At 34.9% G+C, this 144,179-nt stretch overlaps 2 protein-coding genes across 5 annotated transcripts; both read right to left on the bottom strand.

Annotated features, from left to right (window-relative positions):
- Positions 1-13,609: 13,609 nt before the first annotated feature.
- On the bottom strand, positions 13,610-37,420 carry LOC145681201 (uncharacterized). The gene is made up of 3 exons (XM_081752705.1): positions 37,268-37,420; positions 33,416-33,961; positions 13,610-17,440 (listed from the first exon to the last, which is right to left on the bottom strand). Exons 2-3 carry the CDS (start codon positions 33,847-33,849, stop codon positions 16,288-16,290), a joined length of 1,587 nt encoding a protein of 528 aa, XP_081608831.1. The 5' UTR covers positions 33,850-33,961; positions 37,268-37,420; the 3' UTR covers positions 13,610-16,287.
- A 29,503-nt stretch (positions 37,421-66,923) lies between these two features.
- Positions 66,924-140,492, bottom strand: LOC145681200 (uncharacterized). Of its 4 annotated transcripts, XR_014130737.1 has the most exons (5): positions 140,299-140,473; positions 130,828-131,377; positions 98,875-100,565; positions 75,676-75,809; positions 66,924-70,399 (listed from the first exon to the last, which is right to left on the bottom strand). XR_014130737.1 is itself a non-coding variant. In XM_081752704.1 (3 exons), exons 2-3 carry the CDS (start codon positions 131,262-131,264, stop codon positions 99,149-99,151), a joined length of 1,854 nt encoding a protein of 617 aa, XP_081608830.1. In that variant the 5' UTR covers positions 131,265-131,377; positions 140,427-140,492; the 3' UTR covers positions 96,437-99,148. The 4 variants fall into 4 exon arrangements, 2 of the variants coding, with proteins under 2 accessions (XP_081608830.1, XP_081608828.1); XR_014130738.1 differs by lacking the exon at positions 75,676-75,809 and having other exon boundaries at positions 66,925-70,399; XM_081752704.1 differs by lacking the exons at positions 66,924-70,399; positions 75,676-75,809 and having other exon boundaries at positions 96,437-100,565; positions 140,427-140,492.
- Positions 140,493-144,179: the final 3,687 nt, after the last annotated feature.

Here is a 144,179-nt window from a genome sequence, read left to right as displayed (position 1 = left end):
CCTGAAAAAATTCGAATCGAGACACGGCTCTTCCAATAGAGAAATATACATTTTTCGAGTCGAGACATCACTTTTACAACACATTTTCAAGACGAGACAGCCACAAATCTTGTCTCGCGCGCATACCTATATTGCACATATAGGTAGGTACTCTGTGTAATGTGATTTACATTGGAAGATGAAGATATTAATGTTAGTTTCCATATTCAATAATTCTATGTGCATCGAAAGTTTTTTTATGACTCGTTTTTCTTATAAAGGGGCGCGGTGGCTCAGTGGTAGAGGGTTCACCTCCGATGCTTGAAGTCCCTGGTACGATCCCAGCTCGCGCCGTGTGGACTTTGTGGTGGACAAACACCGTGCTCGTGGCTTTTCTCGGGGTTCTCTCGTTTTCTCTCACTTCCTTCATTCCATCATTTCACTCATTTCTCATTATCACCGTCTCCTTTAGCCTAACCGGCATAAGCGTGGGACATTAAAGTTTCATTTCATTTCATTTCGTATTTATTATAAGTAATACTGCCAATAACATCTACTTTGTGGTGTACATCATCGCAGGGCAACGATGTTTATCAGGCACTATGCACTATGCATCAGGCACTATGCATTCTCTTAACAGGACTCACTCATTCTCGTCTTCGCTGGGCGGTGGCACAGGAACAATACAAGACCCATAAGTTCGTAACAATTCGCATGCCATTCGTATACTTTTACCGCACACAGTATTCCTATTCTTCACCACATGCTTTGAAACCAGAAACCGGTTGCGGTTCTCCTTCCCAACAACGGGAGAGGGAGTGGGAAAACAAATTACTTTGAAATAGATGTTGTTTCAGAAATCCGCCGTGTTGGTGCAAAGATTTCAAGATTGCAACGCTTAGCTTTTAACTCCCAAGACATTTTGAAAAACTTTTCAAAAACGCCACAGAGTGCGCAGTCAGTCCGCGATGGCATTGCCCTCTTTAGAGAGCGCCACAAAGTTCGTGTTCCTGGAAAAACTTTAAGGACAATAGATGAGTTACAAAAGATGGAGGACCTGACTAAAGAAAAAGATGATTTGAAGGTAATATTGGTAAATGAAACAAGTTCTTTTCCTTATCTTATTATTTGTACACTTGCTACTTCTTACAGGAGAGGGGGAATGATCTAGGATAAATGCACAATTCTTTAATCAATAATTACAAACAGTCTGCCCGAGTTTTCCGTACTCATCAAATGGCGGATGACCAATAAAAATCTGTATTTTTGACTGACTACTGGCAAAGGACTGGTAATCATAACATATATATGAAGTGCTAGCAACATTTCTCGAGCTATCTGTCAGGTGAAAATATTGATTTACGACGTTTGCTCGAATGCAGACATTGCATTCGGTTTCAGGGGTAATTATGATAACTATCCCTGAAGATGAATGCAGTTTGTATTCGAAACATAGGAAATCAATATTTTCACCTGGCAGATAGTCCGAAAACACTTATACTTGCATCATGTCGCCAGGAAATGTTAAACTCTTTTTTAGATTCTTTTACAGGGAGGAAATATATGACGTATATCCTACTTCCTTCCTTTCTCTATCCATAAGGGACTATTTTAAAGAAATGAAAACAAGACAGCATAATAAATTTCAGAAAGTGCCTCTTGGGTTTAAGATATAACACTCCCAAGTGTATCGTCGCTTAAGAGGCAACACAGCCTAAGCGACATTTTTATTGCAATTGAGTTTATTATATCTAGATGGAAATATATGCATTTCGCACGTTCTCAGGAAGTATTGCGACGGAAAGCCAACAGAATCCACTGCTTATGCGTTTTTTCGAACTGCTATTTCCATTTAGTTTCAAATCAAATCAGTAAGGTTTTTGTCTACTCAAAACTTTGCTCTGTGGCATATAGACGGTGTTGTTTCTTAAGCGACGATATGCAATGCAATTACATTTCAAACTTCCATATATCATAGTTATATGCTCTTAATATCCACTCTGTTGCATGAGTGATTAGTGCCCCTTTCATTGCAGATTCACGAGCTCGGAAAAATTTGAGGTCACAGCTTACAAGCAATAACCATAAAAAATATTCAAAACAATTACAAATGCAGTAGCTGAGCAGTTCAATTGGTATGGTGCAAAGGAAAAGTGAGCTTTCAGCCAACTATCACTATCTGGCATAATAAGAGAGTAAGCAAATCTCCTTGCTGTTTGTAAAACTGATTTTCGAAGTTCTTACTATATACATAATAAAAGAAGCGAAACATTGCGTTTAGCTAATTTTCAGAAAATAAAAACACACTTCTTGCTGACATTTTTTTTAAATGTGTTCTGCCATCGAATAATTGTCAAAACGGTGTGTTTGTAGTTTATTTCGCAAAAGCATGGGTTACAGCAGTTGCTTTAAAAGACGATGGGAACTTCATTTTGGCAAAAAGTGGAAGATCTCCCCTCTTCGAATGACACGTTAAATTGAAGCATTCAGTGCAAGAGAGAGCTGAAGATATACGCTTGCGAAAAGTTAAATATTATTACAAGCAGCTTGTCATCTTTAATTTCAAAACTGTTCAGAAACTACAGCCATGTTACAGAAATATCGTTTATGTTACATCAGTTGTGTAATTGAATACACTGTTCGGGCAACTTCAAATTAGTTCAGTTTCAGAAATCCCTCTATATCACTTGAAAGCTGAAAAAGCCTATCTGATGAACGTTGAACTGTGCAGTGAATAATTCTGCTTGTTGAAGTTTTTTTTTCTTTTTAAGTCAGGTCTCTTTGTAATTCATTTAAGTATTCCTCTGATAATCAACGCGACTGAGCAAAATATTCCAAAAAATAGTATATAAAAATTCTAATCATACGTGATCATTAAAGAAATGAAGTGTCGTGAATTTAGCTAAAGTCGAACAACTTCATTAAGCATTAACAGAATTCTCGCAACTTTCGTGTTTGCGGAAAGAACGAATAATAATTAAAAACACTCATTTCAGAGTATGTTTTCCAAACGCAGTGTATGCGGTGTCGGATTGTCATTTCGCACGCTGTATCATCTTTCCAAGTTATCTCTGCATCAAGCATGAATGGCGTGTGCCACGCAAAAGGAATGGGGAAAGGTAGCAGCCGTCAGGACCTTGAATAGACATCCATCCTATCATTCTCCAGTATGCGAGGCTAGCGCTCTACCAAACGAAGTGCGACCACTGGTAACTAAATTATTGTTTCTTTTTATATTCCTTTGATTTCCTCAATGCTTTATCAAGTAGATTTTTCTTCAATGCTGCTTCAGAGATTAATTTGACTCATTTGTAAGATTCCTACTTCCGATTTACGAAACTCACTGAGAGAGTGACCCAGGAATTTAGTTAAAACAGAATGTTAAGTAACTGTATTATGTAAAAATAGAAATTATAAGGAACTCTACCTTTTACATTTCCAAACTATGATATGCATAAATGATAGAAGTGTTATAGAACGGCTACGTCCATCTGTCTGTCCGTCTGTCTGTGAACAGGTATCACAGCAAAAACGGTAAGAACGGTAGCTAGATGTTACTGAAGAAAACCGTAGCGATGATTAAAATAATCTAAAAGAAATTGCAGTTTTTGGGACACAAGGAGCTCAGTATACCATTTTGAGACTCTAAAATTATTGAATAGCAAATGAAATGAAATTATTGGTCTTACATCCCATGGTTATGCTGGCTAGGCTAAACTAGATGGTGATGATGAGAAATGAATGATATGCTGGAATGAAGAAAGTGGGAGAAAAAGGAAGAACACCGAGGAAACCCACGCACACGGAGTTTGTCCACCACAACGTTCACTTGGCAGAGCAGGGTTTGAACACGTGAACGCATGCAACAGAAGTAAACGCTCTAGCACTGAGTCACCGCGGCCTCAACTATTGAATAGCGTCCATACAAAGCATTTATTATCTTTAAAAAGAAAATGTTAAATTAAGAAGTTCGACATGCCTGTACTACTTGTGTGTACAGAAAGCAAAATGTATTTTTTTAGTTAAGTCTTCATATTTTCTTTAATAAATAGAAAAAAAACAACAAATTGCGTTTGTATTATTATTTCAGTGTTAGTATGATTAATAACTTTAATATAGAATAATTGACCATAAATATAACACATTACTTTTACGCGCTACAGGAAGTGCATTCGACTTCAATAATTTTCAAAATCCTTTACTCTTTTGTCAATACCAAAAATTCGTTATTCCAACAAATTGTAATTGAAACTGAATGTAATCTGCGTGATATTGTGCAAAATTATTGCAATCCAATTGACCTTACGGCCAAGTTGTTATATTATGTATGCTGTAGCTCCCATGCAGTTCCTACTAAGCTGCTACTAATTCAAATATATATAGGTATGTAAATTGCTATCGACTATCGAAGCAAGAAAACTCAATGCGTATAGTTCACTGAATTTCATACCTAAATTTTTGACGATAAACCTTTTAGTTGGCAACTATGTGAGTGCACTTATAGGAGACGTCGTCTCTTCGACGCTAAAAACTGACTTTTTTGTGTATGTGTGTGTGTGGATAACAATAGTCTTTTGTCTCGAAGGCACTAGAATTTATTTTTGCGTAGTTGTCTGGAACGTTCGAGAAGTTGCTATATCACGCAATGTCCTAAGTCATTTTCCAAGCTAAATTCTGATTGGACAATTTTCGATTATCAGCCAATAGAAAACAGCGTTACATCCAAGCCGTATGGACTGTGAGGTGCTTTGTGCTGGCTAGAAATTGCGCCAAGCACTCTTCAACCATGGCAACCTGAGAGGAACTGCATATGCAATGTGCGGAGGAGGACATTCTTGTATTTGTTAATGTTAATAGTAAGCTTCGTTAAAAGCTGTTTAATAAAAGTTTTGTCGTGCCTGTAAGCATTGAAGTAGAAGGAAAACCTGGAAAAAGAGAACTGCAAAGAGCATAAGTGTCTTGCCCAGGAGTATTGAGGTGAAATACCTGCCGATGAAACGTCAGTAAGTAATTTAGTTTTGGAACATTTCTAGTGACGCTCTAAAAGAAAACTTCGACTCCATATCACTTCAGTGAAATTACTAAACGGAACGTTATAGTTACCAAATAGCATCGTTCGTTAGATAAAGCACGCCAATCTAAAATCTCATTTTTCGTTAGTGAAAACAAGTCAACGAGCCACTATAAAAGAGTATTTTAAAAAAGGAGAAAGAATCTGATTGAATTTAAGGAAACGAAATACATAAACGGTTAGATATATTAGGTGACGAGATTATATATATTAATAGCTGTGTATATGTAAGATTTGCATGTTTTGCGGCCGCACAGTTGATGATAGAAGTCTGAGATTTGTTTGTTGTTGTCTTTATAATTCATGTTTGTGCACGTTCAGTTCATATTTGTGTTATTATGTTTATTGTGTTGCGTTATTCGTAATGTAGATCATTCAGCGGACAAATATTAATTCTTTTCAAGTTTGATATTTGTGTTTAAATTGTCTTTTTAACTTTTCTCTGCAAGTTTAATTTCTCCGGGTGTTAAGGTTGCGGAACGTATTTGCCTCAAAGCGTAAAGAAAAAAAGGAGAGAGAAAGATAAGGTTAATTTTTTTGTTTAATCTTAGTCAAAGGTAGCCCGTACGTAACCAAACAATTTTTTCATTCAGGTCCTCCCCAGCCGGGGTGAAAGTTGGCAAAGCACAGTTGATCGGACGGAGAGGATGATTGGGAAAGCTTTTGCTATGTAACTCCACTAAGTTAAAAGTACAAGGTTATTTCGTACGACCTCCTTCCGCCGAAGCGATACCAAAATTATGGCTATGCTTAATATTCCTTTCCGGTGATCTAATATTAATATGTGACAATAATTCCAATATGTGACTAAAATAACGCAGAAAGTTTTTTTATTTACAGGATTGTCTGAGGTCACTAATGGAATGTCTCAAAGATATTGCAGTGTTACTACAGGTCTTTGGTCGCGAAAATATAATATTCGTAGATATATGTTTAGGACTTTTATGATGCTCTTATGAAATTCAAACTGCTATAGTGTGTTCACAACCATCGCCCGCCATTTTTGAAACTCGCAATATTGGATTCAGGTCTTTAAAAATGAGTCTTATACAATGCTATCTTTTGAATAATATAGTTTGTCTCTTTTTTAAAAAAAAAATAGAATATCTGAATCCATTTAGGCGACTTTATGACGATGGTTATGTTTACATTAACAAACCCAGTCAGGATGTCGTAACGTCACAAAAAATCCCCTATATTGTCGTGTCTATAGACCTGTAGTAACACTATATCATCTTTGGGACATCCCACTAGTGATGTTTCACGGATGTCGCATAGGACATCCCAGGAATATCGCATGAGATGTCCGAGGGATGTAACCAAAATAGGCATTTTGAACATCACAGGGACATCGCACCTGGATATCCCAGAATTGTAACTAAAATACACGTTTTGGAGGTCGCACAGATGCCTATGGGACATCGCATTGGATATCCCTCGGATGTAACCAAAGAGAACATTTGGGGATGCACAGAGGTCCCATTTACAACGAGTGGACATTTTTGGATATCTCTGGGACATCACAGTATCCCACATGTTACGTTTCATGGATGTCCATGGGAGGTTTCATGCTGTGTGGGTACACACACAGAAGACATTCCTTAATGTAAGAGTTACTTTAGTTTCAACAAATCTGGTTGGAGATCACTGAGAAAAATTCGTAGGTTGCCGTTTTCAATATAAATCGTTGATAAAATATCCAATGAGTTTCTAAATAGAAAGGTTAGTATCACACTTTAGTCAATTTCTCAGAAAGACGGTAATCCCACGAAAAAAATTCTCTTAATTTAGAAATTAACCTAATTTCTTCCAGTCTGGTTGGAGATCGATGTGGAAAAATCCTGACTGGCCTTTTTGGACATAAATCACTGATAAAATATTTAATGTGTTCCCAAATAGAAAAGATATAATCACGCGTTAGTCGCTTTCTCAGAAAGACGTTATTTAAAAGGAAAGACCTCTCTTAATATAGGGATTAACTTAATTTCTCCAAATCTGGTTGGAGATCACTGTGAAGAATTCGTAGCTTGCACTTTTCGACATAAATCGTTGATAAAATACCCAATGTATTTCTAAATAAAAACGATAGCTTCACCCGCTTGACAAATTGTCAGAAAAATGCTAATTACACGGAGAAGTCTCTCATAATGTAGAAACTACCTCAATTTCTGAAAATCTGGTTGGAGATCGGTGTGGAATAATCGTGGCTGATCCAATGTGTTTACAGGAAGAAAAGATTGCATCACGCGTTAGTCAATTTCCCAGAAAGATGGTAATTGCACCGAAAAACCTCTCTTATAATAGAAATTAATTTCTCCAAATCTGGTTGGAGATCGTTGTGAAAATTTCTGGCTGGCCCTTTTCGATAAAAATTTTTGATAAAATATCCAATGTGTTTCGGAATACAAAATATATCATCACGCGCTAGTCAATTTGTCAGAAAGATGCTAATTACATGAAAGACCTCTCTTAGTATAGGAAATAACTTAATTGTTTCGAAACTGGTTTTAGATTGCTTTGGAAAAGTGGTTGCAGGCCTTTCTCAATATAAATCGTGGATATAATATCCAATCTGTTTCTAAATAGTCAAGATATTATGACGCGTTAGTCAATTTCTCAGAAAGAGACTAATTACACGGAAGGACCTCTCTTAATATAGGAATTAACATAATTTCTCAAACTCTGGTTGGTGATCGCTGTGGAAGATTCGTGTCTGGCCTTTTTTTTATATAAATCCTTGATTAGATATCAATTTATTTCTAAATAGGCAAGATAGTATCACGGGTTACTCAATTTCTTAGAAAAATGGCAAATATACAGAAAAGTTCTTTCAACTAAGGAATTTACCTTATTTCTCCATATCAGGTTAGAGATTTCTGTGGAAAATTCAGGACTGGCATAAATCGTTGATGAAATATTCAATGTGCTTCTAAAACGAAAAAAATAGCATTACGCGTTAGTGTATTTCTCAAAACACGCTAACTGCACGGGGAAACCTCTCCTAAAATTGGAATTGCGGTCGAAATTTCGTGGTTGGTCTTTTTCGATATAAATCGACGATAAAATATCCAATGTATTTGTAACTGGAAAAGATAATATCGCGGGTTAATCAATGTCTCAGAAAGACGCTCATGATACGGAGAAACCTTTCTTAATATAGGTTTTAACTCATTTTTTTCAAATCTGCTTCGAAGTCGCTGTGGAAAATTCGTAGCTGGTCTTTCTCGTAACAGATCGTTGATAAAATACCCAATGTGTTTCTAGATAGAAAAGATAGAGTCGTGCTTTGTCTATTTCTCAGAAAGGTACTAATTGCACTCATGTACCTCTCAGAATATAGGAATTGAATTAATTTCTCGAAATTAGAGATAGCTGTGGAATAATCTTCGCAGACCGTTTTCAATGTATATCGTGGATAATAACCAACGCGTTACTAAATTTGGAAGATAAGGTTTTCAGGTTTAGTTTCTTAGATTTACATGAATTTACCATAAAACACACATTCAACGAGGAAATATTTCATTCACTTCTAAAATTTAAAAAATGGGCACTTGACACGTTTAATCTTTTATGGAATAAGGAGCGTTTTTTCACCATTTCCTAGCATTCCAGCAACGCCTGTGTTCACACTGGTCGAGCAAGTATATTTAATCACAACAGGAAACCGGTGCTTTCTGGTCTATCGGTGCAGAAAAACGTAGATGCGATGTACAAGGAATTATCAGAAAGTAACATTACAAAACCTGCAGTGGAACGTGTGTATATATTTCATACAACTAATAATATAGCAGATGTACATATATTAGGTTATTTTTGGACGTAGTCTGCATATTGGTTGAGTCACTTGTCGCATCGTCGAACGAGTTTGAAGATATCCTGCTGGTAAAAGAGCTGTTGTTGCGTATTAAGACATGTTATTACGAAATGTTTCACCTCCTCATCCAAAGCGAAAGAACGGCCTCTTAGGTGTTCCTCTAAGTGCGGCAAAAGGTGAAAGTCGTTTAAAGCATGGTCTGCGGTTTAGAGAGGGTAGTCGGTGATGTCCAAGCGAAAGTGCTGTTACCCTGGTCTACTCTAGTTCGAAGTGAATGCGATGATTGTAGCTTAAGGGAGAAAACCAGACCAAACTTGGAGAAATATTTGAAAATTATCTCATGAACATGCCTTGAAAAATTAGGCAAATTGCGTGCAATAAAAACTAAAACTAATTCAAGTTGTGGGCAAATGTTGCTGGCGTTGAATTTAGAGAAATCTTAATGTTCATTCTTGATCAGTTTATTGAATATAGTGTTAATTGTTCTTAGATTTGACGTGTTTAAATGTCTGAAAGATTATCTGGAATAAAAGAAAGGAAATCAGGCCAAAGAGAATGTCATACCTTGTGTACTTCTGGATCCATGTTGCCAAGACTCCTTTTCTGCAACTCTGCTTTGGGTATTACAAAAATGTCCTTGCAATAACGAAACTTGGTAATCCTCAAACACTTGCAAATAAGAACTATGCACGAACTTTCCGAACACTTGAAATTAAATCGATTAATTCTGTCTCGTTACTTTGAGTGTAGTACTGTATCACAAAGTGACATGTTCGTTTTGTTTATAATTTACGGCTCATCGCGTTTACTAGTTCGTCGCATCTCTTTCTACCGTCCGCGCTCTCTCGGCTCTCAATCTTTACTCACTCCTCTATTTCCAAGGATTAATTTTATGTAACCGAAAACATGAGATTGCAGATTTCAGACATACTTCAGGACAACAATGGCTCCAGCCAGCACGTGGAAACTCTTGAGAAAACCCAGTTGAGAAAGAACATTCTGCTGACCAATAATCATTAAAATCTCCAGACGCAATCTTCCGGATAATTTAAATTTTGTTAATCTAAGAAAATTCTGGAAGAGATGAATACAGAGATTCTTACAATGTTAAAAACCTTTCCGTATACAATTCTGGAAATAAAATGCTGATTTAATAGTGATTATTTAACTGTTATATAATGACTTCATTATGTAAATTCTCTTTAACGTAATATCGTTAAGTTGCAGCTTTTGTTTTCGTAACAATTCATGAACAATGTAAATAATTTTCATAACGGTATTTCCTCATTCCTTTATCAAGTAATATGATTTAAGAAAAATAAGTGATTATGCAAATAAAACTAAGTTAAATTACTTTCAATAATACAATGTATCGCAGCGTCACCGAGAACTGAACCCAAGTACCGTAGCATCCCATAACATCTTATAACAGTGCTTCAACAGCGTCGTGATCTGCTGGACTGTATGCGAGTGCGGATTGGTTTGAAGGAAGACGATCCACTCGGTGAAAAGTCCTAGATTAAACCTCTACCTGCTGCCGATGAATTTCAGTTGTGGTTACATGTTGTGTCAGAAAACAAGTCCCCTTTTTTATTTACCTAAAATTAGCGCACTAGGTGGCAGGTAGTTAAAACTCTATACAGCTGTAAACTCCATACAGTAAAATCACTGCACTCTCCTCATTCCTCTATAACAAAGAACACTTCTAGAAATATCGGCCTTGAAACCTTACTTTCTGATCCTCCCTCGTACGTCCGATTCTGGTTCGCAAAGCCCTTCATTTATCACTACGCGGTGAATAATCTGAATTTATATGTGATGTACCACATGTTCATCAGAGAGGTCTATTTTGTGAAATTAAGAGTTATTTTCATGAGTCGAATAACTTCTAGTTTCCATTCTGATGAACTAACTCAAAATAAAGCTGGCACAAAAGTAAATTTAGTTGCAATTATATTCGAAATACAAGAGACCGAAACATTTTTTAGGGTTGAATATCTATCTTGTTCACCCTCAAACAATCGCTATTAGTACAAAAGTGTTCCGAAATAATGTTTATGCTACTCTGATAATAATGATTGTTTTTACAAATATTTCACGTGAAAAGATAGAAATCTATGTTCATAAAACTTACAAGATGACAAAGGCTATGCCTGTGTGCATGGGACCAACACGTCGCAGCAATACAGAAATGGCATTACCATTCCCCATTGATCCCAAGGGACCAATGCAAGAAAATTTCAATTTTCCCAGGAACTGTTAGTAATATTACAAAATTATAGTAACAAAATAACATTTCAGTGAGAGTTACATATTACTACATGAATGGCACATTGGACCCAACGAGTAAATTTCCAAAACTACAGTAGGAAAGGAAGTTGGATCGAGAAAATTTTCTGTTCCTCAGAACTTCCAGCGCTGGCCATGACCAATTCCTACATTACTAATTGGTATAATTTTATAGACATTTTTGTCTTTGTGGCGCAAGGTGTGTCTGTTACAGTGGAATCGAATTTGTTGGTTAAGTCCCTGGTTCAATCCCCGGGGAAGTAGGCTGTGTTCAACATCGTGCCTATAGGTTTTCTTGGGGTACTTCCGTTTCCCTCCACATTACATATCACCAGTTCTCCCATCGTGATTCACTTGTCCTGATCACCCGTCGCTCTTACGCTTGTCGGCATATTCATGGGTCTTTAAACAGAAAAACTTCATTTTTATTTCCCTTGGAAATTCCTTAGACTTTCCAATAGTATGTCTCATCGTGATTTCAAACCTCAAACTTCACACTGCATAAAATCTAATGGGTTGTTAATAATGAAACAAAAATAGTTAAAGTTCTGTAAGCTTAACATTTAAGGAGAGAAACATTTTGAAATTCAGGGAAAGCAGAATAGACACAGTAATGATCTTAGCACCTGTCGTATTAAGACGAAAACAAATGACTTGATAATAAAGTGTATTTTCCAGTGATTAGTGTTGTTCAAACGAAAACTGGTTAAGCTATGTGTCTATATGTACATAGTGAGAAAGGGGACCAAGATCGGAAGACAATTCGTATAGACGAGCTGAAACAGCTGACTGTAATTACTATTGCGATAGCCCTTCTTACTAAGATCGATGGATACTCACCTCAGGCTTTAGCTTGTTTGTAATATGAACTACGTGCTTCAGCTGACAGTGAATACACTGGAATTAAGAACATGACACTAACGGGGACTTGTAGGCAAGTGTTGTGTTGCAAATATTTTTCTCTAATTTAGATAGAACACTCAGAGATAAAAGCTGAGTATGTCACTAACAAGTGACTCACTGAAATTCTTTCAATTTGATGCCCTCTACTTTTATTTACCATGGTGGGTAACACATAACGATTAAGCTTTTGTCGTATTCCTGCCAGATACTTGACATATTTGTGATTGTACTAACAAGAAATTGTTAGAATAGAGGGGAGATGTCAGAGAAGAATGGTATTTGAACGATAGTTCGACAGCCCGTAATCATTTTTATTTAATGTTAGCGAACACTAATACTCAGAGTAAAATTTTACGTTTTACCTTTTTCGTCTTGGAGATATTTCCAGTCCTTAAGGCTCATACTTGCGTGAATTCGAATAGCTTGCATGGAGTGGTTATTGAAGAGTACGCCGTCCTATTTGTTTCCTTAGGGAAAATATTTTTAAAAATACACTGAAACACGTGTGCAATTATCTTAACTGAAAAGTTCAAATACTGAATTTTTGGTATTTAACCTTAACAAACTTCAATATGTGGACAGCTTGTTAGAATAATCGGTTCTCATTCCCGTCCATCCTTGCACTTCGAATTTCTGTGTAAAACTTGAAGTTTCTAGCTAGATCAATCTATCAGCCAGTCTAGAATTATATATAGAAGAGATACTAACGAAAACGGTATTTTGATAGACAATATAAAGTTTAGATTTACAAAATTCCCAGATGACATAGCTTTCGTTGCGGAATATTAAGGGAAAATAAGACAAAATTTTCGAGAAAAAGTTTTAAGAACTTAGTATCTGAGATAAGCCCAATAGTAATTGCAACCAGTGATTATCTTTGGGGTAGCCAGAGGCTACGAGACTCCATTAGGGAAGCTTTTCGGGTCGTCCTTGAATATTAATCGATGAAATCCTGCGTACACCACTGTTAGGGAGTATTAATAGTGAAGACGTGAAGTGCAAACTCTGATCATGGAACTAACGAAAGAACAGGTATGGCGAAATGAGGATTGGGACGGTGAAGTAATATTCCGTGCGGCTTTGAATAAAAAATCAGGAAACAGTATCATAAAAAATCTCGTCTGAAGTTTGGGTTAGAAACGCTGACTTTATGCAAAGTGGATTAAAAACCACTGGAAGCTTCCCAAAAGTCGGATGAAAAGGTAGTTCTACAAAATTCAAGTTAGAAAATGTGACGAATGATAAGAAGGGGACAATATTATGTGAAATAAAGTCTAAGATAGAGAGAACAGTGTAAAAATAAATCTGTAACGTTGATCCAAATGTTGGATGCAGCTCAGATACATTCACAAGATGGATGAACGTATCCTAAACCTTTTTAAATATTTAACTTTCATACCGAATAAAGGTTAATTTGGTTAGCTGAACGTTTAACTCTGCTAAAGGATAAAGGTTCATCTAGCTGGTTGAACGTTTAATTCTCCTGAAGGACGAGTACCCATCTGAGAATGGGTTAAAGGTGTAAATGTGGTACAGTTTAAACTATAATACAGAGGATAAATAAAGGGTCATTTCAATATACCCACAATAGACCCATCTTTTCTCCGTTGCTTTGAATACAAATTCTACAATTTTACATATCATTAAAAAAAATGGGCATTAAATTCAAGCGAAATGTAGCATTGAGTAACAGGTAACAATAGCTTCTATAAATCTAATACAGACTCGAAATCACGTTAAATATACTCCAAAAATCAATAAATGGATTCAACCGTTCCTTTGAAATATTGATTAGTAAATCATTAAAAATAAAATATAGAAAATGAAGACATGAGAGTAACTAGATATATCATATGACTAATTATTATTTACAAACCAGTGTCTGATTATCAACATTTTTATAATTTTCAACATATTAGTAAAATATGTTCCGTTTTAAATATGTTATTTCTTCACAGAAAATCACACAAAAAATATCCATGTAATCAAGACTCGAATTGAGAATTTTGTATGTCAGAACATTTTTAAGCTCAATATAATCTGCCACAATAGTAGCGGCTGAATCATTAATGCTCAAACATTATTCAGTTTCGTTTGTAAGCGTTTCTTCCTTTTCCAGCCATTATTTTGTCAATAGCTTGATCTTTCTCTCGCTATTACTTTTTTTTTTTATATATTTTAATTAGTTTCCTGATAAAGGTCAGTACGTTCTTTCACTCGTTTTCAGTATATAAAATTGATCATGTAATAATTTCCCATTGACTTCTAACTGGCAAGTGCTTTGCAAAAAGCAAATAAATTAAATCCTTACAATATCATTTATAGATTGCTTATTTGGGACGAATTTCTATGCTATAGATACACACTTACTTCTTAGTAATCATTTATTAATTTGCGATAAGTTTATAGTCTTTAAAAAATGAGCATAGGGGGCTAGGTTGGGATGGTCTCTGATTTGAGTGTTTTCCTGGGACGGGAGTTAGATTGTGTAGAACATATGAAAATGAATATCAGCACAATAGGTCTCATTAATAACCAGAATTCGGAGGAAGATATAGGGCTCTTGCCAGGCAGGCGTCTCCTGACATCTATTCAGTTAGCTTGCTACTGTGTGAAAACTGATCCAAAAGTTTAAAATATCCAACAAAATCAACATATGACGGGATAATAGACAAGAGAGTGGCATTGTTTCGTGCATATTTTCAGGATTTACAAATTCATTACGGGTTATTTTCATACAAACCATCGCTTTGATTGACAGAAATGCTCATACTGTTTGCCAATTATCTTCGACATTTCAAATATAAGGGAACTAACTCTACATTGTCTTTCATCTGTTTGCATTTATTTAAAATCATATAATTAACATACTAGAAACTACAATGTTAAGTTTTAAAAAAAAAATAATAATTTTTAATTTAAAATTATTTTGCAAAATAAATATCACTGAATATATATTTAATGAATATTAGTTACCAAATATCTACTATTTATCTAAACGACTAATGGACATGACTGCACATCAGTGTACTATTTGAAAAAAGTTATCAAGGATTGAAATACATAGACAGGAGCAAGAGCAATATGTTAGTACACGAAATTTGGTTTCTTAGGATTTGACGCTAAAACTTCCTGCAGGCCATATCTTAACAGCGTTCGTAATAAACGTTATACAAAGAGTTCCTTTGTGAACTCTATAATTTGTTTTTTTACTGTTTATTCTATTATAAATTATTTTGTATACTTTCTCTTATATATTTTATTATCTTTGAAAGTCTTGCTATTGGTTTTTGAAACATCAGATTGTGATTGGTAAGTAATATCTTTCGAAATTTGAAATAACTTCAAACAGAATTTTGTAAACTAAAAATCCAGAAGTCTTGAGTGTGATATTTTCGTTATTTAGACGCGGTAGACGGTCTATCAATAGAGTAGCGGAGAAAACACTGTCTACTTTATTAATACTATTTCCCGGAGGTCATGTCTCTGATATGAAAGATTAGACCTTTACATTTTTCATTCATGTACGGATTCTTGAAACTTGATTTAATTCCATTTTGTTTTAAAACTAAATTCGAAACCTTTAAGGATATGAAATTTTCCATTGTATTTTATTAGCGCGTGTGAGTTTTCAAATTATCCTTCCGACTAAATTCTTATCCTCGTTCTTCGCATGTAAGATGTTTCTCACACGTGTTTGTTAAGATGTGAGCTCTCAAAGGAGAACTTTGACTAAATCCTTTTCCACATTCTTCGCACTTTTGAGTTTTTTTTTCTGTATGTGTTGTAACGTGTGCTATCAAACTAACATTTTGACTAAATCTCTTTTCACACTGTAGGCATGTATGAATTTGCTCACCTGTATCTGTTAACATGTGCTTTTTCAGAGTACAAGTATGACTGAACTTTTTTCCACATTCTCTATAAATGCGAGCATTTCCATTTGTATGGATAAACATGTGCGCTTGCAATTGTAACCACCCAATAAATTACTTTTAACACAGTTGTCACTTCTAAGGTTTTTTACCTTTATGTATTAACATGTGCGCTCTCACAAGTGATTTTGCACTAAATCTCCAACCGCACACTTAGCACTTGTGAAGTTTTTCACTAGTATGTGCAAAGATGTGTCTTCTTAAGGTAGAATTGTTAATAAATTCCCCACCACATACTTGGCACTTGTATGACTTTTCAGCTGTATGTATTAACATGTGCAATCTCACATATGATTTCAAACTAAATCCCCAACCTCACACTTGGCACTTGTGAGGTTTTTCATAGTATGTTGAAAAATATGTTTTCTTAAGTTAGAACTATTGGAAAATTTCCTTCCACATTCCTGGCACCTATGAGGTCTTGCACAACTATGTGTAAATATGTGTCTTCTTAACGCAGAATTATGAGTAAATTTCTTTCCACATTCTTCGCACGTGTAACGTTTTTCACCTGTATGTATTAAAACGTGTGCTTTTAGATTTGAACTATCTGTAAACCCCTTGCTGCACACTTGGCACTGGTAGGCTTTTTCACCAGTATGTGTAAAGATGTGTCTTCTTAAGTCAGAAGTTGTTGTAAATACCCTGCAACATACTTGGCACTTGTGCGGCTTTTCACCTATATGTATAAACATGTGCTTTCTTACATGTGATTTCGCAACAAATTCTTTACCGCACACGTGGCACCTCAGAGGTTTTTCACCAGTATGTATAAACATGTGCTCTCTCACATGTGATTTCGTACCAAATCCTTTACCGCACACTTGGCACTTGTGAGGTTTTTCACCAGTATGTGTAAAGATGTGTCTTCTTAAGCTAGAATTACGAGTAAATCCCTTACCACATTGTTGGCATATGTGAGGTTTTTCACCAATATGTGTAAACATGTGTTCTCTTAAGTTACAACTATAAGTAAATCCCTTTCCACATTCTTGGCACATGTGAGGTTTTTCACAAGTATGTGTTAAGATGTGTCTCTTTAAGTTAAAACTTTGAGTAAATCCCAGTCCACATTCTTGGCAGATATGAGGTTTTTCACCAGTATGTGTTAAGATGTGTGCTTTCAAACTAGAACTCCGACAAAATCTCCTGCCACACTCTTGGCAGATATGAGGTTTAACAGATGTATGTATAACTATGTGCGTTTCCGTACTTGCTTTTGCAGTAAACCCGTTTCCACACTCTTCACGTTTTTCTCCTGTATTTATTAACATGTGTGCTCTTTTATTAATTCGTTTTACATATTTTTGATACGTATGATGTTTTTCACTTTTACGTGATCTCGACATATGCGATAGAGTTAATCCTTTACAAAACGATTTGCTAGTATCAGATTTCCCATCTGGATGAGAAATTGCCTGGTTTTGAGCAAAAAGGGAGTTCTCTTCTCTGCAAAGAATGTGTTTATGGAACCAGTTAGAAATTAATTAAAATCCATTAAAAATAACATGAAAGAACAAAGAAGGGACATTTCTTAAATGTAAAATACAGCAGCAACAGCGAGATAATGATCACGAGAACCTTTACTATTAGAACTACTAGAAACTGTTAGTAAAACGACAAAAACAATTCCAATTAAAATAAAGATAAAAAGGTTATAACAATTCCTAATGTTTGACACTGGTATCATTTTAGGCAATTTACCAATCCCTACAAGTGATTCTATTATCCTTAGAATGTTTTGACGTATCAAATTTTAATCCATATTACGACATTCACGTCTATTGAAATATATCTACGTGTTTAGTTGTGATACATATCTAAACACTGTTCCGATATAAAACTATTTAAGAAATGTTCCTTGTTAATATTTCACAAAATTAAAACAAATACATGATATTATAATTATAGAATTCGATGCTAAGGTAATGAGGAAATGCGTAAAGTTCGTCTATCTTGGATTCTTACTGTTAGAGAGAGACTTCCAAAATTTCCAATGCTATCATTACGTAACCTCCCTAATTTGTAACACATAAATATAAATGTGTTCCATAGTATAACATAGTCAAAAAAAAAAAAAAACGAATCATGAACATTAAATTCAAGAGAAAAAAATGAAGAAAGAGGTCCTCACATCTCAAAAAGTATGCAGCTAAAAAGTAAAGTAGTATAAGTCATCAAATATTAATTTCACAGAAGTGAAAAAAGTTTCGGGCAGAAAAGGTGACTTGAAATAATTTCTCTCTCAGCCCCACAAATATAATACAGGGATAGCTAATTAAAAGGTTACGGCAAGCACATAATGAAAAACTTAAAACCGACGTATAGCACAGAGTAAAAATGGATAGAATGTTCTGAAAAGTAGGTCGTATCAGAAAAACAAAAAAATAATAATAATAAAATATATGCATCTTCTGTCAATTCTCCAGAGCACCCCTTGCGGAGCTTACGAGCTTGAAATAACTCAAATTGTGTTTCGAATCTCTAGGTTCAATTAAGCATGAAATGTGACATTTGAGTTGATCATGTGACACAATATGGTCCTTATGACAAACGAAATAGGCCCTTCGTAATAAGCTGATGCGATGCCATTGAAAGAAAGCAATATATTATATCGAATTTACAACCCTATTATTGCATGGTATGTCAAACGATGTTCCCGGCAGTTGCCTGCATCCTGAAAAAAGTCAGTGTTTATTGTTTATTATTTTAAAAGTTAAAAGTGCATGTAAAATAGGCTCCAATCTGTTTATGAAAAGAAATGTAACAGACATAAATACGTGGATAAAACAAAAAATATCCGCGATGTAGCTTTATATTTTCTTGCATTGTGCATACTAACATCTGCCCGTTTATCTCATTGCAACCCTCTTGTGGTCATCGTTCGATCGTAATTCCTTATTTTGTTGCAGATAGATCATGGGCGCATCATTAGAAATTTGCAGCAAATAGGAACAATGAGCAGTAATCCGGTTTTTGCGGTCCGAAGATGCATCAGAGGCCGCAATCCGTCCGAAACCTTCGGCACACTACGGGAACAGTATCCTGAAGCCACGCAGTTTCTGGGAAAGGATTCAAAAATTCCAAAATGGTCCCATTGGTGTTACGGACTACGAAAGAGTCGGACGACCATCTAGGGCCACAAATGTTGTCAACATTGAGCGTATTTGTGCGACTATTTTTGAATTTTTCAATCCATCTCTAAATACTATTTACCGGGAAGACATACATTCCGAATTGTGCCGAAAGTCTTCCATGGATTACGGCTCCTGATACATATTCCGGTCACAAAAACTGGATCATTACTCGTTCTTCCTCTTTAGTACAAACTTCTGATGGAGCGGCTATGTACTATCTGGAACAAAAAGAAAACAAATGGACGAAATAGGATCAAACCTTCACAGCATAACTACATCAGCATATCAATAAAATAAACGAGGACATATGTCAGGATGAACAATATAAGAAAAGTTACAGCTACACTATGAGTAAATTTTATTTAACTCGTACAATACACTATAAAAAGTATTCAGCTGAGCTGTTTATACAAATCTTCTAATGTCCTGAGTTATTACGGTCAAATGTCATGATGGTTATTAAAATTAGTAAATTCATATTTGTGGACAGGTAGTTCAGCTTTGATAATCTCCAATCGATGTCTTTTCACTATGCGATCTTCATTCCAAATCTTCAGTTTACTGCCCGTACTCAACCGGCACAATTCTTTTCCGGGATTCAGATACTTTCTGGTTGTAGCGTAGAGCTTAGCTCAGGTCTCCTTATGAAATGCCTTACTTTGTTATTACCGTATAGCAAGCTTCCTATAATTGTGGGGTGATGCCTACGTTATATGTTTTTATTTTCCTAAACAATTTGAATATCGCTTTCTTGTTTTACAATAAATTTACAAAATAAATGTGAGGATTTTGGGTACTTTACAATACTATTAGTATGATACCAAAGAACGGGTATCGCGGGAGAGATTTACAGTCGATTGAAAGGGAAGAGTAAACAACAAAAATTCAAATAACGAATGCTGCACGTAGTAAGGTAAAGCGAATTGCATCAATCAAGGTAGATGGTGAATGGACAGACGACACAGGAAAAAGACACGTGTGGGAATATGAAATGTATTTCACACACGTTTTTATATTTTGTTACCAAACAATGCTACAGACACCATGGAATTTCGATATGAAGCAGCAAAGATTAAAAAATTAAAGGATTTTGGATGTGAAGTTCACGAAATATGGGGGTTGTGGATTTAAAAAACAGTTGGTAGGAAATGAAGAGATGAAGAAATGTTATAAACCACCCATACCAAGAAAACACCATTCAATCCTAGTGACGCTTTATATGGAGAGCGTGCGAAAGCCATACATTTGTATTATAAAACAGAAAAGCCTGAAGAAAAAGTAAATTATGTAAACGTTAATAGTTTGTACAGTCCGCAGCAAGAAACCTGCAACATAAGTATGTAAGTCCATTGTGAAACGGCGAAGTCTCTTGTTCCAAAATAAACGTGCAGGGGAGGATGCCCAGGTTTCTCATCGCGTTATTCGTGCTACTTAGACGTTATGTTGATTCCCTGCGCTGTTATGCGTAATTTGGCAATAAACTTACATGCTCATCTTGAAGATTTTTTTTTTTTTTTTTTTGCTGCGGACTGTACCTATTCGTATGAAAAAATAATTAATTTCCAACTTGTCACCAGACAATCTATTTGCTTGGAGATTCCAATTTTCCCAGCATTGAAGAGGTAGAATGATTAGTTAAGTTTTCCTCCAAAAACTTATTGTATATTGCCTTACAAATGAAATGACAGATTAATGTTTCCCCTTTGTCATACATGTTGTGATGAATGAAATGAGTGAACATGTAATCACAGTGATGAAGAATGAGTTCTACATTTTACGTGGGCAGCAGATGATATAAGAAATCATTGGATAAATGATACAAATGGATATTCATGAGATTTGGGCTTATGATGTTGTTCAATAAGGTGAGAACACAAAAAGTGGTTGATTATTTGCAGAATACATAAATATGTAAAAGCAAAAATGGAAGCTAGTGGACGGTCATCATGTTGTGAGACAGATGAGCTAAAAGAGAAGGACATTCAACAATTTTATGAAAAAAGAAGGAATACGGCTAGATATAAAACGTAAACTTAATCTAGTACCTAGGAATATATCAATATTAATGTTAAATTCAATTTCAGAAAAATCTGGCCAACGTGTGAACATGTGACAAGTAAGCGTCATTAATAACCGCAAGGAATTATATGATAACATCATGATTTAGAAGTTCATCAAATATTTCTAGTAAATAATGGCATGTTATAAGTATATCGGCAATGGCCAGACGAAGTCCCTCTTTCACTATCAAGAGTAAACGTCACAGCCGCATATACAACAGCACAAGCTAGATTGGAATTGTATAAGAATTTAGATCAGCTACAAGAAAAAGAATTATATTTTGATACCGCTTCGGTAATTTATACACAAAAACATAGTGAAAACACTATCCCAGCTGGTGATATTATAGGTAATTTAACAAATGAATTATTCGAAAATAGTAAAGAAACATATATCGCAGAATATGTATATTAATCCCGAAACAAATGTGTATAAAGTGAATTACATAAAACGTCGTAGAATTCCAAATACGAATGATACTGTACCACGCAATTCTTAATTCAAAAGAAGAGAAATGTAATACAAACATTTATAAATATATGGTTACAGAGAAAACTATCATACTCCTTAACATAACTACGACATGGAAATATTTGTTTTCATGTCTTGTTGCAGAACCCAATGCATGTGGAAAAACTTCCTTTGTAACAAGACTACTTTCTAATTTATCACGCGTGGTTAATGCAACATTTCGTAATACTTATTGGTACTATGAAGAGTTGAAAATACATAGAGATTTCAATGAAATTACAGTTCATTGAAGGATTACCTCAAACAAAAGACTTTTTACCTGAAAGTGGATCTCATGTTGTTATTACTGACGAAGATATGTATGAAGTGAACAGTTATATAGTTGATTTCTTTACAAAAGGTTTCCATCATAGAAATCTTAGTGTAATATTTACTACTCAAACATATTTCATCAAAGAAAAGGAAGTAGTTGTAAGATTTTGAATAGTTTTTATCATGTATTATTTAAAACTCCAAAGGATATATCACAAATTAAACATATGAGTTATCAGGTAATTCCTGAAAATCCAAAATAACCAATGAGAATTTAAAATATCTTTAAAAAATTTTGAACGACACAACAACGTTACCATACGGTTATTTATTCATTAATTTAAAACAGGATACACCAGATGAAAATAGTTTCTAAATATATTTCCTAACGATGTTTATCATTATGTTCCGAATAGATAGAAGAAGAAGAAGCGATCATGATATTCAAGCTGTGTTTATAATATTAATTTTAAAATGTTTCTTCATTCTATAAATATGTCTCTAAAGTAAACCACGGGGATGATCTTCGTACGCTGAGCAAAGCAAATCCTAAATTACTTAAAGCTATAGTGGCAAATGAACTTTTCAGTGATTTGTAGTGTTTGCGAATGTTGTGTTAATGCTTTGAAAAGTAACCTATATCTTATAAAGATACAGAGATCAAGGTTAATGTGATACAAGACGACACTTCAATATCTTGTGAACAATGGAAACTCCATCCTAAAGAAAGAGCATTTGTTACTGCAACAAGCGGATTCTTACCAGCATTATTAACTTATATTTTAAGAGGACCGTTTCAAGTTTACTACTTGGCTAGTGAAATGGAGCACTCAAACAAAATGACTTTAGCTTCATCTCAATTTCTAATCGTAAACAATCAACATCAGCAGCAGCCCTGGAAAAGTGTGAATTTAGTTAGGATCAAGAAATGCAAAACATTTTACATTTATCCTCTAACAGAATTTAGAACAGACCTTCATATCCTGCTTTGTTTTAAACTGCTAAACAGTTGTGGACAGCTACAAAGAAGAAAACATAAATACGCTGTATAAGAGACTGCTCACTGAAACAATCAACATATACATTAAACAAACCAGTACGTCGTCGTTTAAGAAGAGATTTCTCTGTGGTGAAATATATTGACGATGAGTGGGAATAATGATCGTCAGTCTCTTCATACATTTAATGATAAATATCGTTATATTCTTACACTGATAGATGTGTTGGAATGATATAAATGCTGTCTCCCAATAAAATCTGAAAAAAAATAAATGTCTTAAAAACAAGAAAATTGTTTTCAAAGACTTTTATGAAAACTGTTTTCGAAACCAGTTTCGAGAGGAATCACACATTCCAAACAGATAAAGGAAGTGAGTTTACAAAAAGAGCAATACAGAAATATTTTAAAGAAACAAAATAAAAAATATTACAAACAAAAGACCTGATTTAAAGGCTAGAATTGCAGAACGTTTTAACAGAACTCTAAAAGAAAAAATGGGGAAGAATTTCACAAAGAGTATCAAACGTATGATTATGTAAATGTATTGCCTCTTCTTGAGAAATCATAGAATGAAAGGTATCGTTCAAGAATTAAGATGTTATTTGCAAATGTTTCTCAAAATAAGCTATTGCAAATGTGGCATAATCAATATGGTAGTAAAATGAAGAAGAAAACTAGGGTTTTTTAAAAACATTTCAATTTGGTGATACAGTACGAATTAGTAGAAGTAGATACAGTTGATAACGTATACACGGAAAATTGGACGTGGAAAAAATTTAAAGTGAACGAAATAATACAAGAGAACCACCTGTTTATCAAATAGAAGATTTTAACAAAGAACCGCTGGATTGGCGATTTTTAGAGAGGAATTACAGCCTGTAACACTATCAAAAACTTTTTACATAAATAATATCATACGCACACTAACCGTAAGAATAGGTAACAGATTAGAATCTCTTATTCATTGGAAAGTATATCCTTGTTCATTCGACTCATGGATACCTGCATCATCCCTGAAGATCAAGAAATACAATGGAACCACATGGAGCTTTTTCAGTTACGCTTCCCAGTAATAGTGCTATGGAATATTTTCCTCATAACATCATACACTACTAAACTTCATCAAAGAATGGAATTCCGTGAAAAATGGAAAGTGGCTATTTTTGAGTTTTATTATTCTCATTCAAATTTAAATATTAATGAACAAAATAATAAAATTTTTACAATCATCCAAAAATTGATGAACGGAAGTTTGTACATATTTCTGTTTGCTATTATATTGATATTTCATATTTGATAAAGCAAATTAATACGCACAACAGATTCACAATTTACATACATCCTACATTAATGAAAGAAATGGCGATTATATAAGACGTGCTCGTAAAAACACAGACGTGGACATTGTATTATTACCAAGTGCTAGTGCAATGTTGGAATTAGATCCAGAAGCAGATCTAAAAAACAGGCAACAAGACAAAACTGTTCCAAATTTACATTTAGGACTTCCATATACAATGTATGTATATTGTGATATAGTTCAATCTGTGTCTTTGGAGATCAGTAGCACCATTATTATAAACCTTCAAAACATTTGAGTTTTACGTCCCACAGTTATGCCGGTTAGGCTAAAGAAATGGTCACAATTATTATGTATCATAAATATAACTACTGTGGATCATACATTTGGCGCTAGTGCTATACAAATTTTAAACCTCCACATTATGTACTTATTAACAACATACATTTTGAACACATAAAAATAGATATAAGAGATTGTACAGGCTCTCCACTCGCATTTAGTTTCGGAAACATATGCGGTAAACTACATTTTTGACCAGTGCGAAACATAAAAAATTATGAGCAATCCATATTTACATATTATAAAAACAATCTCTTTCTGCAACTGGTAAGGTTTATGCTGGATCACATTATCATTATAGACATGCTATTGAAAGTTTCCTTGGAGGATTATTTCGCTCTGTCATGACATTAGTAAAACAAGGCGTAAAACAATAACAAAGGAATTTCAAAATGTGGTGTAAACGATGTTAATGACTCATCATTGACAAACAACCTATTAACGAATCCTTTCATCAGTGAATGGGTGAAGTGAATTCCAGCTTGCATAAAGCTAAAAATACACTGAAATGTATGTCGACATCTGGATATCAGCGAAGGAAAAGAATTACACATCATTCTATCTTTAACCCTTCATCATTACACATCATAGGAGGAGGAAGAAATGCACAAGTAAAAGCAAAAAAAAAAAAAAAAACGTACACAGAAAGCGAAGAAAAATAGAATTTATAAGAAGAAGAAACTATCAGACATCTTCGATTAAATCATAATCCTGGCCTCTCACATCTCACAAGGCAAACCAGTATACTAGATAATCATATTGTTACAAATAAACCAATGAGTTCACTGATAACACAAGTATAGAATTTGTCATACCAGGAACAAGTGATGAATACATATATTTTCCACACACACTCTTTATATTGAAGCTCAAATCGTTAAGCTACATGGATAATTTCGAGAAAATGGTATGGGTGTGACTTCTATTAGTGTACTTTAAATTTTATGTTCTGTGAAGTAGATGTGTATTTAAATAAAAAAAAATGATTTTATTTCTGTGATAATCATTTATATCGATCATCCCTAAGAAAAGAGTTAAATTATGATGATTATGCTAAAACACCCATCTTCAATGTGCATTATGGTTTCAAGATACTACTGGACATATAAATGCAAAAACTAGTGTTAGTAAGGGATTTCAACAGCGTTATGAATTAACAAAAACAGTGCAAAATTCGACATGCTTGGACATCTTCATTGTGATACTTTTAATCAGGATAAATTTTTAGTCCAAGGAGAACTACGCATCAAATTAATTCCTGTTAAGCCAAATTTTTGTCTCATCGCTAATTATTCCTCTGTTGAAGCTAAAGTAAATATTTTAGTCCATGATTCACATATTTCAAAGGTTGCTGTTAGTCCTACAATAAAACTAACACAAAACAAGTTTCAATAATCAACATCAGAGAAATGTTCTTTCACAAGAAGTAAAATGAGTTCATTCGTCATTCCAAATGGTCTTCACTCAAAAGAAATAGAAAATTTATTCATGCAAATATTACCAACTCAAGCGATTTTGGTGTTTACTGAAAATAATGCCTATACAGGAACGATAGCTTCAAATCCGTCTACCCCAAAATATTTTGACATTAATTTCTTATCATTACATACTGATGGAAAACCTTTACAACTAAATTTTGAAGAAAAGCTATATATTTCTTCATATCAAACCTTATTTTGTGGATCAGGTATTTACATTTTAATCTATGGAAACAACGTTTTTCGCTTGACTTAGTTCAAGGATACACTACCTTTGTTTTCGACATTATGCAAGATGAAGAAGCCACGGCTGTGCAGCATTGGAACTTTATTAGACACGGATGTGTTCGTTCGTTTCGAAGTTAACTTAAGAACCCTCTACCAGAATGTGTCCCACGCAGCACATATAGATAATTCCAATCCCACTTAGAAGTGGATCACCAGAGGGACATCATCATATATTTTCAAAAGTACGTTATTATTATTATTGTTATTATTAATATTATTATTATTATCATTAAATACCACCTCATATATATATATATATATATATATATATATATATATATATATACGTATGTATTTTTATATATGATGTCACCCACAGTGGAATAGGAAAGACATGCAGAATACTTCGCTATATTTCGACTTCTTCCCTCTGTAATTCAACACATTCAATTTCTTCGTAGAATTTCTTTTTATTATAAATTCACCAATAATAAAATTCAAAGTGTCAAATCGTCCCTATGTAGATATTATTAATACTTTTTTCTGTTTCAAGGCTAAAGGAAATTCCTCAAATGATTTTCATCATACACTCTCATCAAAACCATAAATAATCTCCAATCTTTCTGTCTATTACTATGGGTATTCATTTATTATTGTATTATCATTTCATCATTTCTTTCTAATTATAGATAAATTTTTAATTATCTTTCGAATTTTTATTATCATATAAATAATACTCATAGTACACAAGGAAAATATTACAAGATTTTCTTTTTATAAAACGTAAAATATTAGTGAAGTAATAAAAATTTATATCAAATTTAAGTGCATTAAACGAACACAAAGGACAAATTTATTTGTAAATGAAGCATTTCAGTTTCGCTATATTATTATTAAATGCAATAAATTTATGACTACACTGCTCAGTATAAATGATAAAATAATTTCCCTCTCTCTTAACAGAATTCCATACAATGCAAACGTTGTGTATCAGTTTCCCCCACCATGGCTGTGTTTGTGCACTGTCAAATAATTCACTCGTTATTGAGTCTATGAATTTTTGTTTGTCAAATCCTTTCGTTTCCAATTTTAACCAACCGATATGAATCACTGATTCAAATGTGACACTATCCAATCCAACACAAATTAATTTATTTTCTATTGAATTAAGACCTTATTTAAGTACCATTGAAGAGTACCATTTAGTAAGTACTCGTTCTTAGTATGCATAGTTGGTAGACAAGTACTCATAGACCTTTCTATCCAGTAGCTGATGCACACAGACTACTGTCACTATGCATACGTATATTCGTGCACGTACAAACGGCAAGAAAGAAGAGGTGGAAAAATAATGCTTGGTCTTGTTTGAACACGTCGCATATATTTACGAACAAGATACAATCTCAGTAAATTCAAGATCGTGCATGGTACATCCAGATAAATTAATCTTCATTCCTTTATATGTTAAACACATCTTTCCACTTTGCAAATACGATAATAATGCACCATTATCTTCTTCTAATTTTCCAGTACAGCGTCATTTTAAAATTACTGTTTTGTCCTCCTTGAAATGTGACACATGCCTTCCTTCCATTACTCACTGTAATTACCTCAAAGTTTACAATACGAAATGGTACGCAAATCTCTAAATCGCGCATCATTTTAAAGAGATCCAATGATTGCGTAGTAAGCTTACTTAATATATTCATTGACGATATCATCTTTAATTTGATTTTTCTTCCTTCACAAGAACTGCTAACGGAATGATATACACATACACATACGTGTATGTTCTGCATTCCGTTAACATCATCGTACTCACAATCACTACTTTTCGTCACGTGATCATACTATATGAGGGATACGACCTCACGCACACACACATACATCACGTGTCTCAATACTTCCTTCAAAAAATAGTCATTAAATGCTATATCCCCTTAGCAACAAATCAATTTCATGTGGAAATTCAAGGCCAAATTCTACGGAGTCTGAGTATCATGAATTCTTCAACACACTGATCATACGCTCTGACATACACAGGTAGCAACCAAGGCCAAGTTCGACCCAGTTTGGCATAAGATCCAATTCCTGTGGGAAGCTCCGGACTCTGACAGTGAGCGGAGTCTATTACTGTGTTAAATAAAGCCATCCATCACACGCCTACGGCCACATACACACCAAGGAACAGACAATTCACACAAGAATTTTCCCACGACGGGACGAAGTCAACTATTTCTACCGCGGTACCCAACCACTGTAGACAACATCAAGCCGTTCTTCTTCGTCTGGTAAGTGGATGCTGGTGGAAATGTCAGCACTGGTTTCCGACTATAATGCAAACATGTGTGGAGCGGACAAACTGGACCAAACCTGAAGCTCTATCACTCTCCCAGTCGTGAAATGAAGTGGTATTTCCCGTTCATAGTCTGGATGCTAAAGGTTGTTACCGCAAACTGTTGTATACTTGAAAGGAAGGCTGGATAAACTATTGATCCTACACACATTGACCCTACACATAAGCATTTGCAAGATACTTTTGAGGAAATTTTGGAATTTAAAGCCTGGGCCTGAAGTTGATGCTACTTCAAAATCTTCAGATACCATTGTCAGGTACTACAACATAGATCATACAGTAATGGTTTCAATGATAAGCAGGATCTGAGGTTTTCTGTAAAAACGAAACAATGTTAAATGCAAACTATTTCTGCATGACAAATGTTTCGATGCGTTTCATACTCAGGCATAAGTATGCATCATAGGTGCGCTAGTGTAGTTACAAAATGGTGTACAATCTATTTTCACGTATATATAAATCATATAGTTATTATCAAAATGTTTCTTATCAGAAATTAGAGAACAATGCTCCATAAACTGTTCAAATATTGCAGATCTATGGAAACCACACGTCTCTGACGAAAATGTAAAAATTAAAATTAACAAATTTTAATTAATGTAAACATTTAATTCCAGTTGATACTGACTAACAAATTTATTCAGAAGGACAACGTATTGAAAACTTTACCTCATGTTCTCAATGGGTCGAAAACGACACCTGTGACTGAGAACGATATTTCCGATGTATCATTTTCGACCCACCCTCCGAAAAGTGTACACGTAACACGCAGATCATTTATTTCAAGAATTTTGTGATTATTCCTCATCACAGAGTACTCCATAAAAATATCAAGAAAATTCGAAACAAAAAATAATTCGGAAAAATGTGGGTTAATAAGACAGAAATAGAAAGAGTCTGATATTAGAAAAGAAGTCAAAGATATTCTAAAATAATTCGTCCGTAGTTACCTTTTCTTAATTGAAAAAAGCATTTCCAAAAGTGCAACTTAAAACTTTAAATAAAATAACGGAAAAATGATGCATGATGATATTTGAGAGTGTTTTTTTCGGAAAGTGGCACTAGCAAACAAAAATATGAGGAATCTACTCCGTTAGAAATCAACGAATCTATCTTTTTTGGAATTTGGTGTACAAAATGAAATGAAATCTTTGAGTTTTACGTCCCACGGTTATGCCGGTTAGACTAAAGGAGACGGTGATAATGAGAGATGAGTGAAATAGTGGAATGAAGAAAGTGGGAGGAAACGGGAGAACCCCGAGAAAACCCACGAGCACGGTGTTTGTCCACCACAAAGTTCACTTGGCGGGGGCTGGGATCGAACCCGGGACCCCAAGCACCAGAGGTGAACGCTCTACCACTGAGCCACCGCGACCCCTAAATTTGGTGTACACTTAGCACAAAATAAACCGCAGTACAATTGGTACCTATGCATTTTTAAAATATATTTTTTTATGTATACCAGAAATTCTGAACTAGTAACACACAAAAGGTAAATTCATCGAAATCCAAACACAAATAATGAAATTATTAGAAGAAAATCTTAATTAGGAAATTATTCGATAATTATAGACATAGGTGCTTATGATAATAAACTAACTTCACTAATTTATTAATACAGTTGTTAAAACGAATTGAAAGGAAAATCAATATAGAGATTGTTTTTTTTTACCAGATACGTATACAAGTTATTGTGTACAGCTACGACTACCGTAACTAGTTACCACTCCTATTACGTAAATAGAAATTGCCCTCCTTATTAAAGATGTGTTTGTGGTATTACAATTTCTAGCAATCTTTTCACACACTCTTTTGGTAGGATTCTTATCCACCTAAAACTAATAAGTCGTATTACACTAAAACCTAGCTGACTTTATTTCTCTGTGGGTAGTATGAGTCTTGAATTTTTGTCTGATGTCGGAAAAGAAATACGAGAATGGGACAAAAATCTAGAGAATACCAGATGAAGTGAAACAAATGCTGGAAGTGAGTGAATGTTTTTTTCCGGAAAGATATTTACACGAAATTAAGACTGTAGTAATGCAAGGAAGCACGATTTGTCGTGGGAGGAAACTATAGTTCAAGGTTAAAATCAAACCGAAGGGAAAAAGTAAACAAGTCATTGATTTCAAACATTCGTACATTTCTGAAAAATAAATTTTCGTCAAAATAGTGAGAAGTCGGTGCATCTCTTACTGCCAATTATGGTACTACTCAGATGCTACCAATTATCTTGTATTACCTGTTACTCTATAGACCAACAATTTACGCATACAATTCCACAATTCAGACATATAACTTACAATTTTTTTATGGGGACAAAGATCACCACGTATTTGCATCCTGTCCCATTAATAACAGAATTTTTTTAACATTCGTTTCTCCGCTTACTGCTGAATAAGAAAGAATATTTATACTTATTACGTGAGAAGTTTCGTGCTAGCTTCGGGTCTGAAAGTATCATCATAAAAAAGTCAAATGTTTTTCTGGTGGCATGTAAAAACCTTGGTTTCGTAACAGTCGTGTACAGTCAGTACACGGTAACGAGTCAAAACCAGTATCATCACAAATATCGATGTAATACCACTACTAGTACATTTAATAATAATAATAATAATAATAATAATAATAATAATAATAATAATAATATAGAGGAGTTGACTAAAAACATGTGGCATTTGTCTAAAAAAATTGAATGAATGAAAAAGGAGCTAGACTAATGGATTACAATGCATATACCCATGCAATGCTATTTGCAAAGCCTTTTGTTGTTAGAATTAATATTGAAGAAATTAAACATCTGAAACCCATAATTCTTCACTAATAAAGAGTAGAATTGACATTCCCCAAAATAGACATTACAGACCAAGAGTACAGTACAACTTACCCCATTTCTGCGTAATGTGCGAACTTTTATCTATAATTGCACAGAAAGTAAAACTTTTTATACTTAACAATTTCTGCTGTGAATGAAATAAGTAATTGAGTGTTGAAAAAATATTCTTAATTTCGCACAATTAGGCACCATCTTTCGTGAAATTCCAATTGGACTTAACACATCTTCCGAAGAAATTGTCTTTTTCATACCGCCATAAGGGAATGATGGAATGACAGTGAGGAGCAGAAAGGAGTATGCAACGAATCGATGATTTTAAAATATAGAAGAAGATATTGGGACTAGCTAAGTGAGGAAGCTGATGATCAACAAACGTGGAAGAAACATTCCAGGTCCAAATCTAACATAAAAACGAAGTAACACCTCACTAGCCCCACGACCAGTCAAAAGGCAAACTACTTAATAACTAACAGTATACGTTCCCGCGAGAAGTTTACTATCTCCTTTTAGCAGTAATTATTCATCACAGCTGGAACGTACAAGGTTAGTATGTGTTCAATGTAGATGTTTTGCACGTTTAATTAGTTATTAGTAAATCCACCGAAGTACCATCAATAAAATGACAATAACCACACACTCGAGATTTGCAAAAAGTACTCATTAAAAGGAGTTCGACGTTTGTACCTGAAATATCGATGACAAATTTAAAAATAAGTATTACTACTCACGCCTGGAACGTGTAAGATTAGTATCGTGTAACTACTGACTACTTTAATATTTTAATACCAGTGAAACAAACAAAAAAAACTGAAAATTATCAAACATATTTTAGATTTAATGTTAAAGAATAAACCAAATTCGTAAGTTTTGTTCAAAATAAATTAAGAAACGAATATTCAAACGAAGCACTGTGAAAATAAAAAAAAAACTTTAGTCAACTAATTTATTAAATTGATTTTGTGCCCAATTTATCTAAAAATCCATCTAGCACTTATTCTACACTTTTAAGTCAATACGTAAATTTAAATAGCATAAATAGCTCTGAATTATTTAAGTGATGTATATATTCGAGACGGCATGGTTCAATAGAAACCTCATCCGTGTCACATTCACTACTTTCCAGCACGATCTACCAAGCCCGTATCTACTTCAACCCTCCGTGTATTACTTTGATTTAACACTCTTTGCAACCACTGTAATCCACCGTCTCTTTCTCTCATAGACGCCTAAGCAACATTTGCTGAGAAAGAGCATACATATCTTGACATTTCTTCTGTGTGTTATTTAGTTACACGCAACATGATTGAATTCAATTTGACGTGGTGAAAGGTAGAGAACACAGAGAACGCTGACATTTTGTTTTAATTGAAGTGTGATTCCTATGGTTAATCACCCAAACGTTTCCTTCATTCATAGTAACAGTAGAACAACAAATGTTCCTTAAAATAGAACTCAAACCACCACACGAAGATAGTTTGAGTTAATCAACTGCTTATTGCCAATCATTCAAAAAATTAATACCTTATTATTTAATAAACAAGCCACAGCACATATAATTATAAAAAAAGTGTTTGCCTGCCAACTCACTAAACGATTATAAAGCATCGTTTGCAATGCTTTTTATTAAACTATGATGTGACAAGTTATTATTCAAAAATGAAGCAAGAAAACCTAAAGTTAGAACTTGATAATATTTCGTTATGGATCAAGTATTGCTCACCTGAACTTATAAGCTAAACATTAGGATGTGTTTGTTTTTTCTTTTTTATTTACTTATTCAAATGTTTGCGATTCCATTTACTCAGTTAAAACTAAACGAAGAAAAGATTACTTAACGAATTATTGTATAAAAAAATAAGTATACAAAATGTAACTCTTATTAAAAAAACACAATTAAACGTACCTGACAGGCTGAGCATTGCTACCTGCATCTTCCTTATTTTCTTGAACGTCCCCTTCGTGATCATTCTTATATCCATTATTGGAAGATATCTGATTGCTTGACTCTTCTGTGCTGTTTCTTAAATCGGAGGAATTTGGCTTGATGTTACTGTGAAAACTATTGGAATTTGCACGTACTTCAACTGTTGACAAACGCCTGATCAAACATATTGCTTTAGAAGTTAGTTTCCAATCTGATATTGTTTTATCCTCATTACATTCTGGTGCGAAATTCTCTCCCTCCGTTGTACTTTCTCGTTCCTTACATTCCAAGCGTATTGCAAGAGGATCTTTATGATCGCCAGAGCTACTATTACAAAGTTCATAATTACATTCTTGAAATAACATGTTTTCTGTTTTCACTTCAACTTTAATAGAAACGTTTTTTGTTTCCATTTCAATTTTATTACAATGTTGAAATAATGAGAAGCTGTTTCGTTAATACAAAAATTGTTCAAGTTTGAGATTTGAAATCTTCAGCATTCAATGTACAAGGAAAAAAACAAATCTGAAAGGAATAAGAAAAATATTCGTTTTATTTAAATTTATCACCAAGCTGGGGAAACACAAAGGTAAATGCCAGTTCAGGTTAAATTGAGTTAGTGGGTGGAATGGTTTGGTATCAGACTAGGGATATAAAAGATACTGGAACAAGTATTTTAAAATTTTTGAAATTTTGCTACTAATAAAATAACGATAGATCTAAATACCAAAATGACAGAACTATAACGAACTACTGAAAAACTTATTAATATCCAATTTTTAATTTTCTTTTTCTCTTGATAAATCGAAAACTAACCTGTTTCCCTGATGACAAACTGTATTTAACAAAAACTGTCTATATTTAATAAATAGTTTATGTTATAGATATAAATAATCTTTCTTGTTATACTTAAATACATTTTATTTAAGTACGATTTTTGCCTTCTTTCTCACTTTTCTTAAAGTAACGAATTCTCTACGTACGATCAGTATTGCCTGAAGACAGGAAACTGCGCTACATACCTTGCTTATATTTCTTAAATAAAATATGAAAAGCAATGCTATACAAATTTTTACTTAGAAATGCTTTGCATTTCCAAGACGTATTATAATATCTTAAAGACATATCTACTTGTTGTCTCCAGCCTCTTATTCTTAACCAAATATATGTAGCTCTAGCATTTTCTATTTAAATTTATATTGCGTCGTTATTGCGTGCTCTGATTTCCTTTAATACTTTGGTATTTTCGATTTCGAAAATTTAATTGTAATTGGATTTTTGTTATACAGCAACTTATGGTATTTATCTGATAATTAGGCGTATTGGAGTTTAGTGTAAATTTTAGTAGCAATGTTATGTGAAACATCGACCTACTGGCTACTGTTGGATCCTAACAGCAAATATTCTTACCGGAAATTAAACAATCTTTCGCGAAGAAGGCGTACAGGCTTATCTAAAGAGCATCTAGAGACCTATTAAACAGAGATGTAATGGAGCATATAACAATCTTATTATCGTCTAGCGTACAACTACCTTAAATTAACAAAAGAAAAGAGTACTAAGTGCATAGGTATACGGTATATTTTATTGAACTGAAGCATTTCGTAAAACGATATATTATTTTTGTTTTCGATGTAATTCAGTTTTCGGGTATTAAAACATCAAAATGAACATCACAAGATCTTGACATCGAAGAGTCTCACTGGCATATATGCTAACTACAATTCCCCATTCTTTTGAAAATTAAAGTGAGATATTAAGGTGAGAGAGCTGTGTTATAAGAGATGAGTTTAACCAAATTTTTAAACAATTTTATTTTACTAAAATAAATGCCTACTCACATTAAAAGGGATTCTTACGATTTAAGCAAATATCTCTCTTACTTGGATAGAAAAAGCATTTTTTTCTACCATACAAACAACTTTATAGTATTTTCTCCATGTTTTATAAATACTGGTTTGAGTCGTGTGCGCCTTTTGGTACTTTATGTAATAGTAGTCAGACAATATTCTCCTAAACCCCCAAAGAAGATACTTCTTCTACGATAGTGAATGCCTCTTCCTGGAACAACAAAATCGCCCCGAAGGATTTTTCCAATAGGAATCAGCTAGGATTACCAGAGTTTCAGCAGTATTTCTTACACTGTCAGGGTCTTCTGATCTCATAACTGCTACAGTTCATTACTCGAATGATATTAACACGCTAAGTGGAGTTGACTTTGAGATTAACGCCCCTTTCAGGATGGAAGCATTATGAGACGTGTACCCAGTGATTAACGTGGAATCCAAGCCACATGTACTCAAATCAGGAATTAAACCCGGGTCGCCCACGCTAAAGGCGCGTACGCTAACCGATTAGCCACGGAGCAGATTATATTAACACTGAGTGTTAAACACGTATATATAACAGGTGACGGAACATACGGAGATGGCGACGTGTTCCAAATCAAAATGTATTTTATGTTTTCTTTAATACTTGAACGAAGTTAGCAATCTTGTATTATACTCAACATTTCCGATACCGTAATTTAGTTACTACTATCCATTTCATAAAGATACGTTCTTCATTTCGTGGTGCTGACCTGATGATCATTCGAAATTTATATGACATTGTCGTACCTCGTTAGTTATTGTTGAAATGTCATTTCAATAATTAAGATATGAAACTTTTCTTTGTACTGAGCACTGAGAAAACTAGGAATTATTGAAAGAGTGCTTATTTTATTGTACTTTTTTGGTTGGTTAATGTTCATACAACTATATATCGGAAAAGAAATCGTAAAATAATTTCCCGTGCGCGATATGTAGGTCCATTTATTTATTTGTTTTAAAGTATACCAGCTGGAGCGGGCACTGTAAAGTTAACCCGGAGGATTCTTATATTAAAACAAAATTGTAGGCATGTTAACGGCGCCTATGACAAGGTGTCACACACATTCAACGCTCTCTCATCTTCGCCACACCTTTATCTCCATAATACCACGTTGAAGTTCAGACACAATGTTGACAATAGCAGTTCTCGCTTAAGTGTAGAGTTGCCCCTCCAGTTTCCAATCTACAAAAAAGCAGTAAGCACATTAAAATATGCAGTTTTACTATACAGACCCATTGTATAAGCAGTAGTAGTAGTTGTAGAAGTAGAAACGGGTTCGTTGCTTTCTGTTGTCGACATAAAATGGTCATGCCGCTGAATCATCGAACCTTCAGCATCTTAAAAATAGTACCCACTTCCACATCTTTTTTAGTATTAAGCATAACTTTATTGCCAAACTTACACACACAAACATCAGATAAGAACTCGAAAACATTTCTTACCTCATCTCTCCTGTAAATTTTCCTAATTTTTATAAAAAACGGAAGGGCAACTCTAAACATAACCTGGATTTTCATATAGTATGAATGATAATATAAACAGAGTATAATTAGTACAAGGGTCCAGAAGCACGTAAAAAACACAAAATTTACAGAAGAAATGAGTAATGGAAGCACTTACACATAACATAATGCAACCAAATCTAACCTAACCTAACATGAACTAACTTAAGCTAACCTGAACTAACCTAAACTAACGTAATATTAAGAGAAATAAGCGAAATTCTACCATTTTTTGGAAAATTATTCGGGACTCCTACACTAATATAACAAACTCAACTAACCTAACGCAACCTAAACTAGCCTAACGTAACTTAAACTAACCAACTCTACCCCAAACTAACCGAATGTGAACAGAAATTACTGAAATAGTAACATTTTTTTAAAGAAAAGAGCTGGACCCCTTCTGCTAAACATAGGCCATATAAACTGTAGCACAAAAGATTTTAACTCGCCATACCAGAGAACGACATTCAGTTTCACCATAGACAAATTCTGTGGATTTTAAGGCAATGCGGAGCATAAAAATATATATAAAATTTAGAACAATTATAACGTGGGAAAAATTTACAACAGTCACTGAGACAGTGATGCCAATTCCTTCAGAGCCGTTTTCCCTTCACGAGCTTCAGAATTTCCCTTTTCGGAACAAAATTCCCTTCATCCAAACCGTACTGTATTTATTAAACGTATTTTTAATCGTTTTCGCTTCCACCCCCTCGCCCCAATCTTATAACCACATACAAGCAGATACCTGACAGCCTTCTTTTGAGCTTACGCAGAATTTGAACTTGATTTGTTGCTTAGGTATCTAAGTCGTCGCGATTGAGGAGGAGAAAGGATATGGAAAGGTGTAGGCAAGGACCTATGTTAAAGGTGCAATCTCTGTATTTGCCTGGTGTGACTGAGGAAAAACCCTATAAATACCTCGGTCAGGACGAACAACCTACATAAACCATAAAGAATATAAAATAAATATTATGTAAATTTAATTTTTATCCTAGATATCATGATAGATTTTAATGTTAATGCAACCTAAGGCACAAAGAAAATATTAAGTATATATTTGGTATGTACTTACTTAGGAACAGCACTCCCATATTTACTGAAACGAATACGAACATTTACAAAGAAAACTCTAGCTGCTACTGTCTTTGGCTGTACACAAGGAATGTTCGTAAGCACAATACAAACTAAATCAAAGTTTGAGATGCGTAATTCTTAAGAATTTATAATTCTGTCCGCACAGTCAGCAGAAAATTTGTAAACTTACATAAACACACATACACTAATGACCCAGTATTCGTCCATATATAGATATTTACATTCACGATACGCAGATTTTCTTCTCTTACATCGATTAATCTTCTTCACAATCAATTTTCTGGTTGGGAAAAACATCTTCTGATTGGGAAAACCAAACTGGTATAATAGTTGGAGTGATAATTTAATTGAGAAATATTTCATCTTATTCCATTGCATTTAATTCAACAATGGGAAGATTAATTTTGATAAAAGATTTTAAATAAGCATTGTTGTACTCAGGGGTGTAGCCAAGGGGGAGGGGGGCATCGGGGCCCGGCCCCCCCAAATGGTTTCCTGGCTCCCCCAAATGACCAGCTTTTAAAACATCATAGTAAAATTATCTCGCTTCATTCATTTAAAAGTAACAAAGTTTATTGACAATTAATAATTTACGGTAAAATAGTATGGAGAAATATTGTTTTTCCATACCGATCGAAAAATAGTATGGTATCTCTTCCTTATACCGATCGAAAAATAGGATACTTTTTTGTGACAGCAGATTACACAATTTACTGCGATTTATATTTGACAGTTTGAAGACAAACATTTTAACACATACAGCCATAAAACAAAGGTACTAAACTGATTTGTAAGTACATTATATTTTTATATGCTTTAACAAGTGTTTTAAAAGACATACAGATGGAAAAATTTGGTGAGAAACAATGTTTTTATTCAATTTGGATTTCATTCGCTCTCCCTTTAATTTCTACTCAGTGTAATAAAATAATTATGTTTTTTTATTCACGAATAATAAATAAATATTTTTGTCAGGAAACCGTAAAGAAATTAAGTGAAATTTCAAAGAAAATCAATCTTGTGTAGATAGGTTCTGTATACAAGGTCTTAAATTTAAATATAAAGGTAACCAAGAAAAGTTTTGTTGCTCTTTCACCCACTACCTTCGAACATCGGTATGTCACCTAACCTGGAAGATAAAAAATAGTCCCCATCAGCATCGACGACCTTCTGAAAACGTTATAGGAGGCCATGGAATCCATCGCGGTAGAACTTGGTGGGCCGTGAAACGAAGAAGATATCAGGTGCATTTTGGATTTTTACTAGGGATTTGAACTGGCGTCGTCTGAGGTGATTGTCCAAAGAATGGAACAGCTGATAATCGGACGGTGCAATACCCGTGGAATATAGTGGTTGCAATATAGTTTCCCATCCAAGGCGGAGAATGGTATCCTGAGTCATCCTAGCCACGTGGGACTTAGCGTTGTTCCGTAAACGAGGACCCGTTTGCAATTCAGAAGTGATGGCTCCAGAGTTTTGAGTTTTTCTTGAGCACAGCTCAACTGCTGACACTACACAATTGCATTGATACTCTGACCAGCTGGTAGCAGTTCCCGATGCATGATGAACCAAACACAAAGAAGGTCCTTCTTCTGGTACAGTGCTGGTTTCGGCTGTTTCGAAATCGCTTCATGGGATGCTAACCAATGATGACGGCGCCATGGAGCTTCGTATAAGTAGTAATGGGGTTACTTTGCCTAACTTTTTGGCCCCTGAGTCCCTGCCTCAGGACCCATGGTCCCTGGCCGGGGTCAATGACTTAGGGGTACATAGGACCACCCCCTCTAAATTTTGGCAGGGGTACTTTGGCCCACCCCCTAAATTTTGGAAGGGGTACATAGGACCACCCCCCTTAAATTTTGGAAATTGCCAAATCTAAAAATTTGGTATAGTAGCCTAGGACCATAGTATGTACCTCTATTAGTATTGGGTGTCTATGTCGTTCCCTTTCATGAGTGAAAAATTGCCAAAAATTCAAATTTCGGGATTTTTTGACCTAATTTATCCCCTTTGATGAGGTGTTATTACCCTATATAGTTATATGGGCGTATACAGGGGTCCATTACCTTTCATAAGACATGGGTATATTAATGTACCCCTTTAAATTTTTGGGAGGGGTACCTTGGCCCACCCCTTCAATTTTGGAAATTGCCCAATTTCAACATTGGGTATTATAGTATAGGACCCTAATATGTACTATGATAAATTTGGGTGGTCCACCTCATTCCCTTTTAGGAGTACATAGGACCACCCCCCTTAAATTTTGGAAATTGCCAAATCTAAAAATTTGGTGTGGTAGCCTAGGACCATAGTATGTACCTCTATCAGTATTGGGTGTCTATGTCGTTCACTTTCATGGGTAAAAAATTGCCAAAAATTTAAATTTCGGGGTTTTTTGACCTAATTTATCCCCTTTGATGAGGTATTATTACCCTATATAGTTATATGGACGTATACAGGGGTCCATTACTTTTCATAATATATGGGTATATTAATGCACCCCTTGAAAAATTTGGGACGGGTACCTTGGCCCACCCCTTAAATTTTGGAAATTGACCAATTTAAACATTGGGTATTATAGTACAGGACCCTAATATGTATCATGATAAATTTGGGCGGTCCACCTCGTTTCCTTCCAGGAGCACAAAATTGCCAAAATATAAACGTAAGCAATACGTTATACCACGTGTTTGATTTTTGGTCGATTTTATCCCCTTTGATGAGATGTTATTACCTTATATGGTTATATGGTCATGTATAGGGGTCCATTCCCTTTCATAAGATATCGGTATATTTGTACACTCCTTTAAAAATTTGGGAGGGGTACTTTGGCCCACCCCTTAAATTTTGGAAATTGCCCAATTTAAACATTTGGTATTATAGTACCGGACCTTAACATGTATTATGATAAATTTGGGTGTTCCACCTCGTTCCCTTTTAGGGGTACAAAATTGTCAAAATATAAACGTAAGCAATACGTTGTACCACGTGTTTGGTCTTTTGGCCCAATTTATCCTCTTGGATGAGGTTCTATTACCTTATATGGTTATATGGTTATGTATAGGGGTCTATTCCCTACCATAAGACATAGGTACATTTGTGCACTCCTTTAAAAATTTGGGAGGGGTACTTTGGCCCACCCCTTAAATTTTGGAAATTGACCAATTTAAACATTTGGTACTATAGTACTGGACCTTAACATGTATTATGATAAATTTGGGTGTTCCACCTCGTTCCCTTTTAGGGGTACAAAATTGTCAAAATATAAACGTAAGCAATACGTTGTACCACGTGTTTGGTTTTTTGGCCCAATTTATCCTCTTGGATGAGGTTCTATTACCTTATATGGTTATATGGTTATGTATAGGGGTCTATTCCCTATCATAAGACATAGGTACATTTGTGCACTCCTTTAAAATTTTTGGGAGGGGTACTTTGGCCCACCCCTTAAATTTTGGAAATTGCTCATTTTATATATTTGGTATTATAGTACCGGACCTTAACATGTATTATTATGATAAATTTGGGTGTTCCACCTCGTTCCCTTTTAGGGGTACGAAATTGCCAAATTTTAGTACAACCACGTGTTTGGTCTTTTGGCCTAAAAAATTTTACGTTTCACGGTTAACCGTCAAACTTTATCCGGTTTTTTAACTATTCGATTAACAAATAAACGGTTTTGATCATATTTATCAGTGAGTGCAAAATGTTGAACGAAACCAAGATTTTTAAATGTTAAACAAAACTTAAAACTGAATACAGCAAAGATTTGAAAATCAGCAACCAATCAGATTGCACGAAAGATAGTGATCAACCAATCAGATTGCACGAAAGATAGTGGTCAACCAATGAAATTGCATTAACAATAACTTTGCCAGTGTTGTAGCATGTATTCCCTTAAGACTATGAGTCATAAGATTCAATAAGGATAGCTATGTATCCCTGTACACTACCTCATCAAGGTCAATCACGTGGTACATCGTATTGCTTACGTTTATATTTAGCGGGGAATAATCAATACCAATGACGCATTCTCAAATTATCCTACAAAGTTTAAATGTACCAATGTCCTGGACTCCTAATCCCATCATAGGTCAATAACTGATCACGTGATCATACTCATATTTCACAATGATTTACCCAAAGAACAATTACCAATTATTGATATGACAATAAGAAATGTACCCCTCCCAAAATTTAAGATTGGTACACAAATACACCTGTGTCTTATGAAAAAGTAATAAATCCTGTACTTATTCAATAATAAAGCCGGTCAATAACCTTTAAATTTTGAATATTTGGCCATAAGAGGAATACCAATGGGTCCTAGAAAACGTTTACCGAATTTTGTTATTTGATAATTCCCAAATTTAAAAGAGAACATAAACATATATAGGTAATAAACCATATAACGTATTAAATAGGGGTCAATAACATCCGAAATTTGATTTTTGGTAGTTCTTTACCCATGAAAGGGAACGATGTGGACCATCCAAATTTATAGTGGTACATATTGAAGACCTGTACGAAGATACCAAATGCTTATATTAATCAATTTCTAAAACTGAGTGGATGAGTCAAGATACCCCTCCCAAATTTTTTAAAGGGTGCATCAATATACCCATGTCTTATAATAGGGAATGGACCAATATACATAACCATATAATCATATAAGGTAATAGGACCTCATCCAAGGGGTGAACCAAAATACCAAACACGTGGTTGTAGTAAAATTTGGCAATTTTTTTTACGCATGAAAAAGAACAAGGTGAACTACCCAAATTTATCATAATACATGTTAGGGTCCAGTACTATAATACCAAATATATAAAATGAGCAATTTCCAAAATTTAAGGGGTGGGCCAAAGTACCCATCCCGGGGTGCACAAATGTACCTATGTCTTAACAAAATTCGGTAAACGTTTTCTAGGACCCATTGGTATTCCTCTTATGGCCAAATATTCAAAATTTAAAGGTTATTGACCGGCTTTATTATTGAATAAGTACAGGATTTATTACTTTTTCATAAGACACAGGTGTATTTGTGTACCAATCTTAAATTTCGGGAGGGGTACATTTCTTATTGTCATATCAATAATTGGTAATTGTTCTTTGGGTAAATCATTGTGAAATATGAGTATGATCACGTGATCAGTTATTGACCTATGATGGGATTAGGAGTCCAGGACATTGGTACATTTAAACTTTGTAGGATAATTTGAGAATGCGTCATTGGTATTGATTATTCCCCGCCAAATATATAAATTTTTCAAGGGGTGCATTAATATACCCATATGTTATGAAAAGTAATGGACCCCTGTATACGTCCATATAACTATATAGGGTAATAATACCTCATCAAAGGGGATAAATTAGGTCAAAAAACCCCGAAATTTAAATTTTTGGCAATTTTTTACCCATGAAAGGGAACGACATAGACACCCAATACTGATAGAGGTACATACTATGGTCCTAGGCTACCACACCAAATTTTTAGATTTGGCAATTTCCAAAATTTAAGGGGGGTGGTCCTATGTACCACTAAAAGGGAATGAGGTAGACCACCCAAATTTATCATAGTACATATTAGGGTCCTATACTATAATACCCAATGTTGAAATTTGGGCAATTTCCAAAATTGAAGGGGTGGGCCAAGGTACCCCTCCCAAAAATTTAAAGGGGTGCATTAATATACCCATGTCTTATGAAAGGTAATGGACCCCTGTATACGCCCATATAACTATATAGGGTAATAACACCTCATCAAAGGGGATAAATTAGGTCAAAAACCTCCGAAATTTGAATTTTTGGCAATTTTTTACTCATGAAAGAGAACGACATAGACACCCAATACTAATAGAGGTACATACTATGGTCCTAGGCTACTATACCAAATTTTTAGATTTGGCAATTTCCAAAATTTAAGGGGGGTGGTCCTATGTACCCCTGCCAAAATTTAGGGGGTGGGCCAAGGTACCCCTGCCAAAATTTAGAGGGGGTGGTCCTATGTACCCCTAGGTCATTGACCCCGGCCAGGGACCATGGGTCCTGAGGCAGGGACCCAGGGGCCAAAAAGTTAGGCAAATTAACCCCATTACTACTGTATAGGACCACCCTGTCTAGAAATGGCTCCGAAATGGTAAATAAACACAGGCGACTGCCGCGTTGCCTTCTGGCCCGGAGTCAAAACATGTGAGACCCATCGATCCAACTTGTATTGCTTCCCAAGTTGATGGATGTGCTGCCGAATGGTTTCTCCACACACTGAATTGTAGTCCCAGTTCCTCTTTGTACATGTGTTGGTCTTCCGGCACGTGATGTTTTCGGGTATTTCGTCATCGTTCTTAAACTTGTTAAACCATCGGCGCACTGTCCGCGTCGTCAGTCACAACACCCTCACCAAAGGCCTGGTATATCTTCTGTCCCGCTACAGCGGCGTTTGACCTCCATTTGAACTCGTTCAGCATACATGCTCTTATGACGCTCTGTGGATGTCCCGTGTTCCCTCTGTCTTTACGCAAGTTCACGGTGTATCTGAATTGCCACAACCAGGTAGTATGTTGGATATACCCACACCAACAACTGACCTTCGCCTTATCTCCACTCGCATTCAACTCACGGTATGAGGTCCAATTGAACAGACATCCATGAAAAGGGACAGAACTTTCTTGGTTACCTTTATAGTTATGCACAAAAGTATAGCGTTTGGTCCCGGACAGTAGTTCTTGATTAAGCATAATAAAAACTATCTTGAATATAATTTATGGATAATAATAATAATAATATTAATAATAATAATAATAATAATAATAATAATAAGAAGAAGAAGAAGAAGCTAAAATAGTGTTTTTAGTTTTCCAGAAGGAAACCAAAATTTTCCTCTCTTTCATGCCTCAAAAACACTAGCAGCAACACATTTTTTTGGCTTTGTACATTGGAGCTGGCCCCCCTCAAAAACGACGCCCCCCCCTACACAAACCTGCTGGCAACACCCCTGGTTGTACTGTTTCGAATTTAACTGAGTATGTTAATCGATGTGTAATGTTGATAAATATTAACGAATGCAAAGCAAGATAACTTGTGAGAATTTATGTGAAATATGTACAACGAATTACGTTTGGAACAAATATAATGTTGAATTTATACTGAATTTTAATGAGATTAATCAGATACGTAAATACATTCAATCTATAAATGATTGAAGAGAGGTTCAAATTTCCCTGCAATATTGAGAGATTACAAGCAATTTCCCTTTTTCCTTTACTAAAAAATTTACTCAAAATTTCCCTGCGCCAAGGGAAATTTCCCTTCAATTGGCATCACTGCACTGAGAAAGGCTCACACAGTGTTTCCAGATGCCTAGAGTTGAATTTCCCACATCTGCCGGATTTTTCCCACAATATTTCTTTTATCAATTTTAAAACTTTCAATTACCTAGTTAACATGGGTTTCTAGAAAACCCTCTTCACTAACAGGAAGAAAAGTTTACAGACTAAATATTAGCAATTAATACGAGGATGGTTTGCATTAACTAATTAAACCATTGTTCTGCGCAAATCGAAGTTTAAAACTATAATGTGCTGATAAACCTGGATTTGTAACAAACAGCGGCTTCATTGGTTGATGCAAAACATTATCCACCTTAAGCAGAGTTGTTTTGACGTATGATTAGCGTCAAACTAAATACTGACTTCTGCAGGAGACTTATGTTAGTCGAACTCTTTAGTATGGCCCTAATCACCCTTCAAAACTACTCTGAATAAGGACCCAAATTTCTAATTCAGTATAAGAGCCTTTAGATTAATGAAATCATAAACAACAACAACAGCACAAATCAAAGTTTTCCATACTGAAGAAATCTGACAAAAATTAAAAATTATCTATTGAAGCTTTCCTGGCGACGTATTGTAAAGAGGTCTTCTCGGGCTAGCAGCCAGGTAGCAATCTATGTTCTTCGCCTGAAAAGCTGATCTCACTAGATTGCCACTGCATTAAGAGCATCATCTCCAATTCTGTTCTTCTTTTTTGTTTTCACATATATTACAATGGAGAAAATTCTTTCCGATTCAGCATTTGAGTGGGCCAATGTGAGTACAAGTATTGCAAGCTTGCCTAAGTAGGGGAACTTAAGTTCATTATTAAAATCTTTCGTTTTTGAAATGAAATCCCACATGATATCCAATTCCATAACCATTAAATTACTTTTTTTCGTTAGCATTAAAGAAGTGTGGCAGAACCCTCCATTCAATAAACAAATCGTTTTCGTCAATACGCTTACTGAAATGTTTGGATAAAGGTGTAAGCTATTTTAGTTCATTTCTAGAATTCACTTTTAAGGCTACAGAGAGAGAGAGAAACCTTAGTTCACGAAGGAGAGGTTGATTCACTGCTAAGAGTCGTTGAACATCAGTCACCACTGTAACATAAAATTGCAAACATCTCTTTCGCACTTCTTCCGCCCCGGAATTTGGTAACTCACTTAACAAATTCTCAGCGTCCGGGCCAAGGTACACTTCGGACAAGGGAAGAAAGTTTCTGGGACATGAAGCTTTCACTGTCTGTATATCTTTTAAAGCACTTGACACTAAAAAGTTCTACACTATCTCCTTCAAAAGAAGCACAGCAGATTCGGTTAAGGAATGAATAAGTATTTTCCGACCTTGAAAAATTACATTAAAAGTATTAAGGTACATGAACACATATTTGAGGAAAAACATGTATGTCTTTGTGAATAGATTGTTAAGTTCTGTCAATATCATTTCTGCGCTTTTCAATTTATCTTCGAAGACTGCTAATTGAAAAAAAAAAACTTTCGAGCACTTCCCAATTTTCAAGAATACGACACACGCACGCATGCATTGCTAACCATCTCGTAAGGGCAAGCTTGAGATTTTTTTTCCTTTCCGTGTTCAAAAATTCTTGAATTTTGTGAAATAATGCATTTCGTTTTGAACTGCATGACAAATAGGAGGAAATATTCCTTACAAGTTGTTCCGGTGCCCCCGGAAGTTCCTCACAGGCTTTGCTAGCAATTAAAGCTGCAAAGTGACAGATGCATCCCATGGGAATTAGATCACTCGAATTCTTTTTAAGGCGCGAAACAAAAGAGTCTCTGGCCCCGACCATAACACTGGCTCCATCACAAGCAACTCCGACTGTATTATTTAAGGGTATATCCTTGGAAATAAGGCACCCTTTAAAGGTGGTATATATGTTTTCTGCCGAACAGTCTCGTGAATCTAGATTTACCAGCTTCAAGAGCAGAGTTTTCACTCTCTCTGTTATCGGTGAAATATAGCGCACAAAAACACAAAAAAACTTTTTAAATCCAATATCTGTACTTTTATCAACTAAAATAGAGCAAGTGTTATCTTTGATATCGTTTACAACTTCATCTGTTTCAACCTGAGCAACAACATTCTTGATCAAACTCGTACATTACGTTCGTTTTAAATTTAGTTCCTGAGCAATTGTAGAATCTTTGAAAATATCTTGAACAACGGGAACTAGGTGCTCAACTATTTGGAACACTGCGTTGTGCTCAGCGAAGAAAGCGGCTAGTTTTATCTAAGTTTCTTTGACTTTCGTTGAGGACGTAGGAGTATCTTTAGTGTGTGTCTTATTTTTCTGCACATATCCCCTGATTGATGGTGTTGCCGAAAATGATTTCACTGCGTTTTTGTTTGAGACGTATGCAGGCCCGTGCTGGCCCACCGGGACGTGTCCCGGTGCGCCCTCCAAAACATCACGATATAAGAAAAGGTACAACTTTTTAGTAATAAATTCTTACAATTTTATTGGTACAATTTTATTGGTATGTTTTTTGTATAACTCAATGTACTTCTTTGACAAGGTGTTAGAGCAGAAATATGCTGAACCTCGCCCGCTTGAATAAAGCCTTTTCAATTCAATTCAATTCAACCCGTGAAAGGCGCAGTGCACCCTTTACATTAGGCCTCTTTCCGAAACCACATCAAAGATGAACGATTTTATTTATTCTTCTGTATACCACAGTTCTTTACAATAAATAGCCTACATTCAGTTACTGTTGGTAAAGAACTCGTGTAAGGTACAGTGCGCCCTTTACATAAAGCGTCCTATGAAACCACATTATAGATAAGTGGTTTTAGTTATCCTGTATACCAGCTTTGTATAATAAATTCAAATAGTGAATGCTATTAAAGAATCTGTGAGGGATACAAGACGCCCATGTCTTGCGAAATATCACATTATTTAAAAAAAAACATTTTATTCTTTTGTATTTCAGTTTTATATTATAAATTCATACACTTGCTATTGGCAGAGAATAGGAAAAGAGTATAATCACTTACAAAAATATTATAAAGTTATATAGCTATAAAACGAACAATGTGATACATTAAGTATAGTTTGTATAGTAAAACGTACGATGTATTCATAAAATACTATATTGACACTAGTTTCTAATTTACCATTTTTACGGCAACGAAGCCTTCACAGTCTTAATATTCATCCATATATCCGAGCATATTGATTGTTCTTGTGTGTTTTAAAGCAGTGTTCAGATAATCAGTACCTATTGTAATCTAAAATATAGCTATATTAATTTTTGTGAAATGTGGTCTTCCTCTCACCACGGCACGCCTCGTCCTCAGGTTCTGGATCAAGGAAAAGGCCTCTAGAGCTTGGCTGCGAATATAGGCCTACTGAAGTAGCAGTCGCGGACAGACGACATGGAGTGATCCTCCAGCTTGGGAATTTGGTGTGGGGCGAACAACCTCATCCTGTAAAAAGAGATTTGTTCAGATATATTTACAGAATTCTCGAATCAGAACTCCTAACTTGGCACGAACTCAGGAAAGTAAAATCGACATGAGATTTGGAACATGGAACATAAGATGTCTCTATAGGGCAAGCACGTTAAAATTTGTAACGCATGAGTTTAGAAATAGAGGATGGATCCAGTTGGATATCAGGAAGTTAGATGAGAAGGAAATAGAGGAATCAAGTCAGGAAATTTTACGTTCTTTTACGGGGAACGAAATAAATTTTACCAGCTAGGAGCAGGGCTTTTCGTTCACAGACGAATAAAATCAGCAATTACATGGGTTGAACTTGTTAATGATAGATTTTCATTTACTTCTCTTAAGGGTCGGTGATATAATATTACTGTTTTAAATGCACATGCCCCAACAGAAAATAAGGATTCCGATAAAAAAGACAGTTTTTACGAAAGAATAGAACGGGTATTTGATCATCTCCGGCAATACCATATGAAAATTCTGTTAGGCGATTTCAGTGTGAAGGTAGCACGAGAGGGTATTTTCAAACCGGTTATAGGGAATAAATGTCTGCATAAGGAAGACAACGGCGTTAGACTCGTGAACTTGGCAGCATCCAGAAACCTTATCGTGAAGATTACAAAATTTCCACATCGCAACATTCATAAATATACTTGGACTTCATCAGATGGAGAAACACATAGTCAAACTGATCACGTTTTAGTAGACAGAAGAAAACAGTTTAGCACAACAGTTTCTGATGTTCGGTCGTTCAGAGGAGCTGATTCTGATACTAATTGTGATACATAAATCAGAGGAGAGTCAGGTGAGAGTGGAGCGATTGAAATGTCAAATAGATTTTCCCTTTAGAAGGTTCAAAGTGCACTAGTGTTCAGGATACTTTGTTGAAATTAGAGATGCCATTAAAATTTCAGCAAAAGAACGATTGAGGCACGCAGAAATGCGTAGAAACAAACCATGGTTCAACCAGGAATGCACTAAAGTAGCAGAGAAGAGAAAACAGAAGAAACAGTATTGGCTGCAAAATCCGAACAAAATAACCACATCAAATTTCATTGTCATCTGGCGGAAAACTTCCAAAATTTTTAGAACAAAGAAACGCGAGTTTTGAAAGCTAAATCAATTATCTTGAAGATAGTAAAAACAAAAGCATTCGGGACATGCATAAATGCATCAATGAACTTAAGAAAGGCTATCAGCGTCGTGCTTATACATTAAAGAAAGAAAACGGAATAGTTCTCACAGATCAGAATAGCTTCTTAAATAGATTGAAAGATTTCTTTGACGATTTACTTAACACATTGCCCATCAGTAATATTCGTGGAGAAAGTAAAGTGCACATAGAAACAGAAATCGCTATTTAAAAAATTAAAGAAACACACATCTCCGAGTGTACACGAAATTTTGACTGAGTAAATTTTAGCTGGAGGGGAAAAATTATAAAGCCATATACACAATCTCATTCTCCTTATCTGGAACAAGGAGGAATTACCACAAAAGTAAAAAGAATCACTGTCCTAGTTCAAAACAAAACTGATTGTAATAATTATTGAGAAATTTCTATTCTGTCAACATCCAATAAATCCTCTTAAACATTCTATGAGCAAGATTGACTGCATACACAGATGAAATTATTGGAGATTATCAGAGAGGATTTAGATAAAATCAATCAACTATGGTACAGATATTTACCATTCGACTAATACTTGAAAAGAAATGGTAATGCTATATCCTGGCATATCAATTATTGACCTTAGACGCGGATAGGAGGGAAATATTGTACATGCTTACAAAATTTGGAATACCGAAAAAGGTAGATTAAGTAATATATGTTTAAATGAATCCCAAAGTAAAGTCCGGGTAGGAAAATTTATGTTCACGAGCTTTCACGTCAAAAATGGCCTGAAAAAGAAGACCCGTTTTCGCCATTATTATTCAACCTTGTTCTGGAGAACACTATAAAGAAAATCAAAGACAGCAATCAAGTTCTAGAGTTGAATATTATATACCAGATTATGGCGTACGCTGATTATGTAAATTTAATAGGAGATGATAGGAGAATAGAAAATAATGCAAAAATCTTAATTAACGCATGCAGGGTTATGGGATTACAAGTAAATTGAGAGAAAACTAAATACATGGAAGTTTGTTGGGATCGTAATACTGTATTGTATGGATGCGTTAAAATATCAAATAATATTTACTCTCGAGAAAGTGGATACCTTCAAATATCTAGGATCATTATTAGCAGACCAAATCAATAATCACTAAGAAATTTGATGTCAACTGAAAGCAGGGATTTCGTGTTATTATTCAGTTAAAAATCTTTTGTTGTCGCGAATTCTGTTGAAAAATTTGTAGCTTAAAATATAAAAGGATAATCATGCCTGTTGTGCTGTATGGTTGCGAAACATAGTCACTGACTCTGAGGGAAAATCGGAGACTGAAAGTATTTGAAAAAATATTCTTAGACCAATATTCGGGTTCCAAGATGAACGGAAATGGGGAATGGCGGAAACTTCATACTATATACGGTTTACCAAACATTGTTAGGGTCATCAAGTCTAGGAGGCTCAAATGAGCGGGCCATGTAGCCAGAATGAAAGAAAATAGATATGCTTTCAAAGTTCTAACTGGAAATCTAAATAGGAAAACGATCATTAGGAAGACCGAAGCTGAGATAGGAGGGCAATATTAAAATGGTTCCCGCAGAGATTGGAATATAAAGTAGAAACTGGGTCCAGTTGGCTAAAGACAGAAATCAATGGAGAGCTTTAGTAAACGCGACACTGAACCTCTTGTGTCCATGGGCCATAGAGTTATATTAATTTGTTGATATATGTAGCTTGTTTTTATTTGACAGAAATGTTATTATAGGAACAAAAAAGTATTTCTCTAATAAACATGATTTCAATTCGATTTTTCCACAAATTAGCTATTTACGTTAGTACTAAAAATAATTTGATGATGATTTTGATATAAAATGGCACCCATACTTTCTTTCAAAGTTTCTCTCTTTGTATCCGTTTGTATGGGCGCTCTTTTAAAATAGTAGACTTATCCACCACCCTCATTACTATCCCAGCACGGGCCTGGACCTATGCTATGTTTTTGAAGATCACATTTCCCACATTGTAGTTCAACATTGCATACAATATATCTACACTTACAGTCATTACCTGGCACTCGTTTTAACCAGCCTTTAAAAATCTGGATCATTTAGCCAGTTCTCTTGAAATTTATTCTTTCTGCTTTGTTCCCCTTTCTCTTCAGATGAAAGTTCTCAGCGAATCTTCCTTTCCTTTTTAGGCGTTCCTAGTATTTATTCATTTTACTAAACACAATGCTACACCAACACACACTGCACACAATCGAAAATGTTCATAATCCAGTAAAAGCTCTGCCAGAATCCTATTACGTCTTAAACCTCGTGCCTAATGAAATCCAAATGACGATATTTTAAATGAGGCTCAATTTCAAACAAGACGCATAAATATTTTTAATACGTGTGGATGGAATGCCACATCCTACCCTCACCGCAATAACACAAATAATCTAACGAAAGAAAATATTATATGCAGTACGTTACTTAACATTTACACATAACAATAATCATACAAACGGCAATTGAATTGGAAAGCAGTAGGTGAATATAGTAAAGTTTAAACTCCGCCTACCCTATTCCAGTTTTGGCTTCCTCCTACTTAATGCTTTCGATATAGGGACTGGACGTTTACTCCTTAAATTAGATTTTGGTAGAATTTTCTCGAGTGTTAACAGATTTGTTTATATATACTGTGGAAGTGTGTTGTGAAATCGCAACGGTTGGTGCGGTTCTTTCTTTGATTAACGTTTACTTATCAGAACCCAACAATGTGCTATAAATATTCTGAGGTGAATGTAATACTGTAATAGGGTTATATTGGCTTAAATTTTTGCAGCAAAAGGAGACATTTTCAACATATTGTACAGAGGGGAATAAAACTATTTCTCCTTAACCCGTGAGGAGTGTGATTCTTTAAAATATTGCTAGAAAACCCATTATATTTCTTGCTCTCTGAATATAAGAAATTTTTATTCGCTTGACTTGACCACTAATAAAACCTATTTAAGAAGAATGTTGCAATTTCCCACGTTTTCGTTCTATTTTCGCATATTTTCCCTTTTACCCACACTGAAAATTATATCCATTTTTCCCACGTCCGTGGGAAATTTCCCTCAATCTGACATCACTGGGCTCACACAGACGCAGAGCGCCAGAACGATATAAATTATTTGGTCCCGATAGAATACTGTGCAATGACAATGGAGACGTTCAGTAATGGTTTGCGTTATAGCAACGCTATGCTTGCGATACACTTCAAAACAGTTATGATAACAGTTACGTTGCCTAAAATAAAAACATGTTTTCATTAATATCATGCTCCATTTAAACTTCAATTTTACAGTATAACTTTTTCGGTATCAATAAAAAATTCTTTGGAAAGACAACGGGCATTTTCTCTAACGGTTTGCGTAAACGCAAACAGAATATTAAGATAATTGAGATAGTAGTCAATGACATTTTCCTTTTTTGTGTGTGTTGCGTTACTGTACGTAGAATATTTAGACACTGAATGAGCCTCAGCATGAATTAGTGTTACACAATTATTTTTTTTAACCGATGGCCTTCAGTTTCATGAATATTTCGTATTAGTATCGGGAAACTGGTTAATAATCCTAAAGTTAACAATAACCAATTAAAATCGTTATACTTGTTTTAAATTAGTCTTAATGCATCATTCAATACAATTTAAAAACAATACTGCATTAAGAACCCAATTAAGCCGTTTAATGACTCTAGCATAAAAATTCAACGTGACTCGCCTACAAGGACGTCAATTCTGAGGGGCCTGTGCTCCCCAATGCCCCATGTGTTTTATGAATATATATATATATATATATATATATATATATATATATATATATATATATATATATATATATATATATTTTAACGAATATACAATATTTTACATACCTTGAATTCAATTTCTAATAATAACCTCATAAATGCCTTCTTAGACCCTTGCCTGCAACCAAACTCACATATGAATGACTCACCTCCAAAGTTACAGAGAAATAGACGATCTTGCTCGCCGTAAATCCAGTTAAATATATATATTAACCCTGCGTTATGAGCGTACGTTTGTGTTGCACAATTAGGCGCATGGGTGACTCACCCACAAAAATATATCTAGAATAAGTAAAATCATTTTTAAATGACGATACTTAGATTCGTTTCATACAATGTTAATTACAGGTTATGGTTTTGGTTGTACACAGTGTTCTACTCAATACAATGGGCCTTTTTTTCATAACTACTAGACTGACTGCAAACATGTTACACAAATGTCTTTGAGATGCTCTCCACACATCGATCTTTTACATTTTAATCACCACTTCCTTGTAGTTTTGTCTCTTCCTCTTCCATACGCATGCCAGCGTCCTCAAGAACCTGATGGCTTTTCAGGATCGACCATTCCCTCTTCCTCAACACCCAGTAAGAACCGAAGTCCGACCCTCCTCCTAATTTCAACTAGAACTTGGAGAATAGAGCATCGCCGTTGTAACTGAGATTTAATCATTTCCCAGGAGATATCGTACTAAAAAATCCTTTGTCATAATTGAGTTGAACAGGTATTGAATTTTACAATGTAAAGTGCGCTAATTGCACATATATTTAGAAGATCAAAAATATCACCATGGGCCATTTTGTTCCGTTTCAGTATTGAGTGCCACTTGCACTTATTTGACCAATTTCATAATCACTGTCATCAGAACCTACTTCCGACTCCTGCTCTTCCTTCTCAGGCCATTTCAGAACAATATTTTTATCTTTTGTCGTCTGTCTTCCGTCGTTTTGATATTTTACTTGTTACGTACATGGACGCGCGGTTGACAATTGTCACACAAACACGCTGTTGCAAAGATAATTTATTTCTTATGAACTGTAGACGGGAAACAGAAGTGTACTACTGCTGCCACATCAAACAATAACAATTAACGCTCAACTACTGACAGGCACGACTGCGAACACCAACACACAGTGTTGCCATTTTGACACAAAAATCACTGGGGACATCTGTCACCCACGCGCCTAATCTAGGGTTAAAAAAACAAACAATCTGATGAAAAATATACATATAGTCTTTGACATACAAATAGTCGACAAGAGAACGTTACTTGTTCTACACTAATATCTACTACTTTGCGATACACAAGTGCAAATGTAAATACTTAATCTACCGGGTATCTAAATTAAGTAATGATATGTCATCTACTAAAAACTTTATCACAACAATCACATTATAAGCAGCAGTAACAGTGTGGGGGAATAAGGGAATCACCATTACCTCTCTCCGAAAAAATATGTATGGCGACCTTCCACTTCATATAAAAAATACAATGGTCAAAAATTGAGAGTGGCGGCCCTACAGGGGGCGAGGAGGTGCTACCACTACACCCATATTTTTTCTTACCCCTCCTTTGACCATCCATTTTTCTACGTGCAAACAGTGAACACCTGATCACGAACTACTGCTGTAGAATTTGCCACTGAAATCTATATGACATTGAAATCTTCGTTGTTCATTGACATATTTATAGATATAGAAGCCTCTTTTGTTCATTAACGCATTGTTTAATGCAGGTTCTGATCTCTAGTTAAATAAACCCTTCTGAGTATGGCTAACCACTGAGTATTTCCAGGCATTACGTTGAACATTTTATAATCCCTTTGTACTTCCGTCTATTGATAACTATTGATAAACTGCAGCCACACCTGTGCAATAGTTAATGCTGTAACTATGTGTACAACTGGGAAATGTATTTTGCAGTAAATTTCATATAAAAAATTATAAATACGTAAATTAGAATGAGTAAAACAAAATGTTGGTAAATGAACAAGAAAAAATTTTGCGTAATATTGTTCTTATTTACTGCTTTTCTCATGAAATTTACCACATACATATCTTTGCAGATTTTATACATACTAACATTGTTAGAAATAAAGGAAATCATTAACAAATTATATAGCATTCGTACAATAACATATTTATAGACATGCGATAATCATTTTGGACATAACTGTTCATTTTTATAGTACGTATGCTTTGGGCATACGTGCTTCTAACAATTCCAATTCACTTCACTGTATTTGTGTGATATGCTTCTTTCAATATTTGTTGTAAGTTTATGTTGCTGTGTTTTGCTTACATTAAAGTGTGTCCAGAAACGTGCCGATGTTCATTTACTACCCACAAGCATAAAGCTGTGCAATCATACACAATACAATTATTATTATTAGACTAGCTCTATAACTATAAAACCCATAGGTTCATTGCCGCGTTCACAAAAGCTCTGCACTGACTTCTATCCTTAGTCAATTGGATCCAGTTTCTACTTTGTATTCCTATCTCTGCGAAATCCATCTTAATATTGTTCTCCCATCTGCGCCTAGGTCTTTCTAATGGTCGTTTTCCGATTGGTCTTCCAGCCAAGACTTTGAAAGTGTTTATATTTCCTTTCATTCTAGCTACATGACCTGCCCGCCTAAGCCTCCTAGACTTGAGGACCCTAACAATGTTGTGTAAACCGTATAAATTATGTAGTTCCTCATCATGAAGTTCCCGCCATTTCCCATTCCCTTTCCTCTTGGGTCCCAATATTCGTCTCAGGATCTGGTTCTCAAATGCTTTCAATATATGTTCTTCCCTCAGACTAAGCGACCATGTTTCGCAACCATACAGAACAACAGGCATGATTATCGTTTTGTATATTTTAAGTTTCCAATTTTTCGACAGAATTCGCGACGACAAAAGATTTTTAACGGAATTGTAACACGAATTCCCTACTTTTAGTCGACATTTAAAGCAAGGAATGTATTTAGTTTTCCCCGTTCTCCCGACGCACTTCCATGCATTTAGTTTTCTCTGTTTTTACTTCTAAACCCATGTCCCTGCAAGCGTTTACTAAGATCTTTGCATTTCTTTCTATTGTTCTCCTATCATTCCCTATTAAATTTACATCATCAGCATATGGATAACCTGATGAATACCGTTCAACTCTAGGCCCTGGTTGCTATCTTTGATTTTCTTTATATCGTATTCCAGAACAAAGTTAAATAATAATGGCAACATTCTCGGTATTCCAAGTTCTGTAAGAACGTTGTATAATCTTTCTTCCTAACCGAGTCGCACGCCTTTCTAAAATCAATAAATAGTTGATGTACCGGGGTATTGCGTTCCCAATTTTTTTCGAGTATTTGGCGAATCGTAAATATTTGGTCGATAGTTGATCGATTTCGTCTAAATGAGCACTGATAATCTCCAATAATTTCATCTGCGTAGAGGGTCAATCTTGCTAATAGAATATTTGTAAGGATTTTATAGGACGTTGACAGAAGAGAAATGCCTCGATAAATATCTTGTGGCAATTCGTCATTGTTCCAGATAAGGAGAATGAGTTTGTGTATTTTTTTCCACAGTTTTTCGCCACCAGCTAAAATTAACTCAGCCGGAATTTCATCTACACGCAGAGATTTGTGTTTCTTTAATTTCTTTATAGCGGTTTCTACTTTTATTCGGTTATGTTCTGGAATATACGGTCTTGCGGTGTGTATCTCTTTTTCTCCAGCAACATTAGTTTTTGGCTGCGTGTCCTCAAATCGTCAAAGAAATTTTTCCATCTATTTGAGATGCAATCCGTATAAGTGGGAACTGTACCGTCAGCTTTCTTTGATATATAAGCACGAAATTGATAGTCTTTCTTAAATTCGCTGATCCTCTTATACATGTACGGAATGTTTTCATCTTTACTATTATCTTCAAGTTCCTTAATTTTAGTTTTCAAAAAAGAAAAAAACGCGTTTCTTTGTTCTAAAAGTTTTGGAAGTTTCCCGCTTGATATCTGCGAAATTTTGTGTAGAAATTTCATTCGGATTTTGTAGCCAGCATTATTTCTTTTCTCTGCTAGTTTAATGCATTCCTGGTCGAACCATGGTTTGTTCCTACGTATTTCCGCGTATTCCAATTTTTCTTTTGCTGAAATTTTAATGCTATCTCTAATTTCAATCCAAGTATCCTGAACACTAGTGCACTCCGAATCTTCTAGAACCGAAAATCTATTCGAAACTTCAATCTGATATTCCTCTCTTACCTGGCACTCTTCTAATTTCTTTAAATTAAATCTCTCCGATTTCGGACATTGAATATTACCTTTATTCAATGATAAACTCTCTCGTATCATTGCTGCTACCAGGTAGTGATCAGTATCACAATCAGCCCCTCTAAACGACCGGACATCAATTATGCTAGATTGCCTTCTTCTATCTACTAAAACGTGATCCATTTGATTATGTATTTTTCCGTCTGGTGATGTCCAAGTGTATTTATGAAAGTCGCGATGTGGGAATTTTTTACTCTTCATGATTAGATTTTTGGATGTTGCAAAGTTCACGAGTATAACACCGTTGTCATTACTTTCCTTATGCAGACTTTCGATCCCTATAATCGGTTTGAAAATATCCTCTCGTCCTGCCTTCGCATTGAAATCCCCTAATGGAATTTTCATATATTATCGTGGAGTTGGTTAAATATCCGTTCCACTTCTACGTAAAAACTGTCATCCTTATCTTCAGTTGGGGCATGTACATTTAAAACAATAATATCACACCATCGTCCCTTAAGAGTAATAAAAGAAAGTCTGTCAGTAACAAATTCAACCCGTTTTATTGCTGGTAATATTCGTTTGTGAACGAAAAACTCTGTTCCTAACTGGTGATTTTTTATTTTTCCCCGTAAAATTTCCGAAATTCACAGATCCATTTCCTTCCCCCTTAAGTTCCTGAACTCCAACTAGGTCCATCCTGTTTCTCTATCTCACTCGTTACGGATTTTAACGCGCCTGCCCTATTAAAACTTCTAAAATTGAATGTTCCAAATCTCATGTCCATTTTCTTTTGGTGAGATTGTGCCAAGTTATCAGTCCTTGTCCAAAGCTTTTTTCAATATTTCTGAACAAGAGTGTTTTTTTACAGATAAGGTTTTGGTACGAAAACCCCCAAGCTGGAGGACCACTCCTAGTCGTCTGTCCGCGACTGCTTATTCAGTAAATTCGCAGCTGACCTCTATATCTAGAGGCCTTCTCCTCAATCTGCAACCTGAGGAAGCGCCGTGCCGTGGTGACAGAAACCCACACCAAGCACATATTATTAGACACTCCTTTCCTATATATGATCCATACCAAATGCAGGCCTTTAGAATCACGAGATTATAAGATCCATTGTAATAGACTATTTTCACAGACAATGGTGAATTGTCTTCAATGACATCAGTTTTTAGCGTTGGACATTTAACTCCTTCTTACTGATGTTCTTTAGTGGTCAGAATAAATTTCATTGTTCTTGGGAAACACCAAGGGTCTGGACAAAAGTTTAATTTAAACGAATTATTGTGTTAATAGTAAAAATTATAATTAATGTTAATTTGCCATTCAATAGAAACTTTGTCAAAAATTGTATCATAACTTAGAATAATACATAATTGAAGCTTTTCGTAGGGGCACGATGTCACCAATAATAATATATAATTCAAGCGTTTACCACTGGGTTTCTAGTTCGAACCTCCACCAGGTAAGTTTCTGGTGGCAACAATGTGACAGTGAATTTTCGCAGGATACTTCCGTTTTGTCCCACATTTTCATTCCATCAATTCTTCCATTACAATTGACATACATTAATCAACAGATTCCTTTAACTTAATAGACATTACGTGGGACGTTAAACTTTAAAATTTCATTTTCAAACTTCTGTTTCAAGATTTGTGATAATTTTAACAGATACATATTATCAGATATACCATGTTTTCTACGTCAATAATCGCACCGTTCGAAACGTCGCATTTATTAAACGACACGTGAAATGTAAACTATTGACCAGTTTGCAAACTATTATAATGGATGAATAAGATGACCTTAAATGGAGAGATGAGCTAAGATGGTCAATATCAGGCACTTTTTTACTCAAAAGCAAAACGTCAATCATGTCACATTAAGATATCTATTTTCTAAAAAGTCTGCTTCTGTTAAAATGAAGAACTCCCTGAAATGAAGATAAGATCACACAATTAGCTCTGTCATTCAACTTATGCTCATTAGTTGATATATAAAATCATTTTCTCTATTAAAGAGAATCAGTCAATCGTAAATTTAACAAACAGAAATTTACTGCCCAAAATAATTGATAACATAAATAATGCAACTTCTATGTACAAAAAGTCATGCTCTGATTGAATTATCAATTTCATGATTCCTTTGTTCCATTTTTTGCTAATTTTATAAATGTTCAATATGGGACATTATTTTACTCCCACGCAAAAATTTCGGTCTCGTCACAATCACGTACTTAACGAGAAACGAAAGAGCTGAAACTATTCAAAACAGTCCGCATCTGTCAAAATGAAAAACTACCTGAAATGGAGACAACGTCACATAATTAGCTCTGCCATTCAAGTTTAAATGCTTTGTAGCGTCTCGATTTACATTTTAATAATCACGGATTCTACGGAAATATCTCGAAAATCGTTAAACACAATTGAACAAAAAAAACTCAAATAGGAAATGCAATAGGTACATCGGACGGTGTTGTCCCGGTGCCTATCAGGGCAGGCCTTCATAAAGGCCAAGGGCCTGATTTTAAAATTTTAAATTGAAACCTCGTTCGATAATCTTCAAACACTACATGGACTTGTGACAAAAGATTTTTCATATCGGTCACCGTATTCAAAATGGAACCTAGACATGATCCTTTTATCAAACAAAATGTCTAGTACTACTAATATGAAAATGGTTGGAGATAAATCAACAGAACAAAAAGTGAAACAGGAAAATGGCATAGTGCACGTCGAATGATATCGCGGTGACCCCATGGCTACCTTTCAGGAGGGCCCAATGCCTAACTTCAAAATTGTCAATAGAAACATGGATCAAGTGATATCTTGTTCGATACATCTTTAAAAACTAAGAGGCGTTGTGGTAAAAGATTTCTCATATCAGTCACCGCATTCAAAATGGCCGCCAAGACATGGTGCCTGTATCAGATAAAACGTCCAGTACGAATAATATCAAAACGGTTGAAATAAATAACCGAACAACAACTCCCGGTGATTTCCTATACGAGTTTTATTCTGTTCATTTCTCTGCATCCGTTTTCATATGAGTGTACTAGACGTTTTATCTGATACAGACACTATGTCTTGGCGACCATTACGGAAACGGTGACAGATATAAACATTTTTGCCACAACACTGTTTAATGTTTGAAAATCTATCGAACGAGGTATCACTTGAACCATGTTTCCACCTAAAATTTTAAAGTTGGACCTTGGGAGCACCACGACAGCATCATTCGACGTACCCCTTGATATTTTCCTGTTTCGCTTTTCGTTCTGTTCATTTATCTCCAACCGTTTTCTTATTAGTGTAAGGCCCTGGGTCCTCATGAAGTGTGGCCCTGGGCAGCACCGCGACAACATCATTCCACGTTCTCCATGATATTTTCCTGTTTCGCTTTTCGTTCTGTTCATTTATCTAAAACCGTTTTCATATTGGTGTATTGGACGTTTTATCTGATACAGGTACCATATCTTGGCGACTATTTTGAATACAATGACTGATACGAAAAATCTTTTGCACATCTCTTGTTTAGTGTTTGAAGATCTATCGAACGAGATATCACTCAACGCACGTTTCCATTTAAAATTATAAAGTTGGACTTTGGCGGCACCGCGACAATATTTGACGTGCCATGTTGCATTTAACATTTGAGTTTTTGTTGGGTTCATTTATATTCAGCCGTTTTCGAGATATCTCCGTGGAAAGGTTAAAATGGGTCACCAGATATATATATACTGGCGGATCCAGGATATGATCAACGGAGAGGCTAAATCATAGTCTGCAGCTTTATCCAGTGTAAAACAGGATTGAAGTCCATTTTATCAAGTGTATATCTGAGGGCCAAGGGGAGATATAGCCCCTCTTGGATCCGCCCTTATGTATATATATACCTTTGGGGAACCCGTGGTACAATTTGTACCATACGAGTGTTTCAAGGTACATTGCGTTATAACTCTCCTATTTGAGCTTTTTCCTCCGGGTCTTTTGTTTTTCAAATCCAGAGGCATTGTAGAAGACCTTACGTATGGTTTCACACCTTCCTGCGTCGAGACAAAGAAGGTGATGACGTCATAATTCTAAAATATATATATTTTCATTTAATATTGCGGGGCCGGTCTATGTTCATTATTTTTTGCCAGGATTATTTTTGCACGTAGATTGAAATTTTGCACAAACATTCAGTCCATCAAGTAGTATTTACCAGATTTTTTTAAAAATTTCTGCGTTAAAACAGGGGGGATCCAGACGGGCAAAAAGTTAAAAAAGGGATATGTTTGCCAAAAAATCCTTTTCTTCGGGATTTTCCCGCCTTAGATACATGATAGAGACATGTGAATGTGGTACCGCCTAAAAGGCAGTTCTATTCTGAAGAGAATGATGGGCGAAACATGACCCTAGGGTAATTAGGGAAGTGTCAGGGAATTTTGATCAAAATAAACTTCTGTATAGGGGAATTTTGGACATTTTTGGTATTTTCTGCGGGCTTATTTTTGCACCTAGAAGATTGAAATTGTGCACAAGCATTCAGTCCACCGACAAGTATTTAACAGATTTTGTTCGTATTTCTGTTTTAAAACAGGGGCTTACAGAGGGGCTAAAAGTTGAAAAAGGGAAATTTTTAACAAAAATCCCTTTCACGGAATTTTCACGCCTTAGATACATGATGGAGACAAGTGAACGATACCGCCTGAAAGGCAGTTCTATTCTGAAGAGAATGATGTGCAAACCATGATCCTAGGGTAATTTGGGATGTCTCAGGGAATGTTTAAAAATATCCCTCTGTATACGGAAATATGGGACATTATCGGTATATATATTTTTTGGGCGGGCTTACTTTTACACCTGGAAAATTGGAATTGTGATAAACATTCAGAACACCTAGTAGTATTTATCAGATTTTTTAAAATCTCTGCGTTAAAACAGGGAGGACCAGAGGGGCTAAAATTTGAAGAAAATGATATTTAGACTAGGGATGGCCACATTTTCCGGAAAAACGGAAAATATTTTTTCCGGAAACCGGAAAATTGAAAACGGAAAATTTTCCGGAAAATCGGAAGGCGGAAAATTTTCCGGAAAAACGGAAACGGAAATTTTCCGGAAAATGAAAATGTTCACTTGGAATAGTGACATTGGTCGTGTTACATTAAGAAATATAACGAAAAATGCTACGCGAAAACAACCTGTAAATGAGGCAATTCTCTTCACAATCTAGTGCTATAGAAACGCAACTCAAACTTAACAGTGTATAGAAGAGAAAAAGTCGAGTAAATCAGCGATGAAACATTCCTTTCTCCTACATCTATTTGTACACTTGCTAAATCATGTAATTTTTTTGTTTCATGCAATAGAGAAAATCGAGAAAATGTTAAATGTTGTTAGTCGGATTGTTTCCCACTTTAAATATAGCACGTTGGCAACGTCAGAACTGGAAAAACAGTTAAGGTTATTAGGATTGGAAGTACATTTCCTTATACAGCAAGTGAAAACTCGGTGGAACAGCATACATGAAATGCTCGAGAGAGTGATAGAACAAAGAAGAGCTCTTAACAATGAATTATCAGATAGAAATGTAACAAAGACGTCAGAATGCAATAAGTTTAACCCTTTAAGGATATCCAAAATTTTAGACTTTCACTCAAACAGCTACTGCTTCCTTACTATTTATCGTAGGATCATTGTTCATATCTCGTTTTTCTCACGATAGAGCATACTTACCAACGGTATCACGTGTCGGTATCATAAACCTTATCCGGAAAAATCAAAAAAAAACGGAGTTTTTCTGAAAAAATCACCCCTTCGTAACACTTGCTCTCCTTGCAGTATTTGCTTTTCGTAACAAAGATAACAATTCATGAACAATGTAAATAATTTTTATAACGGTATTTCCTCCTTCCTTTATCAAGTAACATGATTTAATAAAAATAAGTGATTATGCAAATAAAACTAAGTAAAATTACTTTCAATAATATAATCTATCACAGCGTCACCGAGAACTGAACCCAAGTACCATAGCATCCCATAACATCCTATGACAGTGCTTCAACAGCATGGTGATCTGCTGGACCGTATGCGGGTGCGGACTGACTTGAAGGAAGATGATGCACAAGCTGGAAAGTCCTAGATTAAACCTCTACCTGCTGCCGATGAATTTCAGTTGTGCTTACATGTTGTGTCAGAAAACAAGTCCACATTTTTATTTACCTAACACTAGCGCACTAGGTGGCACGTAGTTAAAACTATATACAGTTGTCAACTCCATGTAGTAAAATCACTGCACCCTTCTCACTCCTCTATAACAAAGGAACTTCCAGATATATCGGCCTTGTAACCTGATTTCTGATCATCCCTCGTACGTCCAATTCTGATTCGCAAACCCCTTCACTTATCACTACGTGGTGAATAGTCTGGATTTTCATGTGATGTACAACGTGTTCATCAGAGAGGTCTATTTTGTGAAATTAAGAGCTATTTTCATGAGTCGAAAAATTTCTAGTTTCCATTCTGATGAACGAACTCAAAATAAAGCTGGCACAAAATTAAATTTAGTTACAATTATATTCGAAATACAAGAGACCGAAACATTTTTGAGGTGAAATATTTACCTTGTTCACTCTAAACCATCGCTATTAGTACAAAAGTGTTTCGAAATAATGTTTATGCTGCTCTGATAATAATGATTGTTTTTACAAATATTTCACGTGTAGAGATAGAAATCAATGCTCATAAAACTTACAAGATGACAAAGGCTATGCCTGTGTGCATGGGACAAAACGTCGAAGCAATACAGAAATGGCAATACCATTCCGCATTGATCCCAAGGGACCAATGCAAGAAAATTTCAATTTTCCCAGGAACTGTTAGTAATATTACAAATTTATAGTAACAAAATAACATTTCAGTGAGAGTTACATATTACTACATGAATGGCACATTGGACCCAACGAGTAAATTTCCAAAACTAGAGTAGGAAAGGAAGTTGGATCGAGAAAATTTTCTGTTCCTCAAAGCTTGCAGCGCTGGCCATGGCCAATTCCTACATTACTAATTGGTTTAAATTTTATAGACATTTTTGTCTTTGTGGCGCAAGGTGTGTCTGTTACAGTGGAATCGAATTTGTTGGTTAAGTCCCTGGTTCAATCCCCGGGGAAGTAGGCTGTGCTCAACATCGTGCCTATAGGTTTTTTCGGGGTACTTCCGTTTCCCTCCACATTACATATCACAAGTTCTCCCATCGTGATTCACTTGTCCTGATCACCCGTCGCTCTTACGCTTGTCGGCATATTCATGGGTCTTTAAACAGAAAAACTTCATTTTTATTTCCCTTGGAAATTCCTTAGACTTTCCAATAGTATGTCTCATCTTGATTTCAAACCTCAAACTTCACACTGCATAAAATCTAATGGGTTGTTAATAATGAAACAAAAATAGTTAAAGTTCTGTAAGCTTAACATTTAAGGAGAGAAACATTTTGAACTTCAGGGAAATCAGAATAGACACAGTAATGATCTTGGCACCTGGCGTATTTAGACGAAAACAAATGACTACATAATAAAGTGTATTTTCCAGTTATTAGTGTTGTTCAAACGAAAACTGGTTAAGCTATGTGATTATATGTATATAGTGAGAAAGGGGACCATCGAACGGAAGACAATTGGTATAGACGAGCTGAAACAGCTGACTGTAATTACTATTGCGATAGCCCTTCTTACTAAGATCGATGGATACTCACCTCACGCTTTAGCTCGTTTGTAATATGAACTACGTGCTTCAGCTGACAGTGAATACACTGGAATTAAGAATATGACACTAACGGGGACTTGTAGGCAAGTGTTGTGTTGCAAATATTTTTCTCTAATTTAGATAGAACACTCAGAGATAAAAGCTGAGTATGTCACTAACAAGTGACTCACTGAAATTCTTTCAATTTGATGCCATCTTCTTTTATTTACCATGGTGGGTAACACATAACGATTAAGCTTTTGTCGTATTCCTGCTAGATACTTGACATATTTGTTGTTGTACTAACAAGGAATTGTTAGAATAGAGGGGAGATGTCAGAGAAGAATGGTATTTGAACGAGAGTTCGCCAGCCCGTAACCATTTTTATTTAATGTTAGCAAACACTAATACTCAGAGTAGAATTTTACGTTTTTCCTTTTTCGTCTTGGAGATATTTCCAGTCCTTAAGGCTCATACTTGCGTGAATTCGAATAGCTTGTATGGAGTGGTTATTGAAGAGTACGCCGTCCTATTTGTTCCCTTAGGGAAAATATTTTTAAAAATACACTGAAACACGTGTGCAATTATCTTAATTGAAAATACTGAATTTTTGGTATTTAACCTTAACAAACTTCAATATGTGGACAGCTTGTTAGAATAATCGGTTCTCATTCCCGTCCATCCTTGCACTTCGAATTTCTGTGTAAAACTTGAAGTCTCTAGCTAGATCAATATATCAGCCAGTCTAGAATTATATATAGAAAAGATACTAACGAAGACGGTATTTTGATAGACAATATAAATATTAGATTTACAAAATTCCCAGATGACATAGCTTTCGTTGCGGAATCTTAAGGGAAAATAAGACGAAAATTTCGAGAAAAAGTTTTAAGAACTTAGTATCTGAGATAAGCCCAATACTAATTGCAATCAGTGATTATCTTTGGGGTACCCAGAGGCTACGAGACTCCATTAGGGAAGCTTCGCGGATCGTCCTTGAATATTAATCGATGAAATCCTGCGTACACCACTGTTAGGGAGTATTAATAGTGAAGACGTGAAGTGCAAACTCTGATCATGGAACTAACGAAAGAACAGGTATGGCGAAATGAGGATTGGGACGGTGAAGTAATATTCCGTGCGGCTTTGAATAAAAAATCAGGAAACAGTATCATAAAATATCTCGTCTGAAGTTTGGGTTAGAAACGCTGACTTTATGCAAAGTGGATTAAAAATCACTGGAAGCTTTCCAAAATTCGGATGAAAAGGGAGTTCTACAAAATTCAAATTAGAAAATGTGACGAATGATAAGAAGGGGACAATATTATGTGAAATAAAGTCTAAGATAGAGAGAACAGTGTAAAAATAAATCCGTAACGTTGATCCAAATGTTGGATGCAGCTCAGATACATTCACAACATGGATGAACGTAACTTAAACCATTTTTTTTTAATTAACTTTCATACCGAATAAAGGTGTTTTTGGTTAGCTGAACGTTTAACTCTGCTAAAGGATAAAGGTTCATCTAGCTGGTTGAACATTTAAGTCTCCTGGAGGACGAATACCCATCTGAGAATGGGTTAAAGGTCTAAATGTGGTACAGTTAAAACTATAATACAGAGGATAAATAAAGGGTCATTTCAATATACCCACAATAGACCCATCTTTTCTCCGTTGCTTTGAATACAAATTCTACAATTTTACATATCATTAAAAAAATGGGCATTAAATTCAAACGAAATGTAGCATTGAGCAACAGTTAACAATAGCTTCTATAAATCTAATACAGACTCGAAATCACGTTAAATATACTCTAAAAATCAATAAATGGATTCAACCGTTCCTTTGAAATATTGATTAGTAAATCATTAAAAATAAAATATAGAAAATGAAGACATGAGAGTAACTAGATATATCATATGACTAATTATTATTTACAAACCAGTGTCTGATTATCAACATTTTTATAATTTTCAACATATTAGTAAAATATGTTCCGTTTTAAATATGTTATTTCTTCACAGAAAAACACACAAAAAATATCCATGTAATCAAGACTCGAATTGAGAATTTTGTATGTCAGAACATTTCTAAGCTCAATATAATCTGCCACAATAGTAGCGGCTGAATCATTAATGCTCAAACATTATTCAGTTTCGTTTGTAAGCGTTTCTTCCTTTTCCAGCCATTATTTTGTCAACAGCTTGATATTTCTCTCGCTATTACTTTTTTTTATATATTTTAATTAGTTTCCTGATAAAGCTCAGTACTTTCTTTCCTCGTTTTTAGTATATAAAATTGATCATGTAATAATTTATCATTGACTTCTAACTAGTAAGTGCTTTGCAAAAAGCAAATAAATTAAAACCCCACAATATCATTTATGGATTGCTTATCTGGGACGAATTTCTCTGCTAGAGATACACACTTACTTCTTAGTAATCATTTATTAATTCGCGAAAAGCTTATAGTCTTTAAAAAATGAGCATAGGGGTCTAGGTTGGGATGGTCTCTGATTTGAGTGTTTTCCTGAGACGGGAGTTAGATTGTGTAGAACATATGAAAATTTCAAAGTAAACATCACTGAATATATATTTAATGAATATTAGTTACCAAATATCTACTATTTATCTAAACGACTAATGCACATGACTGTACATCAGTGTACTATTTGAAAAAAAGTTATCAAGGATCGAAATACATAGACAGGAGCAAGAGCAATATGTTAGTATACGAAATTTGGTTTCTTAAGATTTGACGCTAAAACTTCCTCCAGGCCATATTGTAACAGCGTTCGTAATAAACGTTATACAAAGAATTCCTTTGTGAACTCTATAATTTGTTTTTTTTTTTACTGTTTATTCTATTCTAAATTATTTTGTATACTTTCTCTTATATATTTTATTATCTTTGAAAGTCTTGCTATTGGTTTTTGAAGCATCAGATTGGGATTGGTAAGTAATATCTTTCGAAAACTCAAATAATTTCAAACAGAATTTTGTAAACTAAAAAGCCAGAAGTCTTGAGTGTGATATTTTCGTTATTTGGACGCGCTGGACGGTCTATCAATAGAGTAACGGAGAAAACACTGTCTACTTTATTAATACTATTTCCCCGGAGGTCATGTCTCTGATATAAAAGATTAGACCTTTACATTTTTCATTCGTATACAGATTCTTAAAACTTGACTTAATTCCATTTTGTTTTAAAACTAAATTCGAAACATTTAAAGATATGAAGTTTTCCATTCTATTCTATTAGCGCGTGTGAGTTTCCAATTATCTTTCCGACTAAATTCCTATCCACGTTCTTCGCATGTAAGATGTTTCTCACACGTGTTTGTTAAGATGTGAGCTCTCAAAGGAGAACTTTGACTAAATCCTTTTCCACATTTTTCGCACTTTCGAGGTTTTTTTTCTGAATGTCTTGTAACGTGTGCTATCAAACTAACATTTTGACTAAGTCTCTTTTCACACTAAAGGCATGTATAAATTTGCTCACCTGTATCTGTTAAGATGTTCCTTTTCAGAGTACAAGTATGTCTGAACTTTTTTCCACATTCTCTCCAAGTGTGAGCATTTCCATTTGTATGCATAAACATGTGCGCTTGGAATTGTAACCACCTAATAAATTACTTTTAACACAGTTGTCACTTCTGAGGTTTTTCATCTTTATGTATTAACATGTGCGCTCTCACAAGTGATTTTGGACTAAATCTCCAACAGCACACTTAGCACTTGTGAGCATTTTCACCAGTATGTTGAAAGATATGTTTTCTTAAGTTAGAACTATCGGTAAATTTCCTTCCACATTCCTGGCACTTTGGAGTCTTGCACCACTATGTGTAAATATGTGTCTTCTTACGGCAGAATTATGAGTAAATTTCTTTCCACATTCTTCGCACGTGTAACGTTTTTCACCTGTATGTATTAAGACGTGTGCTCTCAGATTTGAAATATCTGTAAACCCCTTGCTGCACACTTCGCACTGGTAGGCTTTTTCAGCAGTATGTGTAAAGATGTGTCTTCTTAAGTTAGAGCTTTGACTAAATGCCCTTCCACAGTGTTGGCACTTGTGGTGTTTTGCACCAGTATGTATAAACATGTGTGTACTTAAGTTAGAACTTGTTGTAAATACCCTACAACATACTTGGCACTTGTGCAGCTTTTCACCTGTATGTATAAACATGTGCTTTCTCACATTTGATTTCGCACCAAATCTTTCTCCGCACACTTGGCACTTGTCAGGTTTTTCACCAGTATGTATAAACATGTGCTCTCTCACATGTGATTTAGCACCAAGTCCTTTACCGCACACTTGGCACTTGTGAGGTTTTTCACCAGTATGTGTAAAGATGTGTCTTCTTAAGTCAGAATTACGAGTAAATCCCTTTCCACATTCTTGGTACATATGAGGTTTTTCACCAGTATGTGTTAAGATGTGTTCTTTCAAACTAGAACTCGGAAAAAAATCCCCTGCCACACTCTTGGCAGATATGAGTTTTAACAGATGTATGTATAACTATGTGTGTTTCCGTACTTGCTGTTGCAGTAAACCCCTTTTCCACACTCTTCACGTTTTTCTCCTGTATTTAGTAACATGTGTGCTCTTTTATTAATTCGTTTTACATATTTTTGATACGTATGATGTTTTTCACTTTTACGTGATCTCGACATATGCGATAGAGTTAATCCTTTACAAAACGATTTGCTAGTATCAGATTTCCCATCTGGATGAGAAATTGCCTGGTTCCGAGCAAAAAGCGTGTTCTCTTCTCTGCAAAGAGTGTGTTTATGGGACCAGTAAGAAATTAATTAAAATCCATAAAAATAACATGAAAGAACAAAGAAGGGACATTTCTTAAATGTAAAATACAGCAGCAACAGCGAGATACTGAACACGAGAACCTTTACTATTACAACTACCAGAAACTGTTAGTAAAGCGACAAAAACAATTCCAATTAAAATAAAGATAAAAAGATTATAACAATTCCTAATATTTCGACATTGTTATCATTTTAGGCAATTTACCAATCCCTATAAAAGATTCTATTATCCTTAGAATGTTTTGAGGTATCAAATTTTAATCCATATTACGACATTCACTTCTATTGAAATATATCTACGTGTTTAGTTGTGATACATATCTAAACACTGTTCCGATATAAAACTATTTAAGAAATGTTCCTTGTTAATATTTCACAAAATTAAAACAAATACATGATATTATAATTATAGAATTCGATGCTAAGGTAATGAGGAAATGCGTAAAGTTCGTCTATCTTGGATTCTTACTGTTAGAGAGAGACTTCCAAAATTTCCAATGCTATCATAACGTAACCTCCCTAATTTGTAAGACATAAAAATAAATGTGTTCAATAGTATAACATAGTCAAAAAAACAACGAATCATGAACATTAAATTCAACAGAAAAAAAAATTAAGAAAGAGGTCCTCACATCTCAAAAAGTATGCGGCTAAACAGTAAAGTAGTATAAGTCATCAAACATTAATTTCACAGAAGTGAAAAAAGTTTCGGGCAAAGAAGGTAACTTGAAATAATTTCTCTCTCAGCCCCACAAATATAATACAGGGATATAATATAATTAAAAGATTACGGCAAGCACATAATGAAAAACTTAAAACCGACGTATAGCACATAGAGTAAAAATGGATAGAATATTCTGAAGAGTAGGTCGTTTCAGAAAAACAAAAAAATAATAATAATAAAATATATGCATCTTCTGTTAATTCTCCAGAGCACCCCTTGCGGAGCTTACGTGCTTGAAATATCTCAAATTGTGTTTCGAATCTCTAGTCTCAATTTAGCATGAAATGTGACATTTGAGTTGATCATGTGACACAATATGGTCCTTATGACAAACGAAATAGGCCCTTCGTAATAAGCTGATGCCATGCCATTGAAAGAAAGCAATATATTATATCGAATTTACAACCCTATTATTGCATGATATGTCAAACGATGTTCCCTGGCAGTTGTCTGCATCCTGAAAAAAGTCAGTGTTTATTGTTTATTATTTTAAAAGTTAAAACTGCATGTAAAATAGGCTCCAATCTGTTTATGAAAAGAAATGTAACAGACATAAATACGAGGATAAAACAAAAAATATCTGCCATGTAGGTATATATTTGCTTGCATTGTGCATACTAACATCTGCCGGTTTATCTCATTGCAACCCTCTTGTGGTCATCGTTCGATCGTAATTCCTTATTTTGTTGCAGATAGGTCATCGGCGCATCATTAGAAATTTGCAGCAAATAAGAACAATGAGCAGTGATCCGGTTTATGCGGTCCGAAGGTGCATCAGAGGCCGCAATCCGTCCGAAACCTTCGGCACACTACGGGAACAGTATCCTGAAACAACGCAGTTTTTGGGAAAGGATTCAAGAATTTCAAAATGGTCCCATTGGTGTTACGGACTAGGAAAGAGTCGGACGACCATCTAGGGCCACAAATATTGTCAACATTGAGCGTATTTGTGCGACTATTTTTGAATTTTTCAATCCATCTCTTAATACTATTTACCGGGAAGACATACATTCCGAATTGTGCCGAAAGTCTTTCATGGATTACGGCTCCTGATACATATTCCGATCACAAAAACTGGATTATTACTCGTTCTTCCTCTTTAGTACAAACTTCTGATGGAGCGCCTATGTACTATCTGTAACAAAAAGAAAACAAATGGACGAAATAGGATCAAATCTTCACAGCATAACTACATCAGCATATCAATAAAATAAACGAGGACATATGTCAGGATGAACAATAAAAAAAGTTACAGCTACACTATGGGTAAATTTTATTTACCTCGTACATTACATTATAAAAAGTATTCAGCTGAGCTGTTTATACAAATCTTCTAATGTCCTGAGTTATTACGGTCAAAAATCATGATGGTTATTAAAATTAGTAAATTCATATTTGTGGACAGGTACTTCAGCTTTGATAATCTCCAATCGATGTCTTTCCACTACGCGATCTTCATTCCAAATCTTCAGTTTACTGCCCGTACTCAACCGGCACAATTCTTTTCGGGGATTCAGATACTTTCTGGTTGTAGCGTAGAGCTTAGCTCAGGTCTCCTTATGAAATGCCTTACTTTGTTATTTCCGTATAGCAAACTTCCTATAATTGTGGTGTGATGCCTACGTTATATGTTTTTATTTTCCTAAACAATTTGAATATCGCTTTCTTGTTTTACAATAAATTTACAAAATACATGTGAGGATTTTGGGTACTTTACAATACTATTTGTATGATACCAAAGAACGGGTATCGCGGGAGAGATTTACAGTCGATTGAAAGGGAAGAGTAAACAAAAATTCTAATAACGAATGCTGCACGTAGTAAGGGAAAGCGAATTGCATCAATCAAGGTAGATGGTGAATGGACAGACGACACAGGAAAAAGACACGTGTGGGAATATGAAGTGTATTTCACACACGCTTTTATTTTTTGTTACCAACCAATGCTACAGACACCATGGAATTTCGATATGAAGCAGCAAAGATTAAAAAATTAAAGGATTTTGGATGTGAAGTTCACGAAATATGGGGTTGTGGATTTAAAAAACAGTTGGTAGGAAATGAAGAGATGAAGAAATGTTATAAACCAACCATACCAAGAAAACACCATTGAATCCTAGTGACGCTTTTTATTGAGAGCGTGTGAAAGCCATACATTTGTACCATAAATCATAAAAGCCTGAGGAAAAAGTAAATTATGTAAACGTTAATAGTTTGTACAGTCCGCAGCAAGAAACCTGCAACATAAGTATGTAAGTCTATTGTGAAACGGCGAAGTCTCTTGTTCGAAAATAAACGTGTAGGGGAGGATGCCCAGGTTTCTCATCGCGTGGTTCGTGCTACTTAGACGTTATGTTGATTCCCTGCGCTGTTATGCGTAATTTGGCAATAAACATACATGCTCATCTTGCAGGGTTTTTTTTGCTGCGGACTGTACCTATTCGTATGAAAAAATAATTAATTTGCAATATGTCACCAGACAATCTATTTGCTTGGAGATTCCAATTTTCCCAGCATTGAAGAGGTAAAATGATTAGTTAAGTTTTCCTCCAAAAACTCATTGTATATTGCCTTACAAATGAAATGACAGATTAATGTTTCCCCTTTGTCATACATGTTGCGATGAATGAAATGAGTGAACATGTAATCAGTGATGAAGAATGAGTTCTACATTTTACGTGGGCAGCAGATGATATAAGAAATCATTGAATAAATGATACAAATGGATACTCATGAGATTTGGGCTTATGATGTTGTTCAATAAGGTGAGAATACAAAAAGTGGTTGATTATTTGCAGAATACATAAATATGTAAAAGCAAAAATGGAAGCTAGTGGACGGTCATCATGTTGTGAGACAGATGAGCTAAAAGAGAAGGACATTCAACAATTTTATGAAAAAAGAAGGAATACGGCTAGATATAAAAAGTAAAACTTAATCTAGTACCTAGGAATATATCTATGTTAATGTTAAATTCAATTTCAGAAAAATTTGGCCAACGTGTGAACATGTGACAAGTAAGCGTCATTAATAACCGCAAGGAATTATATGATAACATCATGATTTAGAAGTTCATCAAATATTTCTAATAAATAATGGCATGTTATAAGTATATCGGCAATGGTCAGACGAAGTCCCTGTTTCATTATCAAGAGTAAACGTCACAGCCGCATATACAACAGCACAAGCTAGATTAGAATTGTATAAGAATTTAGATCAGCTACAAGAAAAAGAATTATATTTTGATACCGATTCGGTAATTTATACACAAAAACCTAGTGAAAACATATCCCAACCGGTGACATTATAAGTAATTTAACAAATGAATTATTCGAAAATAGTAAAGAAACATATATCGCAGAATATGTATATTAATCCCGAAACAAATGTGTATAAAGTGAATTACATAAAACGACGTAGAATTCCAAATACAAATGAAACTGTACCACGCAATCCTTAATTCAAAAGAAGAGAAATGTAATACAAACATTTATAAATATATGGTTGCAGGGAAAACTATCATACTGCTTAACATAAGTACGACATGGAAATATTTGTATTCATGTCTTGTTGCAGAACCCAATGCATGTGGAAAAACTTCCTTCGTAACAAGACTACTTTCTAATTTATCACGCATGGTTAATGCAACATTTCGTAATACTTATTGGTACTATGAAGAGTTGAAAATACATAGAGATTTCAATGAAATTACAGTTCATTGAAGGATTACCTCAAACAAAAGACTTTTTACCTGAAAGTGGATCTCATGTTATTATTACTGACGAAGATATGTATGAAGTGAACAGTTATATAGTTGATTTCTTTACAAAAGGTTTCCATCATAGCAATCTTAGTGTAATATTTACTACTCAAACATATTTCATCAAAGAAAAGGAAGTAGTTGTAAGATTTTGAATAGTTTTTATCATGTATTATTTAAAACTCCAAAGGATAAATCACAAATTATACATATGAGTTATCAGGTAATTCCTGAAAATCCAAAATAACCAATGAGAATATAAATTTCTTCAAGAAAGTTTGAACGACACAACAACGTTACCATACGGTTATTTATTCATTAATTTAGAACAGGATACACCAGATGAAAATAGTTTCTAAATATATTTCCTAACGATATTTATCATTATGTTCCGAATAGATGCAGGAAGAAGAAGCGATCATGATATTCAAGCTGTGTTTATAATATTAATTTTAAAATGTTTCTTCATTCTATAAATATGTATAAAGTAAACCACGGGGATGATCTTCGTACGCTGAGCAAAGCAAATCCTGAATTACTTAAATCTATAGTGACAAATGAACTTTTCAGTGATTCGTAGTATTTGCGAATGTTGTGTTAATGCATTGAAAAGTAACCTATATCTTATAAAGATAGAGAAATCAAGGTTAATGTGATACAAGACGACACTTCAATATCTTGTGAACAATGTAAACTCCATCCTAAAGAAAGAGCATTTGTTACTGCAACAAGCGGATTCTTACCAGCATTATTAACTTATATTTTAAGTGGTCCGTTTTCAAGTTTACTACTTGGCTAGTAAAATGGAGCACTCAAGCAAAATGACTTTAGCTTCATCTCAATTTCTAATCGTAAACAATCAACATCAGCAGCAGCCCTGGAAAAGTGTGAATTTAGTTAGGATCAAGAAATGCAAAACATTTTACATTTATCCTCTAACAGAATTTAGAACAGACCTTCATATCCTGCTTTGGTTTAAACTGCTAAACCGTTGTGGACAGCTACAAAGAAGAAAATTTAAATACGCTGTATAAGAGACTGCTCACTGAAACAATCAACATATACATTACACAAACCAGTACGTCGTCGTTTAAAAAGAGATTTCTCTGTGGTGAACAATATTGGCGATGAGTAGGAATAATGATCGTCAGTCTCTTCATACATTTAATGTTAAATATCGTTATATTCTTACACTGTTAGATGTGTTGGAATAATATAAATGCTGTCTCCCAATAAAATCTGAAAAAAATAAATGTCTTAAAAACATGTTTTCATGTAAATTGTTTTCAAAGACTTTTATGAAAACTGTTTTCGAAACCAGTTACATTCCAAACAGATAAAGGAAGTGAGTTTACAAAAAGAGCAATACAGAAATATTTTAAAGAAACAAAATAAAAAATATTACAAACAAAAGACCTGATTTAAAGGCTAGAATTGCAGAACGTTTTAACAGAACTGTAAAAGAAAAAATGGGGAAGAATTTCACAAAGAGTATCAAACGTATGATTATGTAAATGTATTGCCTCTTCTTGAGAAATCATAGAATAAAAGGTATCATTCAAGTATTAAGATGTTATTTACAAATGTTTCTCAAAATAACCTATTGCAAATGTGGCATAATCAATATGGTAGTAAAATGAAGAAGAAAACTAGGGATTTTTTAAAACATTTCAAATTGGTGATACAGTACGAATTAGTAGAAGTAGATATAGTTGATAACGGATACATGCAAAACTGGACGTGGAAAAATTTTAAAGTGAACGAAATAATACCAAGAGAACCACCTGTTTATCAAATAGAAGATTTAAACAAAGAACCGCTGGATTGGCGATTTTTAGAAAGGAATTACAGCTGTAACACTATCAAAAACTTTTTACATAAATAATATCATACGCACACTAACCGTAAGAATAGGTAACAGATTAGAATCTCTTATTCATTGGAAAGTATATCATTGTTCTTTCGACTCCTGGATACCTGCATCATCCCTGAAGATCAAGAAATACAATGGAACCAGATGGAGCTTTTGCAGTTACGCTTCCCAGTAATAGTGCTATGGAATATTTTCCTCATAACATCATACACTACTAAACTTCATCAAAGAATGGAATTCCGTGAAAAATGGAAAGTGGCTATTTTTGAGTTTCATTATTCTCATTCAAATTTAAATATTAATGAACAAAATAATAAAATTTTTACAATCATCCAAAAATTGATGAACGTAAGTTTGTACATACTCCTGTTCGTTATTATATTGATATTTCATATTTGATAAAGCAAATTAATACGCACAACAGATTCACAATTTACATACATCCTACATTAATGAAAGAAATGGCGATTATATAAGACGTGCTCGTAAAAACACAGATGTGGACATTGTATTATTACCAAGTGCTAGTGCGGTGTTGGAATTAGATCCAGAAGCAGATCTAAGGAACAGGCAACAAGACAAAACTGTTCCAAATTTACATTTAGGACTTCCATATACAATGTATGTATATTGTGATATAGTTCAATCTGTGTCTTTGGAGATCAGTAGCACCATTATTATAAACCTTCGAAACATTTGAGTTTTACGTCCCACAGTTATGCCCGTTCGGCTAAGGAAATGGTCACGATTATTATGTATCATAAATATAACTACTGTGGATCATACATTTGGAGCTAGTGCTATACAAATTTTAAAACTCCACATTATGTACTTATTAACAACATGCATTTTGAACACATAAAAATAGATATAAGAGATTGTACAGGCTCTCTACTCGCATTTAGTTTCGGAAATATATGCGGTAAACTACATTTTTGACCAGTGCGAAAACATCAAAAACTATCAACAATACATATTTACATATTATAAAAACAATCTCCTTCTGCAAGTGGAAAGATTTATGCTGGATCACATTATCATTATGGACATGCTATCGAAAGTTTCCTTGGAGGATTATTTCGCTCTGTCATGTCATTAGTAAAACAAGGCGTAAAATAATAACAAAGGAATTTCAACATCTGGCGCAAACGATATTAATGACTCATCATTGATAAACAACCTATTAACGAATCCTTTCATCAGTGAATGGGTGAAGTGTATTCCAGATTGCATAAAGCTAAAAATACACTGAAATGTATGTCGGCATCTGGATATCACCGAAGGAAAAGAATTACACATCATTCTAACTTTAACCCTTCATCATTACACATCATAAAAGGAGGAAGAAATTCACAAGTAAAAACAAAAAAAAAAAAAAAAACGTACACAGAAAGCAAAGAAAAATAGATTTTATAAGAAGAAGAAACTATCAGACATCTTCGATTAAATCATCATCCTGGCCTCTCACATCTCACAACGCAAACCAGTATACTAGATAATCATATTGTTACAAATAAACCAATCAGTTCACTAACTGATAACCCAAGTATAGAATTTGTCATACCTGGAACAAGAGATGAATACATAGATATTCCACACACTCTTTATATTGAAGCTCAAATCGTTAAGCTACATGGATAATTTCGAGAAAATGGTATGGGTGTGACTTCTATTAGTGTACTTTAAATTTTATGTTCTGTGAAATAGATGTGTATTTAATTTAAAAAAATTATTTCATTTCTGTGATAATCATTTATATCGATCATCCCTAAGAAAAGAGTTAATTATGATGATTATGCTAAAACACTCATCTTCAACGTGCATTATGGTTTCAAGATACTACTGGACATATAAATGCAAAAACTAGTGTTAGTAAGGGATTTCAACAGCGTTATGAATTAACAAAAACAGTGCAAAATTCGACATGCTGGGACATCTTCAATGTGATACTTTTAATCAGGATAAATTTTTAATCCAAGGAGAACTACGCATCAAATTAATTCCTGTTAAGCCAAATTTTTGTCTCATCGCTAATTATTCCTCTGTTGAGGCTAAAGTAAATATTTTAGTCCATGCTTCACATATTTCAAAGGTTGCTGTTAGTCCTACAATAAAACTAACACAAAACAAGTTTCGATAATCAACATCAGAGAAATGTCCTTTCACAAGAAGTCAAATGAATTCATTCGTCATTCCAAATGGTCTTCAATCAAAAGCAATAGAAAATTTATTCATGCAGATATTACCAACTCGAGCGATTTTGGCGTTTACTGAAAATAATGCCTATACAGGAACGATAGCTTCAAATCCGTCTACCCCAAAATATTTTGACATTAATTTCTTATCATTACATACTGATGGAAAACCTTTACAACTAAATTTTGAAGAAAAGCTATATATTTCTTCATATCAAACCTTATTTTGTGGATCAGGTATTTACTTTTTAATCTATGGTAACAACATTTTTTCGCCTTGACTTTGCTCAAGGATACATTATCTTTGTTTTCGACATTATGCAAGATGAAGAAGCCAGGGCTGTGCAGCATTGGAACTTTATTAGACACGGATGTGTTCGTTCGTTTCGAAGTTAACTTAAGAACCCTCTACCAGAATGTGTCCCACGCAGCACATATAGATAATTCCAATCCCACTTAGAAGTGGATCACCAGAGGAACATCACCATATATTTTCAAAAGTACGTTATTATTATTATTATTATTATTATTATTACTATTATTATTATTATTATTATTATTAAATACCACCTCATATATATATATATATATATATATATATATATATATATATATATATATATATACGTATGTATTTTTATATATGATGTCACCCACAATAGAATAGAAAGACATGCAGAATACTTCGCTATATTTCGACTTCTTCCCTCTGTAATTCAACACATTCAATTTCTTCGTAGAATTTCTCTTTATTATAAATTCACCAATAATAAAATTCAAAGTGTCAAATCGTCCCTATGTGGACATTATTAATACTTTTTTTCTGTTCCAAGGCTAAAGGAAATTCCTCAAATGATTTTCATCATACATTCTCATCAAAACCATAAATAAATAATCTCCAATTTTTCTGTCTATTACTATGGGTATTCATTTATTATTGTATTATCATTTCATCATTTCTTCCTAATTATAGATAAATTTTAATTATCATTCAAATTTTTATTATCTTATAAATAATAGTCATAGTACACAAGGAAAATATTACAAGATTTTCTTTTTATAAAACTTAAAATATTACTGAAGTAGTAAAAATTTATATCAAATTTAAGTGCATTAAACGAACACAAAGGACAAATTTATTTGTAAATGAAGCATTTCAGTTTCGCTATATCTTTATAATTAAATGCACTAAATTTATGACTACACTGCTCAGTATAAATGAAAAAATAATTTCCCTCTCTCTTAACAGAATTTCATACAATGCAAACATTGTGTATCAGTTTCCCCCACCATGGCTGTGTTTGTGCACTGTCAAATAATTCACTCGTTATTGAGTCTATGAATTTTTGTTTGTCAAATCCTTTCGTTTCCAATTTTAACCAACCGATATGAATCACTGATTCAAATGTGACACTATCCAATCCAACACAAATTAATTTATTTTCTATTGAATTAAGACCTTATTTAAGTACCACTGAAGAGTACCATTTAGTAAGTACTCGTTCTTAGTATGCATAGTTGGTAGACAAGTACTCATAGACCTTTCAATCCAGTAGCTGATACACACAGACTACTGTCACTAGAAGAGGTGGAAAAATAATGCTTGGTCTTGTTCGAACAAGTCGCATATATTTACGAACAAGATACAATCTCAGTAAATTCAAGATCGTGCATGGTACATCCAGATAAATTAATCTTCATTCCTTTATATTTTGTCTAGGAATTAATTCGTGCGGTTGGTACGCACACATTGAAGCTGTAGTAAGACACAAAATACATAAATACCTTAAGAAAAATATTGTCCATCGCTAGCCACCACTTCCGCCCATCTGTCAGGCAATGTACGGATTCCGTGGCGAAAGAAGTCCTCATCCTTGGAAGCGATCCAATCAGAGACCCATGTTTCGATATCTTCTGAAAAAGTAAACCGCTGTCCAATCAAATCGTTGTTCATGCAATCGAACAAGTAGTAGTCCGTAGGAGCAGCGTCTGGTGAATACGGCGGGTGGGGTAAAACTTCCCATCCGACATTTTCTAAATAGGTTTTGACCGGTTTTGCGACATGTGGGCGAGCGTTATCATGTTGAACAATAAGTTTATCATGTCTGTTCTCCCATTCTGGTCGTGTTCTGGCCAGAGCTTGCTTCAAACGCATTAATTGTCGTCGATAACGTTCTCCATTCATAGTTTCACCCGGTTGCAGCAGCTCATAGTACACCACACCTTTCATATCCCACCATATGCACAGCATAACCTTTGCACAGTGAATATCTCGTTTTGGTTGTGATGGACCTGGTTCACCTGGTTTCAACCAGGCCTTTTTTCGTTTAGGGTTCTCGTAATGGATCCACTTCAAATAACCCGTAATAATTCGATGCAGAAACCCCTTTCTCCTCTGTCGTTGAAGCAGCAATTCGCAAATGGTTTTTCGTCTTTCAACGTCTCTGTCTTTCAAGCGTTTGGAGACTGTTGTTTGATCAACGCCTAATGCTGCTGCAAGTTGTTCCTGCGTTTGACACGAATCCTGCTCGAGCAATGCTGTCAATTCTTCGTCTTGAAATTTTTTTGGCTGTCCAGCTCGCTCTTGGTCTGCCAAGTCGAAATCACCACTTCTAAACCGTGCAAACTACTTCTGACACGTTCGCTCAGCTAGAGCATGGTCACCATACACTTCCACCAAAATACGATGACTTTCAGTCGCACTTTTCTGCATGTTAAAGTAATGCAGCAGGACACCCCGCAAAAATACTTTATCAGGCACAAATTGCGCCATGTTCACTTAACTACAAACTGGTGTTGTTGACGCTTTAATCCACTGCCCTATACTACGAACGATACGCGATGACAGGGGTTTGCAACACATGTGTGGATACACGGAACTGTGGGACGCTCCGTTCGTTGCGCCATCTCTTGTCCACCCGCACGAATTAATTCCTAGACCAAATATGTTAAACATATCTTTCCACTTTGCAAATACGATAATAATGCACCATTATCTTCTTCTAATTTTCCAGTACAGCGTCATGGTAAAATTACTGTTTTGTCCTCCTTGGAATGTGACAAATGCCTTCCTTCCATTACTCACTGTAATTACCTCAAAGTTTACAATACAAATTGGTACGCAAATCTCTAAATCACGCATCATTTTAAAGGGATTCAATGATTGCGTAGTAAGCTTACTTAATATATTCATTGACGATATCATCTTTAATTCGATTTTTCTTCTTTCACAACAGCTGCTAACGGAATGATATACACATACACATACGTGTACGTTCTGCATTCCGTTAACATCATCGTACTCACAATCACTACTTTTCGTCACGTGATCTTACTACATCAGGCATACGACCTCACGCACACTCACTCACACCTCACGTGTCTCAATACTTCTTTCAAAAAATAGTCATGAAATGCTATATCCCCTTAGCAACAAATCAATTTCCCGTGGAAATTCAAGGCCAAATTCTACGGAGTCTGAGTATCATGAATTCTTCAACATACTGATCATACGCTCTGACATATACAGGTAGCAACCAAGGCCAAATTCGACCCAGTTTGGCATAAGATCCAATTCCTGTGGGAAGCTCCGGACTCTGACAGTGAGCGGAGTCTATTACTGTGTTAAATAAAGCCATCCAACGCACGCCTACGGCCACATACACACCAAGGAACAGCTACAATTCACACAAGAATTTTCCCACGACGGGACGAAGTCAACTATTTCTACCGCGGTGCCCAACCACTTAAGACATCAAGCCGTTCTTCTTTGTCTGGTAAGTGGATGCTGGTGGAAATGTCAGCACTGGTTTCCGACTATAATGCAAACATGTGTGGAGCGGACAAACTGCACCAAACCTGAAGCTCTATCACTCTTCCAGTCGTGAAATGAAGTGGTATTTCCCGTTCATAGTCTGGATGCAAAAGGTTGTTACCGCAAACTGTTGTATACTTGAAAGGAAGGCTGGATAAACTATTGACCCTACACACATTGACCCTACGCATAAGCATTTGCAAGATACTTTTGAGGAAATTTTGGAATTTAAAGCCTGGGCCTGAAGTTGATGCTACTTCAAAATCTTCAGATACCACTGTCAGGTATTACAACATAGGTCATACAGTAACGGTTTTAATTTTAAGCAGGATCTGAGGTTCTTTTCAAAAACGAAACAATGTTAAATGCAAACTATTCCTGCATGACAAATGTTTCGATGCGTTTCATACTCAGGCATAAGTATGCATCATAGGTGCGCTAGTATAGTTACAAAATGGTGTACAATCTATTTTCACGTATATATAAATCATATAGTTATTATCAAAATGTTTCTTATCAGAAATTAGAGAACAATGCTCCATAAACTGTTCAAATATTGCAAATCTATGGAAACAACACGTCTCTGACGAAAATGTAAAAATTAAAATTAACAAATTTTAATTAATGTAAACATTTAATTCCAGTTGATACTAACTAACAAATTTATGCGGAAGAACAACGTATTGAAAACTTTACCTCATGTTCTCAATGGGTCGAAAACGACACCTGTGACTAAGAACGATATTTCCGATGTATCATTTTCGACCCACCCCCCGAAAAGTGTACACGTAAGACGCAGATCATTTATTTCAAGAATTTTGTGATTATTCCTCATCACAGAGTACTCCATACAAATATCAAGAAAATTCGCCACAAAAAATAATTCGGAAAAATGTGGGTTAATAAGACAGAAATAGAAAGAGTCTGATATTAGAAAAGAAGTCAAAGATATTCTAAAATAATTCGTCCGTAGTTACCTTTTTTTTAATTGAAAAAAGCATTTCCAAAAGTGTTACTTAAAACTTTAAATAAAATAACGGAAAAATGGTGCATGATGATATTTGAGAGTGGTTTTTTTTTTCGGAAAATGGCACTAGCAAACAAAAATATGAGAAATCTACTCCGTTAAAAATCAACAAATCTATCTTCTTTGGAATTTGGTGTACACTTAGCACAAAATAAACCGCAGTACAATTGGTACCTATGCATTTTTAAAATGTATTTTTTTTTGTATACCAGAAATTCTGAACTAGTATGTATATTTTTAGACACAAATGGTAAATTCATCGAAAACCAAACACAAATTAATAATGAAATTATTAGAAGAAAAATCTTAATTAGGAAATTATTCGATAATTATAGACATAGGTGCTTATGATGATAAACTAACTTCACTAATTTATTAATACAGTTGTTAAAACGAATTGAAAGGAAAATCAATATAGAGATTGTTTTTTTTTCTACCAGATACGTATACTAGTTATTGTGTACAGCTACGACTACCGTAACTAGTTAGCACTCCTATTACGTAAATAGAAATTGCCCTCCTTATTCAAGATGTGTTTGTGGTATTACAATTTCTAGCAATCTTTTCACACACTTTTTTGGTAGGATTCTTATCCACCTTAAACTAATAAGTCGTATTACACTAAAACCTACCTGACTTTATTTCTCTGTGGGTAGTATGAGTCTTGAATTTTTGTCTGATGTCGGAAAAGAAATACGAGAATTGGACAAAAATCTAGAGAATACCAGATGAAGTGAAACAAATGCTGGAAGTGAATGAACGTTTTTTCCGGAAAGATATTTACACGAAATTAAGACTGTAGTAGTGCAAGGAAGCACGATTTGGCGTGGGAGGAAACTATAGTTCAAGGTTAAAACCAAACCGAAGGGAAAAAGTAAACAAGTCATTGATTTCAAACATTCGTACATTTCTGAAAAATAAATTTTCGTCAAAATAGTGAGAAGTCGGTGCATCTCTTACTGCCAATTATGGTACTACTCAGATGCTACCAATTATCTTGTATTACCTGTTACTCTATAGACCAACAATTTACGCATACAATTCCACATTTCAGACATATAACTTACAATTTTTTTATGGGGACAAAGTTCACCACGTATTTGCATCCTGTCCCATTATTAACAGATTTTTTTTAACATTCGTTTCTCCGCTTACTGCTGAATAAGAAAGAATATTTATACTTATTACGTGAGAAGTTTCGTCCTAGCTCCGGGTCTGAAAGTATCATCATAAAAAAGTCAAATGTTTTTCTGGTGGCATGTCAAAACCTTGGTTTCGTAACAGTCGTGTACAGTGAGTACACGGTAACGAGTCGAAACCAGTATCATCACAAATATCGATGTAATACCACTACTAGAACTTTTAATAATAATAATAATAATAATAATAATAATAATAATAATAATAATAATAATAATAATATAGAGGAGTTGACTAAAACCATGTGGCATTGGTCTAAAAAATGAAATGAATGAAAAAGGAGCTAGACTAATGGATTAGAATGCATATACCCATGCAGTGCTATTTGCAAAGCCTTTTATTGTTAGAATTAATATTGAAGAAATTAAACATCTGAAAACCCATAATTCTTTACTAATAAAGAGTAGAATTGACATTCTCCTAAATAGACATTACAGACCAAGGATACAGTACAAGTTACCCCATTTCTGCGTAATGTGCGAACTTTTATCTATAATTGCACAGAAAGTAAAACTTTTTATACTTAACAATTTCTGCTGTGAATGAAATAACTAATTGAGTGTTGAAAACATATTCTTAATTACGCAGAATTAGGCACCATCTTTCGTGAAATTCCAATTGGACTTAACACATCTTCCGAAGAAATTGTCTTTTTCATACCGCCATAAGGGAATGATGGAATGACAGTGAGGAGCAGAAAGGAGTATGCAACGAATCGATGATTTTAAAATATAGAAGAAGATATTGGGACTAGCTAAGTGAGGAAGCTGATGATCAACAAACGTGGAAGAAACATTCCAGGTCCAAATCTAACATAAAAACAATGTAACACCTCACTAGGCCCACGACCAGCCAAAAGGCAGACTACTTAATAACTAACAGTATACGTTCCCGCGAAAAGTTTACTATCTCCTTTTAGCAGTAATTATTCATCACAGCTGGAACGTACATGGTTAGTATGTGTTCCTTATGCAGACTTTCGTTCCCTATAATCGGTTTGAAAATATCCTCTCGTCCTGCCTTCGCATTGAAATCCCCTAATGGAATTTTCATATATTATCGTGGAGTTGGTTAAATATCCGTTCCACTTCTACGTAAAAACTGTCATCCTTATCTTCAGTTGGGGCATGTACATTTAAAACAATAATATCACACCATCGTCCCTTAAGAGTAATAAAAGAAAGTCTGTCAGTAACAAATTCAACCCGTTTTATTGCTGGTAATATTCGTTTGTGAACGAAAAACTCTGTTCCTAACTGGTGATTTTTATTTTTTTTCCCCGTAAAATTTCCGAAATTCACAGATCCATTTCCTTCCCCCTTAAGTTCCTGAACTCCAACTAGGTCCATCCTGTTTTTCTCTATCTCACTCGTTACGGATTTTAACGCGCCTGCCCTATAAAAACTTCTAAAATTCCATGTTCCAAATCTCATGTCCATTTTCTTTTGGTGAGATTGTGCCAAGTTATCAGTCCTTATCCAAGGCTTTTTTGAATATTTCTGAACAAGAGTGTTTTTTTACAGATAAGGTTTTGGTACGAAAACCCCCAAGCTGGAGGACCACTCCTAGTCGTCTGTCCGCGACTGCTTATTCAGTAAATTCGCAGCTGACCTCTATATCTAGAGGCCTTCTCCTCAATCTGCAACCTGAGGAAGCGCCGTGCCGTGGTGACAGAAACCCACACCAAGCACATATTATTAGACACTCCTTTCCTATATATGATCCATACCAAATGCAGGCCTTTAGAATCACGAGATTATAAGATCCATTGTAATAGACTATTTTCACAGACAATGGTGAATTGTCTTCAATGACATCAGTTTTTAGCGTTGGACATTTAACTCCTTCTTACTGATGTTCTTTAGTGGTCAGAATAAATTTTATTGTTCTTGGGAAACACCAAGGGTCTGGACAAAAATTTAATTTAAACGAATTATTGTGTTAATAGTAAAAATTATAATTAATGTTAATTTGCCATTCAATAGAAACTTTGTCAAAAATTGTATCATAACTTAGAATAATACATAATTGAAGCTTTTCGTAGGGGCACGATGTCACCAATAATAATATATAATTCAAGCGTTTACCACTGGGTTTCTAGTTCGAACCTCCACCAGGTAAGTTTCTGGTGGCAAAAATGTGACAGTGAATTTTCGCAGGATACTTCCGTTTTGTCCCACATTCTCATTCCATCAATTCTTCCATTACAATTGACATACATTAATCAACAGATTCCTTTAACTTAATAGACATTACGTGGGACGTTAAACTTTAAAATTTCATTTTCAAACTTCTGTTTCAAGATTTGTGATAATTTTAACAGATACATATTATCAGATATACCATGTTTTCTACGTCAATAATCGCACCGTTCGAAACGTCGCATTTATTAAACGACACGTGAAATGTAAACTATTGACCAGTTTGCAAACTACCATAATGGATGAATAAGATGACCTTAAATGGAGAGATGAGCTAAGATGGTCAATATCAGGCACTTTTTTACTCAAAAGCAAAACGTCAATCATGTCACATTAAGATATCTATTTTCAAAAAGTCTGCTTCTGTTAAAATGAAGAACTCCCTGAAATGAAGATAAGATCACACAATTAGCTCTGTCATTCAACTTATGCTCATTAGTTGATATATAAAATCATTTTCTCTATTAAAGAGAATCAGTCAATCGAAAATTTAACAAACAGAAATTTACTGCCCAAAATAATTGATAACATAAATAATGCAACTTCTATGTACAAAAAGTCTGCTCTGATTGAATTATCAATTTCATGATTCCTTTGTTCCATTTTTTGCTAATTTTATAAATGTTCAATATGGGACATTATTTTACTCCCACGCAAAAATTTCGGTCTCGTCACAATCACATGAAAATGGTTAGAGATAAATCAACAGAACAAGAAGTGAAACAGGAAAATGGCATAGTGCACGTCGAATGATATCGCGGTGACCCCATGGCTACCTTTCAGGAGGGCCCAATGCCTAACTTCCAAATTGTCAATAGAAACATGGGTCAAGTGATATCTTATTCGATACATCTTTAAAAACTAAGAGGCGTTGTGGTAAAAGATTTCTCATATCAGTCACCGCATTCAAAATGGCCGCCAAGACCTGGTGCCTGTATCAGATAAAACGTCCAGTACGAATAATATCAAAACGGTTGAAATAAATAACCGAACAACAACTCCCGGTGATTTCCTATACGAGTTTTATTCTGTTCATTTCTCTGCATCCCTTTTCATATGAGTGTACTAGACGTTTTAACTGATACAGACACTATGTCTTGGCGACCATTTCGGAAACGGTGACAGATATAAACATTTTTGCAACAACACTGTTTAATGTTTGAAAATCTATCGAACGAGGTATCACTTGAACCATGTTTCCACCTAAAATTTTAAAGTTGGACCTTGGGAGCACCACGACAGCATCATTCGACGTACCCCTTGATATTTTCCTGTTTCGCTTTTCGTTCTGTTCATTTATCTAAGACCGTTTTCATATTGGTGTATTGGACGTTTTATCTGATACAGGTACCATATCTTGGCGACTATTTTGAATACAATGACTGATACGAAAAATCTTTTGCACATCTCTTGTTTAGTGTTTGAAGATCTATCGAACGAGATATCACTCAACGCACGTTTCCATTTAAAATTTTAAAGTTGGACTTTGGCGGCACGCGACAATATTTGATGTGCCCCGTTGCATTTAACATTTGAGTTTTTGTTGGGTTCATTTATATTCAGCCGTTTTTTAGATATCTCCGTGGAAAGGTTAAAATGGGTCACCATATATATATATATATATATATATATATATATATACACTGGCGGATCCAGGATATGATCAACGGAGGGGCTAAACCACAGTCTGCAGCTTTATCCAGTGTAAAACAGGATTGAAGTCCATTTTATCCAGTGTATATCTGAGGACCAAGGGGAGATATAGCCCCTCTTGGATCCGCCCTTATGTATATATATACCTTTGGGGAACCCGTGGTACAATTTGTACCATACGAGTGTTTCAAGGTACATTGCGTTATAACTCTCCTATTTGAGCTTTTTCCTCCGGGTCTTTTGTTTTTCAAATCCAGAGGCATTGTAGAAGACCTTACGTATGGTTTCACACCTTCCTGCGTCGAGACAAAGAAGGTGATGACGTCATAATTCTTAAATATATATTTTCTTTTAATATTGCGGGGCCAGTCTATGTTCATTATTTTTTGCCAGGATTATTTTTGCAACGTAGATTGAAATTTTGCACAAACATTCAGTCCATCAAGTAGTATTTACCAGATTTTTTTTAAATTTCTGCGTTAAAACAGGGGGGATCCAGACGGGCAAAAAGTGGAAAAAAGGGATATTTTGCCAAAAAATCCCTTTCTTCGGGATTTTTCCGCCTTAGATACATGATGGAGACATGTGAATGTGGTACCACCTAAAAGGCAGTTCTATTCTGAAGAGAATGATGGGCGAAACATGACCCTAGGGTAATTAGGGAAGTGTCAGGGAATTTTTATCAAAATATACTTCTGTATAGGGGAACTTTGGACATTTTTGGTATTTTCTGCGGGCTTATTTTTGCACCTAGAAGATTGAAATTGTGCACAAGCATTCAGTCCACCGACAAGTATTTAACAGATTTTGTTCGTATTTCTGTTTTAAAACAAGGGGTTACAGAGGGGCTAAAAGTTGAAAAAGGGAAATTTTTAACAAAAAATCCCTTTCATGGAATTTTCGCGCCTTAGATACATGATGGAGACAAGTGAATGATACCGCCTGAAAGGCAGTTCTATTCTGAAGAGAATGATGTGCAAACCATGATCCTAGGGTAATTTGGGATGTCTCAGGGAATGTTTAAAAATATCCCTCTGTATACGGAAATATGGGACATTATCGGTATATATATTTTTTGGGCGGGCTTACTTTTGCACCTGGAAAATTGGAATTGTGATAAACATTCAGCCCACCTAGTAGTATTTATCAGATTTTTTAAGATTTCTGCGTTAAAACAGGGAGGACCAGAGGGGCTAAAATTTGAAGAAAATGATATTTAGACTAGGGATGGCCACATTTTCCGGAAAAACGGAAAATATTTTTTCCGGAAACCGGAAAATTTTCCGGAAAATCGGAAGGCGGAAAATTTTCCGGAAAAACGGAAACGGAAATTTTCCGGAAAATGAAAATGTTCACTTGGAATAGTGACATTGGTCGTCTTACATTAAGAAATATAACGAAAAATGCTACGCGAAAACAACCTGTAAATGAGGCAATTCTCTTCACAATCTAGTGCTATAGAAACGCAACTCAAACTTAACAGTGGATTGAAGAGAAAAAGTCGAGTAAATCAGCGACGAAACATTCCTTTCTCCTACATCTATTTGTACACTTGCTAAATCATGTAATTTTTTTGTTTGCGTGAGGGCTTGCAGATCATTCGTTTGCACCGGGAAATTCCCATCATGCGTGTGTTTCGGGGAATCCCTGATTATGCGTGTACCTGAGGGCAGAACTCTGGCAGTGTGTTATTAATACAACTGGTATGTTTATATTCCAACCATTTTTTTATTGCTTATCGTGACCACGGTGATCTGTCAAGGTCACAAATCCTGGGGGGCCGGGGGCAGCCCCCATCAAAATTCATGTGGACCCCGCATTCTATTTATAAATATACAATATTTTACACAATTTGAATTCAGTTTATCTTAAAACCCTCATATATACCTTCTGTATCTGAATGGATCCCCAAAGTTACAGAGAAATCGGCGCCCTAGATTCAATAGAATCCACACGCAGTAATATTGGCGGGAGTATACTACGTATTCCAACTGAGCTCAGGCGTTAGAACATCGGATTAACATTCAGAAAGCCGATGTTCGATTCGAGCGCCCTATCGTCCCGACTGTTTTTTTTTCTGTATGTTTATTACTCAGTTACATCCGACCTGTGCCATAGACTTTTTAATCCTAAGATAAATTCAATTCTACTGATGTAATTCAATTTTATACTTTACCCTAGTGTTACCATCTTGCAACTATAAGCGTCACGAATTCCAAATACCAGTACTATTGACTATAAATACCATAGTATGTAACACTACTTGAAACTAGCGCCAGGTATTCATATAATGATCTATTCCACATAATTCTCTTCGTAATTTTTCCCTCTAATTTCTCTTAAACTGAAGGAAGGTTCCACCTAGTCATCGATACATCAATTCAGTTCTCAATGCTGGCTTATTATCTATGTTTCTGTATGCATTTGAAAGTTTTACTTATTATTAGAGCAACCCAAAAGCATACAAAGCATAAAAAGCATAATAGCTATTTACACATATGGTTGGTACCTTGAACATGGTTGTGGCTGTCTAAGGGTCCAGAAGAAACTAATTTTAAGAGCATAATTTTAGAAAAAGCATAAAGCATAATTTAAAAGCTATAGCACAATTCTTTAAAAAATCTCTTTAACTTCAAGTTTAACATACTGTATTAATATTTTTAAGAAACAATATTTACAATGCAAAATCATTAAGAACGTAACAATGCAACAATGAAAAGCTTATTTTTATTTCTGTAAACATTTTGGTCTAATCTTTTCACATGGAGAAAAGAATAAAGGACAAAAAGAAGAAAACTACCACCAACAATGAATAGTACACAAGAACTCCACACTATACTGTTATGTGTACGTACCTCTTGAAGTTGAGCACTTTCTGTACTTTTTTGGTGGCATCTTTTACTCTTCCTTTCAGTATATATGCACCTCAAGGCGCACACAAGTTATTAAAAAAAACTGACTCGAGTAGAGCCTCTCTTTACAGTGCATTAGGTAGAAAGTTCATTAAATATGAAAGAAACTGGTTCCATAAAATATTAATAAATAGATCAAGATATTTGGAATATTTAATGTATAGTAAATATTATACGTTATACACGATTAATGTAAAACAATGATTTAAATTAATAATAAAGCATAATAAAGCATAATTTGAAAAAAATTAAAGCATAATGTGGGTTGCTCTACTTACTATTCTACATTCATGTTTTATTACTAAATTGTGAACTCGTAATGCAATCAAAGTGCTTTCTTATTATTATTATTATTATTATTATTATTTCATAAACGTAGATGATAATCTAGGTGCTGCTACCTCTATATCAGATTATCGCTTCACCTGGCGCACGCTCAAATGCATCTAAAGTAACAGAAAGATCCCAGAAAAAATGTTTTACAAATAAGGGAACATAGTAGTACGTAAAAAACAGAAAAGAATTCTGTCTTATCTCAGAGATCTTAAACCTTGTTCTTTCGCAAGAGCAGAGGTGCTTCATAGTAAAATAAGTAATATGATACCAAAGGATCTTTTTCCTTTGCCTTTCGTTGAAGCAATTCGGTTTCTTGAATTTATGAATCAAGTAGAACCAAGTTACCACTCACCATCCAGGCAAACTGTGACTTGCCGTATTTAGGCCTTGTTTTCTAAGGAGAAGTGTGGCTGCGGAATCGATTGATTTGACAACAGATAGCTGGGCTTCGCAGGCTGCGGAAAGTTATATTACAATTACAGCCCACTATATGCTTCCATCTAAGTTCAATAAGTTCAGTACTTCAAATAATTGAAATAGAAGTGAGGCACACAAGGGTAAACCTAACTCAGCACTTAGCACATGTTGCAGAGCAGTGGAACATTTTAGATAAAATTCATGCAATTGTCTATGACAATGCTAGTAATATCACAAGTGCAGTACGAGAACTTCCGTATGCAAGCATATGTTGTTTTGCTCAGACCCTACAACTCTCTATAAATAAGGGTCTTGCAATAGAGAAAATCGAGAAATTGTTAAGTGTTGTTAGTCGGATTTTTTCCCACTTTAAATATAGCACGTTGGCAACGTCAGAACTGGAAAAACAGTTAAGGTTATTAGGATTGGAAATACATTTCCTTATACAGCAAGTGAAGACTCGGTGGAACAGCATACAAGAAATGCTTGAGAGACTGATAGAACAAAGAAGAGCTCTTAACAATGAATTATCAGATAGAAATGTAACAAAGACGTCAGATTGCACGAAGTTTAACCCTTTAAGGATATCCAAAATTTTAGACTTTCACTCAAACAGCTACTGCTTCCTTACTATTTATCGTAGGATCATGGTTCATTTCTCGTTTTTCTCACGATAGAGCATACTTACCAACGGTATCACGTCTCGGTATCATAAACCTTAACCGGAAAAATCGAAAAAAAACTGAGTTTTTCTGAAAAAATCACCCCTTCGTAACACTTGCTCCCCTTGCTGTATTTGCTTTTCGTAACAAAGATAACAATTCATGAACAATGTAAATAATTTTTATAACGGTATTTCCTACTTCCTTTATCAAGTAACATGATTTAATAAAAATAAGTGATTATGCAAATAAAACTAAGTTAAATTACTTTCAATAATATAATCTATCGCAGCGTCACCGAGAACTGAACCCAAGTACCATAGCATCCCATAACATCCTATGACAGTGCTTCAACAGCATGGTGATCTGCTGGACTGTATGCGGGTGCGGACTGACTTGAAGGAAGATGATGCACAAGCTGAAAAGTCCTAGATTAAACCTCTACCTGCTGCCGATGAATTTCAGTTGTGCTTACATGTTGTGTCAGAAAACAAGCCCCCATTTTTATTTACCTACAAATAGCGCAGCTGGCACGAAATTAAATTTAGTTACAATTATATTCGAAATACAAGAGACCGAAACATTTTTGAGGTGAAATATTTACCTTGTTCACTCTAAACCATCGCTATTAGTACAAAAGTGTTCCGAAATAATGTTTATGCTGCTCTGATAATAATGATTGTTCTTACAAATATTTCACGTGAAAAGATAGAAATCAATGCTCATAAAACTTACAAGATGACAAAGGCTATGCCTGTGTGCATGGGACAACACGTCGAAGCAATACAGAAATGGCAATACCATTCCGCATTGATCCCAAGGGACCAATGCAAGAAAATTTCAATTTTCCCAGGAACTGTTAGTAATATTATAAAATTATAGTAACAAAATAACATTTCAGTGAGAGTTACATATTACTACATGAATGGCACATTGGACCCAACGAGTAAATTTCTGAAACTAGAGTAGGAAAGGAAGTTGGATCGAGAAAATTTCCTGTTCCTCAAAGCTTGCAGCGCTGGCCATGGCCAATTCCTACATTACTAATTAGTATAATTTTATAGACATTTTTGTCTTTGTGGCGCAAGGTGTGTCTGTTACAGTGGAATGGAGTTTGTTGGTTAAGTCCCTGGTTCAATCCCCGGGGAAGTAGGCTGTGTTCAACATCGTGCCTATAGGTTTTCTTGGGGTACTTCCGTTTCCCTCCACATTACATATCACCAGTTCTCCCATCGTGATTCACTTGTCCTGATCACCCGTCGCTCTTACGCTTGTCGGCATATTCATGGGTCTTTAAACAGAAAAACTTCATTTTCATTTCCCTTGGAAATTCCTTAGACTTTTCAATAGTATGTCTCATCGCGATTTCAAACCTCAAACTTCACACTGCATAAAATCTAATGGGTTGTTAATAATGAAACAAAAATAGTTAAAGTTCTGTAAGCTTAACATTTAAGGAGAGAAACATTTTGAACTTCAGGGAAAGCAGAATAGACACAGTAATGATCTTGGCACCTGGCGTATTAAGACGAAAACAAATGACTAGATAATAAAGTGTATTTTTTAGTTATTACTGTTGTTCAAACGAAAACTGGTTAAGCTATGTGATTATATGTATATAGTGAGAAAGGGGACCATCGAACGGAAGACAATTGGTATAGACGAGCTGAAACAGCTGACTGTAATTACTATTGCGATAGCCGTTCTTACTAAGATCGATGGATACTCACCTCACGCTTTAGCTCGTTTGTAATATGAACTACGTGCTTCAGCTGACAGTGAATACACTGGAATTAAGAACATGACACTAACGGGGACTTGTAGGCAAGTGTTGTGTTGCAAATATTTTTCTCTAATTTAGATAGAACACTCAGAGATAAAAGCTGAGTATGTCACTAACAAGTGACTCACTGAAATTCTTTCAATTTGATGCCATCTTCTTTTATTTACCATGGTGGGTAACACATAACGATTAAGCTTTTGTCGTATTCCTGCTAGATACTTGACATATTTGTGATTGTACTAACAAGGAATTGTTAGAATAGAGGGGAGATGTCAGAGAAGAATGGTATTTGAACGAGAGTTCGACAGCCCGTAACCATTTTTATTTAATGTTAGCAAACACTAATACTCAGAGTAGAATTTTACGTTTTTCCTTTTTCGTCTTGGAGATATTTCCAGTCCTTAAGGCTTCATACTTGCGTGAATTCGAATAGCTTGTATGGAGTGGTTATTGAAGAGTACGCCGTCCTATTTGTTCCCTTAGGGAAAATATTTTTAAAAATACACTGAAACACGTGTGCAATTATCTTAATTGAAAAGTTCAAATACTGAATTTTTGGTATTTAGCCTTAACAAACTTCAATATGTGGACAGCTTGTTAGAATAATCGGTTCTCATTCCCGTCCATCCTTGCACTTCGAATTTCTGTGTAAAACTTGAAGTCTCTAGCTAGATCAATATATCAGCCAGTCTAGAATTATATATAGAAGAGATATTAACGAAGACTGTATTTTGATAGACAATATAAATATTAGATTTAATAAATTCCCAGATGACATGTTTCGTTGCGGAATCTTAAGGGAAAATAAGACGAAAATTTCGAGAAAAAGCTTTAAGAACTTAGTATCTGAGATAAGCCCAATACTAATTGCAATCAGTGATAATCTTTGGGGTACCCAGAGGCTACGAGACTCCATTAGGGAAGCTTCGCGGATCGTCCTTGAATATTAATCGATGAAATCCTGCGTACACCACTGTTAGGGAGTATTAATAGTGAAGACGTGAAGTGCAAACTCTGATCATGGAACTAACGAAAGAACAGGTATGGCGATATGAGGATTGGGACGGTGAAGTAATATTCCGTGCGGCTTTGAATAAAAAAATCAGGAAACAGTATCATAAAATATCTCGTCTGAAGTTTGGGTTAGAAACGCTGACTTTATGCAAAGTGGATTAAAAATCACTGGAAGCTTTCCAAAATTCGGATGAAAAGGGAGTTCTACAAAATTCAAATTAGAAAATGTGACGAATGATAAGAAGGGGACAATATTATGTGAAATAAGGTCTAAGATAGAGAGAAAAGTGTAAAAGTAAATCCGTAACGTTGATCCAAATGTTGGATGCATCTCAGATACATTCACAAGATGGATGAACGTATCCTAAACCTTTTTAAATATTTAACTTTCATACCGAATAAAGGTTAATTTGGTTAGCTGAACGTTTAACTCTGCTAAAGGATAAAGGTTCATCTAGCTGGTTGAACGTTTAATTCTCCTGAAGGACGAATACCCATCTGAGAATGGGTTAAAGGTGTAAATGTGGTACAGTTTAAACTATAATACAGAGGATAAATAAAGAGTCATTTCAATATACCCACAATAGACCCATCTTTTCTCCGTTGCTTTGAATACAAATTCTACAATTTTACATATCATTAAAAAAAATGGGCATTAAATTCAAGCGAAATGTAGCATTGAGTAACAGGTAACAATAGCTTCTATAAATCTAATACAGACTCGAAATCACGTTAAATATACTCCAAAAATCAATAAATGGATTCAACCGTTCCTTTGAAATATTGATTAGTAAATCATTAAAAATAAAATATAGAAAATGAAGACATGAGAGTAACTAGATATATCATATGACTAATTATTATTTACAAACCAGTGTCTGATTATCAACATTTTTATAATTTTCAACATATTAGTAAAATATGTTCCGTTTTAAATATGTTATTTCTTCACAGAAAATCACACAAAAAATATCCATGTAATCAAGACTCGAATTGAGAATTTTGTATGTCAGAACATTTTTAAGCTCAATATAATCTGCCACAATAGTAGCGGCTGAATCATTAATGCTCAAACATTATTCAGTTTCGTTTGTAAGCGTTTCTTCCTTTTCCAGCCATTATTTTGTCAACAGCTTGATATTTCTCTCGCTATTACTTTTTTTTTTTATATATTTTAATTAGTTTCCTGATAAAGGTCAGTACGTTCTTTCACTCGTTTTCAGTATATAAAATTGATCATGTAATAATTTCCCATTGACTTCTAACTGGCAAGTGCTTTGCAAAAAGCAAATAAATTAAATCCTTACAATATCATTTATAGATTGCTTATTTGGGACGAATTTCTATGCTATAGATACACACTTACTTCTTAGTAATCATTTATTAATTCGCGAAAAGCTTATAGTCTTTAAAAAATGAGCATAGGGGTCTAGGTTGGGATGATCTCTGATTTGAGTGTTTTCCTGAGACGGGAGTTAGATTGTGTAGAACATATGAAAATGAATATCAGCACAATAGATCTCATCAATAACCAGAATTCAGAGGAAGATATTGGGCTCTTGCCAGGCACGCGTCTCCTGACATCTATTCAGTTAGCTTGCTACTGTGTGAAAACAGATCCAAAAGTTTAAAATATCCAACAAAATCAATATATGACGGGATAATAGACAAGAGAGTGACATTGTTTCGTGCAAATTTTCAGGATTCACAAATTCGTTACGGGTTATTTTCATACAAATCATCGCTCTGATTATGACAGAAATGTTCATACTGTTTGCCCATTAACTTCGACATTTCAAATATAAGGGTACTAACTCCATATTGTCCTTCATCTGTTTGCATTTAACTAAAATCATATAATTAACATACTAGAAACTACAATGTTAAGTTTAAAGAAAAAAATACTAATTTTTAATTCAAAACTATTTTTCAAAGTAAACATCAGTGAATATATATATAATGAATATTAGTTACCAAATATCTACTATTTATCTAAACGACTAATGCACATGACTGTACATCAGTGTACTATTTGAAAAAAGTTATCAAGGATTGAAATACATAGACAGGAGCAAGAACAATATGTTAGTATACCAAATTTGGTTTCTTAAGATTTGACGCTAAAACATCCTCCAGGCCATATTGTAACAGCGTTATAAACGTTCGTAATAAACGTTATACAAAGTGTTCCTTTGTGAACTCTATAATTTGTTTTTTTACTGTTTATTCTATTCTAAAATATTTTGTATACTTTCTCTTATATATTTTATTATCTTTGAAAGTCTTGCTATTGGTTTCTGAAACATCAGATTGTGATTGGTAAGTAATATCTTTCGAAAACTGAAATAATTTCAAACAGAATTTTGTAAACTAAAAAGCCAGAAGTCTTGAGTGTGATATTTTCGTTATTTAGACGCGCTAGACGGTCTATCAATAGAGTAACGGAGAAAACACTGTCTACTTTATTATTTTCCCGGAGGTCATGCTCTGATATGAAAGATTAGACCTTTACATTTTTCATTCATATACAGACTATTGAAACTTAATTCCATTTTGTTTTAAAACTAAATTCGAAACATTTAAGGATATGAAGTTTTCCATTTTATTTTATTAGCGCGTGTGAGTTTTCAAATTATCCTTACGACTAAATTCTTATCCACGTTCTTCGCATGTAAGATGTTTCTCACATGTGTTTGTTAAGATGTGAGCTCTCAAAGGAGAACTTTCACTAAATCCTTTTCCACATTTTTCGAACTTTCGAGGTTTTTTTTCTGAATGTCTTGTAACGTGTGCTATCAAACTAACATTTTGACTAAATCTCTTTTCACACTATAGGCATGTATGAATTTGCTCACCTGTATCTGTTAAGATGTTCCTTTTCAGAGTACAAGTATGTCTGAACTTTTTTCCACATTCTCTCCAAGTGTGAGCATTTCCATTTGTATGCATAAACATGTGCGCTTGCAATTGTAACCACCCAATAAATTACTTTTAACACAGTTGTCACTTCTGAGGTTTTTCATCTTTATGTATTAACATGTGCGCTCTCACAAGTGATTTTGGACTAAATCTCCAACAGCACCCTTAGCACTTGTGAGGCTTTTCACCAGTATGTTGAAAGATGTTTTCTTAAGTTAGAACTATCGGTAAATTTCCTTCCACATACCTGGCACTTTGGGGTCTTGCACCACTATGTGTAAATAGGTGTCTTCTTAAGGAAGAATTATGAGTAAATTTCTTTCCACATTCTTCGCACGTGTAACGTTTTTCACCTGTATGTATTAAGACGTGTGCTCTCAGATTTGAAGTATTTGTAAACCCCTTGCTGCACACTTGGCACTGGTAGGCTTTTTCACCAGTATGTGTAAAGATGTGTCCTTTTAAGTAAGAGCTTTGACAAAATGCCCTTCCACAGTGTTGGCACTTGTGGTGTTTTGCACCAGTATGTGTAAACATGTGTGATCTTAAGTTAGAACTTGTTGTAAATACCCTACAACATACTTGGCACTTGTGCCGCTTTTCACCTGTATGTATAAACATGTGCTTTCTCACATCTGATTTCGCACCAAATCTTTTACCGCACACTTGGCACTTGTGAGATTTTTCTCCACTATGTATAAACATGTGCTCTCTCACAAGTGATTTAGCTCCAAATCCTTTATCGCACACTTGGCACTTGTAAGGTTTTTCACCAGTATGTACAAACATGTGCTTTCTCACATGTGATTTAGTACAAAATCCTTTACCGCACATTTCGCACTTGTGAGGTTTTTCACCAGTATGTGTAAAGATGTGTGTTCTTAAGTAAGAGCTTTGACTAAATGCCCTTCCACAGTGTTGGCACTTGTGGGGTTTTGCAGCAGTATGTGTAAACATGTGTTTTCTTAAGTCAGAGCTTTGACTAAATACCCAACAACATACTTGGCACTTGTGCTGCTTTTCACCTGTATGTATATACATGTGCTTTCTCACATGTGATTTCACACCAAATCTTTCACCGCACACTTGGCACTTGTGAGGTTTTTCACCAGTATGTAGAAACATGTGCTCTCTCACTTCTGATTTAGTACAAAATCCTTTACCGCACATTTCGCACTTGTGAGGTTTTTCACCAGTATGTGTAAAGATGTGTCTTCTTAAGTCAGAATTACGAGTAAATCCTTTTCCACATTCTTGGCACATATGAGGTTTTTCACCAGTATGTCTTAAGATGTGCTCTTTCAAATGAGAACTTCGACAAAATCCCCTGCCACACTCTTGGCAGATATGAGTTTTAACAGATGTATGTATAACTGTGTGTGTTTCCGTACTTGCTGTTGCAGTAAACCCGTTTCCACACTCTTCACGTTTTTCTCCTGTATTTAGTAACATGTGTGCTCTTTTATTAATTCGTTTTACATATTTTTGATACGTATGATATTTTTCACTTTTACGTGATCTCGACATATGCGATAGAGTTAATCCTTTACAAAACGATTTGCTAGTATTAGATTTCCCATCTGGATGAGAAATTACCTGGTTTCGAGCAAAAAGCGTGTTCTCTTCTCTGCAAAGAGTGTGTTTATGGAACCAGTAAGAAATTAATTAAAATCCATAAAAATAACATGAAAGAACAAAGAAGGGAAATTTCTTAAATGTAAAATACAGCAGCAACAGCGAGATACTGATCACGAGAACCTTTACAATTACAACTACCAGAAACTGTTAGTAAAGCGACAAAAACAATTCCAATTAAAATAAAGATAAAAAGGTTATAACAATTCCTAATGTTTGGACACTGGTATCATTTTAGGCAATTTACCAATCCCTATAAAAGATTCTATTATCCTTAGAATGTTTTGAGGTATCAAATTTTAATTCATATTACGACATTCACTTCTATTGAAATATATCTACGTGTTTAGTTGTGATACATATCTAAACACTGTTCCGATATAAAACTATTTAAGAAATGTTCCTTCTTAATATTTCACAAAATTATAACAAATACATGATATTATAATTATAGAATTCGATGCTAAGGTAATGAAGAAATGCATCTTGGGTTCTTACTGTTAGAGACTTCCAAAATTTCCAATGCTATCATTACGTAACCTCCCTAATTTGTAACACATAAAAATAAATGTGTTCCATAGTATAACATAGTCAAAAAAAAAAAAAACGAATCATGAACATTAAATTCAACAGAAAAAAAATTAAGAAAGAGGTCCTCACATCTCAAAAAGTATGCGGCTAAACAGTAAAGTAGTATAAGTCATCAAACATTAATTTCACAGAAGTGAAAAAAGTTTCGGGCGAAGAAGGTGACTTGAAATAATTTCTCTCTCAGCCCCACAAATATAATACAGGGATAGCTAATTAAAAGATTACAGCAAGCACATAATGAAAAACTTAAAACCGACGTATAGCACATAGAGTAAAAATGGATAGAATATTCTGAAAAGTAGGTCGTTTCAGAAAAACAAAAAAATAATAATAATAAAATATATGCATCCTCTGTTAATTCTCCAGAGCATCCCTTGCGGAGCTTACGTGCTTGAAATATCTCAAATTGTGTTTCGAATCTCTAGTCTCAATTTAGCATGAAATGTGACATTTGAGTTGATCATGTGACACAATATGGTCCTTATGACAAACGAAATAGGCCCTTCGTAATAAGCTGATGCCATGCCATTGAAAGAAAGCAATATATTATAACGAATTTACAACCCTATTATCGCATGATATGGCAAACGATGTTCCCTGGCAGTTGTCTGCATCCTGAAAAAAGTCAGTGTTTATTGTTTATTATTTTAAAAGTTAAAACTGCATGTAAAATAGGCTCCAATCTGTTTATGAAAAGAAATGTAACAGAGATAAATACGAGGATAAAACAAAAAATATCTGCGATGTAGGTATATATTTGCTTGCATTGTGCATACTAACATCTGCCCGTTTATCTCATTGCAACCCACTTGTGGTCAACGTTCGATCGTAATTCCTTATTTTGTTGCAGATAGGTCATCGGCACATCATTAGAAATTCGCAGCAAATAAGAACAATGAGCAGTGATCCGGTTTATGCGGTCCGAAGGTGCATCAGAGGCCGCAATCCGTCCGAAACCTTCGGCACACTACGGGAACAGTATCCTGAAGCAACGCAGGTAACAGATTAGAATCTCTTATTCATCGGAAAGTATATCATTGTTCTTTCGACTCCTGGATACCTGCATCATCCCTGAAGATCAAGAAATACAATGGAACCAGATGGAGCTTTTGCAGTTACGCTTCCCAGTAATAGTGCTATGGAATATTTTCCTCATAACATCATACACTACTAAACTTCATCAAGGAATGGAATTCCGTGAAAAATGGAAAGTGGCTATTTTTGAGTTTCATTATTCTCATTCAAATTTAAATATTAATGAACAAAATAATAAAATTTTTACAATCATCCAAAAATTGATGAACGGAAGTTTGTACATATTCCTGTTCGTTATTATATTGATATTTCATATTTGATAAAGCAAATTAATACGCACAACAGATTCACAATTTACTTACATCCTACATTAATGAAAGAAATGGCGATTATATAAGACGTGCTCGTAAAAACACAGATGTGGACATTGTATTATTACCAAGTGCTAGTGCGGTGTTGGAATTAGATCCAGAAGCAGATCTAAGGAACAGGCAACAAGACAAAACTGTTCCAAATTTACATTTAGGACTTCCATATACAATGTATGTATATTGTGATATAGTTCAATCTGTGTCTTCGGAGATCAGTAGCACCATTATTATTAACCTTCGAAACATTTGAGTTTTACGTCCCACAGTTATGCCGGTTCGGCTAAGGAAATGGTCACGATTATTATGTATCATAAATATAACTACTGTGGATCATACATTTGGAGCTAGTGCTATACAAATTTTAAACCTCCACATTATGTACTTATTAACAACATGCATTTTGAACACATAAAAATAGATATAAGAGATTGTACAGGCTCTCCACTCGCATTTAGAATTCGGAAATATATGCGGTAAACTACATTTCTGACCAGTGCGAAAACATCAAAAACTATCAGCAATCCATATTTACATATTATAAAAACAATCTCTTTCTGCGACTGGAAAGGTTTATGCTGGATCACATTATCATTATGGACATGCTATTGAAAGTTTCCTTGGAGGATTATTTCGCTCTGTCATGTCATTAGTAAAACAAGGCGTAAAACAATAACAAAGGAATTTCAACATCTGGCGGAAACGATATTAATGACTCATCATTGATAAACAACCTATTAACGAATACTTTCATCAGTGAATGGGTGAAGTGAATTCCAGCTTGCATAAAACTAAAAATACACTGAAATGTATGTCGGCATCTGGATATCAGCGAAGGAAAAGAATTACTCATCATTCTATCTTTAACCCGTCATCATTACACATCATAGGAGGAGGAAGAAATGCACAAGTAAAAAAAAAAAACGTACACAGAAAGCAAAGAAAAGTAGATTTTATAAGAAGAAGAAACTATCAGACATCTTCAAATAAATCATCATCCTGGCCTCTCACATCTCACAACGCAAACCAGTATATTAGATTATCATATTGTTACACACTGTCAGTTCACTAACTGATAACACAAATATAGAATTTGTCATACCAGCAACAAGTGATGAATACATAGATATTCCACACACACTCTTTATATTGAAGCTCAAATCGTCAAGCTACATGGATAATTTCGAGAAAATGGTATGGGTGTGACCTCTATTAGTGTACTTTTAATTTTATCTTCTGTGAAGTAGGTGTGTACTTAAATAAAATAAAAATTATTTCATTTCTGTGATAATCATTTATATCGATCATCCCTAAGAAAAGAGTTAAATTATGATGATTATGCTAAAACACTCATCTTCAATGTGCATTATGGTTTCAAGATACTACTGGACATATAAATGCAAAAACTAGTGTTAGTAAAGGATTTCAACAGCGTTATGAATTAGCAAAAACAGTGCAAAATTCGACATGCTTGGCCATCTTCATTGTGATACTTTTAATCAGGATAAATTTTTAATCCAAGGAGAACTACGCATCAAATTAATTCCTGTTAAGCCAAATTTTTGTCTCATCGCTAATTATTCCTCAGTTGAGGCTAAAGTAAATATTTTAGTCCATGCTTCACATATTTTAAAGGTTGCTGTTAGTCCTACAATAAAACTAACACAAAACAAGTTTCGATAATCAACATCAGAGAAATGTCCTTTCACAAGAAGTCAAATGAATTCATACGTCATTCCAAATGGTCTTCAATCAAAAGCAATAGAAAATTTATTCATGCAAATATTACAAACTCGAGCGATTTTGGCGTTTACTGAAAATAATGCCGATACAGGAACGATAGCTTCAAATCCGTCTACCCCAAAATACTTTGACATTAATTTCTTATCATTACATACTGATGGAAAATCTTTACAACTAAATTTTGAAGAAAAGCTATATATTTCTTCATATCAAACCTTATTTTGTGGAGGGGCCATGGTGGCTCAGTGGTAGAGCGTTCACCTCTGGTGCTTGGGGTCCCGGGTTCGATCCCAGCCCCCGCCAAGTGAACTTTGTGGTGGACAAACACCGTGTGCGTGGGTTTTCTCCGGGTTCTCCCGTTTCCTCCCACTTTCTTCATTCCACTATTTCATTCATTACTCATCATCACCGTCTCCTTTAGCCTAACCGGCATAAACATGAGACGTAAAACTCAAAGATTTCATTTTTTTTATTTTGTGGATCAGGTATTTACTTTTTAATCTATGGTAACAACATTTTTCGCTTGAGTTTGCTCAAGGATACACTACCTTTGTTTTCGACATTATGCAAGATGAAGAAGCCAGGGCTGTGCAGCATTGGAACTTTATTAGACACGGATGTGTTCGTTCGTTTCGAAGTTAACTTAAGAACCCTCTACCAGAATGTGTCCCACGCAGCACATATAGATAATTCCAATCCCACTTAGAAGTGGATCACCAGAGGAACATAATCATATATTTTCAAATGTTATTATTATTATTATTTTTAAATACCTTTTCATATATAGAAACGTATCTATTTTTATATATGATGTCACCCACAATAGAATAGGAAAGACATGCAGAATACTTCGCTATATTTCGACTTCTTCCCTCTGTAACTCAACACATTCAAATTCTTCGTAGAATTTCTCTTTATTATAAATTCACCAATAATGAAATTCAAAGTGTCAAATCGTCCCTTTGTGGACATTATTAATGCTTTTTACTGTTTCAAGGCTAAAGGAAAGTCCTCAAATGATTTTCATCATACATTCTCATCAAAACCATAAATAAATAATCTCCAATTTTTCTGTCTATTACTATGGGTATTCATTTATTATTGTATTATCATTTCATCATTTCTTCCTAATTATAGATATATTTTTAATTATCTTTCAAATTTTTATTATCTTATAAATAATACTCATAGTACACAAGGAAAATATTACAAGATTTTCTTTTTATAAAACGTAAAATATTACTGAAGTAATAAAAATTTATATCAAATTTAAGTGCATTAAACGAACACAAAGGACAAATTTATTTGTAAATGAAGCATTTCAGTTTCGCTATATCTTTATTATTAAATGCACTAAATTTATGACTACACTGCTCAGTATAAATGAAAAAATAATTTCCTTCTCTCTTAACAGAATTCCATACAATGCAAACGTTGTGTATCAGTTTCCCCCACCATGGCTGTGTTTGTGCACTGTCAAATAATTCACTCGTTATTGAGTCTATGAATTTTTGTTTGTCAAATCCTTTCGTTTCCAATTTTAACCAACCGATATGAATCACTGATTCAAATGTGACACTATCCAATCCAACACAAATTAATTTCTTTTCTATTGAATTAAGACCTTATTTAAGTACCATTGAAGAGTACCATTTAGTAAGTACTCGTTCTTAGTATGCATAGTTGGTAGACAAGTACTCATAGACCTTTCAATCGTAGCTGATGCACACAGACTACTGTCACTATGCATACGGATATTGGTGCACGTACAAACGGCAAGAAAGAAGAGGTGGAAAAATAATGCTTGGTCTTGTTTGAACACGTCGCATATATTTACGAACAAGATACAATCTCAGTAAATTCAAGATCGTGCATGGTACATCCAGATAAATTAATCTTCATTCCTTTATATGTTAAACATATCTTTCCACTTTGCAAATACGATAATAATGCACCATTATCTTCTTCTAATTTTCCAGTACAGCGTCATGGTAAAATTACTGTTTTGTCCTCCTTGAAATGTGACGGGACGCAGGCAAGGTTGGACGACGACAAGCTTGGACAACCACAAGCTTGGACACTTCTCAATTTATCCTCTTGCGCCAGACTCGAACGAATTCCTGAGGTGTCCAAGCTTGTCGTGGTCGATCCCGACAAGCCTGGACACATCTCATTTTGGGTCGCTGACGACAAGGTTGGACGATGACAAGCCTGGACACATTCCTAATGATGTCCAGGTTTGTCGGGGTCGATCCCGACAAGCCTGGACACATCTCATTTCGAGTCACTGACGACAATGTTGGACGACGACAATCCTGGACACATTCCTGAGGTGTCCAAGCTTGTCGGGATCGATTTTGGATCGCTGACGACAAGGTTGGCCAACGACAAGCCTGGACACATTCCAATGGGCCGATTTGGTGCATTCAAAGCACGTAGCAATAAGTTTGTTTAGCGCTGAAAGTGCAGCATTGCGTGAATTTCCACCAGAAAAGTTTCGTTCCGTTTCTAGGTTCGGGAGATGCTAAATACCCCGGAAAGTAGCACCACAGACTCCATAAAGTTGCTTTGTTCTTTTTTACCAAAAATATTTCAATCCAAATATAAATTTTGTGAAAATGAATATATTTGTGCGTGTGTATGAAAAGGTACAAGTTTGCGGGTATTGAGGATCAAGAAATGCAAAACATTTTACATTTATCCTCTAACAGAATTTAGAACAGACCTTCATATCCTGCTTTGTTTTAAACTGCTAAACCGTTGTGGACAGCTACAAAGAAGAAAATTTAAATACGCTGTATAAGAGACTGCTCACTGAAACAATCAACATATACATTACACAAACCAGTACGTCGTCGTTTAAAAAGAGATTTCTCTGTGGTGAACAATATCTGCGATGAGTAGGAATAATGATCGTCAGTCTCTTCATACATTTAATGTTAAATATCGTTATATTCTTACACTGATAGATGTGTTGGAATAATATAAATGCTGTCTCCCAATAAAATCTGAAAAAAATAAATGTCTTAAAAACATGTTTTCATGTAAATTGTTTTCAAAGACTTTTATGAAAACTGTTTTCGAAACCAGTTACATTCCAAACAGATAAAGGAAGTGAGTTTACAAAAAGAGCAATACAGAAATATTTTAAAGAAACAAAATAAAAAATATTACAAACAAAAGACCTGATTTAAGGCAAGAATTGCAGAACGTTTTAACAGAACTGTAAAAGAAAAAATGGGGAAGAATTTCACAAAGAGTATCAAACGTATGATTATGTAAATGTATTGCCTCTTCTTGAGAAATCATAGAATGAAAGGTATCATTCAAGTATTAAGATGTTATTTACAAATGTTTCTCAAAATAACCTATTGCAAATGTGGCATAAACAATATGGTAGTAAAATGAAGAAGAAAACTAGGGATTTTTTAAAACATTTCAAATTGGTGATACAGTACGAATTAGTAGAAGTAGATATAGTTGATAACGGATACATGCAAAACTGGACGTGGAAAAAATTTAAAATGAACGAAATAATACCAAGAGAACCACCTGTTTATCAAATAGAAGATTTAAACCAAGAACCGCTGGATTGGCGATTTTTAGAAAGGAATTACAGCTGTAACACTATCAAAAACTTTTTACATAAATAATATCATACGCACACTAACCGTAAGAATAGAACAGATTAGAAGGAAAATATTACAAGATTTTCTTTTTATAAAACGTAAAATATTACTGAAGTAATAAAAATATATATCAAATTTAAGTGCATTAAACGAACACAAAGGACAAATTTATTTGTAAATGAAGCATTTCAGTTTCGCTATATCTTTATTATTAAATGCACTAAATTTATGACTACACTGCTCAGTATAAATGAAAAAATAATTTCCTTCTCTCTTAACAGAATTCCATACAATGCAAACGTTGTGTATCAGTTTCCCCCACCATGGCTGTGTTTGTGCACTGTCAAATAATTCACTCGTTATTGAGTCTATGAATTTTTGTTTGTCAAATCCTTTCGTTTCCAATTTTAACCAACCGATATGAATCACTGATTCAAATGTGACACTATCCAATCCAACACAAATTAATTTCTTTTCTATTGAATTAAGACCTTATTTAAGTACCATTGAAGAGTACCATTTAGTAAGTACTCGTTCTTAGTATGCATAGTTGGTAGACAAGTACTCATAGACCTTTCAATCGTAGCTGATGCACACAGACTACTGTCACTATGCATACGGATATTGGTGCACGTACAAACGGCAAGAAAGAAGAGGTGGAAAAATAATGCTTGGTCTTGTTTGAACACGTCGCATATATTTACGAACAAGATACAATCTCAGTAAATTCAAGATCGTGCATGGTACATCCAGATAAATTAATCTTCATTCCTTTATATGTTAAACATATCTTTCCACTTTGCAAATACGATAATAATGCACCATTATCTTCTTCTAATTTTCCAGTACAGCGTCATGGTAAAATTACTGTTTTGTCCTCCTTGAAATGTGACGGGACGCAGGCAAGGTTGGACGACGACAAGCTTGGACAACCACAAGCTTGGACACTTCTCAATTTATCCTCTTGCGCCAGACTCGAACAAATTCCTGAGGTGTCCAAGCTTGTCGTGGTCGATCCCGACAAGCCTGGACACATCTCATTTTGGGTCGCTGACGACAAGGTTGGACGATGACAAGCCTGGACACATTCCTAATGATGTCCAGGTTTGTCGGGGTCGATCCCGACAAGCCTGGACACATCTCATTTTGAGTCACTGACGACAATGTTGGACGACGACAAGCCTGGACACATTCCTGAGGTGTCCAAGCTTGTCGGGATCGATTTTGGATCGCTGACGACAAGGTTGGCCAACGACAAGCCTGGACACATTCCAATGGGCCGATTTGGTGCATTCAAAGCACGTAGCAATAAGTTTGTTTAGCGCTGAAAGTGCAGCATTGCGTGAATTTCCACCAGAAAAGTTTCGTTCCGTTTCTAGGTTCGGGAGATGCTAAATACCCCGGAAAGTAGCACCACAGGCTCCATAAAGTTGCTTTGTTCTTTTTTACCAAAAATATTTCAATCCAAATATAAATTTTGTGAAAATGAATATATTTGTGCGTGTGTATGAAAAGGTACAAGTTTGCGGGTATTGAGCTATTGGTGTTTTCTTAATGTTTGTTAAAAGTAATAACCATATAGAATGCGGTTTGAATACAATTTCAGCATTAAAAATTACTTTCATAAAGTTAAAAAAAGGTATACACTTTTTATATACATGGTTTTTATGTACATTTAATTTGACAAATCAAAATATCTTTGGAACGAAGAACAATTTTCAAATTCGGTTTACACAAGAAGATAGATAGTACAGGGGGCACCGTGAGACGCTATAGAGTAGAATCTGTGGATCTAGTCCTCTTCTTCTTCCCGGGTATTATCGATACGCATAATACTGATTCCCCATTTCATCCACGGTAGTTCGCAGTGGAACAACATAAACAGTCTCTTTAATGTATCCTACCCCACACAAAGTGAGAACAGGTGATAATCCACTATTAGAGATCCTCATGCCAGAAATTCTAGAAAACTTCCATGCAGATTTTTTGAATATCACTTCTGATACCAACATCACCCTTATTGGAAATATTATACTGATATTTCCAATAAGTATAATATAATGTATACACGGTGTCCGGTGAGGAAATGCAAAGATTTGGGGATGTGATGAGGAGGGGGGATCGGGAAGGTCATGCTAAGCTTAAATACTTATGTAAACATAGGTTCTATTCCCATTCCTTTCGGAGATAGGGGTGGAGGTAACGTTTTTCGTGGTGCACTTGTCGATTTTCGTTTGAAACATTATAGCCCACCCTGTAGTTGGTCTTACGTTACATGCAGTTTATCCCAGTATTTTCCTATTTTTTAAAGGTTACTAGCCTTAACGCCCGACTTCGTACGGGGAGATCTGGTTTCTTAAAAATATTTTGGAATACTATTACCCATTTCTACTACATTATACTACTACTACTACTACTACTTCCTACTACTACTGCTACTACTACTACAACTAACTACTACTACCTCCACTACTACTACATCTACCTACTACTACTACCTACTATTAGAACTACCTACTACTACTAATACTAATACTACCACTACTACTACTGAAACTACCTACTGCTACTAACACTACAACTACCTAGTAGGCTTATTACTACAACTACCTACTACTACTACTACTAGTACTACTACTACTATTACTACTACTACTACTACTACTACTACACCTACCTGCAACTACTACTACTACTTACTACTCCAACAACAACAACAGCAACTACTACAACTACGGCGTTTGGAGTGTTAACATTGATCTAAGTGACCTCAGAACCTATATAAACGACACTAATATTGGTCATTTTCGACAAATTTTACATTTCAGCTTCTCCACCTCCGCCTCTGGACGCGCTAGGGGTGTCCTACTCCAACATTGTTATTTGCCAGACTATAAGCTATATGTGGGGCAAGTTTCGTTTAAATCGGTCGAACCGTTCTTAAGATAATTCATCAAAACCATTTATGCCATTATATCGCCATTTAAAAAGCATTGTGTAGTGTTCCACGCCCTCCCCTTCTGCAACGGGGTGAGTATAGTGTGGCTAACCCCGACAGTGTTGGTTGTCTAGTAGCAAGAAATACTTGTGCCAAGTTTGGTCAAAATCGGTTCAACCGTCTAGGAGGAGATGTGGAACATACATACATACATACATACAATCATTTTTATATATAAGAATAACCGTTACTTGGTTAATAAGCCGTTTTTCTACAAAACTGGAAATACAATACTATTCCCAAACAGTGACGACGCCAGCTCTAAGTTTCTAGGGGGGGCAAAGGAGGGGTAGATACATTTTCGGGGGGCGGCTATTTTCCACACCAAAAATAACATTTATTATGTTTGACTTACTTTACATTGTGTATTTCGTTGTTGTTTTTATATTAGGCCTATATGATAAACTTATTTCAAGTAAAATTTGTAATAAGTTACGTCTGCACATAAAATATTTTTCAATGCAACTTTTGAAACATAAATTGAATTACTTTCGCGTTTGCTACAAGTAACAAATTCGTCTAGTACTATATGCTACGTATATATATATATGAGGGGCTGCTGAAAATCTCTACAGAAAAACGAAACTATAGTTTTGAAAACATGTTTTCAACAAATTTACATATTAATAACGAAATTCTTATTGCTTTCTCAGGCCTCTGAAGTGATTATGTGTGCCCAAACAGCGAATTTCACGAACATCCAGATCACAACTATTATAACATTTTTGTTCCACCAAGGATAGTCACCAAAGTAAATTAATGAGAAAATCAGTGAAACACTACGGGACTCTCCTCCATTATATACAGTGGTGAAGAAGTGATGGCTTAGTTCAAACGTGGCGGTTTCTCAACAAATTATGCTTTACATCCAAGATGACTTTACATCCAGTGACTGTTCCCAAAATCATAGATGCAATTTTTGACATTATTCTTGAAAATTGCAGCATTTCAGCCAGTGGTAGATATAACCTGGGGCTGGGGTTCCTACGCCACACCAGTTTTTGACTGACAAAAAGAATTTAAGCTATTATTTATACACTTTTTAATGTGTACAGTAAACTCACGATATACTTATTATAGTCTGAGGTCTGGCTGCAACCCCTTCCCCAGTTTTTACCGTCTCAGTAAAACTTGTGTCAGAGATTGTGGGCATTTCTTTGGAACGCGTCGGTAGTGTAATTCAGAATGGCTTGGGTATGCGCAAGTTCTTGACACAATGGGTTCCCAAAAAATCTGTCAGGAGAATAAAGGAGTGACGGCTTTAAGAGAAGTCTTCTTCCAATTTGAATGTAATGCTGATCATTTCGCTCACGAATAGTAACCAGGAACGAAATATGGTTGTACCACTATGATCCTGAAAAGAAACAACAGTCAATGGAGTAGTAGCACTCCTTTCTCCCTTGCCCCAAGAAGTTCGAGACACAGAAGTAGGTTGAAAAACTGTTTGCAACATTCTTCTGGGATAAGTATAGAGTCGTACTTAGGGATGCGCACGAGACAAGATTTATGGCTCTCTCGTCTCGAAAATGTGCTGTAAAGTGATGTCTCGACTCGAAAAATGTATATTTATCTATTGGAAGAGCCATGTCTCGACTCGAATTTTGTCAGGAAAATCCTGTCTCGACTCGTCTCGTGCGCATCTCTAGTCGTACTCATAGACTACCTCCGCAACGGTCAGATATTTAGTTCATAATCTCTACATTACTCACAAAACTGAAAGGAAAATTCAAAGTTCAACACCGCGGAAAATGAAAAGAAAGGAATTGTGTTCCTTTAAAAGAATACACCTGTCCATCGAACCCCTGCGAACACAATTAGCATTGCATAATCTAGGATTTCAATGACTAGATCATCATCCTTATTCCCCAGATTTAGCTCCGCCTAACTATTGCCTGTTTTTATTTCCCAATCTTAGATCTGATTAAACTTTAGATCTGATAAGGGTAGTGTTATGAACAGTGGTGCGAGGAAGTCTCCAGATTTTTTTAACTTCTGCAAAACTGGAGCACTGTACAAGGTAGTATATTGACTCTCGGGGGAAGTGTAGAAAAAGTAAAACTTCACCATTCTACGTGCACTCCTGGGTTGGGCTACGAATTTTTCAGCAGCTCCACGTACATTTCTAGTCAATATGATAGACGTCATGTCAGTACTTTGAAACACAATAAGTAAGGAAGCACTAGTGCATACCAATTACTAACTAAAGATCAACACTCTGACAATACGTTTTATTGGGAGCTAAATAAATAATCGATTTAATTCCATACATTTATTATTATTATCATTTGCAGGAAGGGAAAACACAACTCTTTTTTTCCTTCAAAAAATTAAGCCCTGGTAGTCGCAAATTAAGCTGTTATAAGCCCATCCTCCGAATATTGAAAGCCGAGAATAATGTTTCAGGAAATAGATATATAAAACCTTTAAATAAAACAAAATATGAAACTGAAAACTTCAAAACTGGATAAATACAAACAAGTTATGTAATTGGTTTTACCTTTCTTTTGTTTCTAATCGAAGTTGATGCAATGAGAAGAAAACAAGTCGACCAAATCTACTATTGCTCGCTAGGCACAGTAATTAAAATTCATAAGAAAGAACTGTAACTAAAATTTACCGGAAAAGGCGCTAAATTAGAAAACAGAAATATGTGTGCATACCCAGACGCTCAAAGAAGAAAGCTTGAGGACTAATCTACCACATAGTAAATGCATGGAAAGTAGACTACAATTTGACAATGAGATTGGTTATGATACTGATATAAAATACTATATGTAGAATGTTTTATGATTGTAGGAGTCTGGGGGGGGGGCAGTCTGGATGGCAGTCAGGGGGCAAGAGTAGCCACCAGGGGGACGCTCGCCCCCTTGCCCCCTCTGGCGTCGTCACTGTTCCCAAACCTACGAAAGCTCTACATTTCCACGTAGGAACACAAGTTACAATAAAAATTGTGACAATAATAACAGTAACAATTAAAATAAGAGAAGAAATAATAATAATAATAATAATAATTATGAAACAAGCAAAATTGTTTGTTTCCAGTGGAAGTCATTATTCAACAAATAAACCGATTAGTAAGAAGTGTTTGTGGCTTCTAAAGAAGATAACAACTTGACACCTGTGTATAGTTTTCCCCAAATCAGAAACAGTTTCTCTACTGAAAGAGTTTCTACTCAAGAACAGTGCAAAATTGTGTTACAAAAGAGAATTTTTAAAAATCCCTCCGTTACTTCCCTATTGTATGCAGTATTGAGACAATTGCAGACCTCCTAAAAGCCTGTTTCATTAGCTTTAAAACAACCTATAATATGTAATGTAAGACCAACTACAGGGTGTGCTATAATGTTCGAAACAAGAATGCTCAAGTGCAAGATGCAAAAAGTTATCTCCACCTCTATCTCCGAAACCCTATATGTTCACATAAAATTTTTGCTTAGAATGACCTCCCCTATCACCTCCCAAAGTCTTGGATCCAATATGGTGGCCGGGAGCATTTGTCATAAAAATACAGAGCCTAGACGCTGAGGCTAGAGACACCAAATGTGGTATAAATAATGACCATCACGAGGAGGTTAGAAACAGAAAATAAACAGAAAAGTCTCCATCCTGAATCCAATATGACTCCTAAAATATAAGCACAGTATATGCACAGCCCGAACTACTGAACCTAAAAATACGAAATTTGGTATAAAACCCTTTCATCAAACGTGTATTAAAAGAATAATAAAAATGTTCAAGAACTCGCCATCTTGAATCCAATATGGCGGACGAGAATATACTTCACAGTCGCTGAGGATAGAAACACCAAACGTGATACAAATATTGATTATGAATATGTGATCACGCAATGAAGTATGAAAAAATCGTCATCTTGAATCCAATATGGCCTCCTAAAATAAAAATCAAAGCTATATGTACAGTCAAAGTGCTGAAGTTATATTACCAAATTTGGTAGAAATATTTTTGAGAATGAGCAAGTCAAGGGACCAACGCCAAATTTTGAAAAAGTTGCCATTGTGGATCGTATTTGACAGCCTAAATAAAATAAGGAGTGTATATGCACAAACCAAATGTCTGAAGCTATACAGACACAGAGTTTGGTATAAATGTGGATTATGATAAATTGGTAAATCCATTAAGTAAATTGGATAATACCAAGAATGTAATGGAGGGAATACCAGGGTATTCGGCGTATACTCACCTTCAATTTTGAGATACCATTGTATGGCTACCTAAAATTTATGAAGTCTATATACCGCATCTATAGAGTGTGTAATAAATGTCAGAGCGTATACCCACCTAAAATTTTAGGATGACATCACTGGAAACTTTGAAAATGTTGTCATCTTGAATTCAATATGGCAACCGTACATACAATTTCAAAGTAGCCAGCACATCCGTACAATGTAAGCGTAGTTTGTTTTCGTCCACTTTTTCGAGGGCTTCTCACATATCTTCGCTTTTTTTCTGTATTTTCATTTTGTTCGTTTAATTCAGATGCCAATTAGTAGTTGTTTCGATTAAAGTCATATACAGGGTAGTGTTGTAAAAAAACGGTTTTTTTCTGTGAAGTTTTTTTTCAATAAAAAACATCGTTCTTTTTCATGTTTTTTTTTTAAATGTCTGTTTTTTTTCTGGCAGCTATTATTTATTGATTTATGTTGAAGATTATTGAAATAATCAATAGAACTTGAGTTGAAGCCCTCGTAACTTACAAATCGTTTGTTTCCTTGTACCTATACGGGCAAAATCGTGTGATTATTCCTTTCGGACCCAGGTCATTTTTGGTGTTTTCCTACCTTGTCAGTTAGTGACTTATTGCTCAAAAACCATTTACCCTATTGATATGGTTAAGACCTTATATTTTAGAGAAGGAATGTGGCTATTTTTTGGTGTACGTTACATTGCAGTGTTGCGAGCGGGTTGGAAATTACTGAGGGAAATGTAGGGGTGAAAATTTACAAAAAAATTCCTAACCGAATTTCAAGACTTTTTATATCTAGCACCACTGTTGCCATATGACTCCAAGTCACCTAAAAAAATTCTTTGGTGCGTTGACAAGGTACAGTGAAAACCTGAAGTCGCTGGCTTCCATTCAAAGAGAGAAAGAAAAAATTCTCTGTTCCCATACACATGAAATTTTGACACTTTTTACGCCTCAGAAGCAAAAATCTAATATGCCGGGGTACAGCTTCTCTAATTATCCTATTGAAACTTTTTATGTTGCGTTCTGTAGGCTAAAGAGAAGGCTTTCAGGTAGTGGTACATTTGTTCCAACGTAGCGAGCAAGAGGGAAATAATAGAGGGAAAAGGAAATTTGCCGAATTTTTCACTTAAAATTGGTAATTAATTGCTTTGGCTGGAAACACTGCCATAAAACAGACGTAAACTATCTGAAAGTAAACCTTGGTACCAAAAGAATATATCCTACAAATATCATGGTGATATCTAACAAAGTAAGCATGATTTTTTAAAAAAAAATCTCATTCTAACTCAGAAATGCACAATTTTCTTACCATTTACAGAACATGGTTTATTATAAGCCTCAACTGTACTTCCCCTAATATTCTACCGAAACTTTTTATGGTGCGCTGTGTAGGCTAAGGACGAGGCTTTCAGACAGTAATACGTTTGTTCGAATGAAGCCAACAAGAGGGAAATAATAGAGACAAAAAGGGAATTTTTCCAAAATTTCCCCCTAAAATCGGAAATTAAAATTTTCTGTAGCTGGCAACAGTGCTAGCAGACACACACAAACTATCTTAAAAGAAGCTTTGGTATCCCTTTAGTATATCCTACAAGTACTGTGACGATATCTAATAAAGTAAGCAGGTCATTAAAAATATTTCAGTCTACCTAAAAAATCACAGTTATCTTTCCACTTAGAGAACAAGGTCTACTGTAAACCTTAACTGTACTTCCCCTAACTATTCTATTGAAACTCTCTATAGTGCGTTGTGAAGGGCAAAGACAAGGCTTTCAGATACTGTTACTTTTGTTCCTATGTAGCCAACAAGAGGGATATACTAGACAAAACACGTAATTTCCCCCTAACATCTTGAATTAAAATTTACCGTAGCTGGCAACACTGCTACCAGACAGACGAAAACTATTTTAAAATAAACACAGGTACATTACTAATATATCCTACAAGTATCATGGCGATATTTAAGAAACAATGCTTCTAATTATAAAAAAATATATTTCGATAAACAGAAAAGTAAAGGAAAATCAAGAGTTAGAACCTAAATCCGAATTTTTCGTGCGTCCCCTAATTATCTCACTGTAACGATATGTACCCGAGTTTGTTCAGTAAGGACAAATGTTCGACTGGCGTAAGTTGACTTGCATTCGGACGTATAGGTACTATTTCTAACAAAAACTTCGATTTTTGGCCCAAATTTAAGGAGATTTTAATTTCCGTAGTTGGCAACACTGCGCGCAAGCCCGTCCAATTGTTATCAACAATTAGGTATCCATCCGATGTATCTACCTGACAAGTCTTAAGGAGGTCTCTCTACAACGAATGAAGCTATAGGGGAAAAGTAATAAAGAAAATTCGAAAATACTCGAATTTTTGACTGGGGTGAAATTTGAGAAGGAAATTCGACACACAGAAGAAAAAGAAACTAAAATGATAAACTATGGACCAACCATATTTGGAAAAATAATATATACCGATATCTTAATTAGTGACCATACAGGAGCGAATTTAAAAAGTGACACACCCGTATGTGCCACTTTGGCCACCTGGGTCCGAAAGGGTTACGAGTGTACATTTAATTCTTTTTGTTTTGACTACTAACTTGTTTTGTAGGAATTATAGTCTTGACTAATAATAATATCGTTGTTGTAAACAATCACAATCTCTCCTTTTTACATCTTAGTTCTAATAGTGACGCTGAGAAATGCAGGGTGTTTCAAAATGAATATCGGGGAATTAAGTCTTCGTAGTACTTATTACATTTTGCGCACAATTATAAACAATACATCAAATAAAACAACACCTCAAACAGTTTTTGCTTCAAGTGTTCGATGTGAGCTTCATTCGTCACATGGCACACATTGAGTCAATAGGTGAGAAAGGCCCATAAACTTTCCGCCATATGGCACAAAACATTCAATTCACACAGACGGTTGCACTGTAAATACAGATTCAATCTTTGCAAAATTAAAACACACAAAGCTTTCTGGTCTCTAGTCTCCATCTTTGCTACTTGCTCTTTCTAACGGCAGACAGAGGAAACAATGCATGGCATGCGTGTGTACAAAACTTTTCCTTTGAAATTTACCACAAATATACAATTTGCGATTACACACAGCATCAGTAGGCCTATTAAAAGTACCCTGCAAAATCATTATCAAATTATATTCTTACAAGAAGACAGTTATAGGTATGCGACAATCATTTTGGACATGAGTATACATATCATCAGGGCCGGATATGGGCAATTTGGCCGCCTCCCTCTTTCTCCAGAAAGAACAAATCTTAAAAGTCACGATTTTAAGTATGCTACTCCAGCATGAACAACGAAGGGGAGGGTAACTACACTCGCACTCAAAAAGGCTTAAATACTTACTATACATGCAATATTGTTGTGTCTGTTTTTTTCTTTAAATATTAATCTATTATGTTAAAGAAAGATAAAGCAAACACATCTGAAAGATGGTAATCCTCTTTATAGAATTCAATATCCAGTTTCAATCTCAACATATCAGTTTGCAATTATAGTGCAACTAGCTCTTTTACCTTTATTTCTTGATTTTCCTTCTACATCTGTTATTTTTTTTAAAGTGTTTCCACCTTCAATGATAACGATCTTATTTGCGACAAAGACAAGAGAAGCTTTCATATCAGAACTCTGATAACTAACCAAAGGGGACAGCCATTCGAGAATTGAGTTCTTGTATTTCACAACAATCAAGCAATTTATTCTGGGATTTATTTTACCATTTGCTTTAGCACTGACCATGTGACTTAAACTAATGCGACCTAAACATAATTTATGAATGTAGTATTCAAATAAAAAGTCAGCATAGTAAATTTAACTACCATGATCATGAAGTCTGTTTCCAACAAGAAATATTTATTTTAAATAAAATACTTATGACAGATATTGCAGCCCCGTACAAATCCGCGGGTTGCACATATGGTAGAGCCAGCAATGCATATCATATATCTAGTCGACAAATTATTTATATATGATATTCAGAAAAATATTAGTAGGCAAATTAGTATTAGTTTTTACCTTTAGACAAGTTATTTGCATTTTATACTGTTCGTGATATTATTTTCGTACTTATTAAAGGCCTACTTTCACGAAAAAAAAACAAACGGTCATTTATACTTTTATTTCTTCGTTGACCTTGGTGAAACAGTACAGAAACCCGGATTATTAGTAGGTACGCTACTCATATAAATTGTAAAATATTTATACCGTATCAGTATCTAGTGTTTAATTTATGTTGTATTTTATGGTAATTACACCTACATAAAAATACTTCAGACTTAAATGACGTAAGATACATTACAAATAACTATTTGAAAAAAAAACGAAATTTAGAAAAAAAAAGGGAGGCAATGTTTTTTTCTAAAAAAACGTACATTTCTGAAAAAATACGAACGTTTTTTTTTCTATGTACAACACTAATACAGGGAAAAGTTCCTATTTCGTGATTGCGACCATTTTGAATCCAAGATGAAAACCATTTCAAAGTTTCATATTATCCCATTTACGTAGTCATCGTAATGCATATTTATACCAAATTCAGTGTTTCTGCCTTCATCCAATTATTAGGTTGTTCATACTTTAGTTATTTATTCAGGGCGCCATACTGATCCACGATGGGAACTTTCTACATTTGGTATTCTTCCCTTTACCTGCCCATTCTCATGAACATTTCTACCAAATTTAGTACCTTCGATTTTTATTTTAGGAGGCCATTTTGAATTCAAGACAACGACTTTTTCACACTTTATTTATCATTTCGTAATCACATCTTGATAATCAATATGTGTATTTCATTTGGTATTTCTATCCACAGGGATTGTGAAATACATTCTCATCCACCATATTGGATTCAAGATGGCGACTTCATGAACTTTTTAAACAAATTATTTTCGTAATACACGTTTGGTGAAAGGTTTTTATATCAAATTTCGTATTTCTAATTCTCATTCTCATTCCCATTCATCATAATCAACATTTGTCTTTGGTTTTTCTAGCTTTAGCCATTTAGACCTAGAAATATAGATGAAGGTTCTGAGGTCCAGGGACTTTACCGTCCTTTAAAAATAGGACAAATTGCAAGAAATGGTATTTTTGTGGGGATATGGAAGATTCGGTGTAGGGAAGTTCGGTGCAGGCCTTGGACGTTAGGTGGACGCTTCCAGACCCTGGACCTGTTGTGTCAGCAATCCATCAATCCTAGCAATTTTTGTGCAGTTTAGCACATTTTACAATGATATAATGCATTGAGGAAAAATAGTTTTTAAATATTAATATATATATCTATATCTATATCTATCTATCTATCTGTCTATATATATTTAAAAACTATGATATAATATCATTATCATCATTTTCAATCGATGTTTATCCACTGTTCGATGAAGGTCTCTCCAACTCTTCTCCATAACTATCTATCTTCTGCTGTTCTTTTCCATGCTAGTTCACAGTGCTTTTTCATTTCGTCATTCCATCTTGTATTAGGACGCTTTCTTGGACGTTTCCTGTCTAGGTATCCAATCGAGAACTGCCTTTGTCCATCTGCCATCAGTTCTTCTTACGATATGTCCCGCCCACTGCCACTTCAGTCCCTTTATTTTCGCAATAATATCCGTCACTCCTGTCATCTTCCTGATCCATGTATTTCTTTTCCTACCTCTTTCGGTTATTCCGAGCATACATCTCTCCATGCTCCCTTGTGTAGTCTGCAGACTGTGAATGTCTGATTTTGTTAGTGTCCATGTTTGAGCTCCGTATGTCAAAACAGGAAGAATACATTCATTGAAAACTTTCCGTTTCAGACACATTGGCAGTATAACCTATATCACTGGCGTGACAGACCTTGCGGCCCCTTAGCCTGACCCAATACTATGTGCAATTATTTCCACCTGAGTGATGGCCGTTGGGTCAGCACTGCGCAAATTTGAACAAAATTATTTTAGAACTAGTTGGCCAACGAAAATAAAGTTTTGGTTAAAATGACAGTCTTTATTGACGCAATGAAACTGTTGCAAATATTAAATTAAAATACTCTTCCTTAGTTACATATATATTTTTTTAATATTGGTTTTTTCTATTCAACTAACATGTGGGGTGAATAGGAACAAGCATTATTTTTTTGTGTTGCTTTCCTATTGCATTGCAACTAACATGAATTATCATCATTCCCTTACAGTAAGGCTTTGGCTGCGAGAGTTTCCTTTTTACCTGCCCAAAATGGAAATCGAAGACATCTGGAACGTCGGGATAGCCACACACGAAATCGATATCTGAGATTTTTGGGAATGACGTTGAAGAAAACTTACGACCAAATTATTTTTGAACTTTTAAAATGTTTTCCCTTATTTGTTAAGATATCTTTTGATCATCAGTGTTATGTCATACTCTTGTAGTGAATAACCCTACTCTGCACACTTCACAATTTTATCAATAATCATTTCTTCTGTATTTTTTTTTTTTTTTACAGTATTCGATCTTGAGACTTCACGTTATATTGGTTTACATGTCTCTGTAAAACTATTGTGGGTATGTCATATTTTTTACTAACACATTTTTTACGTTAGTTTGTTAACGATAATGCCCTTTTAACTTTTTCAGTTAGGTCATTTGGGTATTTGCGATATTTTTTGGTACGATGTTATGGTTTATAAACTCAAGATATTATGTACCTGTTCACCTGCCACTCTCAAAAATGCTGTTGTTAATTTATAAAAATGTCTTAAAATCAAATTATGAAATTTCAAAACTAGTTTTGCACATGAAACATCGAAGTGCAGTAAAATGCTTTGAAGCCCCACACATCAAATTGCTTGGAGCGCTACCTTTGGAGTGAACAAAGTTAAACTAAGTTAATTAGTATTAAGATTCTTCGAACAGTAGACCTCGCGATAAATTACTGAAAGTTTTACTTAGGTTCGTCAGTTCTCATTTTTGGATAATTCATTTTCATTTTCTGGCTACATCCTTATCTGATTTCATCCCCCCTCCACCTTCATCCGAGACAACAGTAATTCTCGAAGTATATTTGTTCATTTCCTGTCAAAGTATCGTTTCGATTCATCAGTTTCCATTTTTGATCACCCCTGTTTCATTTTCTGGCTACACTCTTAGCTATTTTACCCCCACCCTCTCCGAAAAACTATGCCGTAATTCGCGAAGTACGTTTGCTCGTTTTCTGTGAAACCCACACAGCACATAATGTATAATATACGCATATTAAACGTCTAATACATGTTAGAATGTTTATTATACGTTTAATATACGTATATTATTCATTGTGTGTTGCGTGGAAAGTTTTGTTTCGATTCGTCAGTTTTCATTTTTTGATCACCCCCTTTTCATTTTCTGGCTACACCGTATCCGATTTCATGCATCTCCGTAAACAAAGGTCGTAATCCCCGATATATGTTTATTCATTTGCTGTGACAGTTTCGTTTTGATTCGTCAGTTTTCAATTTTAGATTACCCCCGTTTTTGTATTCTTGCGATTTTATTCCTTATCCGATTTTACCCCGCTCCCTCCGAAACAATAGGTCGTAATCCCCAAATATGTTTGGTCATTTCCTGTGGAAATTTCGTTTTGATTCGTCCGTTTTCATTTTTAAATAACCATCTTTTCTACTTTCTGGCTACATCCTTATCCGATTTTACCCCCTTCCCTTCCTCCGAATCAATAGCACATAATTGCTTATTTATTAAGTTCTTGTAACAGAGAGGAGTTCATCAAATTAGTTTTTAATTGTGGTTTTATCGATTTTCTATATTTTCGCACTATTAAGAGGGAATTTCACCCCCTTACCCTGGTCCGATTTTGTTTCCCAACGAACTCGACCTGTCATTTGAACCAATAAACATTCTGTGAAACGAACAGTAGACCTCGTGATAAACCTGCGAAAGTTTCATTCGTATTCGTCAATTTTCACTTTTAGATAACTCCCTTTTGTAATTTTCTAGCTACATCCTTGTCCAATTCACCCCCTCCCCCGTCTTTCCGAAGAAATAGCTCCAGATCTCCGAAGTACGTATATTTGCTGATTTATAAAGCTCTTGCAACAGAAAATAGACCATTAAATTCGTTTTTATTTTTTTATTTTCTGTGTTTTTCTACATTTTTGCACTTTTAACGGGGTTCCACTCCCTCCCTTTGGTTCGATTTTGTTCCCCAATGAATTATCTGTAACTTGAACCAACAAACAATCTGTGAAAGTTTCATTTGAATCTGTTCACTCGTTCGACTTTTATCGTGCAACATACACACAGACAGACAAACAACACAAATGCCAAACTTTCGACTAGAAGACCTTCGCAAGCTCGGTCAAAAATTGTCAACAGTAATGTAGCTAAAAATAGTTGCAGAGAAAAAATGTTAAAGCAAGTCGCCAATCCTATTATTGCATGCATAGCAAGATTAGAGTATGAAGAGTACCTCAAACAATTAATATAGGGTTTCTCTTGCATTTATAAAACATAAGAGTGAACAAATTAAAAAAATGAAAGTTTTGTTTGTATTCACCCCACTTGGCGGTATAAAGAAATTAGTGTTTGTGATTGTATTATGTGGTGAACTTTTTGGAGTTCCAATTCAAAATAGAATCAATTTCCAACTAACGTATTCCTTGATTTTTTGCTTCTGAAATGTAGAATGGCGACGGTTTTCTACATGCTTTCAATTTATGCTTTAAATCATGTTCACTTTCACACGCGATCACCTAGGAAAATGCAATGTTACGCATTTGATTTGCAAGATATCTTGATCGAAAGTTGTTAGTACATTCTCCTATCCTTCGACAATAAGGATATAAAACTAACTATGATCACTCTGGCGGTTTCTTATACAATTTTTGTCCGTGCGCATCTCAGAACGTTTAGTTCCTAGACCCGGGCTTAGTATAGGCCTATCAAGAAATTCGGGCCTGCAGGAACAGATAGTGAAATCTAATCGGAAACTTTCGAAATGTGGGCATAGAGAGAAAGATAAATTATCAGACAAAATATATAATGAAGGAGAGCAGAAGAAATTAAGTGCTGTAACAGCAATATTAAAAAGATCAAATTAAAGAGAAGTAGAATGGGTGAGACTACGCACTAACTGAAGAATGCAATAGGCCAGGGGGAGCGAGAAAGAAGCTTAGTATTAATGCAGACTCTTCAGATCAAATCTGTAACACTTGTACGAAAAGCAAGTATCAGCATTTAGCTGCCCGTCTGTCTCATTTTCCTTGGATTAGAGTCATAAAACTATCCACTCTTTCATACACTGATGTCAAGCAAGAGAGTTCCACACAGAATTTTCTCTACCATTCAAGACTACATCTGTATAGCTCAAACGATTGATTCAGTTCCAACATTGCAGTTTGGAAATCCACACTTTCTTGTAACATTGTTCTCCATCGAGACGGCGTCCGTAGAAAAACACACTGTGCGATATTGGAATATTCTTGGTTTATATTTCAAAATTGCTCATGTTCTCATAGTCCGAAAATAACATCAAGATTAGCACAAATACTTGTTGTCCCAGCCGAATACTGCTATGACACTGTTAGTTTCCTTTATTGTAGTTACTGGTTTAAATAAAATACAGTGATGCACCTCTAAATATCTTAAATATGGTCTATACCCTCCTCAAAATATTCTAAATATGGCCTATACCCTCCTCAAACAAATCCTGGGTAGGGCCCTCTTTAAGACGAACCCCATTCTCAGCTTTTGAACATCCTACTAAGAGGCACGCACACAAAAATGCTGTACATGGTCATAGATCAGGATTTTTTTTTTTTTTTTTAGATATTCCTTGTTCTATCAGATAGTCTTCCAGAAACCAGATATACTTAATTTGCTTACGATTGCTCACCAGATGATCTCCCCAAATAACTCACTTCCATAATTGTTCATAAAAAAAGGTTTTTTTTTTTTTTTTTTGCGAAGTGTAGACCTACTCACGCTAATAATTGATTCACCTCCCGTAACGAAATAAGCGTTTTCACGAAAAGAATTTCATAACACTAGGCATTTAACCTGATCAAAGAAAGCATTTAACCTGATCGATGTTTAAGAACGCGCCCCTAGAGTCAGCGGTGCATGAAAACGTGGCTTTCACGGCACAGTCGCACGATCCTGATTTTTTGGCGGAAATGTTTCAACGATTGCTAAATACTGCTTGTAATATTTGAAGTAAAACGAAAATCTTGTAAATAATAATAATCTCTTTTAATAAAAGATAAATAAATTTAAAATAATTTGAAAATCCTCTAGTAGAGGGCAGTAGCTGACTGGCGAGATCAGCCAATAGCGATATAGATGCGAGCCATGCAACTCTATATTGAAGGGCACGTATGTATGAACTGGAAACGCCTTAACTGGTAGAGTTTGTTGGAACAGACATTTCAAATTGGGTCGTTGACGACAAGCCTGGACACATTCCTGAGGTGTCCAAGCTTGTCGCGGTCGATCCCGACGAGCCTGGACACATCTCATTTTGGGTCGTTGACGACAAGTTGGACGACGACAAGCCTGGACACATTCCTCGGGTGTCCAAGCTTGTCGTGGTCGATCCCGACAAGCCTGGACACATCTCATTTTGGGTCGCTGACGACAAGGTTGGTCAACGACAAGCCTGGACACAAAAAGTGTCCAGGCTTGTCGTCGTCCAACCTTGGCGCGGTCCCAATGTGACACATGCCTTCCTTCCATTACTCACTGTAATTACCTCAAAGTTTACAATACGAAATGGTACGCAAATCTCTAAATCACGCATCATTTTAAAGGGATCCAATGATTGCGTAGTAAGCTTACTTAATATATTCATTGACGATATCATCTTTAATTCGATTTTACTTCCTTCACAACAGCTGCTAACGGAATGATGTACACATACACATACGTGTACGTTCTGCATTCCGTTAACATCATCGTACTCACAATCACTACTTTTCGTCACATGATCTTACTAGATCAGGCATACGACCTCACGCACAAACACACACATCACGTGTCTCATTACTTCCTTCAAAAAATAGTCATTAAATGCTATATCCCCTTAGCAACAAATCAATTTCACGTGGAAAATCAAGGCCAAATTCTACGGAGTCTGAGTACCATGAATTCTTCAACATACTGATCATACGCTCTGACATATACAGGTAGCAACCAAGGCCAAATTCGACCCAGTTTGGCATAAGATCCAATTCCTGTGGGAAGCTCCGGACTCTGACAGTGAGCGGAGTCTATTACTGTGTTAAATAAAGCCATCCATCACACGCCTACGGCCACATACACACCAAGGAACAGCTACTATTCACACAAGAATTTTCCCACGACGGGACGAAGTCAACTATTTCTACCGCGGTGCCCAACCACTGAAGACAACATCAAGCCGTTCTTCTTCGTCTGGTAAGTGGATGCTGGTGGAAATGTCAGCACTGGTTTCCGACTATAATGCAAACATGTGTGGAGCGGACAAACTGGACCAAACCTGAAGCTCTATCACTATTCCAGTCGTGAAATGAAGTGGTATTTCCCGTTCATAGTCTGGATGCTAAAGGTTGTTACCGCAAACTGTTGTATACTTGAAAGGAAGGCTGGATAAACTATTGACCCTACACACATTGACCCTACGCATAAGCATTGGCAAGATACTTTTGAAGAAATTTTGGAATTTAAAGCCTGGGCCTGAAGTTGATGCTACTTCAAAATCTTCAGATACCATTGTCAGGTACTACAACATAGGTCATACAGTAATGGTTTCAATTTTAAGCAGGATCTGAGGTTTTTTTAAAAACGAAACAATGTTAAATGCAAACTATTTCTGCATGACAAATGTTTCGATGCGTTTCATACTCAGGCATAAGTATGCATCATAGGTGCGCTAGTATAGTTACAAAATGGTGTACAATCAATTTTCACGTATATATAAATCATATAGTTATTATCCAAATGTTTATTATCAGAAATTAGAGAACAATGCTCCATAAACTGTTCAAATATTGCAGATCTATGGAAACAACACGTCTCTGACGAAAATGTAAAAATTAAAATTAACAAATTTTAATTAATGTAAACATTTATTCCAGTTGATACTGACTAACAAATTTATTCAGAAGGACAAAGTATTGAAAACTTTACCTCATGTTCTCAATGGGTCGAAAACGACCCCTGTGACTAAGAACGATATTTCCGATGTATCATTTTCGACCCACCCTCCGAAAAGTGTACACGTAAGACGCAGATCATTTATTTCAAGAATTTTGTGATTATTCCTCATCACAGAGTACTCCATACAAATATCAAGAAAATTCGCCACAAAAAATAATTCGGAAAAATGTGGGTTAATAAGACAGAAATAGAAAGAGTCTGATATTAGAAAAGAAGTCAAAGATATTCTAAAATAATTCGTCCGTAGTTACCTTTTTTTAATTGAAAAAAGCATTTCCAAAAGTTACTGCTACTTAAAACTTTAAATAAAAGAACGGAAAAATGGTTCATGATGATATTTGAGAGTGTTTTTTTTTTTTCGGAAAATGGCACTAGCAAACAAAAATATGAGGAATCTACTCCGTTAAAAATCAACGAATCTATCTTCTTTGGAATTTGGTGTACACTTAGCACAAAATAAACCGCAGTACAATTGGTACCTATGCATTTTTAAAATATAATTTTTATGTATACCAGAAACTCTGAACTAGTATGTATATTTTTAGACACAAATGGTAAATTCATCGAAAACCAAACACAAATAATGAAATTATTAGAAGAAAAATCTTAATTAGGAAATTATTCGATAATTATAGACATAGGTGCTTATGATAATAAACTAACTTCACTAATTTATTAATACAGTTGTTAAAACGAATTGAAAGGAAAATCAATATAGAGTTTTTTTTTTTTTTTTTTTTACCAGATACATATACTATCTATTGTGTACAGCTGCGACTACAAATGCTGGAACTGAATGAATGTTTTTTTCCGGAAAGATATTTACACGAAATTAAGACTATAGTAATGCAAGGAAGCACGATATGTCGTGGGAGGAAACTATAGTTCAAGGTTAAAAGCAAAACCGAAGGGAAAAGTAAACAAGTCATTGATTTCAAACATTCGTACATTTCTGAAAAATAAATTTTCGTCAAAATAGTGAGAAGTCGGTGCATCTCTTACTACGAATTATGGTACTACTCAGATGCTACCAATTATCTTGTATTACCTGTTACTGTATAGACCAGCAATTTACGCATACAATTCCACAATTCAGACATATAACTTACAATTCTTTTTTATGGGGCAAAGATCACCACGTATTTGCATCCTGTCCCATTAATAACAGAATTTTTTTAACATTCGTTTCTCCGTTTACTGCTGAATAAGAAAGAATATTTATACTTATTACGTAAGAAGTTTCGTGCTAGATCCGGGTCTGAAAGTATCATCATAAAAAGGTCAAGGGCTTTTCTGGTGGCATGTAAAAACCTTGGTTTCGTAACAGTCGTGTACAGTAAGTACACGGTAACGAGTGAAACGAGTATCATCACAAATATCCATGTAATACCACTACTAATACTTTTAATAATAATAATAATCATCATCATCATCATCATCATCATCATATAGAGGAGTTGACTAAAAATATGTGGCATTGGTCTAAAAAAATGAAATGAATGAAAAAGGAGCTATATTAATGGATTAGAATGCATATACCCATGCAGTGCTATTTGCAAAGCCTTTTATTGTTAGAGTTAATATTGAAGAAATTAAACATCTGAAAACCCATAATTCTTCACTAATAAAGAGTAGAATTGACATTCCCCAAAATAGACATTACAGACCAAGGATACAGTACAAGTTACCCCATTTCTCCGTAATGTGCGAACTTTTATCTATAATTTCACAGAAAGTAAAATTTTTTATACTTAACAATTTCTGCTGTGAATGAAACAACTAATTGAGTATCTAAAACATATTCTTAATTTCGCACAATTAGGCAGCATCTTTCGTGAAATTCCAATTAGACTTAACACAACTCCCGAAGAAATTGTCTTTTTCATACCGCTATAAGGGAATGATGGAATGACAGTGAGGAGCAGAAAGGAGTATGCAACGAATCGATGATTTTAAAATATAGAAGAAGATATTGGGACTAGCTAAATGAGGAAGCTGATGATCAACAAACGTGGAAGAAACATTCCAGGTCCAAAACTAACATAAAAACGAAGTAACACCTCACTAGCCCCACGACCAGTCAAAAGGCAAACTACTTAATAACTAACAGTATACGTTCCCGCGAGAAGTTTACTATCTCCTTTTAGCAGTAATTATTCATCACAGCTGGAACGTACAAGGTTAGTATGTGTTCAATGTAGATGTTTTGCACGTTTAATTAGTTATTAGTAAATCCACCGAAGTACCATCAATAAAATGACAATAACCACACACTCGAGATTTGCAAAAAGTACTCATTAAAAGGAGTTCGACGTTTGTACCTGAAATATCGATGACAAATTTAAAAATAAGTATTACTACTCACGCCTGGAACGTGTAAGATTAGTATCGTGTAACTACTGACTACTTTAATATTTTAATACCAGTGAAACAAACAAAAAAAACTGAAAATTATCAAACATATTTTAGATTTAATGTTAAAGAATAAACCAAATTCGTAAGTTTTGTTCAAAATAAATTAAGAAACGAATATTCAAACGAAGCACTGTGAAAATATAAAAAACCTTTGGTCAACTAATTTATTGAATTGATTTTGTGCCCAATTTATCTAACAATCCATCTAACATTTACTCTACACTTTTAAGTCAGTACGTAAATTTAAATAGCATAAAGGGCTCTGAATTATTTAAGTGACGTATATACTCGAGACGGCATGGTTCAATAGAAACTTCATCCATGTCACATTCACTACTTTCCAACACGATCTACTAAGCCCGTATCTACTTCAACTCTCCGTGTATTACTATGATTTAACACTCTTTGCAACCACTGTAATCCACCGTCACTTTCTCTCATAGACGCCTAAGCAACATTTGCTGAGAAAGATCATACATATCTTGACATTTGTTCTTTGTGTTATTTAGTTATACGTAACATGACTGAATTCAATTTGACGTGGTGAAAGGTAGAGAACACAGAGAACGCTGACATTTTGTTTTAATTGAAGTGTGAATCCCTATGATTAATCATCCAAACGTTTCCTTCATTCACAGTAACAGAAGAACAACAAATGTTCCTTAAAATAGAACTCAAACAACCACACGAAGATAGTTTGAGTTAATCAACTGCTTATTGCCAATTATTCAAAAAATTAATACTTAATTATTTAATAAACAGGCCACATCACATATAATTATAAAAAAAAGTCTTCGCCTCATTAAACGATTATAAAGCATCGTTTGCAATACTTTTTATTAAGCTATGACGTGACTAGTTATTATTAAAAAATCAAGCAAGAAAACCTAAAGCTAGAACTTGATGCCATTTCGTTATGGATCAAGTATTGCTCACTTGAACTTATAAGCTAAACATTAGGATGCATTTGTTTTTTGTTTTTTTTTATTTATTTATTTATTTAAATGTTTGCGGTTCCAGTTAACTAAGTATTGCAAGTTGAAAAAAGTAAGTATACAAAATGTAACTCTTATTAAATAAACACATTTAAACGTACCTGTCTGCCTGAGCATTGCTACCTGCGTCTTGCTTTTCATTTTCTTGAACGTCCCCTTCGTGATCATTCTCATATCCAATATTGGAAGATATCTGATTGCTTGACTCTTCTGTGCTGTTTCTTAAATCGGAGGAATTTGGCTTGATGTTACTGTGAAAACTATTGGAATTTACAGGTACCTCAACTGTTGACAAACGCTTGATCAAACATATTGCTTTAGAAGTTAGTTTCCAATCTGATATTTTTTTATCCTCATTACATTCTGGAGCGAAATTCTCTCCCTCCGTTGTACTTTCTCGTTCCTTACATTCCAAGCGTATTGCAAGAGGATCTTTATGATCGTCAGAGCTACTAGTACAAAGTTCATAATTACATTCTTGAAATAACATGTTTTCTGTTTTCACTTCAACTTTAATAGAAACGTTTTTTGTTTCCATTTCAATTTTATTACAATGTTGAAATAATGAGAAGCTGTTTCTTTAATACACAGAATTGTTTAAGTTTGAGATTTGAAATCTTCAGCATTCAATGTTCAAGGAAAAAAACAAATCTGAAAGGAATAAGAAAAATATTCGTTTTATTTAAATTTATCACCAAGCTGGGGAAACACAAAGGTAAATGCCAGTTCAGGTGAAATTGAATTAGTGGGTGGAATGGTTTGGTATCAGACTAGGGATATAAAAGATACTGGAACAAGTATTTTAAAATTTTTGAAATTATCCTACTAATAACAAAATAACGATAGATCTAAATACCAAAATGACAGAACTATAACGAACTACTGGACAGCTTATTAATATCCAATTTTTTCTTTCCTTTCTCTCTTGATAAATCGAAAACTAACCTGTTTTCCTGACGACAAACTATATTTAACAAAAACTATCTATATTTAATAAATAGTTTATGTTATAGATATAAATAATCTTTCTTGTTATACGTAAATACATTTTATTTAAGTACGATTTTTGCCTTCTTTCTCACTTTTCTTAAAGTAATGAATTCTCTACGTACGATTAGTATTGCCTGAAGACAGGAAACTGTGCTACGTACCTTCCTTATATTTCTTAAATAAAATACGAAAAGCAATGCTATACAAACTTTTACTTAGAAATAGTTTGCATTTTCAAGACGTATTATAATATTTTAAAGACAGATCTGCTTGTTGTCTCCAGCCTCTCATTCTTAATCAAATACATGTAGCTCTAGCAATTTCTATTTAAATTTATTTTGCGTCGTTATTGCGTGCTCTAATTTCCTTTAATACTTTGGTATTTTCGATTTCGAAAATTTAATTGTAATTGGATTTTTTTAATACAGCAACTTATGGTATTTATCGGATAATTAGGCGTATTGGAGTTTAGTGTAAATTTTAGTAGCAATGTTATGTGAATCATCTACCTACTGGCGGATCCTAACAGCAAATGTTCTTACCAGAAATGAGCCAATGTTTCGCGCAGAAGGCGTACAGGCTTATCTAACGAGCATCTAAAGACCTATTAAATAGAGATGTAATGGGGCATATAACAATCTTATTATCGTCTAGCGTACAACTACCTTAAATTAACAAAAGAAAAGAGTACTAAGTGCATAGGTATACGGTATAATTTATTGAACTGAAGCATTTCGTAAAACGATATATTATTTTTGTTTTCTATGTAATTCAGTTTTTCGATATTAAAACTTCAAAATCAACATCACAAGATCTTAACATCGAAGAGTCTCATTGGCATATATGCTAACTACAATTCCCAATTCTTTTGAAAATTAAAGTGAGGTATTAAGGTGAGAGAGCTGTGTTATAAGAGATGTGTTTAACCAAATTTTTAAACAATTTTATTTTACTAAAATAAATGCCTGCTCACATTAAAAGGGATTCTTACGATTTAAGCAAATATCTCTCTTATTTGGATAGAAAAAGCATTTCTTTTTACCATACAAACAACTGTATAATATTTTCCGCATGTTTTATAAATACTGGTTTGAGTCGTGTGCGCCTTTTGGTACTTTATGTAATAGTAGTCAGACAATATTCTCCTAAACCGCCAAAGAATATACTACTTCCACGATAGTGAATGCCTCCTCCTGGAACAACGAAATCGCCCCGAAGGATTTTTCCAATAGGAATCAACTAGGATTACCAGAGTTTCAGCAGTATTTCTTACATTGTCAGGGTCTTCTGATCTCATAACTGCTACAGTTCATTACTCGAATGATATTAACACGCTAAGTGGAGTTGACTTTGAGTTTAACGTCCCTTTCAGGATGGAAGCCTTATGAGACGTGAACCCACTGATTAACGTGGAATCCAAGCCACATGAGCTCAAGTCAGGAATTAAACCCGGGTCGCCCACGCTAAAGGCGCGTACGCTAACCGCTTAGCCACGGAGCAGCTTATATTAACACTGAGTGTTAAACACGTATATGTAAGAAGGGACGGAACATACGGAGATGGCGACGTGTTCCAAATCAAAATGTATCTTATGTTTTCCTTAATACTTGCACGAGGTTAGCAATCTTGTATTATACTCAAGATTTCCGATACCGTAATTTAGTTACTACTATCCATTTCATAAAGATACGTTCTTCATTTCGTGGTGCTGACCTGATGATCATTCGAAATTTATATTGCGTTGTCGTACCTCGTTAGTTATTATTGAAATGTTGTCATTTCAATAATTAAGATATGAAACTTTTCTTTGTACTGAGCACTGAGAAAAATAGGAATTAATGAAAGAGTGCTTATCTTATTGTACTCTTTTGGTTGGTTAATGTTCATACGACTATATATCGGAAAAGAAATCGTAAAATAATTTCCGGTGCACGATATGTAGGTCCATCTATTAACTTAAAGTTCTGAAACTTTCATTATGCAATACTTGGTAATTTTAAAGTTACTCAGTGAAAATTGAGACATCATTATCTTTGAATTGCTGTGGTGTATTATTAAAATTTAAAAAAAAAAAAAAAACTTTTAAAAGGATCTTAAAGTGTCTTTCTTCAAACAAACAGGTAGGTTTATTTTAAAGCCAAACAATGACATATCTCATACGATTTTCTCTATTCTGCGCCATCGCTATCCCAGCTTACATGGAGTGGAATATTGCCACATTTTCCTGGCGCGTGTGTACGTCTGATGACGATCTTGGTTAGAAGATCGAAACGTCACGTGTAAGCAAGTGCAGACTTGTTCAGCAGTGTGTTTATTTTTCCTGGCGAGTATTTACCACTCTCAGCCGGACGGGTAGTTAAACTTTTACTGTCCGGCGCGTTTTAGAGGAAGTTTGAAAATATCATATCTACATGAGACTTTAAATTAATTTCTTAGAAATTAACAAGATATAAAATAAACGTACGAGTTGTTGAAAATTGGAGAAAAGAACCGTCTATTTTGTTTGGATTGGGTGTGGTCCTCGAATTTTTTTTTTTTTTTTTTTTTTTTTTGTCAGTTTTTAAACTCATTGCACACAGTAGAAAATACACTTCTACAGGAACAAATGCACTCACAAAGTTTATTACATGATACAACCTTAGTTGATATACAATACAGAGTTTATACTTCACAGGAAATTTGTCTTCGCAACTAGAGATCACAGTACTTCTCTTTAGTATCGTATATTTGGAAGCACTTTCCCACGTAAACTGCAACTTCATATATGAAATAATAAACGCTATTTTTTAAAACTTCCTTTCACCGTGCGAGTGCTTCGCACTTTCCATCTCCTTTTGTCCCACTCTATTAGGATTTGCGGATAATAGGGAAATTCTGTATGGGTAATGGCGCATTTGCTTCCAACCTTCCACCGGGTGAAGATTGGGTTGGTCCATCTAGTTCAATACCTGCTGAATGCAGTTCTTGTGCTAGGTTCGCACAAAAAGTTCGAAGTGAGATATGTTTTCCTGTTTTTTCCTGTACAATATGTGAGCACTGACAAGTGATAAGTCAAACAGCAGAAAAGAACGGTTTCTTTCACCATATGACAGACAAACTAATAGCTCTACCGCAGTTGGTATGTAAACAATGTGTAAAGCTGGCTTCCGTACAACGCATATGTGAATAATTAGTGTAAAATATGTTTAGTTTTCAATTGAAGTAAAACGCTTTCATTTAGAAAAATTTTTTTTTCTTTGTTTTAGTAATTTTCTACTTCTCAATCTGCAGTTTTACGTGTTGATTCGATCCATTTTCTACTATATATCTTCATCCGTAAAACCAGCTGAGATATTTTATACAGGGAACACTATGTAGAGAGATCAATTCTCGGAGCACAACTAACCAAGGGTTTTGATTTTACTCGAATTTCATCCCTCGAAGCTACATCAGAATATGCCTTAAAATAGAGACGAGACGTTTTTTTTTCTTCTTTCCCGGCGCAACCTCAGGTTCACTCGAAACAGAGTTACTATCTTGTTCATTCCCGGATACACCATTGAGCAAGAAATCATCAATGTCATTACTATTTAACTAATAACCATTTGAGTCGGAATCATTCACCAGTTCTGCAATCTGATTAGCATTCAAAATTCTGCCTCTCTTTTTCTGTAATACCGCCGCTCATAGAACAAATAGGCATATTTTTTGAATAAAAAATCGAGAAATACTCCAGAAAATATAAATGCACGTTTGCCCGTTTTATTGCAATCAACACATATGATGTGAGTATATGTGTGTGTACGTTTTTGACGTATACAAACCACAGGGAAATGTTGAAAACATCATCAGTACTTCCTCATTTACAATATACCATAAACAGCCCTCGACACCTATACATTCCATATTGTTCTCATTCAATGAGAGAAAAGAAAACACCCATGTTGATCTGGTACATTCGGCCGGGGAATTGATTGCAGAACAACTTGGGTGAAAACGTGATTGCCAAAGCTACATTTCTTTTTTACTTTTAACATGTTTGTAATCTCGAAAATGTGGATACTAATAGAACTTAAAGTACAAATGGAGCCACTGTGAATAATACATGTTCAGAAAGATAGCAGCAGCGATAAGTCAACATGTGGCGAAAACGAATGAAGTAATTAGATTAATAGATCTTTGGATGTGCTATGCAAAGTTTCATTTTGATGTTTCATTGAGATAGTTCATCCATTGCTATTGTTATTAAGATGATGTGAAAGGTCATGAGACATTACTTTCTTTTCCTATTAAATTCATATGATGTAGGCTCCAGCTGCGAGCTTCCTTAATGCGACAAAACAGCACGAGATGGTCCGTACAGCGTTGCTGCAATTCCAGTTACTGTATATAATGCCGGAGAATTCAAAGACTGGGCTGCCACATGACTCTCCACTCACTGCACAGAATGTTGGGATAAATACTTTTCTTTTCATTTTAATACATGCTCTACCAAGCAGGGTTGGCAAAAACCATGGTTTTTATTGAAAAAAACAAAAAAAAGTTTTTTTGTTTAAACCTGGTTTTTTGGTTTAAACCGGATTTTTTTGGTTTAAATAATTTGCAATATGTATTTATATCACATATGAACAGAAGTAACCTTGTTTCGCTTTAGTGTTAGTATGCAACAACCGGGTAATGTTGGAAGGGGTCACATAAGCTTAAAGCGGAATCCAAACAGCTTCCCGGCTTACATCTAAGAGAAATTGTCCTCCATTTGAACTCGAAACCGGGATTAATATGCCACAAATGCGATATGTCTGCCGATTCCCTCACGAAGGACTCCTGGTAAAAATACCTTGAGTGATCTTTACATATTTGTTAATATAATCGTCAAGAGTCATTAGTACAGAAGGAGAAAAAGATAAACAATTGCACAAGTGGATCCTTTATACAGAATTACATATGGACAATTTCAAAGTACTACAGAGTACAGAAGAACTAATTTAGTCCAAGTCAGTTCACTACGACTTTTATTAGTCCAAGTTGAAATATAACGACTTACTTTGCATATCAGTACGAAAAGTGAATAAAGATACGAATTATTTGAGTCCATTTTAGGTCTGACCTATTTATACATAAATAGTTACCAAAAATTCTTATTATTTTAATAATTGCCTCTCGAGGGGGATTGTATGAACCCCTCCCAAAAAAGTACGGCATTTCGATGTATTTTATCAATAGGAAACATTATTAAAATGAAACAATGTTTCCTGTGATTTTATAATTTTTCTTTGGTTGCATAACAATAATAACAAAGTATTAAAAAATCACAAAAGAAACATCCATAAAGTTACATAAAAAAAAGTTGTTTTAGTAATATAATCTCTTTGAGTAAAGAATGGGGAATTTAGGTCTGAACATAGTACGAAAAATACATGGGGAGTGATAACACAGAAATGTGTGTTTATCAAGATTTTACGAATAGTTGCACTTTTACGGACATTTTTCGTTTTTTGGTTTAAACCAGTTGGTTTTTTTGAAACAACTAACTGGTTTTAACCAAGGTTTAAACCAGCCAACCCCGCTACCAAGTAAATTCTTTTTCGTTAAAAGTTTCATATATTTGGAACACCAGAATTCCAAATTTTCGAACTGTGTTTTACACGTTTCTCTATCTACAACGGTAAAACAAATCAGAGCGTCAGAGATTTATTTTTAATACACAAAAGTATCAAGTAATGAAAACTGAACTCTTCCCAACTTCCAGTCTACACATCGTAGTCAGAAAATTATTTAACGTGATATTGTTTCCAATCCAATATATAGTCCTATAAACATTAATCTACATAAAAAGTACAACCAAATAAGCACTATTTCATTGATTCCTTTTTTTTTCACAACACAGTTCAAATAAAACTTGTGTCTTAAGTATTGCAATATAAGTTTTGAGTGAACGTCAGGGCAGCACCGCGAAATCAGGGGCCCATTTTTATGTAATGGATAGTAGATGATGCGCAAATAATTCTTACTGTTCTCTTGGTATTTTTACCCGATAGCGACGTCCACGTTGTCTTACGAGAAAAATGGCGAAAAAAAACATCTCTGACGATGTCATATTCTTAAATTTCAAAGAAAAATTAAACGAAAGTTCTTTTTGATAAAGAGCCACTTCAAACATTTCAATGCTCTTAGTCAATTTTATCATACTGTACAAGAAAACTACGAGCAGCAAACTATTTCTTTGGAACTTATGAAAATTGTTTACGAGCGACTGATTGTACAAAGGATTGGACCCCCTGGAGGAAACTTTGGAAGATATAGAATTTCTGGGCTAATTTTACGATAACCAATTTATGCAAAATTCTACAGTTCTAACAATTCTACCACCACTTCTCTAAAGGAACTTCCTTATATTTTCCCATTTTTTATAAAGGGTTCACATCATGAATCGTTACAATGTAGTGAGATGAAATGCTGATTTTTTTCAAACATTATTATAAATAAACAAAATACAATATGTAAAGTATAGTGCACGGGATCTATTGTTGCATATATGCCTCGTTAACCTATTATATTTTGTGAACTTAGTGCAATACCTAATGACATTTTGGTATTGCCATTATCTTCCAATACAAAATATGACACGCAAAATAAAGAGGAAACGTCAAACCTTCATGTGCTGTATGATACATAATTTTTCCGCATCTAGGTTTAGAAACCTAACTGCTTTAAGTAGAAGAAAGGTCATTTAGACGAAAGAGGTCAAATGTTTAGAAGCTAATCAAATTAAGCATTAATATAAATTAGCGAAATTATAACTCTTTTCATGATTCTACGCAAATCCTGTCCTCCATCAAATAAATATCAAGGTTAAAAAAAAATGGGAATGCCTTTGTCGCGATTTACCACTTTTATCGCGTATAAGCAAATGCAGGTTTTTTATGCCCATGGTCCTACGGACGTGCAAGCCAACTGCGGCGGGGCTCTACCAGATTCGCACTATGTAACTTAGGTACATAACATTCATACTCTTTGGTAGCCACTTAGCACAGATTCATTTGTCTATTTTGCATTAAATCTCCTTTTATTGGACCCAATATTAAAACGCAAGTCGTAAAAGTATTTACTTGTTTCAACAATTATTTCTAAAGGATCCTGTGAGTGCAATGGAAGACTCAATATTAAGTAGGATCTTCTCATAAGGCACGGAAAAAACTTTTATAGCTACAATGAGAAAAACTGTATGAAATAAGAAATTTTTGCGTAAAACATCTACTTCATTTATATACAAATTCAGATTGGCACATTGTGATATTTAGAAGTTATAAAGTTAGCATATTTTCTTCTCTTTTTCTCTAAAATCAATATCGGTTAAAGACATTGGTGTCCCAGATATAGATCCTACCAACAAATAAAAACTCGTTTTATCAATGGCTGATATGGAGAATTGGGAAAACTTTACAATACCCGCCCCACCTGCCAATCGAAAAGTAGGGCTGCTTTAAAAATGTATAGTAAACTAGGATAGAGTAGAATAGGAAAGGTTCTAGAACACAGGTCCTCCCTATATAGGTTAGCACCTAGGTTGTTTCTTTTCTGGGGTTAAGTTCCAAAGTAGGGCGTCCGCTTCCAGCAATTTTTTTTAAAATTTACAGGAAAGATACGGATAATGTGATCGTTTGTGTGCTTGATAATATATAAGAGTATCAAAAAATCTGTTTATTTGTTGTAAGCGGTTATAAACATGGAACTATACGACGAGCGGAGGGAAGTACTTGGTGCAAGGTAACTGAACAGATGCATTGTGGGAAAGAAACGAGCATTTATGTTATCAACATGGGAATGTACAGGGGCAATGAACCAACAGTTTTAACACTTGTGAAGCAATACGTTGATAACGAGCAAAATCTTTTAAAAGTTTGTGAAGAGCACGGATTCATAAACCCAATAACAAATTACAGAAAGTGTGGAAAAGCAATAACAGCGAAAACACGTCGCGAAAGCGGACGTCCAACTTCGGAATAAATGCTCCTTCCTGTACCAAAGTTTAATATTAATTTCAAATAGTATTGCCGAGCGAGCGTGAGCGAGTGAAGGCGGGTTAGAGCTCCGCAGGGCACGTTGTTTTCGATCTTTATTACAACTAAATGGAAAGAGGGACCTGTATTCTAGAATCTTGCTAGTAGAATATGATAGAGGCAAATAGGATTTGGGTAGGAACGAGTTAGCTTGAAATTAAAAAGTTTTGATCCATTTTCGTAAAATTAATAGTGTAATTTTTGTTTTTGAGAATACCAGCTGGAGCGGGCACTGACAATAGGAGTTTTCGCTTAAGTGTAGAGTTGCCCCTCCAGTTTCCAACCTACAAAAAAGCAGTAAACACATTAAAATATGCAGTTTTACTATACAGATCCATTGTATAAGCAGTAGTAGTAGTGTAGAAGTAGGAACGGGTTCGTTGCTTTCTGTTCTGGACATAAAATGGGCATGTCGCTGAATCATCGAACCTTCCGCGTCTTAAAAATAGTACCCACTTCCACATCTTTTCTAGTATTATGCATAACTTTATTGCCAAACTTACACACACAAACATCAGATACGAACTCGAAATCATTTCTTACCTCATGTCTCCTGTAAATTTTCCTAATTTTTATAAAAAACAGAAGGGCAACTCTAAACTTAACCCGGCTTTTAATATAGTATGTATGATAATATAAACTGTAGCACAAAAGATTTTAACTCATCATACCAGAGAACGACACGACATTCAGTTTCAACAGAAAGGCTCACACAGTAGCACTGTTGCCAACTCGCGAGTGTGAAATGTCGCTAGTTTAGTAGTCTAGAGTCGCTAGAAGTCGCTAAACGCCTCCTGCCAAGTCGCAAAAGAAGTCGCTATATAATTTAATAAAGGAATTAAAATATTTTAAATATTTTCCATGTGCAGTGGAAGACTCAAGTATTTTTTTTTTCTTTTTTTAAAAATGACCATCTTGACAAAACCACTGCACTTTGCGCTTTGAAGAATACAAAATTAATAAATACAGCATTAAAAGTTTGCAAATACTTAAAATTTTGGATCACTTTTTCCCATTCCCTCTTATAGAGTGGGTGTGTACGATTATTTTTGGGGGGTAGGTTGGGGAATTCATGTTGCTTTCGTATTGAAATCCTTCACCGAACTCACCCCACGAATTTTCTGTATATTTTATATTAAGAACAACCGCAGTTAAATTAATATATAAATCTCACGCACTACACTGAACCAGAAAAGCACAACGTTCTCCAACGTCACTGTCACTGTACGGACTGTGCAATGGAAGAGGTTACCAGCTATTACGCAACTAATTAGATAGGGAAATTCCCGGATTTCCGAACCGCAGTGAAGCAGGGCATAATGCTCATAGCAGCGATGAATCCAACGAAGTAAGTCGCTCATAGCAGTAGTGCAACCGAGTGTGTAAAAGTAGTTATTAGTATCACAAACTGCAAAATTTTGGAATCTTTAATATAAATATAGAACAAAATAGCTGAATTTCTAAATGTCGCTAGATTTGTCGCTAGGCGCTAAATAAAAATTTTTGTCGTTAAGACACTTCCAAAAGTCGTTAGTTCTAGCAACAAAGTCGCTAGATTGGCAACACTGCACAGTAGTGATGGGCACTATCGAATGGATACTATCGAATTATTCGATAGTTTTGTACTATCGAATGTATTTGATAGGCCCGACAGACTATCGAATGATTTTTTTTTCTTTGTAGAGGCAAACACTTGAGCTTAACTATCTGACAGGCTGCTTTCGTTCTCCAGACCAGACTATCGATAGTTTACCGTTAGGCGGCTCTGCTGCTTTGCTGTATGTTGAAAGGGAGAAACCAGAAGTGTTATTACCCCCTATTCCGGCCACGTGAATGAATGTTTCTGAACAGCAGCAAGTGAATTCCAGCCTGTTGAAATGTTTCGTACTATAGATAGTTATATTGAGACTTCAGCAGCCGTAGTGTCTTTCTATGAGGCCCTGAAGAAGGCTTAATATCACTACTAGCTTTTCGCTACCGAATGAATTTCAACCAATAGTAGACTGTTAAAAACTAGGGATGGCCTTTTTCGAAAAATCTGTTTTTCGATTTTCGGAAATTTCATTTTTCGTTTTTTCGTTTTTCGCTTTTTCGAAAAATTTTTCGTTTTTTCGAAAAAATTTTCGTTTTTCGAAAAATTTTTCGTTTTTCGTTTTCCGAAAAATTTTTCGTTTTTCGAAAAATTTTTCGTTTTTCGTTTTTCGTTTTTCGAAAAATTTTTCGTTTTTCGTTTTTCGAAAAATTTTTCGTTTTTCGTTTTTCGAAAAATTTTTCGTTTTTCGTTTTTCGAAAAAATTTTCGTTTTTCGTTTTTCGAAAAAATTTCGTTTTTCGAATAAAATTTCGTTTTTCGTTTTTAGTTTTCGAAAAAGTATTTTTCGAAAAAATGTGGCCATCCCTAATCTCAAGATTAAAGAGATTCGCAGTCACGTCCGGATATGTCCAACACTGGCACTAGTACCCGTAGAGTATATTTCTGATGGTTTGTTGATCAACATGGAGGCTGTCCGATTAGACGAAGAGTCGAAGTCTTCAATGATTAGGAGCAATGGCTGGAAAATCGAAATTTTTCTCCGGAAAGTTGGAATTGTAGCAGTTACAGGAATCGAACAAATAAAGCAGTAGAAGACTGACACAAATGCTTAAACAAAATATTATCCAGAACCCCTGCACATTTCCAATCTTGTGAAGACTATTGAGGGAAGATTCTATATGTAATCATGTTTTCAGAAGAATGGAAATGCTGAGCATTACTCAAAAGAACGGAAAAGCCATGTATATGAAAGTTGACGATAGGATACAGTCAATACTTCATAATTTGAGAGAACATGTTGACCTGAGAAAATGTCTCAGTCGCTTGAGCTTTGTATGTACATAACCTTGAACAATTTCCTATGTGGGCGCGGTGGCTCAGTGGTAGAGCGTTCACCTCCGGTGCTTGGGGTCCCTGGTTCGATCCCAGCTCGCACCGTGTGGACCTTGTGGTGGACAAACACCGTGCTCGTGGGTTTTCTCGGGGTTCTCCCGTTTCCTCATTTCATAGCGTTGCACCATTTCATCCATTATTTTGCTCATCAGCATCTCCCTTAGTTACGCAGCCCCATTCGAGGTCCCTCGTGACTATATGTTTAGCGTATGCGTTTTCGGTTCGGGAGACCGGGTTCGATTCCAGCATGGAGCTTAAGTGGTTTGTATCTCATGTTATGCTGAGTTCACGTCTCTATAGCTGAGTAGGACGCTAAACTAAAACCAATATCCTCATCATCATCGGAACACATTTGCAAGGTGTTGAGCTTAAAATAAAAACTAGATTGCGAATCTTCTATTTATATGTTTTGTTTTCACTTGAAAAATATTTTGATTCTTTAAAAGAAGAAAACACAACAATCATTTGAGATTTTACATTTAAAGAAAAAAAATGATTAATTAGGCTTATATTATATGGAACTTCTCCACTTTATAGTATAAAAATTTGAGATGGGCCATTTATCTTGATACGCCCATGTAATTTTGAAACTAATTGACAAAAATGGCTGGAATTTTGTAAGATGCAAATAACGACAAGGGAACTCTGTCTAATAAACTCTGCAATACCAACAAATTAATAGTGTTGCCAACATAATATAAAGTTATATTTTTAACGCCACTATGCCATGTTATTACATATCTCAAATCTAAATATTAAACGAAACCTTACAACACAAATTTGTTATTCAGTGTTGCAAATTAAGGACGCTGCAATATGACAAGCATCTAAACTTTAGAAACCTGATAATAGTATTAATAAAAGCAGAGGCGGATTCAGGACGAATTCAACGGTGAGGAAAGAAGGTAGTGAAAGATTCTGTTTTCTCTCTCACCGACTTTTGCAGCACTGGTGATTGTGAAACTCAGGGAGGTGAATAACCTTTCCCCCCCTGGATCTGTCTATGAATAGAAGTGAGACGGACAGTGAAATGCAAACCCGAAATACCTTAGTGTCGAATACTATGACCATGGCTTATTTCGAATGAATACAAGAAATTAAAAATTAGACTTTTTTCGAAAAATTTCTTACATAAACAGAACGTCTAATCACGTAGGTGATTCTCAAAAGACGTAAACTTCTCGGAGCCGTTACAGCAATTTGATATCTCAAATCGTTCAGGAGATATGAAAAACGTGAATACTGATAGTGATACTCCTAAAAATGACGTATTTGGGGATTGTTCGTAATGTATCTTGATTCTCTTTGCTTTTATAACATTACAGAAACAGATTTTGGTACTTGTAATTACAATAAATTCTTGCAATTACATAATTTTAACCAGTGTTGCAAACTTTACCAATGTGTATCACATCTCCAGATCAGTTTGAGATATCAAATTGCTGTAAACTGCATTATGATCTTTACGTCCGTTGAAAACCTTCTATGTTGTTGGATAT

Source organism: Thermobia domestica, chromosome 3 (genome assembly GCF_964235325.1).
Source record: "Thermobia domestica chromosome 3, izTheDome1.hap1.1, whole genome shotgun sequence".
Classification (NCBI taxonomy): Eukaryota; Metazoa; Arthropoda; class Insecta; order Zygentoma; family Lepismatidae; genus Thermobia; species Thermobia domestica.
The sequence above is the reverse complement of the archived record's forward strand: the minus strand, read 5'-3'. Positions and strand labels throughout refer to the sequence as shown.

Coding starts and splice junctions, on each gene's coding strand:
- LOC145681201 (XM_081752705.1), bottom strand. CDS start 33,849: ATGGAAACAAAAAACGTTTCTATTAAAGTTGAAGTGAAAACAGAAAAC. Junction 17,441..33,415: donor AGCAATGCTCAGCCTGTCAG/GTACGTTTAATT, acceptor CATTCTTTGCAG/AGAAGAGAACTCCCTTTTTG.
- LOC145681200 (XM_081752704.1), bottom strand. CDS start 131,264: ATGGAAACAAAAAACGTTTCTATTAAAGTTGAAGTGAAAACAGAAAAC. Junction 100,566..130,827: donor AGCAATGCTCAGGCAGACAG/GTACGTTTAAAT, acceptor CACTCTTTGCAG/AGAAGAGAACACGCTTTTTG.